Below are 142,869 nucleotides of genomic sequence, written 5' to 3'. Positions count from 1 at the left end.
GACCCTAGCTTCTGGTTTTCTGGAACCTTGGGCGTTCTTTAATTTGTAGACGCATCCCCCCAGTGTCTGCCTTTATCTTTACCTTGTGATCTCCCTGGGTCTCCTCATTGGTCTGTCTCTGGGTCCAAATTTCCCCTTTCGTAAAGGCCCACCCTAATCTCATTTTAACTTAATTACTTCTGTAAAAACCTTATTTTCTTTCTTTTATTCTTTTTAAAAAGGTTTTATTTATTCACTTGACCCACAGAGATCACAAGTAGGCAGAGAGGCAGGCAGAGAGAGAGGAGGAAGCAGGCTCCCCCCTGAGCAGAGAGCCCGATATGGGGCTGGATTCCAGGACCCTGGGATCATGACCTGAGCTGAAGGCAGAGGCTTAACTCCCTGAGCCACCCAGGCACCCACATTCTGAGGCATTGGGGATTAGAACTTCAAAGTAACTTTTTGGGGGAAACTGTTAGGAATCCATAACAGACAGATATAAAAAATTATCAAACTGATTTCTTCTTGGAGAGAAGTTTTCATTTGTCTTGTGGTTACTGGTCATTTGACTTTTTAAATCCAAATTGATAACTGCCTTTGTTTTTGAAGGATACCTTTACTGGGTATAGAACTCGGGGTGTGTGACCTCAAAACTAAATGCTCAGTCACCCTGTTCTCCCGGGGCACTGGAATAGTCTGGAATCCTACATTCCTACCAAAGAAAGTAGGGTTTCTTAGTGATCTCTGAAGCTTCTGTCCAACTCAGAATCCCAAGACTGTTCTCCCAGGTCTGAGCCTGTGCAGGCACACTTCCAGTGTCTGCCAAGGACCCAGGGGAAATTCTCCTACAGGTGCTTAGGGCTCCTTCTCTAGCACTCTGTCCTCCCAACCCCAGCTGTGTTAGAAGGAAGCTCCAAACTCTGACATCCTCTCCCCCCATCCAGAAAGACCAACACTTGGCTTCTATGTCCCTGCACTATGGCTCTAGAAATACCATCAAGGTAAATGCCAGGATAATGTGCTTTTCTTCTGTTAAGGGTCACAGCCTTGGATAGGTTGCTTTCCAGTGTATAAGAATAGTGGCTTCTCTCTCTAGCTTTGTAAGTTCTTTGACAGTGAGAGGGCAACTTGAAGCCACTACTCCATCATGGCTAAAACCCCAAATGTGCTCTCCTTTAAAGTACAGCCCAAATTGACTTCATTTTTGCAGGTATCCCTCGATGCCTCAGCTCCTATAATCACAATCTTTATCAGTCCACACTGCATGGCATGAACAAGTGATTGTGTTAATCAGGGTTCTCCAACAGGAGAACTATATGACTTATTATGTAACTCGTGTGATTGTGAAGGCTGAGAATGTCCCAGATCTGCAGTCATCAAGCTGGAGATGCAGGACAGCTGATCGTATAAGTTCTAGCCCAAGTAAGAAAGCCTAAGAACCAGGAAAGTCAATGGTGTAAGTTCCAGTCTGAAGTCTGTCAGGCTTGAGACTCAAGACTCTGTTGAAGACTGAAGACAGGCAAAGACCAATGTTCCAGCCCAACACTTAGCATGAGGAGTATCCTCACTATTCACCTGGGTGGGATTCTAATGCTTCAGTCATAATCCTACAGATGATGGCCTCCCCCTGCTAACTCCTCTGCCAAGCACATACACCAAATGTATTTCTTTAGTTGTTCTTTTTTTCATGGGGATAGGCAATTTTGCCTCCCCAAACTCTACAAGGACAAAGTAGACTTCTTACAGTTTCTACTTCCCATTATAGCTTTTGGCCACACATTTTTAAACATCCTTATATATGGTCTGTCTCCCTCTTATGCCCAACTTGAAAGATATCTACAGAGAGCCACATGGAAGCATTTATAAAGTATAAATTTTTATTTCAGGAGTCCGTCCAATTGAGAGATGTGGCTGTGATCTTTTCTCCGGAGCAGTGGGCTTACCTGAGCTCTGAAGAGAGACAATTGTATACAGATGTGATGCTGGATAACCTTGATTACTTAGTGTCTTTGGGTAAGGAGATCTTTCCTCATTAGCTTAAAACTGCCAGTGGTAGAATTTTTTCCTTCTGGGTGCATATCTATAAAGACCCTGAGAATACTTGCCTGAATTTCAACTTGACATTCCTCAGCAAAGGACTGGAGCTATGTGATGCTAGGAAAGGACACTTTCATCTTCTGATGAGTCAGGCTTTCTATTCTCCACCATCTTCCAAACCATTGAACTTTCCTTAAGTGCCATGCTTCTCAGGCTATTGTGTACCTAAGAAACAGCTGGGGAATGGCGAAAAAATGTAGACAGTCCTTTTAAAAAAAAAAAACAAATAGTATTCTGGAGGTAGCCAAGAGATTTTTAAGTTTGTAATGAGACTCCTTATCACCAAAAGTGTGGGTCTAAATTCTGCAAGAATCACAGCATGATCAAAGTCCTTTATTTCTTCTAGGACACTGGACTTATAAGGCAGAAGTGGTATCCGCTTTGAGGCAAGGGAAGGACCTCTGGATGGTGGAGAAAGAGGTGACAAGTGCTCCATGCCCAGGTAACTGAACGGCACCAAGCAGGTGGAAGCCATTACGCCTCCCACCCCAACTGGTCAGAGTAACCTGGACCCCCGAGGTGACAGTAGAGGAACTCTTCCACAGGCTTCCAAAGAACTCTTGTGTCTCCCCACCCCATCCGCCATGTTCATCACTCTCCCTGAAATCCTTTGTTCAGTCTCAGAACGCCAAATGGTGGACTGATAAAATAATGAAGCTTAAGTTACCACATGAAGTGACAGAAAGATAAAGTAACTTATCAGTGACTGGAATGAATGAATGGCTTACCTGGGGAAAGTGTCATGAAAAGCCCTTTTTCCCCCCAAGAAAGAGTTCAGGAGAAGGATTTTTTCTCTCTCTCTAGATTAAGATAATGGTTTAATCAGATGTACTGTAACCAGAAAAATGATCAAATCCACCTTCTGATGAAGAGTGAGGACATGCCCTCCACCCGCCCCCCCTGCCCCAGTGCCCCTGACTTCAGTACAGAAACCAGAAACTGCCAGAATGCAAGATCATCTAGGGATTTCAGACAAATGGGCTTGGTTTCAGGGCACGATACAGAAGGCAGCTTACTAAGAGGCTCCTGAAAGTGAAGGGACAGAAAGTTAAAAGCTGAGACAGATGATGAGGATTTGGCTTGGAACATGATAAGATCTGAAGATTGGAGTAAGATCTGCAAATGCACATAAGCTGTTGTTGGCATTTTTAGGAAATGGGTCTGAAGCCCACTCAGAGCTTTTTTAAGATTGTTCCCAAGATTTCAAGTAACACTAGGCCTTCTTATTCTTTTTGTTTTTTTTTTTTTTAAACTTAGCAGTCTACTTTTTTATTTTTTTTTAAAGATTTTATTTATTTATTTGACAGAGAGAGATCACAAGTAGGCAGAAACAGAGAGAGAGAGAGAGGGAAGCAGGCTCCCTGCTGAGCAGAGAGCCTGATGAGGGGCTCGATCCCAGGACCCTGAGACCATGACCTGAGCTGAAGGCAGAGGCTTAACCTGCTGAGCCACCCAGGCATCCCTGGGACTTCTTATTCTTAAAAAATGTAATGACCTGGTCCAAACTCCTCTCCCACCCCAAACTAGTTCATCGATCCACAGCAGTCTTCTCCAAGCCCTGATTCTGCTGATGTACTTGTCTTTATTTCTGTGCATGCTCTGTGCACTTCCAATATTTTTCTCTAAGGCTGTAGTCCTTTTAAGATTGACTCCAGTATTATTTCTTACTCTCTCTACTGTCTTGTTTTAGAAAAGCAACCTGTTTGCTTTCTGTTTTGTTTTTACCACTTATACACACATATGCCTATTTAAGAAAAACAATTCAGACTGTTTACAGCTGACCTGGCAGTCAGGTAGAGAATTCAGTCAATCCTATTGTTCACTTTATAGCCAATGATCACTGTTGCTCTATTCAAGAATCCCCCATTATGTTGCATTTCCTTCCTCTGTAACCCGTGATCTCTTTCTTCTCCCTACCCACAGCCAATCTGCTATATTTCCTACGCTAAATTTACATATATTAGTTATAAAATACAGTTTCAAATATAAATGCATTTTAATTTAAAAGGCATGCTGTGAAAAATCTCCTCTTTCCATTTATCTGTCTCTGAGGTCTTTACAAGTTATATATACAGACACATATGTGTGTGTCTGTCTCTTGTAGTGTAATACGGTGTTTTATAGTTTGGGTCCACCATATTTAATTTAGCAATCTTTTTCTCTAACAATAGGTAAGTCTCTACAACTCTTTCTGACCATACTTTATCAGATTTATCCCTGAGTATTGAATCTTTTTGATGCTATTGTAAATAGTGTTTTTTAAATCTTTTAAAATATGGATTTATTGAAATTATTGGATCAAAGAAACACCTATGCGTAACTCAAAGAATCAAATAATGCTCTTAGGCTTACTCTGTGGTCTTCCTTTTCTCTATCTACCCCTGATTTACTCTTCCCAGAAAAACCACTTAACTCCAGTAAGAAACAGCTGAGAGGGATGCCTGCTGGCTCAGTTAGTGGAGCACAAGACTCCTGATCTTGGGGGCATGAGTTCGAGCCCCACCTTGGGTATAGAGATTACTTTAAAATCTTGGGGGGAAAAAAAAGCTGAGTAATTTTTTTTTAAGATCTATTTTTACTGTTTTTTCCTTACCTAGTTTAGATCTTGATTGACTCCGCCCATTGTACATACATTCCTCTCCTATCCCCACAACATGCTGTATGATCACTTCTTGTTACATGGGTATTCAGTGTTTACATAACTGTGCCTGACTTTATATGACTAGCCTCCCTCACGGTTGAGGCAAGCAGTCTTGAACAACTTAGTAGTTTTTCCAGGGATTCATAACCCCTTCAGCTTTTTTCAGTTCTTATCTAAAGGTTCTCAATCCATCTTTCAAAATTCTGGAAAAGCTAAAAAGCCTCTGGTATACTACATATATCAGGTGTCTGTCTAATAATTCTCTGTGAGCCCTCACTCCTGGACTCTCCATTTCTAGACCCCTCTGTTGACTTCATGCAATTCTCTCCACCCATCTCCCTCTTCAACATCACTGTATTACTTTTTTTTTTTTTTTAGCAGCTTTATGGATACTCTTCAAGTAATAAAACAATTTTCCCCCTTAACAACAGATAGCATCTCTTCTCTTGCCACTGTATAAGGACATCTCTTCCTTTCCATTTATCTTCTCTCCACCTCATTCTTCAAACACTGCTATTCATCAAGTTTAATTTTACATTATCATCCCTGATAACATCTGCATCCTATTCTGTCATAACCACACTCCCTTCAAAGATGAAAACCATAAACAGCATTTACACTATTATGGTTACATTATGGTCACGGAATGGCTATGATTGGATGTCTTTGTCTTTGGCTCCAAAATTTTTATGTACATAATACTCAGAGGGAAACACTGAAATGAAGTCTACTTTCTTACAGCATATTTAAGCACAAAGCATACTTTTTTCTACTTTTACCATCTATTCAAAATCCTGCAGAATTTTTATTTCTACTTGAAAGATGCCTTTCTTGCAGTTTCAGTGATACTTTTTTTGCTTAGGGTGAGAAACCTGCATTGCCTTTGCATCTTTGTCAAAAAGTCAGTTGTCTACTCTTAATCTCATGAAACAAACAGAGTTGCTAGGGGGGTAGAGGGGGAGGTATAGGGTGGCTGGGTTATGGACATTGGGGAGGGTATGTGCTAATGGTGAGTGCTATGGAATGTGTAAGCATGATGATTCACAGACCTGTACCCCCAGGGCAAAAAAGACATTATATATTAATTAAAAAATCAGTTGTCTATATCCATGTTCTTGTTATTCCCTTACTACCCTTCTAGTGGCTGTAGAATCTGCAGTTAGATCACCTCTTTCATTCCTGACATTAGTAATTTGTCTTTTTTTTTTTTTTTATCTGATGAGTATGGTTAAGTTGGTCAATTTTCTTTTCTTTTTAAAAAATATTAAGAAATCTCTATACCTATGGCTCAGATCAAGAGTCGCATGCACCATGGGGCACCTGGGTGGCTCAGTGGGTTAAAGCCTCTGCCTTCAGCTCAGGTCATGATCCCAGGGTCCTGGAATCAAGCCCTGAATCGGGCTCTTTGCTCAGCAGGGAGCCTGCTTCCCACCCACCCCCCAGCCTCTCTGCCTACTTGTGATCTCTGTCTGTCAAATAAATAAATCAAATCTTAAAAAAAAGGAGTCACATGCCCCTTCTTTTTGTTTTACTGTTTTTGTCTGTATTGGTTTCTTGTTTTCTATTTCATTGATTTCTTCTTTGATTTTTATTATTTCCTTCTACTTTGGTTTAATTTGCTCTTTTAAAACATTTTTTAAAGAGATTTATTTACTTACTTATTTATTTGACAGAGAGAGCACAAGAAGGCAGAGCGACAGGGAGAGGGAGAAGCAGGTTCTCCACTGAGCAGGAAGCCTGATGAGGGGCTCGATCCCAGGACCCTGGGATCATGACCCACGCTGAAGGCAGCCACCCAACAGACTGAGTCACCCAGGTCCCCCTCTTTTTCAAATTTTCTTAAAGCAGAAGCTGAAGTCATGGATTTGAGACCTTCTAATATAGGTACTTAATCCTATGAATTCTACCCAAATACTGCTTTAGAGGTATCTCACAAATTCTTCTATACCGTGTCTTCATTTTCCTTCAGTTCAAATACTTAATTTCTCTTTTCATTTGTTTGAGTAGTTAGAAGTATATTACTTAGTTTAAAAGTACTTGGGAATTTTGCAAGGAATTTTCTGCTAAGTTCTAGTTTAATTCTATTGTAGTGAGAGAACGTACTATGCATAGCTTGAGTCTTTTCAAGTTTGTTGAGACTTGTTTTTATGGCCAGCATGTGGTCCAACTCAGGAAATATTTCCTTGTGCACTTGAGAATGTATATTCTGTTGAGTGGGGTGTTCCATAAACAGCAATTAGATCTAGTTCATTGACAGTGTTGTCCAAACCTATCATATATTTGCTGGTATTCTGCTTACTCCCTTAATCAATTATTGAGACAGCGCATTGAAATCTCTAACTATAATTTTGAGTTTGTCGACTTCCCCTTGAAATTCTTTTTGCATCCTGTATTTTGAAACTCCGTAGGTACATCAACATTTAAGGTTGCTTTGCTTTTCATTGACTACTTTATCATTATGAAATATTTTTATTCCTGGACATTTTTATTGCTCCAAGATGGGTTTTGTCTGCTATCAGTATAGCCAGCCACTCAGGCTTTCTTTGGACTGGTAGCACGGTGCACATACTTTCCATCCTTTTCCTTTTAACCTATTTGTGCTATTAAATATTTAAAGTGAGTTTTTTTTAGAGAATATCTAATTCAGTTTTCTTTATCCAATCTTGATAATCTCTACTTTTTTAATTGGGGTGTTTATCCCAGTGGATTTGAATGAGAGGGGAGGGAAGATTTTGTCCCTTCATGATAGCTGGCGAAGTCTGGTGACATCTTTGGTGGTGACAACTGGGGATGGGAGTGTGCTACTGGCCTTTAGGAGGTAGAGGCCAGAAATGCTATTAAATATACTATGTGCTCAAGACAGTCTGTACAAGAAGAATTATCTGGTGTAAATTGTCAGTAATGCCCAGTTTGAGAAACCTGGTTTATTGCCACTTACAGTTTTTTTTTTTTTTTTAAAGATTTGTTTATTAGAGCGTGAGCTTGAGCTTGTGCGCACACACACACTGTGGAGAGGTGGTGGTGGGGAGGAGCAGAGGGAGAGGAAGAGAGAATCCCAAGTAGATACCCCACTGAGCTCAGAGCCCAACATGGGCCTTGATCTCACCACCTGGAGATCATGATCTCAGGTGAAATCAAGAGTGGGATGCTGACTGACTGAGCCACCCAGGCACACCAATTGCCATTTACATTTAATGCGATTTAAAAAAAGATTTTTTTTAAAAGATTTTGTTGAGAGAGAGAATGTGCAGGGGGGAGGGGTAGAGGGCGGGGAGGGGCAGAGGGCGAGGGAGAAGCAGACTCCATAGCCAAGGAGGGAGCCGGACATGGGGCTCGATCCTCGGACCCTGGGATCATGACCCAAGCTGAAGGCAGACGCTTAACTGACTGAGCCACCCAGGTGCCTCATTTAATGTGATTACTGATATGGTTAGGTTTCAACATATCTTGTTACTGATTTCTCGCTTCTGCTCTTTATTCCCCTTTGTCTCCTTTATTGCCCTCTTCTTCTTCTTTTTTTTTTTTTTAAAGATTTTATTTATTTATTTGACAGACGGAGATCACAAGTAGGCAGAAAGGCAGGCAGAGAGAGAGGAGGAAGCAGGCTCCCCGCGGAGCAGAGAGCCCGATGTGGGGCTCGATCCCAGGACCCTGGGATCATGACCTGAGCCGAAGGCAGAGGCTTAACCCACTGAGCCACCCAGGCGCCCCATATTGCCCTCTTCTGAGTTGAGTATTTTTTCAGAATTCTACTTTATCATCTTTGTTGGCCCATTAGCTATAACTCCTTGCTCTATGTTAGTAGTTGCACTAGGGTTTGAGTTTATGGTATCCATTTTTAACACAAGAGTTCTACTTCCATTTATCTCCATCAGCCTTTATGCTGTTGGGACACATTTTACTTTTAGTTTGTCATAAGCCCCACAATATGCTGTTGTTTGTGTTAATCAGCCACACTTTTTTAGAGAGACTTAATAATTTAAAAAAAACTTACATATTTATCACGTAGTTACAATTTCTGATGTTCTTTGTTTCTTTGTGTAGAACCAAATGTCCAGCCGGTATCCTTTTCTTTAAAATTTTTAAAATTTAAACTTTTAACTTGTTGTGTAGTTCACTGGAAATGAATTCTTTCAGCTTCTGCATTTCTGGAATTTTTCTTCTTTTTTTTGTCTACATTTTTGAAAGGTTTTTGCTGGGCCTAAGAATTCTGGTTGAGGGGCACCTGGGTGGCTCAGTCAGTCAAGCATCTGCCTTCGGCTCTGGTCATGATCTCGGGGCCCTGGGATCCAGCCCCATGTGAAATTCCCTGTTCAGTATGGAGCCCCATGTGAGACTCACCAAGACTCAGCAGGGAGTCTGCTTCTTCTCCCTCTGCCCCCTGCTCACATTCTCTCAAATAAATAACATCTTAAAAAAAATTCTGGTTGATAGGGTTTGTTTTCCTCCTAGGATATTAATTTTTACATCTATATAATTTTTTAAAGATTTTATTTATTTGACACAGAGAGAGAGAGAGAGATCACAAGTAGGCAGAGAGGCAGGCAGAGAGAGAGAGGGGAAGCAGGCTCCCTGCTGAGCAGAGAGCTGGATGTGGGACTCAGTCTCAGGACCCTGAGATCATAACCTGAGCCAAAGGCAGAGGCTTAACCCGCTGAGCCACCCAGGTGCCCCTATAAAATTTTTTTTTGCTTGAAGTGTTCCCAGTGGGAAGTCTGAGGCCCTTCTTATCTTTGTTCAATGTGCAGAACATCTTTTTCAACTTTTCTTAAAAAATAGTTTTCTCTTCATTGCTGATCTTGAGCAGTTTGATTGTCATGTACCTTGGTGCACTTCCCTTCATGTTTCTTGTGTTTGGGTTTGCAGGGCTTCTTGGATCAGTGGGTTTATAGTTTTCATTTTGTTTGGAAAGGTTTTGGTCATTTTTCTTTTTAATTATTTTTTTCTGGTCTTTCCTTCTCCTTCTCCCAGAGATTCCAGCCGTGCACCTCACCCCCTCCCCAACCAAGACTTTTATTAAGGGATGGTGAGACTTCCCTTTTGATCCTTCTCCAGTTTTTGAGTTCTATATTCCATTTCTTCAGCTCATCTCCTCTGAGTGCTCCAACCAGGCTCTCCATGTTATTGTGTTGTCTTTGGTTGGGCAATTTTGGTTTTGACTGTATGGTTTTGCTATAAACGTGAACTATTAAGTTTGTTTGTTTTATTATTTAAAGATTTTATTTATTTATTTGATAGAGCAAGACAGCGAGAGAGGGAACACAAGCAGGGGGAGTGGGAGAGGGAGAAGCAGGCTTCCCGCTGAGCAGGGAGCCCGATGCAGGGCTCGATCGCAGGATCGTGGGATCATGACTTGAGAGCTGAAGGCAAATACTTAATAGTCACCCCTATTAAGTTTATTTAAACATTGTATCTTCAAAGCAATTATTTCTACTTTGTTTTTTTTAATTATCGCTTGATTCTGTCTTATGTTATAATGACATTTACCCTTTAGAAAATGTTACTCATCTATTTTTGAACTATTTCTTTGTATTCATACATTTCCAATCACTTCAGTAGCCTCTCAAGATCTAGAATGAGCAGGATAACAGAAACCCATGCTAGTTCTGTCTTATCAATGGTAAAAAGTTTTGAACTTATTAACCTATATAATACTTGCTATGTTCTATAGAAATGCTCAATTTTTTTCCTAGCTATTAACTGATCTTAATTTAGATTTCTTTATTATAAAAAAAAAGGTTAGTACTTATAACCCCAAAGTTTGACAAAAAAGGTAAGCTGGACAGAACAGGGGGTTATCAAAATACAATGATGTGCTCAACCAGTATAAAGCTTGAGTATGGTGTGTGTGTGTGTGTATCACAAAATGGGACTCTTCTTACTTTAAAGAATCTATGCCTAGAATATATTTCAAAAAATTAGCTAGACATATATATATATATATATAAGCTATTCTTGGTATTCTTGGTTATAACCAAAATACAAGTAGAATAACCCAAATATCCAAGTAGAACACTGGCCCAGTCAATAACGACAGTAAATTCACACAGTAAAATATATAATATATAAAATATATATATATCGGTATTACTGATATATAAGAATATATATACTGGGGGCACCTGGGTGGCTCAGTTGGTTAAGCAACCGCCTTTGGCTCAGGTCACGGTCCTGGAGTCGCGGGATCGAGTCCCGCATCGGGCTCCCAGCTCCATGGGGAGTCTGCTTCTCCCTCTGACCTTCTTGCCTCTCATGCTCTCTCTCACTGTCTCTCTCTCAAATAAATAAATAAAAATCTTTAAAAAAATAAAGGAATATATATATACTGATATGTATCAGTAAAACTGATAAAACAGATTTTTATTTACTGACACAAAGACCCCCAATTTTATTGTTTAAAGGAAAACATTTAAAGTATAATCACTTTCACAACTTGCTAGATCTCTACAGAGCTATTTTAAAGAACCTTAATGAAAATCAATCTTTGGTCCCTGTTTAGAAATTCATGTGATGCTTTTTAGATTCTTCAAGCTTATTCTGTTTTGGTAATTAAAATTTTTTTTTAATCTTAATTTTTTATTTTTTATAAACATATATTTTTATCCCCAGGGGCACAGGTCTGTGAATCACCAGGTTTACACACTTCACAGCACTCACCAAATCACATACCCTCCCCAATGTCCATAATCCCACCCCCTTCTCCCAAACCCCCTCCCCCCGGCAACCCTCAGTTTGTTTTGTGAGATTAAGAGTCACTTATGGTTTGTCTCCCTCCCAATCCCATCTTGTTTCATTTATTCTTCTTCTACCCACTACTTTTTAACTCTTACTTGATTTTTCTTTACAGTCACAAATATAAGCATTTCAAGTTTACAGAAATATTTCATGGGCCGCATGTTGATCACTTAACGTCTTGGACTGGTACACGTCTCTCATTCCTCCACCCCCACGTCCTGTCCTACCTCTCTGAAGTCCCCAGTCACTGAGATGTCCTCCTGTACCCCATATACTAATGGTCTTGATGTTTGTGGTCATGCCTGGATTTAATTTTATCTTCCTCCTATTGTTTTCCTACTAGCATGTCAGCCAGCATTGGTGAATTATGCTGCCCTTAACGAATCTGAGAGTATCATCAGACAAACCCCTCACCACACTAAATATAAGAAAATTTGTATTTTTGTCCAGCGTTATGAATGTGAGGACTGCAGCATGGCTTTCAACCATATCTCCCATCTCACTGGACATCAGAGAATTCACAAGGTAGAGAAAGCCCACAGACCGGGTCGAACCCCAAAGGCCTTTAGGCATGGCCCATCATTTACAACACTCCAAAGCATTTATATTCTAGATAAATACTTGGAGTGTAACCAGTGTGGCAAAACCTTTACCAGCGCTTCGAAGTTTATTCAACACCAGAACGTGCACAGCGGACTGAAGCCATATAGATGTGGCGTGTGTCAGAAGGCCTTCAGGTTCCTCTCCTCCTTTCAGACCCACCAGAGATTTCACGCCGGCAGGAGACCGGCCCTGATTCTCCATCACAAGCCTCCCACTCAAAAGAAACTCTTTACCTGTAAGTCTTGTGGAAGGGCCTTTGACACTTTCTCAGAAAAGATGCAACACCAAAAGATTCATGTGAGGAAGAAATATTACACGTGTAATGATTGTAAAAAGGACTTCAGTCCATACTCGAAATTTATCCTACATCAAAGAGTTCATACTGGAGAGAGACCGTATACATGTAATGAATGTGGAAAATCCTACAAAAGCAGCTCAAATCTTAAAAAACATCAGAAAATTCATACTGGAGAGAGGCCCTTTTCATGTAATGAGTGTAAAAAGACCTTTACCCAGCACATAGATCTTCAACGTCATCAACATGTCCATACTGGAGAGAAACATTACATGTGCAGCAGTTGCAAAAAGACCTTTGTCCGTTTCTCAGATCTAACTGAACATCGAAGGACTCATACCGGAGAGAGGCCATACCAGTGTGATGTTTGTAAAAAAACTTTTAAATATCACTCAAACCTTAGCAAACATCAGAAAATTCATTCCGAAGAGAAGCCTTTTACGTGTGACGAATGCCAAAAGACCTTTCGCTATTGCTCAGACTTTCAACGACATAAAAACATTCACACCAAGGAGAAAGTCTATCAGTGCGATGAATGTCAGAAGGTGTTTAACAATAATTCAAATCTTAATAAACACAAGAAAATCCATACCGGAGAGAAACCTTTTGTATGTGATCAATGTGGAAAGGCTTTTAGTTTAAACTCAAAACTTACTCGACATCAGAAAACTCATGATAAAAAGAAACCTTAAAAATCCAGAAGATGCAGAAAGGCGTTCAGAAAGCACTTACCTTTGGGTTCAATTTCTAATTCTAACCAAAGAGATAAATGTGGAAAGGTTTTTAGTCAAAGCCCAATTCTGTGTAAAATATTTGCGAAACAGAGATAGGTATATGGCGAGGAAACAGGGAGATGTGATTAGAAATGTCTTTTATATGTTACATTGACTGGATTCTTTGAGCAAAAATGACTAAATGCGTTCAACTGGAACTTGAAATTGGATAAGGCTGTTCCTATCGTGAGAAGTAGGCTAAGAGACAGACCGAAAAGAACAATTGTGTTGTCGTCTCTTCATATTCTATTTTCACTGGATGAATAAAAAGCCGATTTTCAACGGAGGCAGGTCTCTAGAGATGTCAAATTTTGTAGGGAGATGAGGCAACGGGAATCCAAGCAAAAATAAGGAAAACAAAAGCCTTCTCTTTGGAATTAGAACTATTAGAAAAGAAGAAAATTTGCTAGGGGACTGTGAACAACAAAAAACTCATCATGATTAAAGAAGCTAAAGGATGAAGAGTTAAGAGGCTAGACAGGAGAAACCTGGAGGACACGGGTTGTGGGGTGGGGGAGTGGGGTGATGGCTTCTGCTGTTAGTCCAAATGGACAGGACTCTAGAACACCCAGCTTCCCTGAACAGTCAGCACCAGCCTTAGATGTATCTAGAAAACCAAAAGGAAGGGGATGAATGCACCAATTCTAGTTAGATTCAGGACGCACAGAATCTATTCCTCGTAGTGTTTGCAAGAAGTTGATTTCCTGTATGCTTCACTGAATAAATGCGAAGTCTTCTCGTATATGCAAACACTGGTGTGTAACGTTGAATCCCTTCAGGCCTTGGGTCAGAAATCTAATTACACTTCTCTGAATCTGTTCCTATCACCATTGGTGGCAAATTTGCCACGTTCAGCCAAGTGGGACAGGTGTGGTCTAACAAGTCTGTTTAAGGACTGGCCCCAATCCACAGAAAGTGTTGGGAAGACAACATTCAGTTTCTTCTTTGGGGGAATCATGCTCACTTCTCTCTCCTTCCCAGCTATTATGGTGGCTGCCACAGAGCTAAACCATTGTGATCCCTAGACGTGTCCCCTTCTTGTCTCACGTGTTTATCTCTAAGAAAGTGACCTATATAGAGATTACCTTTTTGCAAATAAGACCCTTTATAGTTTTATAGGTTAAGTTATATAAGCTGGGAATGCAACTGAATTAAGTTTTAGAATGAGTACAGAAGAAATGTTATCAATGGAACTATGGAAATAGAAGTGGTTATTAAGATAAAGAGAAAAAAAATTGTGCACTGGACTCCTTACTCTTAATTTTGGTTCTTAAAATTCTAGGTTAGAGTTGAAATTAAGCAGGAACTACTTCATGGTTTCCAAATCTATTAAGATTTCCAACATGGCTCCTTCCAAGGGTCAAATTGCTAATTCTAAAATCTGTATTAGAAGAAGAGAAAAGAAAGACGCTTAATAGAACAGACTAGAACAGCTTGTTCTGATAAGTCTAGTACTCCAAATCTGCCATCACTAGACTCAATAGAAACCTATATCTCAATAAAAAAAATTCTTAACATATATTCTTTGGGTCTGTTGCCATGTTTCCTTGGGTCTACCACTAATTATAAGCCACAATTCTGCAATTATCTGAAAAGGAAAAAATAAAACACCAGCCATTATGCAAAAGTTCCCTATTCAAGACATTACAGAGTTCCAAGCACAAGTTTTTTCTTTTTTTCTGTTTATTTCCAATTGGATTTTAATACCAAAACCACAGGATATTTACATCATTTAAGTAACTAGAGTTATGATAAAAAAGGGAGAGAGAAGATATAAATGCTTATATTTAGTTTAAAATGTAATCAGAACACTAATATAGCATATATATATAATGCTATGTTTTTGTTTTCAGTCACTAAATCCTTATTTACATTGAGTTTTCATTGTCATGCATTTGAGGATATAATCTAGGTTTGTGGGCTGACTTGGGTTTAAGTACTACCCCCATGTGCAGGGGGTTTCTCCATTATGTTCCCACAACTACCACACTCACGACACTTATGACACCAGCCATGGGGGAGGGGAGGGTTCCACACCACGCAATTTTGTGATGCGAGCCCGGTGTCCTATAATTTAATTCAATTCTGATGCTATTTACCTGAAGATAGTGTCAGATCCTAAAGGGTTATAGGCTCAGTCCCACAAGACTGACCCCTCCATGCCAATCACAAATCCAGGTGTCACCTGTGCTGACCCATCAGCTATAAATCAGAGGTCTGTGGCCCAATTCTAGAGTTTGATTAATTTGGTAGAGCAGATCATAAAACCCAGGAAAAGTTTACCTGCTGCTTACCAGTTTATTACCAAACCCTCCCCCCCCCAAAACCATAAAGGTTACAGATGGGCATCCTACTGGACAAGAGGTGTATATGTGAGAAAGGGGTATGGGGCTTCCATGTCCTTTCTGGGGGGGGTCCCACTCTCCCAGAACCCCCAGACCTGGAAGGTCTCCAATGCCCATATGACTGGGATTTTTAAGGAGGCTTCCCTCTGGAGGCAGATGGATCATTAACTCCGTTTTCGGCCCCCCTCCCCTCGCTGGAGAAGGGGGGGTTGGGCTGAAAATTCCAAGCTTTACCCATGGCTTAGTCTTTCTGGTGACTATTCCCCAACCAGGAGCCCACCAAGAGTCCCCTCATTAAAAGAAAAGATCCCACTGTCAGCTCTAAAATTCTAAGGGATTTAAGAGCTCTATGCCAGGAATTGGAACAGAAATCAATATGTATCTTTTCTATTCTCCGACACTGGTATCAGCAAATGCAACCTTATCTGGGGATAAAACCTTGGCAGATACAATCGAGATAAGGTCAAAAGCCAATCAAGGGTGTCCTCATGAGAGTAAATGCAAAATAATTGCTACTGGATGATGTTTTAACTTTATGAAAGATTGAATTGTCTCTGTGAAGACCATTCAAGTGCCACAGAATGCAAAACTGAAGCACACAGCACAATGTCAACTGTGTACACGAGACAAGCAATGTTGGATATTTGCATAAAATCAGTGGCTACCTCTCAGACAGTTTGGGGATTTGGCGGGGGGAAGTCTAAAGCAATTTAAAAACTACCAAACTAGATGATTATGGGCTACAAGAGTATTATTGTAATACCCTCATCGACAGGAAATCTGCCAGCTCCTAAGTCTGTCTCTACTATACATTTGAGGAAATAACCACAGGACAGAGCTGTGGTTCAACTGGTGCACATAAATCCTTTGCGAGGTAAACTTGGGCCCCAACTCCATCTGTCTCCTGACCATTACTGAAGTCCCTACTGTGACATACGGCAGTGTTTGGGAACTCAAAGAATTAGCATTATATTGGAGCCAACATCTAATGGCCCTTGGCAGTCTGAGTACTTCCATTTCTCCAGGGCACGGCTACCGCTGGTAAATAACCAGAGCTCCCTCTGGAAAGGCCTGGGGGAAGACTCACACTGTGCTCCTATGGGTACATTGCAGGTCCTCCTTGAAGTTACTTGGGTCTAGGAATGGACTTAGGTTTGGGAACTGAGGAAGGTGCCATGAGTCTCCACTATAATCACTCATCAGGTTTCTGTCCAGCAGACCCAGATGTTTTCCATTTATATGGAAGCTGCTAGACCTTAGAAGGCTGCCTGCCCATTCTTGGGTCTCCATGATCCATTAGCCATCACCAGCAGGCCCAAATCCTCTGATGACCACTCTGCCCTAAGGCACATTATGAACACCATCTTCTGGGTCTCTAAGGGTTGGGTGCTGACACACTACAGGATCCTACTATTTCTGTACTGACAATCTGTTTCCTGGGGCCACTTCTGGCACCAAATAGGGAATCAGTCCTGTGAGGAAGCCATGCATTCAAACCATGCATTCAAAAGGAATGAAAGAAAATGGGATGAAGAGATTCTTTACAAGTGTGGGCAGAGCTGGGGGAAGCTGACAAGGATGGCTGGGGGCACACAGGGCCAGCAACAGGGGGAAGCGTCCACCAACCCTAACCTGAAGAGGACAGGGTTGTGTGATGACTTTGTAATGTGTCATGTTGGCTTGGAGGAGCTAGACTCCCTAGACTTCCATCCCTGTACATCTCCAGGGACATCTCGGGCACCCCAAGAATATAGTTTTAAAGTGAAAGATAATAAAATCCATTCTCAATAGCAACCAAGGCTTTGAAAGAACTATGAGTAAGTTTCAAGAAAAAAGTCTCAAGAAAAAGAGCAACACACACATACACGCATACACACATGTAAATTTACACACATGTACACATTCGTGCCCATCTGTGGGAGTATACATATGCCAATTTTATTTATTTATTTTTTTTAAAGATTTTATTTATTTATTTGACAGAGAGAGATCGCAAGCAGGCAGAGAGGCAGGCAGAGAGAGAGGAGGAAGCAGGCTCCCTGCTGAGCAGAGAGCCCGATGCGGGCCTTGATCTCAGGACCCTGAGATCATGACCTGAGCCGAAGGCAGCGGCTTAACCCACTGAGCCACCCAGGCGCCCCATATGCCAATTTTATACGCCAATTTTACCACTTGGATAAACTGCTTCATCTTCCCTGGGGCAGAATGTACAATGCGGCAGACTCGCTCAGAATGGGCTTCGGGAAAAATCCCATTTATGGAAATGAGGATTTGAAGGAAAAACATCTCCTACTAATTTAACAGCAATCCTCCCTAACTGCGTATATACATCCAACATAATTCTAATTGGCATTACAGCGGCCTTTTTTTTCCCTCTCAGAATTTGGTAATCGAATTCTAAAGAACATTTCCATGAACACATGTATTAGAAAAAAAAAAAAAAAAAAGAGAAAGAAAGAAACAGAAACCCGTCAGTGGACATCTTCAAACCATTGATAGAACAGAGGTGGACAGATACCAGAGAAGGGAGGTAGACCAGCACCCCGGGAGACCAGCTCTTTCTGGATTTGAACACCATCAGCATTCTCTTTACCACTCAGCTCGGCTTAGCTCTGCAATTTTTTCCCTACTGCAATTGCTCCTTTCTTGACTTGGCTGCAGGAAGCTTCAAGATCACTTATTAGATGTCTTGCATCCATCTCCCATCATGAAGGTCCCACGAGGGCTTTTGTGAGCTTGGCTTTATCAAATGCTTACCTCTGGCATTCTCCCCGAGTGGGGCCTGGAGGCTGGAGGACCAGCAAGTTCTCTCCGTTTGTGTCTCTGCACGTAAAGGAATCAGAATCTGTCACTAAGAGGCAAAGGAGTCAGGGAAGACAAAACCAACCTGTCTAATCTGGGCGTTGAAAACACCGTAAATTGAGAGATCGTGAATTAATTATGGTAGGAACAACTGAAGATGCTGATTTGGAATGAGATAAGCTTAGATCCTCACACCTCGCCACATACCCTGTCAAGTAACAGTGTGGAGAAGACTAGTTTCACTTAAATAATGTTTCATCACTCTTTTTAAAAAAGATTTATCTATTTATTTGAGAGAGAGCGAGAGAATGAGTAGAAAGAGGTCAGTAGGAGAAGCAGACTCCCTGCCGAGCAGGGAGCCCAATGCGGGACTCGATCCTGGAACTCCAGGATTGTGACCTGAGCCCAAGGCAGTCGCTTAACAAACTGAGCCACCCAAGCACCCAAATGTTTCATTATTTTAAAAGGGAGGCACACTGGGCGTAAAGTCTGAATTGAGGCATGTTTTTGTAACTCACACCAAATGTTACACCACGAGGATTAAATACACTTGACTTCTCTCCCATGTGAGTTCTCTGATATTGTAATAAGGGCTGATATATGGCAGAAAAATGTCTCACATTAATTGCGTTGATAAGATTTCACTCCTCTGTGCATTTTTATAAGGTTTTAGCATTCCGTAAATTATTTGATGTCTTGCTTTGTGGGTCATTGTTTCTTTGGAATTTACCCCTTATGAGTCTTCTGATATAAAAGGAAGTTTGGTTTATGGTACAATGTTCTCTTGCATTTATTACATCTGTAGGGTTTCTCCCTGTGTGTGTTCTCTGATGGTGAGCAAGGGCTGACATCCACAGCAGGTTCTCCCACATTCAACACATGCGTACAATCTCTTTCACATAGCTTTCTGATGTCCAACAAGGTGTTTTTTGCTGACGGCATACCCATATTCGTAACACTCAAAGATATTTTCCTTTGCATGTGTTTTCTTATGTTTGCTCTGGTCTGACTTCACCAGGAATGTTCCACATTTATTAAACACTGTGTTTCTCTTCTGAGTTCTCTGACGTAGAGTGAGGGGATTTCTCGTGGTAGAGAAAGGTCCCACAGTCATTACACATGTCAGCTCACTCTCCTCTGTGAGTTATCTGATATGCAATGAGGCCCAATTTAGTATATCGAAATTTTCCACATTGAGTACATTCATCTGGTTTCTCCCCTGTATGAGTTCTCTGATTTCAACTAGGGTGGGCTTCTTAGAAAAGGTTTTGCTATAGCCGCTGTATTCATTTGATTTCCTTTCTGCGCACACCCTCTTCTGTTAATGAACTGCCCTTCTGACGAAGGTTTTCCTACATGTATGAGAGTCTAGAGGTTGTTTCAGAGTCTGAATGCTCTGGTGTAGAATAAGGTCTTTGATTTTGATTTCTGTTTTTCCTAACCCGATCATATGTGTGGTTTGTTTTTGTTTGTTTGTTTTTTATTCCAGAATGACTTTTCTCATGCTTAGAACAGTGTGGTGGTTTTCTATATCCACTGTGTTCATCAGGAATCTTTTAAAAATAGCTTTTCAAGGGCACCTGGGTGGCTCAGTTGCTTGGGTGTCTGCCTTCCACTTGGGTTGTGATCTTGGGGACCTGGGTTCAAGTTCCATGTCGGGCTCCTTGCTTAGCCTCTCCCTCTGCCCCTCCCCACCACTTGTATTGTCTCTCCCTCTCTGTCTCAAATAAGTAAGTAAATAATAAAAATAAACACTTAAAATTTTTTTAAAAATAACTTTTCATCGCAACAATTACTTCTGAATTAGTGTTCTTTTTTTAAAGATTTTTTAAAAAAGATTTTATTTATTTATTTGACAGACAGAGATCACAAGTAGACAGAGAGGCAGGCAGAGAGAGAAGAGGAAGCAGGCGCCTTGACGAGCAGAGAACCTGATGTGGAACTTGATCCCAGGACCCTGGGATCATGACTTGAGCCAAAGGCAGAGGCTTAACCCACTGAGCCACCCAGGGGACCCCTGAATTAGTTTTCAAGCTGGTTCCACAGGGATCATATTTGTAGGATATTTTTCTTGAGGGAACAATATTCATGCCCAGATTAAATGTTTTCCCAAATACATTACTTCTTTCTACAATTAGTGTTTTATTGTTGAGGCATAAAATTTGCCTCAAATGCTGCTTTGGATTTCCTTGTCTTTCTCTAAGACATCACCAACTTCTAGGAAAGAGCACAACTAGCAGTAACTTGTAAGCCCTTACACACCGACTATGAAATGAGAGTTCCGCCTGGTTTGTGGTGAGGGATTCGACTTCAGGCCCAGCCTCCCCGAATTCAGGACATTTCAAGGGCAAAATCTCCTCTGTGGTTGATTTAAGGGAAAGCAAAACCAAAAACCAAAACAAAACCAAGCTCCCACTCAACCCCCCATCCTGTTTAATAGGCTGAAGGAAGAGGAAGGCCCGAGTAAGACAGATAGGAGTCAAGGAAGCACTTAGAGAAGACAGGGAGACAGTAAGACAGTGAGACCCGGAGACCTCAGAGAGACAGTCAGTAGGGCAAAGCAACAAAAAGCAGGCGTGAGGGCGCCTGGGTGGCTCAGTGGATTAAGCTGCTGCCTTCGGCTCAGGTCATGATCTCAGGGTCCTGGGATCGAGTCCCGCATCGGGCTCTCTGCTCGGCGGGGAGCCTGCTTCCTCCTCTCTCTCTGCCTGCCTCTCTGCCTGCTTGTGATCTCTCTCTGTGTCAAATAAATAAATAAATAAAATCTTAAAAAAAAAAAAAAAAGCAGGCGTGAATCTGAATTCTGGCAGTGGCACAGGAACTCTGGAATTTGCACAAACAAAATCTGCACATGGGCTGAGCAGGGCGGGGACTACGGTGAGGCAGGCATGACCTCTAAAGCACCTGCGTGACCCTGAGAGCGAGTGGCTTCTTACCCTCGTGCCTGAGATGCCTTGTTTGCCTCATCATAGTCCCTACCCTCGTGGGGCTGAGAAAGGAAAATGAAACTGCAATTTCTCTGTTAAAGAATGGAGAGGAAAATGGAAGGTAACTAGTCAGATCATGTAAGTCAAGCTAGATTTCTTCTTCTTTTTCTTTTTGCGGGGGGTGGGGGTGGAGAGGCAGAGGGACAGAATCTTTAACCCACTGAGCCACCCAGGCACCCCCTGAGGGAAAGAATCTTAAGCAGACCCTGTGCTGAGCATGAAGCCCAATGTGGGGCTCAATCTCATGACCCTGTGATCATGACCTGAGCTGAGATCAAGAGTTGCAAGCTTCCCCAACGGGGCCCCCTCGGTGTCCCAAGATTTCTTTCTCTTCAGATGGATCTATGAATGTCTGAATGTACAACAAGTCTATGACAATGGTCGGTGGAGTGGGGGGTGGAGGGGTCAGGCAGGTGACAGAGAATGCCACAGAAATAATGTGCAAGATACGGTGAAGGAGGGACTGGGTTCTGGGTGGTAGGTAACTTAGTGGTGATAATCTTTATAAACTTTTCAATTAAAGAGAAGAGGATATTTATTCAGAGATGATGTTTTATGTATCTGTAGCATGATAATAATCTAATCCTCAATTACCTTCCAAGGTCTGGGGCCTATAAAAAGAGATTCCTGAGAAACATTACAAAGATGTCAACTATGCTCGGTAATGGCCTTGGAACTCTCCTTTCCCCTGGTTTCCACCTGCTCAGCAATCAGTTACTCACCTGGATAGTTCTGACCTGAGAATTCCTTCATCATCCATGGTTTTTCTCCTTGTCCCAATTTGAAGATCATGTCTGGTTTGCTAACATGATCCCCTGTTAATGGGAAATAACACAGAACTTGGACCAAGCTCTTTGGACTTCAGGGACTCCGAAGCATGAAGAGAGAACGTTTCAGAAGCTGCATGACCAGGATACCCAGCCATGCGTCAATAAAGCCAGAACATTTGGAAGAAGAGTGGGAGGGGCTGGGGTACACACATACACACTTCTACTGCCTAATCATCTTTCTTCCTGAGGCTCAAGGCTAAATAATTAAATTCAACATGTTTCTGGGACACAGAGCAAACGCGTGTTCTTGGGAATTAAACAGGGAAGCTGTACTCACCTAGTGAGACCAGCTCCCTGTAGTTTTCCAGAATCACATCCCTGTACAGGAGCCCCTGAGAAGGATGCAGATGCTGCCTCTTCTCCTGGGGAAAGTCCACAGTCAGGTGCTTGAATGAAACCAATGTCTGAAAGAATATATTTAATCCAAGGTGAACAGAAGCCCATGGGATCCTTGGGGTGCTCCCTACCCTTCACTTTGGAGACCACTGTTGTGAATAATGGAAATCCACAGATATTTGTTAGCAAGAGCTAGAGTTTTATGATCAAATTTGTATTTTAGAAGCAATGTTCTAGAGCGCAGAGGTCAGCAAACTAGTCTGTGGGCCAAGTCCAGCCCACTGGGAGCCAAATTTGGCCGTGCCCATTGGTCGACACATTACCAAACTGCCTTCACATCACAGCGACTGTGTTGCGTGGATGTCACAGAGACCACGTGGCCCTCTGAAACAATGTTTGCTGTCCCCAACCCTAGAAAAATGGCAAATGGTTTAAAGGTCAAATTAGAAGGGAAGAAAGCTAGGACCACACTGTGAGTCATGTCCATGGGTAATTCTAGCGGGAGTGGGAAAGAGGGAACAGACCCCTCAGGACGAGGAGCAAGGGGTGTTGACCACTAACTGGTTGTAGGAAATGTAACATTCAGATTATTTTGCATGATCAGCCGGTAGTAACGTATGCTGAGATTAGGAAGACAAAACCGGAAAAGAATTGACCATAGAAAGCTAATGCATTGCTCTTTGGGATGTTATGCTCTGGTCTGTGAAGCAGATGGAGAGAGGTCCAGCTGGCAGGTGGATGGATATTTGGCTCTGAGCTCAGAAGACAGAAGAGACAGAATGGTGAGCAAAAGCCACAGAGGAAGGCGCCAATAACACAGAAGACCTCTATGAACCAACATGGAGTGATTTTCGGGCTATATTGCTAAGTGAAGAAAGCAAAGAGTGGAAGAGTATTTATAGTATGTTACCTTTATGTAAGAAAGAAGGGGGTGGGGCGCCTGGGGGGCTCAGTGGGCTAAAGCCTCTACCTTCGGCTCGGGTCATGGTCCCAGGGTCCTGGGATCGAGCCCCGCATGAGGTTCTCTGCTTGGCGAGGAGCCTGCTTCCTCCTCTCTCTACCTGCTTCCCTGCCTGCTTGTGATCTCTGTCTGTCAAATATATAAATAAAATCTTGAAAAAAAAAAGAAGGGGATATAAGAAAATGTACAGTTGATCCTTGCACAACGTGGAAATTAGAGACTCTCATCCACTGCACAATCAAAAATCCAAGTGTGACTTTGAACTCCCCCCAGAACTTAACTACCAAGAGCTCACTGTTGATCCTGATGATTACTGATGACATAAACAGCTTATTAACACACACTTCATATATGTATTTTATACTGTATCCATGAATAAAGTAATTAAACTAGAGAAAAGAAAATGTTATGAAGAAACATAGGAAGACAAAAGAGACTCTTAATCTCACAAAACAAACTGAGGGTTGCCAGGGGCAGGGGGGTAGGGTGCGGGCGGTCGGGTTATGGACATTGGGGAGGGTATGTGTTATGGTGAGTCCTGTGAAGTGTGTAAACCTGGCGAGTCACAGACCTGTACCCCTGGGGCTAATAATACATTATATATTTATAAAAAAAATAAGGAAGAGAAAATACATTGCCATATTTATTTTTAAAAATCTGCATATAAGTGGGTCCACCCAGTTCAAACCCATGTTGTTCCAAGGTCAACTGTACATGCGACTACTCATGTGTTAGAAAGAAATACAGAAAGATAAGCCGAAAACCACCGATCTCCAGAAAGAAACCAATTGGTAACCTTGAAACCAATTGGTTTCCTTCTGGAGATAGGTGGGAACAGATGGGAAGAAGGGAGGGGCAGGAATGGGGTGAAGCATGGGGGGAGGTGACACTTTTCTAAGTATATCTTTCCACACAGTTCTGATTCTTAGAACTATGGTAATGCCACCCCCCCCAAGAATAAGCAGAATCAACCAAAATATGGAAGAATACAGAATACAGAATATTCTCTCTAATATAGATTTAAAATCCCATAGATTCTGTGCCTCTTTGGTTAGGTTTATTCCTAGGTATCTTATGGTTTTGGGTGCAATTGTAAATGGGATTGACTCTTTAATTTCTCTTTCTTCTGTCTTGTTGTTGGTGTAGAGAAATGCAACTGATTTCTGTGCATTGATTTTATATCCTGACACTTTACTGAATTCCTGTACAAGTTCTAGCAGTTTTGGAGTGGAGTCTTTTGGGTTTTCCACATATAGTATCATATCATCTGCGAAGAGTGATAATTTGACTTCTTCTTTGCCGATTTGGTGAAGTGTGTAAACCTGGTGATTCACAGACCTGTACCCCTGGGGATAAAAATATATGTTTATAAAAAATAAAAAATTAAAAAAAAATCCCATATAAACAGTAACCAATGAGAGTAACTGTAATAAAATTAAGTAACTACAGTGACGAGGATGAGAAAGAAAATAAGCCACGTTGGACAAGAGGCTTCGGACTACATTGCATACGGCTGAAGAACTGTACGCGGTGACACTGTAGTTGGGAAAAATAATAATACAATCAAATATTAATATTAATATTAATATATTAATAATATTGTTAATATTAAAAAATAATAATCTGGGGTACACACATACACACTTCTACTGCCTAAATCATCTTTCTTCCTGAGGCTCAAGGCTAAATAATTAAATTCAACATGTTTCTGGGACACAGAGCAAACGCGTGTTCTTGGGAGTTAGACAGGGAAGCTGTACTCACCTAGTGAGACCAGCTCCCTGTAGTTTTCCAGAATCACATCCCTGTACAGGAGCCCCCGAGCAGGATGCAGATGCTGCCTCTTTTTTTTTTTTTTTTTTTTTTTTGTGAGATTAAGAGTCTCTTATGTCTTCCTATGTTTCTTAATAACATTTTCTTTTCTCTAGTTTAATTACTTTATTCATGGATACAGTATAAAATACATATATGAAGTGTGTGTTAATAAGCTGTTTATGTCATCAGTAATCATCGGGATCAACAGTGGGCTCTTGGTAGTTAAGTTCTGGGGGGAGTTCAAAGTCACACTTGGATTTTTGATTGTACTATTATTTAATATTTATTAATATTATTAATAGTAATAATTTAATTTATTATTTTTTCTGTTCATTTTCCACATGGGTTGCAGATCAGCGATTTTTTTAAAAATAGATTTTATTTATTCATTTGACAGAGAGTAGAGAGAGAGCACAAGTAGGCAGAGCAGCAGGCAGAGGGAGAGGGAGAAGCAGGCTCTCTGCTGAGCAGGGAGCCTGATATGGGGCTCGATCTTAGGACCCTGCAATCAAGACCTGAGCCAAAGGCAGTTGCTTAACTGACTGAGCCACCCAGGCACCTCGTGGATCAATGATTCTTTAACAGCCTCACGTATAAACTTGAATGAACAAATAAGTAAATACAATGTAGACTGTGACAGCCAAGTTTCTCTCTGTCAGACAAAGAGGTTATAAATAAGAAAAAGAAAAGGCTGGAGTGAACCCAACAAAACAACTGGCCAGCGAAGTGTTAAAGTCAGGAGAAACATAGAAAGACTGTCCAAGATGGCAAGGGGCTAAGGAGACGTGACAACTAAATGCAAGGTGGTGGTGGGGGGGGTCCTCAGTTGGATCCCTGAGCTGAAAAGGAAATTCCTGGGACAACTGGCAAAATTTCAGTGAGAGGGAAAGGAGCAGTGTATTAATGTAAATTCCCTGGTTTTGATTGCTGTGCTGTGGTTTTCAAAGATCAGGAGAAGCAAAGTGAAGGGTATGTATACTTCGTGTATGATTTTTCTAACTCTTTTGTGAGTCTAAAACTATTTCAAAATAAAGCAGCAAGAAATGGAGTGTCTTTTCTCTGCTTCTGTAGGTACTCATATACTATTTAAGCCTTAGGATTGCTGTGTGCATTACTTCAGCCTTTTGTTCTCTAGCCTGATACACATCTTTATAAGGATGCATGTATCAGACATTTTTTTTTTTTAAGCGCAGAGCTTGAACTCATGACCCTGAGACCAAAACCCAAGCTGAGATCAAGACCCAGGTGCCCCCCATCAGAAATTTTAAAAAATTTTTATTTTTTTTTTTTAAAGATTTTATTTATTTATTTGACGGAGAGACACAGTGAGAGAGGGAACACAAGCAGTGGGAGAGGGAGAAGCAGGCTCTCTGCTGAGCAGGGAGCCTGATGCGGGGCTCGATCCCAGGACCCTGTAATCATGACCTGAGCTGAGGGCAGACTTAACGACTGAGCCACCCAGGATCCCCCTGATCAGATAATTTAATCACGCCTTTCCTCCTGTCATCATGGACTTGTTTCCTACACATAAACAAGAAGTAGTCACGTTTATCCACATTATTTCTTCCAGGAATTACTTCCTCCAAAGAAGTTATAAACTTCCTGAGGATAAGCAGTATCTTATAATTATCGGTATAACATTGGACATAGAGGGTCTTCATGACTACATGGAATAACTAGCAAAATAATTAGAAGCAAAAGGCCAGCGAGAGAGCGAGGCAGACACGCGGGGAGCCCTCACTAGGGAGTCCTTCACTCACTAATGCAGACCCAGATGCACTGAGCAGCGTAATATCCAAAGTAAGAGCACTGAATCTGTTCACTCCGTGAGAAATGGAATGCTGTGTTAACAAAAGGAAAAGAAACCCAATCTTCCTGGCAACTCAGGTCACCTCTGTAAGCCCCTGGGTAAGGGGGATAATTACCCATTCAGAGCAGAGGATCGTTCCCAGATTCACACAAAAAAGACCACGCACAAAATAAGGACCGACTCTGCTCTCAGTCACATGGGGCGACAGACACTGGACAGAGAGTGTCTGTCTACACCTGTCGAGGCTAGCAGTGTTACCCGTGAGATAGGCACCCAGGAAGGGCCCAGACCCTACAGGTCAGGCAGAGGGAGACGCCCTACAATGCTCTGTGAGCACATAGCCCAGGGGACAAGCGTCCAGGGGCAGGACGGGGCTGCATGACGGGGAAGGTCACTGTGCGGATAAAAAGGGTTGAGAGTTAAGGAGCCCACCAAGTAGTGGAAACAGGTTAACACAGGAGCGTGGAACTGGGGGCGTGCTCGGGGATGCAAATTATCATCCCTCTGCAGTGATTCTGGGCATGGGTGATGCCTCCCACGAGGGGCATTCTGCTCACCCATGGAGATATCTGTGGCTGGCAAAAGTTCTCTGGGAGGCTGTTGGTACTTGCTGGAGGACGAGGGGACAAAAGTTGCTAGGCCTCCTGCTGGACAGTGCCATACAGGAAAGAAACGCTCCAAGTCTTGTACCACTGTCTCTGATCCTAAACATTTTATCGATGGAAAATCGATTTATAATGATCTGAGCATAGGGGAGACTGGGTGACTCAGCCGGCTGAGCGTCCGACTCCTGATTTCAGCTCAGGTCATGATCTCAGGGTTACAGGATCGAGTTCCAAGTCTGCTTGATTCTCTCTCTCTCTCTGCCCCTCCCTCGCTCACGCTAACTAACTAACTAAATAAATAAATAAAACCTTAAAAAACAACAACAACAACGATCTGAGGCATATGACCTCCATTTTACATTTGAACATATGAGATTTTTACACGTTTTTATGTACTCAAATTTTTCCTGGAACACAGTCCTGGGTACCTGGAGGGAACACTGTATTTAGTTCTGGTTGAAACTTCAGGGATTTCCTCTTCTTTTGAAAAATATCACTAATGGCCATCCTGTTCACAGGACTTGAATCACGAAACGTCACACCCATGTCTGTGGGAATTTTTAACTGTCACATTCACAGTGACTCTCCCTATAGGTATAAACGTCAGACTACCTCTCTGACTTAGTATAGTTGTATCTGAGCGTTCCATATTAAAATACATACTAACTCCTTTTTTCTTTTAAAGATCTTATTTATTTATTTGACAGACAGAGATCACAAGGAGGCAGAGAGGCAGGCAGAGAGAGAGAGGAGGAGGCAGGCTCCCCGCTGAGCAGAGAGCCCGATGCGGGGCTCGATCCCAGGACCCTGAGATCATGACGTGAGGCGAAGGCAGAGGCTTAACCCACTGAGCCACCCAGGCGCCCCATACTAACTCCTTTTAAAATTAATTAATTAATTCAGTTAATTCACTTTCCTTCCTCTATACCAGAGAATTTTAGTGACTTTTAAAAATTATGTAAATAGGTCCTATTACTTATGCTTTCTAAAATAAGTTGAAGGGAAGACGGGTTTTAGCTAGGATGTCTAGGAAACAGAGCTGACTAAGGCGCTGTCTCTTATTTGGTGGGGGGAGGGGGGCTCCAGGCAGAGCAGTGAGGGTGGAAAGAAAGGCTGTAAACGATGAGGGGTGACAGGCGGTTCCATTCCACCCGCTACTTCCCTACAAGCCCCAGACGGGCAGCAGGTCTCTGGGCAGGACCATTCAGCCAACGCGTGCGAGCTCTCCACAGGGACCACTTGGATACTCCGTGGGGAAGTGAAAGGGGAGACGGCTTAGTGGTCCGCTTTCTTTCCTCCCCCACTTGCCTTCAGTCAAGGCCCACCCCGAGGTGAGTTAACGTGCCCACACTTCCGGGTGGCACTGTCTGTCTGGTTCCATGATGTCGTCCCCCCGGAAGCCACGTACCCCACCTCATGTGTTGTTTTATCCAGGTCTGTAGGAGGGGCAGCCCAGCATGGGTGGGGTGCTGATGCAGAGATAAAGGAGGTGGGTGAACATGAGGTCCGTGTCCTAAGAGCCATTACAGAAAGTATCCTGGGTCGAACGGCGGTGAGAAGCCCTCACCATGCTTTGTGCTGTCTGTGTAAGGTCTTCTTCACCAGCTTCCGAGCTCCCTGAGAACAGGGACAGGATCTCTTTTCTATGTCAAGAGCATCGTGCATAGTGTTTGGCATGTACTGGCTTGATCAATATATAGCTGTTGAATGGAAGGGTCACAGCGGTAGGAATTAAAAAAAAAAAATAAGAAACCTGGTCATGATACAAATAGCCTTATTGGTCATACCAAGGAGACCAAGAGAGCCTGGGAGCGGTGTGGAACCACCGGTCATTTCTGTATTAAGAGACAGGACTAGACTGGCATTGTAGGGGGATCGCTCAGCGTGAACAACAGTCTTCAAGTAGGGAGCGGAAGGAGGCGGGCAAGCGGAGACAGTTATGATAATCCAGGGGAGAGAAACTGAGCCAGGGGAAGGGGGAATAGAGGACAAAGAACAGATTCAAGGGGCGCCTGGGCGGCTCAGTCAGTTAAGCATCTGCCTCTGGCTCAGGTCATAATCCTGGGGTCCTGAGATCGAGTCCCACGTTGGGTAGGGGTTCCCTGCTCAGCAGGGAGCCTGCTTCTCCCTCTACCCTCCCTTCTGCTCATTCTCTCTCTCCCTCTAATAAATAAACAGAATCTTTAAAAAAAAATTTCAAGAAACATTAACAAGACATTTCCAAGACTTGATAAGTAGATATAGGAGGTGAGGGAAAGGAGAGCTTGAGCTGGGCCTCGTTATCTGGCTGGTCTAACAGGCCACGGAGTAGTGGCACTGATAGGGAATGAAGAGGAAGAAGCAAACTGTAAAGACTGGAAACAGTATTTCCATTTTGAACACGAGGCCTCCAGTGGCCTTCTGGACGAGCTTACAGAGAAGCTCAGTGAGTCTCAAGCTGAGGTTCTTGGAGGAGGAGAAAGACTTCAGAGCATAAAGAGCTGCGTGTCAAAACCACAACAGGGATGAAAAAAAACCCCAGGAAGAAGAATGGCCTAATAGTGTAGGGAAGAAGAATCTAGAAAAGATATAAAAAGAGCCAAGAAGAGAACCATGTGGGTGATACCAGAAATCATCGGAGACGCGTGTTAGGGAGGGGATGGTCATGCTGTCAAAGTCAACAGGAAGTTCAGGAAAGAACAGACTGGAAAACACCCACCAGGTTTGGAAATACTTAGGCTACTGCTAACTTTTTCCAAATCAGATCCCCAGGGGTGGTGGGACGGACCCAAGATTGCATGAAGTGAGCTCAAATGAGACCAGCAAGTGAGGAAGTTTTACCCACAGGACAGAACACCGAATTATTCCCTCTACAACCTGTTTTGAAAGTAGAGCTGAGAATAATAGTTAGAGGACACTATTCGAGAAACGGGCAATTTATTTATCCCTGGATTATGGAGGATCATCTAGACGGTGTCTACTCAGAAGACAATGAATTGCTCCCCTCCAATCATTGAGCTTTGCCTGGGTATCGAAGTCAGGGAAACCCACTGTATTTCTTTCACAGATGTTCTTGGCAAGACTGGCTCCTGTGTCATTTAGTCAAAGGTCACCTAGGAAAATGTTTAGATATAAATGACAGAAAAGCTTAAATAGCTAAAGTAAGACCTATATCATATTGTCTGGACCTTTCTGAGTAAATCTGTAGGAACACACGAGTTCTGTATATTTATGCCAACTTTTCCAGCAGTGATCTGATACTCTTTTCTCTGATGCTTTATTTGACATATTTCTACTATTTCATTTGAATGCACACATTACTATAAATGTCTTTGAAATCCATTGTAAAATGTGGGAAGTCAATACCTAAAAAACTTACCTGGGATTTGTTCGTTTTCCCTCTTGAGAAAGGGCCAGGAGTGGGGCTATCAGAGCTGGGTAAGGAAAAAGAGGAATAGAATCATGAGCAGTCTGCTAACTCAACAGTTCTTAAGATTACCTATCAAGAAAATGGTTTTAGGGGCACCTGGGTGGCTCAGTGGGTTAAAGCCTCTGCCTTCGGCTTGATCCCAGGGTCCGGGGATCGAGCCCCGCATCAGGCTCTCTGCGCAGCAGAGACCCTGATTCCCTTCCCCTCTCTCTGCCTGCCTCTCTGCCTACTTGTGATCTCTGTCTGTCAAATAAATGAATAAAATCTTAAAAAAAAAAAAAAAGAAAATGGTTTTTAGACCAATCGAGTGAGGGAATATCCATTCGTCCATTTATAATTCTGAAACGATCACTGAGAACTTTTCTTACTGAGTGAATATAAACAATTTTTTTTAATGGAAACTTAGGCCTTGGAAAAAAATAAAAATAATCTGAGCACAGTAATATATTGGATCAGTAAACTTCAATATATACAAAGTTTGGAACACTATTCCAGGGTTAAAAGTAATATTAGGATTTCAATACTCATTGGTATGGGAAATGCTGAAATTATGTCATTTACCTATTTTCCTACTAATATTTTTTAGCCACTTGAGAGCAGAGAATCCAGGAGAAGCTCAGAGAGGACTGCAAGTGCTTTAAGATGTTTGCCTTTTTGTCTGGCCTCCCTCAGATGCAGTTCCACCAGAGGATCTTTTGCTAAGAAACTTGTTTTAACTTAAATGTGACAGATGACAGAGCCCTGACCTGGAAACCAACACGTGAATTCAATTCTTGTTTATCACCAGCAAACTGCATTAACTGGCGAAGATATTTACCTCCTGAGTCCTAATTTTCAAATAAGGCAAAGTTACAACTGTTTAAACACAAAACAAAACAAAACAAAACAAAAACTTTCTTCTGACCTCTGCTGTGTGATTCTAGAAGGGGGAACTTTGATGAATTCCAGGTGCTGTGGTAGACGTGGTTTGAGTAGCTCAGAATAGAGAGAAGGAGTAGCCACTATAGGCAATGGCACATATGTACTTGGAAAGTGATGAGAAATCATCTCCTTAGCTATGGCTGATGCCCCTTCCCTCCAACCCACAGTGCCACAAATCTGGGAAGGGTCTTTTCCTGTCCCATTTGCACTCTACCGTTTCTCTTCAATTGCAAGCTCATGGTCGTTCTTTTGAAAGTTGGACTTTCAAGTTCAAAGCTTTGCTGAGCTACAATATCCATATGGTGTCTGACTATGGTGTTATCACCCAGACTTTGCTCACCCTGGAGAGGAAAATTCTGGCCAGTTCCTTTCAAGGACTCTTCTGCTTCCACACTGAAATCCTAGGGAGAGATTTTCATTCAGGGATATGTTCTTCCAGGTGGGATTTCTGTTCCTGGTAACTGCTGCTTTTTACTCACTGGGATGGTTTTGTTTCAACCTGAGCCTTGAAGCCATATTTCCATTAGCTGGAACCTATGCTTGGAGTCCCAAAAGTTCAAGTGCCTGGTGAACTGGACATTTTCTAGAATCTGATCAGGGCTGCTGAAAAGGGAGAGACTACTTCAGGAGCAGGAAGAGCCTAGAAACCTCAATTATGCCTTGTGACCTAAGGAAAGCAAGTCAAAAGGTCTGTCAAAAATATATAGCATAATTGCTTCCTAAGGCACATATGGGACAAGTCACTGTGCCAGAGAAAACCCAATGCGAGCAGGTAGAGGGGATGGCATATTACAAAGATCGTGAGACCAGGAGTAAAACAGACCTACTTTGAAAACTCAACCTATTCACTTAGCTTTCTGCAAATGAGGATTTTAAATGTGCTCCAACAGCGGAAGTAATGCTGACCCCACAAGCTGGTTGGGAAGATTGAGTGAAACGTCTAAAAATCTTTGCAAAAGGATAGCAGAGAATACTTATCCAGAACATACTACATATTCGACTTGACCTTCCGCTCATTTTACCTCGGAACAACCTTTGCGTGGCAAATAGGATTACTATGCTCATTTTACAAGCAGAGAAAACAGGATTAGTCTAAATAACGTGCCCAGGGATGCAGTGCCATTTTGTGACAGGACCTGATCTGGACCCAAACATCACGCCCTTAAAGCCTAATGCAATGCTGTGGACATCTCTGCCCCGACCCTCAAGTCCCTCACTGCACTCTCTCGTCCAGTCAGTTCTGCACCCTGGCCCCTCAACTGCAGCTCGCATCCTCCCAACAAATACTTAGTGTAAAATAACTAACGTAATAATAATAGTGTTTATTTCTCATAAGGAATATTTGTTCCCTTCCCTGCTGCCCTCTAGCACCTTTCGACCCCGCCCGGCAGGCTGCACGTCCAAGTGCATCCACGAAAGTTCTGCAATCAGACTTGAGCCATTGGGACGCACAAATCTTACACCCTCACAAAGCACCTTCTGCAGGCAAAAAAAGGCTGCAGAGAGCGCCTGCCCTCAGGGCGGCGGGTCTGAAGACCAGCCTGGCTCTCGCCCCTCTTCTCAGGGACCAGCTCCACCCTACCACCCTTCCTTCCGACCCCCGAGGGCCCGGAGCCCCCTGCCAGTCCTTCCTCTAACTCGAGGTTGCCCCCGCTGCGCTTCCACTTTGCACCAAGTACCGGCGGGCGCGGACCCCGAGCAACTGCAGACTGCAGGACGCGCCCCCAGAAGAACCTTGAGAACCGAACTGAGCGCCCAGGTAGAGCGCGGCACATGCGCAGAAGCAGCCTCCGGGCCGCCCTTCCCAGGGTTCTCCAAGGGGCGGTGCCGCCTTTTTGAACTACATTCCCCATAAGGCGCCGGGGCCCCTGCCGCTGGATGAGGACTTCTTCGAGGAGCCTCTGCTTTGATGGATCGCTGTGAACCCCTGATACACAAAGAAAAGTTGCCTGTTAACTTCATCCAAGACTATAGCTGAGAAGCGAAGATTACAGACTATGAAATGTTCACCCACATGTTAATGATCCCCCAAATCTATCTTCGTCCCAAACTTCTCTTACCAGCACCAGAGCCCTTTATCTTGTGTGCCTTCAGCTCGGGTCATGATCCCAGTGTCCAAGGATGGAGACCCATATCGGGTCTCTGCTTGGCAGGAAGCCTGCCTCTCCCCCTCCCACACCCCCGCTTGTGTTCCCTGTCTCGCTGTGTCTCTGTCAAATAAATAAATAAATTTAAAAAAAATGTAACCAGTACAGGAAAGCCTTTACCTATTTGGGTAGATCTATATAATAAATAAAATATCAAAAAAAAAAAAAAAAAAGAAAAAAGAAAAAAGAAAGAAAGAAAGAAAGAATGTAACCACTACAGGAAAGCCTTTACGTATTTGGGTAGTTCTGTATAAACACGTTGAATGTGTGAAAGCATTGTGGAATTCAAACATTACCTACCCAAGAAAGGAAATTTATCAGTGGGGAGTATAGTAATAAAAAGATGTATGATATGCTTTTAAATAAAATAGGCAATCACATATATAAAGTATAATTTTATCTTTTATAGAGACATGTTTAGAGATGCACATTTAAGTAGGTATTAATTTAGATAAAATTTAGAAAGATATGCTCCAAAATTAACAATGTAATCCATGGATATGAGATTATTTAGGGACTTTCCTTTTTGCAGACATATAATTTTTCCTTTTTTAAAAAAAAAAGATTTTATTTATTTGACAAAGAGAGACACAGTGAGACAGGGAACACAAGAGGGAGAAGCAGGCTCCCCACTGAGCAGAGAGCCTAACTCTGGGCTCAATCCCAGAACCCTGGCATCATGACCTGCACCAAAGGCAGACACTTAATGACTGAGCCACCCAGGCACCCCCTATATAAGTTTTCTATGTATAAGTAAAATGGATGATTTTTCCATTTGGGGTATGAAAGATAGACAAAATGAAAAGGAAATATAAAGGCATTCTTGGCCTACTAATTTGAAAGTCAAATATGTGAGAGAGAATAGAATACACACACACATGTAAGTAGATCTTCATTGAAATAAGCGCTGGAATTGAAAATATTAAATGTTCACCACTTATACGTACAGGTTGATAAGGAATTTTGATTTGTGACATTAAGTGTTTTTGCTTTCAAAAATTTCCTTAATGTCTCAGTAACTTCTGTCTGTCCTCAAATCATTCTTTCAGCCATCTTGGTGTCTGTATTAGTGTGCTAAGCTTGTGTAAAAAAGGTACTACCACAGAGTACCTTCAACAACAGAAATGTATTGTCTCTCAGTTCTGGAAGCTAGAAGTCTGAAATCAAGGTGTTGGCAGTGTTGGTATTTTCCCTGGGCGCTGTGAGGGAGATCTCTTCCACGCTTCTCTCCAAGCTGTGTCTTGGCTTGTAGATGGCATTCTTCCTGGGTTTTCTATGACCTTCCCCCTTCATGTGTCTGTATCTGGGTCCAAATTCTCCCACTTCTTTTTTTTTTTTTTTTGTAAAGACATAGTATTATTTGATTAAGGTTCACCCAAGTGACCTCATCTTAGCTTAGTCATCTGTTAAAAGCCCTGTTTCCAATAAGGTTGTATTGACAGATACTGGAGGTTAAAAACTTCAATATCTTTTAGTGGGATATAATGACCACCCAGCAGTTTTCCTGACAGCTCTAATAGAATGATATGAAATATGACCTCCTGTTTACTTTGATGTGTGTATGGGCATCTCTCTTGAGACTTATGTGGGCAATACGACATCAGTCGGTCTTGGGAGAGTAGAAATCCATGAACTGAATTTCTGGCATCGTGGCATCTTGACCTGATTCTGGCATGTGGGTGGTGCTCTAGCTATGAAAGATTTGTTGCATGAATGATTTAAAAAAGAAAGGATAAAATATTGCAAGGAGAAGGAAAACAGGGAAAGTGATGAGAAGGGGATAGCGTCTGAGTTCTATAGCTTCTCGTGTCCTCGGCTCTGGGGACTCAGCCAGCATAGAGCTTAGGGTCTAGTCCCCAGAGATGATGAATTAGCCAGGATAGTCGAGGGGGAGGAGGAGAAGAAAAGGGGAGAGGATCCAAGGGACCCAGAGGAAAGCTGAGAGATTGGGAGGGTAGGGAAGGGGGAAGGAGAGAGAGCAGGATGGAGGGGGGCTGGGGGAGAGGAAGACAGTATGTCCCAAAGTTGGTCCAGGAAGCAGATATTGGATCATGCAGGTTCCTCTATGGCCACGAGGTGGCAATATTAGCAAGGACTGCTAATTAGCAATGACCGCTGTCACTGACGACCAGAGTGAACTTCCTTGCTGCGTGTTATCCTGGTTGTCTCATCTTCGAGGACATCTGTTGGTTTTCTTGGTCCTCCATACATCCATACTACCTTCTTCTCAGAACAGTACTTCAATTTTCCTCCGTGGAACTACCACACTTCTATTAAGGTATGCCACATACACTTGCATAGGCACACTGCACAACTCCAGATAAATCATACACTTAGATTTCTGAGTTGTACCTGCTGAAATTGATCAGTGCCAAACCTATACAACCGTCAACGGCAGCCATTGAACGATGGTCTAGTGAGTTGCCTGTCCCATTCCTGGCCTCAGTGGAGCAGAGTCTTTCTGATATGGAAGACCTGAAGCCATTGCCCATTAATTGCTGTTATGTAGATCTCTGGAGTTATCTTGGTTCTGGTTCTTACCAACTCCAGCAAATTCCTTTTGAATGTAGCTATTCAGAAATACTTTGTGTTGCCAACAAAGAAACCCAATAAGTCACAATCCACTCCTCAGGCTTTCCTCAGACTGGAAGCCAAATCACAGGAAAGGGTCTTGAGTGTTAAAATGAAAGCTGGTCTTTGTTCCTTATCCAGCATTTATTCACCCAGCAATGACTTCTGGAGGCCTGCTGTGTGCCAGGCAGTGTTCTAGGCTCTGGGAAACAACAGTGAAAAGCCTGATGCGGTCCCTGCCTTCATAAGATCTGCTTATTCAGAATCTGGTGAGGAAGATCACAATTTTTATTAGCCACAACTAGCTATAGCATTGCAAAGAGCTATAGAATTCCAAATTGTAAGGAGTGCTGGGAGGGAAAGGAATGGAATGCTGTGTGGAAGATATTTTTAAGTAAAGAGCATTTATTTTAGGCTCGCAAAGTGCAAGCACTTTCCATGCTTCGGAACAATCACCACAACAATGTTGCAGTTTAAATCCGACTGTACGTCCTATTTCACAGATGCGAAAACAAACCTACACAAATAGAAAGATATAATATTAATAACATATAAATACAAATATAAATAGGGTTTTTGCCAGGACCTGGGACTTTAAATACAAAAAGCGGGGGCAGTCCTGGGCAAACACGGACCAGTTGTCGTTCTAAGGAATAACTCGGCTAAGGTCACAATTTAGGGAGCGGTGGGGTGACTACCGACTCCAGATCTAGTTTGACTCCAAAGTTCACGTACATAGTGACCACCCCAAGGGTGCCCTCGGATGTGATTAGTCTCTGGAGAAACGGGGGCGAGCTGGAGAGGCTGAAGGCAGGTCAGCGGGAGGGGGAGACAATGGTCCAGCAAGAGATGGGAGAGATGAAAGGAGGCTTTCTCCCATCAGTAAGTGCACGGATAGGGAGGGACAAGGGGGCAGAAGTGGGATGACTCAGAGGTTTGGGCTCAGGAGTGGAGAGGACGTGATCTGGGAGGAGGAGGACGATGATTCAGATTGGCCCTAGTGGGTGTATCATCGAGGTAGAAATGGTGGTGCACAGCTGGAGAAGAGTCTCAGAATTGGGGAATCCTTGTGGCTTAGCTTGTCAGAGCCCAGAGACCAGCTGGGCTGAAAGCCTCCGGATCAGCCAGGCTTTCTGGATTGCAAGCAACAGACACTGACTCAGACCAGCATAACCAAAAAGACGGACGTTTTAATGAGGATTTCGGGAGATTCCGTGAGCCAAGTTAGAAGACAGGAGGGAAATAGGGCAGACTGGGTGGCAGGAATGAACTACATCTTGGGGGGATGCCACTGCTACCACTTCCCCCCAGACAGCGGATGTCATGCTGCTTCCACTGCCGCTGAACAATGGATACCACCCTTGCTGTTGCTAGCTGTAAATAAAATACTCTCCCCTTTCCCCCTCCCCCGTGCATTTGTATCAGTTGCTGAAGATTCAAGTCCTGGGTGTCTGATTAACTGAATCCGATTCACCTGGCCCACGTGCATCCCAGGCAGCAGGGGAAAAGAAAAGCAAGTGTCTGGCTTTTCAGATTTCCTTAGTGGGAGAAGGCATCCTGCCTTCTAGCAAGATTTTATTTATTTATTTGACAGAGATCACACGTAGGCAGAGAAGCACGCAAAAAGAGAGAGGAGGAAGCAGGCTCCCTGCTGAGCAGAGAGCCCGATGTGGGCCTCCATCCCAGGACCCTGCGATCATGACCTGAGGCGAAGGCAGTGACTTTAACCCACTGAGTCACCCAGGCGCCCCGGCATCCTGCCTTCTAGCAAGATTTACACATGCGTGATTTCCCATGTCCAGAAAGGATGTTCAGAAATCAAGGAATCAAAGTGAATGAATGATAATAAAATGTCTAGCACAATTTCTGCAGCTGTCATACGCACCCATGCCATTGTATAAATGAGGTTCAAAGTAAAGTCCTGTAATGTACAGGGTTGTCCAGAAGTGGCCCCCAAAAGTTCTCACGTGGTTGCCTGGGCATTGAGCCCTCTGTGTCATGGAGGGGGAGTGCCTCCTTCTTAGTTTCTGTGAGACTGGGGGCTCTCTCCACAGCAGAAGAGGCTATGCCTTTGCATGGTTCCCAGTGTCCCCAAAGGCAGGTGCAGTGCCCAGACAACCCCTGCGAAGCACAGGCATCCCCAACCCTTTCTGCCTGGTGCCCAGGCAGTTTGTTGCTTCCCTTCACTGATGAGGCTGCTTTCACATGCTCCCCCATAAAAAGGGAGAGTGACAGGTGTGGGATCCCACCCCTAGAACACAGCCTACACCACAGTCCAGTAAATCACTCGTGTCTTCGTTCCTTTCTGTGAGATAACAGTGGGATGGGGCACCTGTGCATTTTCTTCTCTCCCTGACCCTCAACTTGAACTTGACTACCAACACAATCAATCTTACCTTAACCCATTCTGTGAGATGTCTGAATTTCTCCTGAGTCTGACAAGTGGAGACTCCAAAGGGACCACCTTGCCCTAGCAATTCTTTGCCAAGGTCCTAGAGCAGTTGGGGCTACCTAGAAAAACCCCTGTCCGTCCCACCCTAGTTTCCATTTCTGCCCTGTCTCCCTATCTGTCAATGCTACCTTCTTTGTTCTTTGTTCGGGTATCTTAACGCCTTCTCTCTCTCTTTTTTAGAAGATTTTATTTATTTATTTATTTGAGAGCTAGAGAGCAGGAGCAGATGCGGAAGGAGCTGGGGAGTGGCAGAAGGAGAGGGAGAAGCAGGGAGTCTGATGCAGGACTCAATCCTAGGAACTTGATCCCAGGACCCTGAGGTCATGACCTAGCGGAAGGCAGATGCTTAACCAACTGAACCCAGCCAGGCGCCCTAAATCCTTCTTCTTAGAGGAAAGGCTTTTAAGAACTTCCCATCCACACTGAAGTTTCAGGTTAACTCCTTCTCCCAAGGAAATGTGCATATCTGGGAAAGACAGTGCTTAACCACTTCAAATAAGCACCAACGGTGGATTGGTAACACTTGTAGAGAAAAAAAATAGAAGATTTTTTTTTGTGGTGGTGGGGGGGAATGTCCTAGATTCCTTTCAATGAAAACGTGGAGACCCTGCCCGCAGGTAAGGCTGGTTCCAGGAGTCTTTTTATGGTCCTCCCTCCCTGCATTATGAGGTTGGGTGGTCCTAGAAGCCTGGACCCAGGTCACAGGTCCAGAGGGCTCACGTCTAGTTTAGAAAAGGCAAGTGCATCCAGCACCCACCTGCCTTCCTCATCGGTTGCATCAGCCAGGATCCCAGTGCTGGGCTGGACGTATCGTCCATCCCTCCCCCGTTAGAATGGGAGCTCCTGAGAGTGGGGGCCCTGTTAACATCACCTCTGTAGTATCAGAAATGCCCCGCAGGCTGCCCTCTATGTAGCAGGGTCTCAACAGAGTCACATGTCACCATCAGCATCCGGGGGAGGCACCATCTGGTGCTGATGCTGGCAAGACAAAACAAAACAAAACAAAACAAAAAAACACTCCCCGAATCTTTAGGAAGAGTGCATCCAGATTCCCAAGAGATCCCTGGTGAATGCCCCTGCGCTACTCAATCTGCAAATGTGCATCCACCCAGGCGGCCCTTAGGCCACAGGGTGCTTTTGTGTAAAATATAAAGAGGTGTCTCCCTCTTGGATTTGTATATTTATTAAGCTGGAAAATTGTTTTACCAAATATATAGATCTAGGCTGTGATGTGAATGGTGACCCCCTAGTGTTGTACAGTGCACAACCTGCTCACCTCTACTAAACAGCCCTGGATACCACTCCCTCTTCGGTAGAGATAAAGTAGTGGGCCTTGCCCTCAGGGGCCAGGATTCCCCTCTGGGTCTGGACATTGTGCTCCCTGGTTGCTTCTAAGAGCCCAGCCTGATCTGGGAACAATCTTTGATGACACTGTAGTACACAGGGGTGGCCTCCTGGGGCGGCGGGAGCTGGGGCCCAGCCCGCTGGCACTGAAACAGTCCGTGGAAGGCCTCCCGGAAGCGCTGGGACATAAGGGCGTAGATGACGGGGTTGACGGCGCTGTTCAGGTAGACGCAAAGGCGGCAGAAGAGCAGGAAGCCGGGGTTGAGGTAGGGCGGGCTCAGGAAGGAATTCACCACCACCAGGGTGCGGTAAGGCAGCCACAGCAGAGCGAAAACCAGCACCACCACAGCCAGCATCTTGGTGACCTACCAGGTAAGACAGGAAATAGAGGGACGCGTGGGTGCCCCGGGAGAATCCCGGGTTCCCAGCCTCTCTGCGGGCTTGGGAGGGGGAGAGGCCAAGAGAGCATCTGGCCCTTTGCAATAGGTGCCCTCATGCATCCCCCGCCCAGCCCCCCCCCCCCCCCCCATGATGCCTGTCCCATCCCCAGCTAGGACACATCTGTGCCTCCTTCCTGACCCCACTCAAGCCATTTTCAGTAAGGGACACCCCCCCAAAACCCCCCATCCACCCCTGAAGCCCTTGGACGGCTTCACCGTTTTTAGTAGCAGCAAATTCTCGAATCCACTGCCTTTATGGTGAGGGAACTTGAGGATTAAAGGAGTGAATACAGATAAAGAAAGCAGAACGGGGCCTGGCAGGCACTAAGTGGGATTGGAGCTGCAAACACAACCTCTACTACTACCATGACAAGTGCACGGAGTTCAGAGCCAGGAACAGCCAGGTTACTGCTAACCAGCTGTTTAGCTGGGACATACCTCTCTGTCCAGCTCAACCCCTTCTCCACAACATCCCTGACCACGAACTCGCTGGTGATGCTTTCAATGCCCCCCACTCCCCATTCCCCCTCCAGACTCTCCTTCCTGGCTTTGCCTTTGACCGCCAGCCAGTCATGTCCCCCTCCCCCACGTCTCAGCACCCCCCCCCCCTTCATTCTTGGCCAGCACTTCCCTAACAGTGGAGCTGAAGCAAAGCCTCCTAGAGGTGGTACCCCAGGGAAGAGGTTTCAAAAGATGCTCTAAATTCCAGAATGAAAAGATCACCAGGAAGCACCAGTCAATGGGAGACAGTAACACACCCAGGCCTGCCCACACCCACCCCTGGAGTCCTCAGTGACTCTTCCAGAGACCAAATCTTGGGTGGCAAAAGGTCACTTACTAGAGCTTAAATTGCTCCAGCACTCTGGGCACCGCACTGTTTCTGCCTAGAAACCCCGGGATACATGGAATCGGCTCTCAGGAATACTGGAGAGATGACTTTCTCATCAAGGAGGAAGCTAGCTTGGAATGCTCCTGCCTAAGATTGCTTCTCAGAGTCCAGGAGTATAAGTGACCCCTCCAAAGAGGCCTCGGCCTGCCTCAATCAATAAGCTTCAGTGCTGTAATATTCTCCAGGAACCAGAAACCTTAGGAATTCCCAAATCAGTCTTGACTCCTGATTTCACTAAATTCAGATTTAACTCTATTCCATTTTAGGTTCATTTGGGGGATTCCTACTAGATAGCAGGGGGCGGGCTTTGCAGCCAGTCTGCCTTGGGTTCAGACCTTGGTTCTGGCACTTACCGTTCCTGTCACCTGGAACAACTCCTCCGTGACTCAGTTTCCTCTGTCAAACTGAGATGATAACCGCACATACATCTTGGAGTAGTTACAGACACTCAATATACTGACTTGTGTAAGACCAGTGCCTGGCACAGAGCAGATTCTTGATAATCATTGACTACTACTATCAGCAGTAGTATTTTCCACATTATTCTCCTAGACATTCTGCTTTTATTCAGTGCCTCTTGCCTGTTGCTGTTGTACACAGCATTCTGCAAGGGCTCTCTTGGGCATCAAAGAATGATGTCTTTAGACTGCCCACTGTCAAAAAAGACACTGATGCTCCAAAAAACAGTAATAATTGGTAACCCTACACTGAATACTTATTATGTGCCAGTTTCATAATATCTACTACCATCCACGGAAGTGGATGGGCATATGATGACAATGACTTGACAGAGTCGAAAATCAAGACTCAGAGGGGTGAAGTGACTTACCTAAGACCACACAGCAAGATGTTAACAAAGCTGGGCCCTAGAAGGACCCAGGTCGGGAAGGCTATTTTCACTAGCAGAAGTTTCACCTAAAGCACAGTCCAAGTGGGGGCTTGAACCCAGCCCTTTTAGGCTGAGCTGGAGAGTGGTAAACAGAGAAGTAAATAAGTGGTGACCAGGCAGGCAGTTTTAGGGTCAGATGGGGTAAAGGCTTGGGAAAGGCGGGAGGGGCACTTGTCTGGAGCGGAAGGTGATGCTGGGCCTACAGCCAGAGTTCCCATTCCATACTGGCTCAGCCTGGGTCCAGTCCCCTTTCCTCTAAAACCCACCTTGCGCTAACATGCTTGCAAGCAGGAGCTGTTTGAGGCAGTTGGAAGAGCCCCCCAACAGTGCACCCACCCCAGGAGGAAGGGAGAGGATGCAGATGGTCCTCGCCGGGCTCAGCAGTGACTCAGCAGGGGCGAGGTGCCCTCCTCCCTCCCCCGCCCGCTGAAGGTGTGGGCGGCAGGCTGAGGATAAAGACCAGCTGGGCTCTGGGAGCCTTCCACCTGCATTCCTTGAACCCCCTTGCAAGACCACACTGCTGGAGTGCGGGTGGAGGATATAAGGAGTCCTGGACACTTCCCTCCACTTTTCACTCCCTTGTCCCCTCTGAGCCTGTTTCTTTATCCATTAAGATAGGCGTGAGACCTCCCGGATGGGTTCAATAGCAGGAATGATCAAAGGACCAGGCACACCTCGGAAAGTGCTCCCTAAGGGCTGGGTCTCTCTTGACCGCACCCCAACCCATCCCCCTCTTAGGCTGGCTGGCTCTCAGAGACCAGGCAGGCAGTTTTAGGGTCAGATGGGGTAAAGGCTTGGGAAAGTCACTTCCCCTCTCTGAGTCTCAGTCTCCTGATCATTAGGAAAGTACCACCCTGGGTGTAGCCACTGGTCCTGAATGTTTAATAACCAGTCTTAACTGAACATTTAGTTCGTGATGTGGCTTCACAGAGGCTAAAGGCTTCACATGGTTAATCCCATTTCTCAGGACAGCCCAATGTGGTGGGAGCTGTCATTACCCCATAGAGCGGAGGAGGAAACTGAGGCTCAGAAAGGCAAAGTAGCAGCTCCAAAATCAAGCCTGGTAAGTGGCAGGACAGGGATTAACACTTGAGGAGTTTGACTCCAAAAGGGCCCAAGCTTCCCTCTGTCCATCTGCTGGCAGGGCATAGCAGTCCCAATGAAGACTGAGGTTCCCACCTGCTTCCGGGAGTTGAGGGCGCCTCTCTTGCCCCTGGAGGAATAGCGCTGGTGGCCAGATGGGCGACCCAGCTGCGCAGAGCCTGAGTGCCCCCGGTGTTCAGGCGGCAGCGGCCCCACAAAGAGGATGCGCACTATGAGTAGGTAGAATGCGGTGGCCAGGCCCAAGGGCAGCGCATAGAAGAGCGCGAAGTCCAGGAAGTAGATGGGCAGGTATAGAGAGCGTGACATGCGGTAGCCACACTGCACCTGCACGCCGTCAGCGTACACCGTCTCGCTTGTGTCCACCAGGAAGAGCCAGAGGACGCAGTAGGCGGTGGTGCCCAGCCACACCGATGCGGTGATGCGCTTGGCCCTTGCCACCGTGCACAGAGTTTGGGCGCGCAGCGGGTGGCAGATGGCGAGGTAGCGCTCCACGGTGAACGCGGTGATGGAGCCTGTGGACGCGTTGATGCCCACGTACTGCAGGTAGGTGATGACCAGGCAGCCTGCGTGGCCGAAGATCCAAACCCGCGTGGACGCCGCCTCCGCGACGGTGGGCACTCCGGCCGCCAGGAGCACCAGCAGGTCGGCGGCAGCCAGGCTCACCAAGTAACAGTTGGTGGGTGTGACCATTTGGCGGCTCCGGAGCACCACCAGAACCACCATGGCGTTGCCCGCCACACCGACGGCGCACACGAGGGGCACCAGGGTCAAGGTCACCACCTGGACAGCCAGCGGAGGCCGGGGCATGGTGCCCAGGCCCGAAGCGTTCGCGCGGTCAGGGTGCTCGGTGCGGTTCTCCATGCACGCGGCTCCGCGCTGCACCCCGAAGTCAGTGGCGAGCTGGGGGAATTACCCCGCTGCAAAGGTGCCCTCCGGGGATCTGGAGACGCTCTCCGTGCGGGAAGTTGGGAGTCCGGCAGCTGCCTCCTGCCGAACAGGTTTCTCCAGCTCCGTGCAGGGTCTCACTGTCGCCGCTCAGGACGCTGGGGACGTGGAGGAATCAGGAGCAGGAACCGGGAGACAGGCTCGTGCTGCTCAGTTTCCAAGACGCCTTTTCAGTCTAAGTTGGCGCGATCTTACCCCGGGTGAGGTTTACTGCAGGGGCGCGTTGCAGACTGGAGCGTGGCGCTCCGGGAGTGCACGGGGAGCCCAGATGCCGCCCCCTTCGGACCGACTGCTGTGCGTCTGGTCAAGGAAGCACGGTGTGGTGTGGGGTCTCCGCCTCGCTAGCCTTCCCCTTTGCTCTGCTCTCGGAGACCACCCCCGGCGGGCTCCTCCGCGGAGTTAGCGGAGGAGCTGATACCGCTTGGCTGATTTTGGTTGACCGGGTCCAGCACCCGTTCTTTCCCACCGGCTCTTGCACGGCACCCTGGGCACTTGGGGTCGGGGTGGAGGGATGCAGGGTGAGGTGGGGATGGGATGCTCAAGGCAGCCGTGGTATGGGCGCCCTGCTCGCACGCCTCTTTCTCTCCTCTGCAGGGGCGGCTCCGAGGGGCAGTGGGGGAGGAGTCGGCCAGCCGCTGGCTTCTGTACTCAATCCAGAAATCCCATCTTGCTTTCACTGGCAAAAACCTCAGCCCTGCTGTTGAAAAATGGCTAGCGGAGCCGAGGGCCAGAGCTGCGGGGAAACGGAAGATATCTTTCCATCTAGGCTTGGGTTGGTCCTGTCTCCTAAACTCTCATCTCCTTGCTACTTTTCACATTCTCTTGCTAACCTTTGTCAGTCTTTTCTTCCTCATGCAGAAGATCTGGAAATTGGACGTTCTTGGCGGGTGTGCCCCGCCCCCAGAAGGATCTCTCTCATCCTAAGACTGTGCCAGGGGCACTTGCCAGTCAGGGGCAAGACTGTGCCTTGTGAATCTTTCTAGCTCCGAGTCTGATAACAGAGGAGACACAGCATAGCAGCTGAGTGAAGGAAAGAACTCGTTTCTTCACTAAAGAAAGCTTCTAGAGAAGGTGGGACCCACTGAGCTTCATAAAAAGCATAAGAGCTGCTTTCTAGGGAGCCCAGCTCTGTACCTGATTAGAGCAGACGCCGTGGAGTTGTTTGCTGCTTCCGGTCCATCGATTATGCTCTATAAAAATGATTTTTCATCTGTGAGATGGGCTAATAATAATAGAACCCATCTCAGAGTGTCCTTGGGAGGCTTACACGAGGGACAAAGGAAAAAATCCATGCCAAGCGCTTAGCTGTGCTCCACTGGGCAGGGGGGAATGTATCAGTGATGACAGATAGTAAACATGTTTCCTTCCCGCAACCCCCTTATGGATGAGCCCAAACTCTCAGTCTACAGATCTGATAAATGGCCAAGAAATGAATGATGGGGAACTTGACAGGGCTGTATCTTGGGGGCACCAGCCAGGGTCCAGGACGTCCCCAATTGTCAGTCTTTGTAATGAATGATGATAGTGTATACGAAGCAGTTATTTGCCTGGGGAGGCTCTGTGTGCTTCACACATATTAATTCATTTTATACTGCAACGTCCTCTGGGGAACATTATTACTAGATTCCCAGCTTTACAGATGAAGACACCGAGGCCTAGAGCAGTGAAATGATTGGCTCAAGGATACATAGGTTAGTACAGTGGGAGGGCTACCAGCAGTTTAGCCCAGGAGTGTGGCCATGGAGTCCCCATTCTTACACATCCCACGCACATACTCTCTGACCTCTCTGCCCTATACTGTTCTCTGGGATCTCCAGCAAGAACAATAGCAAAGCAGCCTACTCAGAGCTGAACACCCTGCTATATTCACTACCTTTATTTCCCCCAGCCCTGGCTAGGCAGGTACTATTAGTCCCATTTTATAGATGAGGAAACTGAGGTCCAGAGAGGAAGGATTTCCAACGTGATGCAGACAGTCAGGGACCAAGCAGGAAGCAGAACCCCAGACTCTCCTTGTCCCCACCCCAATCCCAGCCGTCCCTTACTCAGCTCTTTCCAAGGAACCAAATGTCAGTTAAGCCCCAGGGTTCTTCCTCCCCAGTCCAGGGAGTGGCGATCCTTCCTGAGCATGGCCCAGAGCAATCCTTTTAGCCATATTAACTGCAAAGTGGCTCCATGGGCTTCTCTCCCTCTAAGCCTGCCAGCTCAGCTCTCTCTCCTGCCTAACTGAGCTGTTTAGTTGCCAGCAGCAAAGCGCAGTACTTGGCAGTGAACTAAGTACATCTCAAGTGGCATTTTTTATTTTCCCATACTCTACCTCATCTCTAGTCTTCTTCTTCTTACTAAAGGCATCTTAGTAATGCCACCGGTTGCTAAAACATCCACCCAGTTGTTCAAACCAAATATTCAGGAATTATGTCTCTCCCTCACTGCTGACATCCCATACTTACAGGAGTTCAGTTCTACCCCCAAAACATACCTCAAATTAATGCACCTTTCACCATATGCCCTGGACCAGCACTTTCCTCCATCCCGAACCTCTTGATAGGACAACTGCAATTGCTTCCCGGGTTCTCTGCTTCATTCTTTCTCCTGACTCTATGGCCCATTCCTCATCCACTATCAAGTGATCTCTTAAAAATGCAAGCCACTCTCCTGCTGACAGCCTTCAATGGCATTGCTTTGCACTTAAAATGAATTCCAGCTCCTTCTGCGAGCCCTAGAATGCCCTGTAGGATGCAGCCTCTCCCCACCTCTCCCTCTTACTCACGGTGCCTCAGACAGAGCCCCCAACCTTCTGTCTGGCTAACAATGGCGCAACGGTTGGATAGTGTCCCCTTGAAGGAAGCAGGATGGGTGACTTTGGTCCCAGGTCTCCTGGGAGTCATTGCAGGTGTACCCGGTAGCCCTCTGCTGCCAGACGGTGGCCATGCTATGACCAGGAGGAAACCCTTTCCCTCTCTGGTCATCACTGCAGGAGGAAGCCCCCCTGAGGACTGGGCATTGGGTCTGTGGGCGGGCAGCTTCATGGAGCACTTCCAACAGCTGGCTTCCTCCAGATGGCGAGTGAAGGGACAGAGACCCTGAGAGGGGCTGGGGTGCCGCCAAGTTACCCAGTCCTCAGCCAGAGAGCTGAGATTTGCGTATCACTCTGGCTGACTCAAACAACATTGCCACGCTATAGAGATTATTGGCATCGCTCCTTCCCCGGCTTCCTGGAGTAGCATCCCAAGAATGCAAGCAGTAGACTGCGTCCTCCACCGGGTCCTCCCCAGCTGACATCAGAGTGGCTCCTGCTCTTTGAAAGCCGAAGGCTCCTCTTGGCTCTTCAAGCTGCCCGCAGCAGAATGTGTTTTCCAAGTGCTCCAGGGAGGTGGCCCATGTGCTCTTTTGCAATGTGACCGCACCACTTCTGGTCAAGAGGTGGGGTCCTTGAGTCTGGGCGGGTTCTGTGAGTCCTTTGGTGGAGGTGATACTGACCAGTTCCAGGGGTGACTCCTAAGTGGCCTGGCGGCATCTGCTTCCCATTTCTCAGAGCCCCAGGTTGCTGGGGGATGTTCAAGCTGCTCTGTCCAGACCACATAAGGAGCACTGTGGCCCCCAACACTGAGTAGAGAGGCCGTTGTGCATGGCCAGTGCAGTCAAGCCTTCAAAGGTCCCCAGCCCCGGTCCCCGTCCACCTGCACTGATACAAGAGACTGCACACGAGAACCACCCGGCGAAGCCCAGTCAACCCACGGAACAGTGTGAGATAGTAATAAGAGGTCACCCTCCGATCCTTCTATGTGGGCATCTCCAACATGGCAGCTTGCTTCATCCAAGCATGCAATCTGAGATGGTAAGAGAGCCTGTTACCAAGATGGGAGCAGTGGTTTCAGGAACCTGATCACAGAAATGACACCCCACCACTTTTCCCATAATCTCTGAGCTGCGAGGACGTTCAAGGGGAGACTCACACCAGGGTGTGAATGTCAGGATCCACTGGGAGTCATTGGGGGCCATCTTGGATGTCTGTCTGTCAAACCAGCTAGCATGCACCTAAAGGCTTCAACCTCATAAATAAGTTAATAAGTAAGTTCCCACATAATTCGGGAAATTCTACATCTAGACAAGGAAGCCGTCTAATGTACACCAAGAGGCATGGCCAAGGATGTCCACGGCAGCATTGTTTACCATAACAAAAATCGGAAACCACCTGAACATCCACCTACCAGAGGGGGGAAATGCTAAACAATTCATGACCTATCAATGCCGTCCAACAATTAGAGAGAACGAGGTAGTGCAGAGACATATTGCTGAATGAAGAGACAGGCAGCGGAACTGTACATTTCACATTGCCTCACCCAGAACAACACACAGCCTTACACATGTCTGTGTTCTATTTACACATACTTACATGTGCAGACAGATATCCAAATGGCGCCCACCGGCAGATAACAGCGGTTGTGTCTGTGGGCTAGGGAGGCAGATACGTGTGCAGTGGTCAAAGGAGACATTACTCTTACTTGTTAAGACCATAGGCTCTGGAAGCCAGACCACCTGGATTTAAGTTCTGGCTCTGCAGCTGATTGGCTGTGTGTGACCTCAGGCAAAACACTTAACCTCTCTGAATCTCCATTTTGTCACTCTAAAAGGAGAAGCATAATACCATCTATCTCATAGACTTTTGTGAGTTTTATTTTTTTTTAAAGATTTGTTTATTTCTCATATAGTGAGAAATAGAGTACAAGCACAGGGAGGGGCAGAGGGGGAAAGAGAGAGAGAGAGAGAGAGAGACTCTCAAGCAGACTCCAATGCCCGGCTCGATCCCAGAACCTGAGATCATGACCTGAGCTGAAACCAAGAGTCAGGTGCTTAACCGACCGCCACACCCAGATTCCCGCTTCTGTGAGGTTTCAATAACATGATGTACATAGAGCTTTCCATGGAGTTTGGGGCACATCTAATGGTGCATAGAGCCTGCCTGCACCAGCTCCCGAGAGCCAGTTGTGGGCATCTCTGCCCCGCCCCCAGCGCCCTCCCAGCACATCACATGCACCCAACAAGCACTAGCTATTATTATCTTCTCTGCTCTAATTTTTATAAGGACGAGGATTCACGTGTTACTTGTGCAATTTAAGAAAATGTGTGGGTGACTCACCATCTAAACAAGCCATAGGGCAGCTTTGTGGGAACAGGAGCTGGAGTGGGATTGGGTGTCAGGTGAGGCCAATGATGGCCCTCAGGGAGGGGCACAAACACCCTTTGCGGAGTGGGCGGAGAGGCGGTGGGTGTGTGGGTCAGCTCCCTGCGGCTCGTGACTCACAGGCACGGGCTGCTTAAGTTGAAACACTTGCCTGGGAATATATCTCCTCCTGCTCTGTGGCTTTCCCTTTGGCCACCAATCTGGCCCACAGCAGGCTGCTTCCAGTACCTAACCATTCCCTTCTGCAAGCCCCAGATCTTTAGGAAGGAGCCGAGGACAGAGAGCACTCAGTCCTACCTCCAGGGACCTGGACTTCAATCGAATTTTCACTGAGGGTTTACTCGGTACCAGGCACTGCTTCAGGTACTGGAAATACTGTGGAGAAACAGACACAGAGTATGGAGTTCACACTCTTGCGGGACGATATATGAATCTGATAGCAAGTAACAAAGAGATAGCTAAAATCTAGAAATGCATACGTAAGCTAATAAAAGATATGGATAAGAGTATTTACAGAGGCGAGATAACAATTTGATATGATAGATTGGGGTCAGCAAACATTTTAGTTAAAGAGCCAGATAGTAAATGTTTCAGATTTTAGGGGGCCGCACAGTCCCTGTCTCAACGACTCAAATCTGCCATCAGCGGAAGCAGCCAGAGCCAATACTTAAACTAATGGGTGTGAGGCAACGTTCCAATAAAATTCTGCTCACAAAACCAGGCAGCAGGCCAGATTTGGCTCACAGATTGTAGCTTGTCCACTCCTGTGATGGAATGAAACTGTCTTGGATGGGACCATATGAGATGGAGTGGTCAGGGAACGCTTCTCTGAGGAGGAGACAGTTGAGCTAATCCCTTCGGGGGAAGGATGCAAAGAAGCTTTCCATGCCAAGACTTGAAAGAAATGTGTTCCAGGATGTGCATACAGCAAGAGCAGTGTCCTGAGGTGCAAACCAGCCCGGAGCTTCTGGGGAGTTTAAGCCCATGCAGCCCAGGCATAGTGAGGGAGGGAGAGGTTGGCTTGAGCTGGGATTTGTGATCCACAGCGTATCATTGTCCATCCGGGTCCTGCAGGAAAGAGATGGTAGTCCTAAAGGGGAAATGAAAGAGAGTTTAATGAAGGTGCAGAGGTGGAGGCTTGGTAAAGGGAAGGATGGTGAGGATCTCAGAGACGAGCACCTGTGGAAGCTGTACCGTTCCAGAACCCAGGGACATCTACAGCCACCGTGGGGGGCGGGGCACCCAGCCAGACAGCAGCTGCGGTTGCCCATGATGGAGTGTGGCCTCTGCCAAGTAGCCCAGAGGGGCTGCCGGAGCAAATATCCAGACATCTCTCTCCTCTCCCACTCTGAAGATTTTCTTTGTCAGAGAGAGAGAGAGAGAACGCACACACAAGCAGGAGGAGCAGCAGGCACAGCCGGCAGAGGGAGAAGCAGGCTCCCTGCCAAGCAAGGAGCCCTATACGGGACTCAATCCCAGGACCCTGAGATCATGACCTAAGCCGAAGGCAGTGGCCTAACCCACTGAGCCACCCAGGCGTCCCTCCTCTCACACTTTGGATCGCTAGCCAGTACCTCCCATCGGCTGAGCCCAGCTAGAACTCAGAGGCCAGGGGAGCCAGGGTGATACAGTTCATGGAGGTAAGAATTCCCGGGCTAGAGAAGGGCAGAGAATGATCTGGAGGGGACAACAGGGAATACCAAGCCCACAGGGCAGAGAGCTGTGGTTTTACTAGAATTTCGATGGGGAGGCAGTTGCTGGATAAAATATGGATGGCTTCGTCCCACTTGAATTTCAGATAAGCGACAAATACAGGTTTTGAATAAGTTTGTTTAGTATAAGAATGTCCCAAGGGTATACTTAGACTAAATCCGTATTTATTATTCATCTGAAATTCAAATGGAGTCGGGTGTCATGTATTTTTATTTGCTAATCCTTGGCAACTCTGGATGGGAAAGCCCCAGCGGAATTTGAAACAAAAGAGTAACATAATCGAATGTAGGATTTAATCAATACTCCGTTTATAAAATCAAGAAAAGTTTAGACGGCTAAATGTAAGAGGATTCGGGGGATGTATGAGTAAGTTCCAGGAGCATTTAGATACATTCACTAAGTAGAGTTTCCATACACTAGGGAAAGCAGTGTGTGCAGAAGAGAGCGCAGGCTGACCCCCAGCTTCCTGGGGGGAGGGAGGAACCTCGGGCTGTCTCTGCACTTGCTGGTCTTCACTGTGCAGAGGCCTTTACTGCTTCTTCAAGCCTGCTGTGCCCAGTATTACATTCCTTCCTTTCCACAGCCGCACATGGAAAGTAGGTCACGTGGGTGGTTATTAGGTCAGTCACTATGCAGGTGTAGAAACGGGCGCTCAGAGAGGTGAAGTCGTCTACCCGAGGTCACACAGAAGGCAGCAGGAGGACCAAGGTCTGTGCGGCTTCCAGACTCTCAACCCTCTGCCGCATGCTCTTGGTTCCTTCCAGTGGCCAGCGTGTGGTCGGCCTGTCTATCCAAGCTGGGTTCTTGCTGGTAGACTGGGGTCCGAGAGCGGGAGGGAGGCCCCAGGGGCGGCTGCTGGCCTCCGTGCCTCTCATATCTGCGCTGGAGCCGGGTGTGCAGGTGGCGGACCCTCCTTGCCTCCTGGGCGGAGAAGAAGGAGGCGGCGATCGTGTGCCGCAGGCGCTGGGCATAGGTCTCCAGCAGGACGGTGGCTCCAGCCGCCAGCTGCAGGGCCCCGGCAGTCAGGCAGGCAGTAGTGTGGGGGCTCTGGGCGGGCAGCAGCGGGCAGCCCGGGGAGGTGAAGCGGAGCTCCCACTGGAAGGAGCTGTGAGCGGAGAGGTAGGGGCTCTCCGGAGGTGGCTGGTTGAAGAGGAAGAAGACGAAACCCAGGACTGTGTATCTGGCCTTCAAAGAGGAGAAAAAGGCCAGGTCAACAGACGGACACTGTGGCCATTCCCTGTCCCCCACCCCCTGTGGCCGCCTGCCCCCTCTGCAAAACGGGCACAGAAGTAGCCCAGCCTCCGGCCTTCTGGGCACTGATGAGCAGCAAGCGACATCAGGAACCTGAAGCAGACTTTCTGGCAAGCAAAAAGCACGGTGCAAATGCTATTTTTATTATCACGTTTGGAACAGAACGCTTTAGAGAAAACAAATGGGTATTGTGGGTATTTTCTCTTTGCTAAGCCCTTAGCGAATAGTTCAGATGTCTTTCTCATCAAATAGGCACGCTCCTCTGAGGTTGAGCCCAGAATGCCTCACTGAAAAGATGGGCAGCCTAAAGTCACACAATGATGTGGCCAGGCCAGGGGTTCTGTCCCAGCCAAGGCAGGTCCCAATATCCTGCTTCTAAGAATTAGGCTCTGCTCTTCCCTCGGGGCGTACAGTAGCAGGTGTGGGGAGGCAGGGAGGTCAGAGGTTGACCATTCAGACTTTGGAGCCAGACCTTTTCGGTTGGATCCTAGGTTCTGGCCAAGACCCGCTTCTCCACCGGGCTCTGCTCAAGGGGGCTCATGGAAGTATTTTATTTTCTTTTAAAATCAGAAAAAAGAAACGAACTTAAAAGTTGAAGAATCCGTTTCACTTCAGAGATCATACAGTCCCTGATACACCTATCAGCTTCCGTCAACTTCTCTGACACAGCCACAGGCCTCTATGTAGACAAAAGACACGGCTGTGTTCTAAGAAAACTCAGTTTACGAAACCAGGAAGCCGGCGGGGTTTGGCGCAGGGGCCACAGTTGGCAAACTCCTGATCTAGATCTTTCGTAAGCCCTCCTCCCCTCTGATGCATTCAGCCGCGAGTTGTTCAGCGTGGTGAAGTGACTAGACCTCTCCTGGGTGCTTTCACAGGGGACCACATGTTAAGACTCACAATAGGCTGGCAGGCTGAGGAGGGTCCATCCAGTTCATATAAGTGGGGAAAATGAAGCTAGGACACCTTGCCACTTAGGAAAAGAGTGACCTGGGGGGTCAAACTCTTTCCAAGCCATTGGGTATCTGGGTCCTCATCTGCCATAGGGGTGAGATTGGGACCCATTACACTGAGCAGTACTGGGAACGAAATGAGTCTGTCTGCCAATGCCCCAGGGTTCCCCTAGCTTCTCCAAGGACTGAGGCTTGGAGGCAAATAATATTAAATTGCAAATCAAGCAGTTAACACACCCCGCCCCTTCCTACAAGGAAATGACTCTACTCCTGGCACGGGCACTGGCACTGCACTTACATCATACTTGACTGTGAGCGTGATGGGCACGGCAGGCAGCTTCTGAGCCCAGTCCACGGCCGCCTGAGCCAGCAGAAAGGCCACGTGGTCTGTGGCCACCATCACAGCTGTGACCATCAGGAACAGCGAGAGCAGCCCCAGCCTCAGGAGACAACTCAGCAGCTCCCCCTGGGACAGCCTCGGCCGGGCGGCCCAGAGCAGCCAAGTTGGTGGGGAGGCCACCAAGTACGTGGCCTGGGTCTCCGCCAGCTGCCAAGCCAGCTGCCGGGTCACGTAGATGTTGTCAAACCGCAGATTGGTCAGGTAGCGATGGAGATACCAGCCCGAGTCCACCAGGAGGCCCAGCATAAAGAGCCCGGCGACCACCTGCTGGGTTCTGAGCACGGCTGCCCGGGCCAGGGACTCCAGGCTGGAAAAGTCCTCCAGCACCTGCCGAGTGACCCTGAGCATATGAAGCCGGAACACGGAGCCGTTGCCCTGGGCCTGCAGGGTCAAGCCGTGGCTGCCCGCGTGCCTGACAGGGCCCAGAGCCCTGGACGCTGCGTGAAGCTGGTGAGTGGTATTGAGCAGACTCTCCAGGGAGCCCTCGGTGACGCATCTCAGCACCTGTCCCGCTGCGCCCATGTTGGCTAAGACGTTGGGCACCACGGCGACACCCAGGGTGGCTGTGCTCCAGGAGAGGAGCAGGCAGCGGCCCTGCTCCGTGCCCAGGGTAGGGATGCTGAGTGCAAACAGGCAGCGAGCCGGGGGCACCAGGCCCAGCACTAGGAAGACCAGGAGGCCCCAGACGATGGCCACTGTGGCGGAGGGTCCTGGAGGGTAAAGCAGCGAGGACACCAGCCAGTGGTGGGTCAGACCCGCGGCAGCGACAGCCAGGGAACTGCACAGCAGGAGCTGGGTCAGCAGGTGGCCACAGCTGGTTGGGACGGGCTGAGAGAAGGCGACCCAGGCGGCCTGCAGGGGGTGGAGGGCCTTGGAGAGCAGCAAGTGCCAGGACTTGCACCTGCACACAAGGAGATGGGGAGGGGGCACTTTCAGGAGGATGAGGGGTTGGATGTTGGCTCAATGCCCCTGATCCTCAAAACCCTTCCTTTGCTAATGGGCTGCTTGAGCCCCAGTGGTTGGCACTCTTCCCCCGTGGGTCAGACCCAGCAGCTCACCCCAAACCCACAGGACCCAAGCTGAGCTAGTCAGAAGCTGCCCCAGGATCAGCCTCCCTGGGCTCATTAGGGAAGAGCCCAGTTCCGGGGGATGTGAGGATGGATGTCCGGGCTGCCTGTGTCCATATCGCCCCAGAGAATGAAAGAATTGTGGAGAGAGAGAGAAGTACAGATGAGGGAGAATAAGAAAGAGACAAAATTTGGGAGATAGAGACACCATTTCCCATGAATGCACAGTCTTGGCTGGCTTCCTGTGTGACCCTGGACATTCCTTCTCTGTGGACCTGGGTCTCCTCTCTGATTCGGAGGCGTGGGGAGTGGATCTGCTGAACACTCAGGAACTTTTCTACACTGTTGTCCTTGTCTTTATTAAACAACTACTATATCCTCACCACTGGAGACACAGGAACGATGGGGAACGAGAATCCCTGTCCTCCTAGAGCCTGCGTGAAAGCGGGATGGCAGAGGAATTAGTGAGAAGAGGTTGGGTTCTGGATACATTCTGTTGGAGGAGCCAATGACGGGCAGTCTGATTGGCTGCGGGAGTGAGAGGAAGTGGGAGGTCGATGGGAAATGAATGACATGTAAAATCATTGATTTATAGATGACGTTAAAGCCATGGGGCAGGAGGAGACTCCTTGGGACGCTGTGTTGGCAGGAAGGAGAGACACTGGAGGGCAGAGCCCTCGCCCCAGGCTGGGAGGCAAGAAGGAGGCTGGGGAAGCCGGGCCAGTACAATGTTCCAGCAAGAGGGGAGCGGCCACGTATGTCAAAGGCTGCTGAAGGTGAACGAGCTGAGGACCAAGCAATGACTATTGGATTTACCCACGGGGAGGTCCCAAGGGCAGCTTGGTGGCACCTAACTAGAGGGGGACTGGGAGAGATAGGAAGGAGTAGAATGTGAAACATGAACGAGCCAAGTCACGTTTGCAGTAAAGGTGTGCAGATGGGGTGCCATGGCCGCTGGTCGGGTGGGACCCTAAATTTGCAGGTGGGAAAGCCAATCAAGAAGGGGGCGCGGATGAAGGGGAGGCCCCCTGGAGTGATCTTCCAGGCAGTGGCAGCGGGGAAGATGGGCAGCGCAAAAGGGGAGGGGTGTGACGGGCAAAGTGTGGGTGCCTACGTCTCAGTTCTTCTGACGCACGACAGAACCGTGGTGAAGGCACGGCCTCCAGACCGCCTGGGTTCAAATCTCTGCTTCACCACTCACCATCTGTGCGACCTTGGTCAAGTTGCTTAATCTCTCTGTACCTCAGTTTTGTTACTTCTGTAAGACATGTAACTCCTGTCTGTAACAGGGGGGAATAGAAGAAGCCCCTCGGTGGGTCGCTCTGTGTCTGAGACAGAATGAGGAGCAGGTCAGTGGTTATCTGTCATGAAAGCGTCAATACCTCAAGGGGAGGGACGTGGTCTCTTTTGCTCGCTGATGTAGCCTAAGTGCCTGGAAGAGAGTCCGGCATGTAGCTCCCTCAATACTTGTAGGCTGTGGTAGGATGGCTTCTGTTTGCTCAGGGCGGCAGGAAAGCGAGGTCGGCAGATGGAGAGCGAGCTGGAGGAGGCAGTAGAACCTTGAAGAGGGAGGAGAGGTTGGAGAATAGTTGTGCAGGAGGTTGGGAGAGTTAATGAACCAGGGCAATGCCATCCGAGCTGGGCAGCACCAAGGACCCATTTGTGGTCAGAGATGATGAATTATGGCCTTTCTGGCCCCTGAGGGCATTTTTGTTTAGGACGGAAACCTCTTACCTATTGTATAATGAGTATTTGGGACCCGGTAGCCGTTAAAAGAATAGCAAAGAATACAACGGATAGGGGAAGGGAAGCCATCTGTAAGCCATACCGGAGGCCAAGGCTTGGGGGGGTGTTGGGAATGACAGGGAAAGCCGTTGCCATCGGCTGAGTGCTTACTCTGAACCCAACATGATGGCTAGCCCTGTGTGTGCATTTTCTCATTCAATACTTTTTTTTTTTTTTTTTTAAGGATTTTATGTATTTGTTAGAGAGAGAGAGAGCACAAGCAGGGGGAGCGGCAGGCAGAGGGAGAGGGAGAAGTGGCCTCCCCTGCAGAGCAGGGAGCCTGATGTGAGGCTCGGTCCCCAGACCTTGGGATCGTGACCCGAGCTGAAGGCAGATGCTTAATGACTGAGCCACCCAGGTGTCCCTCAATTCAACTATCTTGTAGGCATTGTTACTACTCTCATTCACAGATGGGGAAACTGAGGCTCAAAGGGATGGCATTTATCCAAGGTCACACAGCTGGGGAATGGCAGAGTTTGAGGCTAGGCTCATACCCATGGTGCCTGACCCCTGATCGCTTTCTTGCCTGTGGTCCCAGGGTCCGGGGTCTGCAGACCTACCCGGTCCTGGCGAGGTGCTCAGCTGTCTCCCACAGGTCCCTCATGTTTCCTGAATGGCCGTGGATCTGGATCAGAGCAGGCAGGCTCGAGCAGTGCTGGCAGGTGGAGAGGAAGTGAGGCAAACTGTATTCTCTAGAACTTGGGGAAAACCCTGTTGCTTCTGCTTTTTTGGCCCTTAATTAAGCCCTCCTGGTGGCTTTGCCCTGCCCCCCCCCCCGGGCCCACCTCCCAAGGGGTTGGGCAAGTGCCTCATCGCCTTCCGGCAGGCAGGGGTGGGTGGAAGTGTGGGAGGAAAGAGCCTTTTCCAAGCAGTTAATCTGTGATCCTGAGAGCAGGAAGGGAGAATGTTCCCATTTTACAGAGGAAGAAACTGAGGCTCAGAAAAGCCCTCCTGCTTATTAGTGGTAGAGTCAGGGCTAGAACTCTGCTTGGCTTCCCCTTACTCTCCGCTTCCACAGTTGTGTGCCCTAAGAGGAGCCTGATCCCCAACTCTGAGCGGTGGGAACGCACAGGAGATCATTGGACCTCCGCTCTTTTAAGCATAGTGGCTCTGGTCCCCCCTCTAGCTGGCTTTCTGTCATTAGCTCTGTCCCTCCTTACCTGTGTGACCTTGAGGAGGTGACCCCATCAGTTTCCTCCTTTTAAAAGAGAGGAATGATAATAACAGTTAACACTTATGGCACACTTGGCCAATATCAGACATGCTTCTCAACAGCTCTATTTGAATTCCCTGAATGCTTATTTCCAACAACCGTTTGTGGTAGGTATTGCTATTTCCACTCTTCAGTGCAGAAAACTGAGAACCAGAGAATTAAGTAGAGACATAATTTATAGCCAACAGTCTTACCCCAGAGTGGACTGGTCAGCCGCTGGGCTCTACTGGTGTGGAGGGAAGGGTTCACAAGGCTCGTGTTACCTTCCCATGCATCTGGCACTGCAAACAGCTGGCGCTTAATAAGTGTGAGGTCCCTGCGTGCGCGCTCTGCAGCAGTCATCGCCTGGCAGGTACACCTCTGGGCTGTTGGAAAGCCCGTCCCTATCTGGAAGCAGACACTCCACCCCAGCATCTCTGTGCTCTCTCACTGCCAGTAGGCTACCTCCTCCGGGAGCCTTCTGCTGTGCCCCCAGGCCTCCACCCTGCAGGATGGATGGCTCAGCGAGGAAGGGCACCTAGATGGTGTTCCAGACTCCCCATCCTTTCCCTTTTAAGGACATGTTGCCTGGGTCACTTGCTCAGGCCTGAAGGAGGTACTCTGCGGCCCAGAGAGGGGAAGTGACATTCTCACAGTCACACAATCCAATGAGACACACCTGTGACCCTCAGAGGGCCTGATCCCTTTCCCAGATCCCAAACCCCTCCAGGAAGCCAGGTCAGACACCAAGTCTGCAGAGAACTGAGCACCCAGAGTAGATGGGGAGCAGGAAACCTGGGCGCCTGCAGAGGCCAGCCAGTTAAGGCAAGGAGCAGAGCAGACCAGACAGAAACAGCATGAAGTGCCATGTGTAGGCCCCCTCGAAAAGGACAGCTTCTACTCTGCTCCGGGTGAGAGTTGAAGCCCCTCGAAAAGAGGTTCAACATTACAAGACCTTCCAGTTTTTCCAAGGATGCCAATCATTCCCTTTTTAATGTAAAATTTGCCAAGTTTTTAAAGCCCCCATTTAAAAAAAAAAGACCTCTGAGCAGGCCAATCGGAACAAGTCTGTGGGCCAAAGCCAGCACGAGGACCAAAGCCAGCACGAGGACTGCCAACTTCTAGTCTCTGTGGGAATCCTTGGTAGGGCTGGTGCTAGGGAGCGGGCTAGCTGCCCCTCTGAACCTCGGGGGCTCTGGGCCGGGGGTAGTACATCTGTACGTGAATGCCAGCTTTGCCACTTACTATGCTGTGTGACCTCGGACGAGACACTGTCCTTCTCTGAATTCGTGTGGGCTCTGCTCTCATGAAGAGACTAATACCTGCCTCTTAGGATTGTTTGAGGATTCAGTGAAATAAGTTAGGTAGAGCACCCAGTAAGTACATAAATACCCCTGCTCTGCTTTCTCCCCTCCAGGCTGATGGCTCTGCCTAAGGGAGCCCCTGGCAGCTCCGGCCTGAACCTCTGGTGAATGTGTAAGATTTGGGAGCTCGATGGCAAGGAAGGGAAAGGGCAGAAGATATTTTTGGCTTTTCTCAGCACATTTAGGCAGTTGCCTCTGCCTACACAAAGCTGGCCTGGCTTCAAATCCCACCACATCCGGAAGGGTCTTCTGAATCATCCAAAACAGCATCGGCTTTTTGAGGGGAATTTCTGGGTGGAGGATTCAGAACCATAAGACAGCCTAGGAAGAGGAAGTGGTAAGCCTTCAGATCTAGGATCAGCTTGACTCCAATGACTCCAATGTTGGAGTCATTGAATTTTACAGCCTGTGGGCACAGAATATTGCCACCCTCCACTCAGCCTGGGAACACGGAGAGGTGGCTAAAATCTTGCCAAAAAGATAATGCTACCTAGTAGACACAGAATACAAGCTATATATATTAAATACGAGCTATATAATTAAAAGTTTTCTAGTAGCTGCATAAAAAAGGAAGTTTATTTTTATAAATTTTTTATTCAACTTTCACTAAGAGTTTTATTCAGCCTGATATATCCCAAACATCCACTCAAAACATAATCAATATAAAATTTATTAAGGGGATATAGTACCTTCATTTTTTTGTACTCAGTTTTAAAAATCTGGTGTTTTTAAAATGGAAGAGAGTCAGCGTAAGGCATTAAAGAGGGGTGGAGACTGTGGCAAATAAGAGAGTTCACCTATCAGTTTGTGTTTTCCCACCACCGCTACTCAACTACAAACAGTTGTTGCCAGGTAACGATAGGGTCCCCTGTTGCCAGACTTTTCTTTTCCAAGAGAAGCACAAATAAAGGTTTTGGTGTTTTTTAATTTTTTAAAAAAGATTTTATTTATTTATTTGACAGAGAGAGAGATCACAAGTAGGCAGAGAAGCAGGCAGAGAGAGAGGGGGAAGCAGGCTCCCCACTGAGCAGAGAGCCTGATGCGGGACTCCATCCCAGGACCCTGAGACCATGACATGAGCCGAAGGCAAAGGCTCAACCCATTGGGCCACCCAGGCACCCCAACAAATCGAGATTTTAATGTGAAATTTTCTGAATTTAAAAATATTAGAAATAAATTAATAGTTTTTTTAATTAAAGATTTTTATTTATTTGACAGAGATCACAAGTAGGCAGAGAGGCAGGGGGAGAGAGAGAGGAGGAAGAGGCAGGCTCCCCGCTGAGCAGAGGGCCCGATGTGAGGCTCAATCCCAGGACCCTGGGATCATGACCTGAGCCGAAGGCAGAGGCTTTAACCACTGAGCCACCCAGGCACCCCCAATTAATAGTTTAAAACTCATGAAAGGTGACCCCAAAATCCTGACTGTGTGCTGGATGCTGACCTGGGGACCACTAGGTTACAAACTCCAGTTGGGTCTAAACCTTCCCTGCCATGTTTCCTCACTTTGCCCCTCTAGACCCAGTCTCGACTCTTCTTCTCCCCTGAGCCCTGGGATTAGACCTGGCTGGGCAGCCTCAAAGGACTCTCCTGCTTCTGGCTTCCGTGGGTGCGATGGTTAGTTTTCTGTGTCAACATGGCTATTTGGTCAAACATTATTCTGGACGTTTCTGTGAGGGTGTTTTTGAATGAAAGTTTCATTTAGATTAATGGAGTTTGAGTGAATCAGATTGTTGCCTCATTATGTGGTGGGCCTCATCCAATCAGTTGAGGGTGCAGATAGAACACAAGATTGACTTCCCCTGAGCAAGAGGGAATTCTGCCAGAAGATTGCCTTTGGACTCTTGCCTGGGTATATATATGTATATATTCCATCCTGCTCATTCTGTTTCTTTGGAGAACCCTTACTGATAAGTTTGGGTTTGGTCATGGAGTGTGCCAGCAGGAGAGCTGAGGGAGGGTGTAGAGAAAGGCACAGGGCAATTTCCCTCTTTCGAGTCATCAAGGGCTGTCTGTGCCCCAGGAGTAAAGGTGCCAGCCCCATGTGGGCTTCTGTCCCTCAGAGTCTCAGCTGGGATGTTCTCCTCCTTCCCACCACCGAGGACTTGCATGGTTTCCCACATGGTTTCCCGCATGGTTTCCCTTGCCCTCTGCCTGCACCTTGGACCTAGACCCATTACTAAGAGATCCTCAGATTGACTAGTCTGTGTGCTTACTATTGCCTTCTGAGACCCTGACTGTGCACTCTTCTTATCTCTCTAAAGTCCAAAACCTAAAGGACCTGCTAAGGTCTGTTATGGGTAGAGCCAGGAGTCCAAAGTGGCTCACAGAACTCCTCTTTCAGTGGCTTTTATTCACCTTGTTTTTCATCTATCATCAGTGCTTCCATCCTGCTGCCCACTTGACTCTGTAATTTCCTGATCTATGCACCAGAATACGTACCTGTGTATCCAAACCTTCCACATACCTGTTGTTTGTTACTTCTGCGGGTTGCTGTTTCCCACAGTGCGCTGCCCCATGTTTCACTTCAACACCATCACCCCACCCCCTGCCATGAAGGTCACCTAGGTGGCCTCCAGCTCCTAGGTACTGCCAACAGCAGAGGCCCGAATATCCTCCTACATAACCTCTGTGGGGACCATGGGACAATTTTGCTGGGATATGAACCCAGAAGTAGGAAAAGTGGGGCCACAGGGAATGCAGGTAGCAAGTTCCCCGAATTACTGCCGTGTCACTTGCCAGGCTGATGGTAGGGGGTTATAGTCTCCTCCCATTCCACCATCACTTCTTGTCCCCTTGCTTAGTTTCCATTGGTCGGATTAGCGTGTTGTGGCATCTTGGTGGAACTTGCATCTGTCTGATTACAGGTGGGTTCAAGCATCTTTTTACTGAGCTCTGGCCATCTCAACACCCTGCTTCAAAATGGCACAGCCATATCTCACCCTCACCCTGCTTGCAGGTGTCACGGTAGGAGTCTTCCAAAGACAATGGCCAAGCCTTCTCCCCTCTCTGTATGCGGATGCTACTCTCCTCACGAAGGAGTGGAACCTAGTTCCCTCCCCTTGGACCAGGCCAACTTTTGACTTGCTTTGATCAATAGAGTGTGACAGGGTTGAATTCTTAAACTCCCAAGCCCAGACCTTCAGGAATCATGTAGCTTCTGTTTTTTGCCTTCTGAGAAGCCCACTGTCAGGCTCAGAGGTCTGGGCTGACAGGCTCCATGGTCTGGTCTGGAGGCTCCATGGTCATTGTGACATTTAAGCTCCAGCGAAACTCCCGGCTGAGTGGCCCTGGCCACACCACATAGAGCAGAGAAAAAAACCATCCCTGCAGAGCTCTGTCTAAATGCAGAAACATGGCGTGCTGGGGTGGCTCAGTGGGTAAGGCATCTGACTCGCAATTTCAGGTCAGGTCATGATCTCAGGGTCGTGAGATCGAGCCCCATCGGGCTCTGAGCTGGGCATGGAGCCTGCTAAAGAGCCTCTCTCCCTCCTCTCCCTCTCCCTCTGTATCCCATCCCCTGCTCAAAGTCTCTCTCTCAAAAAAAAAGTTTTAAAATGCAGAAACATAGGCCAATAAGTTGCTGTGTTCTGTATAGCCACAGGAACTCAAACAGGTGTTTTGCTTTGTGTTTGTTCTTTCTGACCTCTTGTATTCCAGACCAGAATGTCATGTATATTTCCAATGAAATGCCACCCCTGCCACCTACCTTCCTCCCAAGCCATCATGAGCACGTGACTGACTCCTTCTGGTCTCAGTCTAATGCCACCTCCTCAGAGAAGTCCTCCCTGACCACCCTGGTTGAAGTGGCTTCTGAGTCAGTTTGTCACATTGTCCAGTTTCATCTTTTTCTTAACCCATATCATGACCCAGAGTCATTTCATTTACCTGCCCGCTGCCTGTTTCCTCAGCTAGCACGTAAGTTCCATGTGGACGGGGACAGTGAATGAGCACACAGTCAGGTTTTAAATAAATATCGTTGAATGAATAAAGAGTGAGCAAAGAAATGAATAGGACAGACTCTGGATCAGAGGGCAAGATTGCTTTCTTATAAATTCTGGTATAGACTCATTTATCGAATATTTCCTGACCACCTGGTATGGGCCAGAAACCATTATAGGTATCAGAGTTATGGCACTCAACAAAATAAAGTTTGTATTCTGACAAGCTGGTATTCCAGAGGGAGCGTAAGTTAATAAAGAATAGAATACATAATCTAGGGGCCTGGCTAAACACTTAGAAGAAAAATAGAGCAGAGTAAGGAGATGGAGAGAAGTGAGGGCAAGATTCTACACCAGATGGTCAGGGAAGAGCCTCTGGGGACATGACATTTGAGCACAGACCTGAATAAAGTGAGGAAATGAGCACATAATTGCAAGCGAAGTGTTCTTGGTAGAGGAAACAGCATGTGCAAAGGCCCTGAGGCAAGGTGGTTTAAGCACATGGCTGGAGTGGAGAGGGGAGAGCAGTAAAGAAATAAAGTCAGGGAGGTCAATTCCATGGAACCCCCAACTCAGGAATTTGGGGCCCTAAAGCTCTCTTATGCCTAGAAAGCAAATAATCTATAGGCCCAGTGTTGATTAACACTCTTTATTTTATTACATTTTCAATCAGAAGTATTTGAAATCATGATTCATCTGGTTACAGGTCCCACGGGTTTCTCTGTAAATGGACTTCTCCCGTCCCCTGTTCTCCAGGAGTGCATCTCCCAAGCCCTCTGGGCTGCGACTGTGACTTGATTACTAAAGTACTCACATGGGAAGAGGTAGAGCCCATCCTCCAACGTGGGGGCCTCTCCTCTCTCCTCCCCGCTGCTCCCAGGGAAACATCCATGACTCACTCGTGCCGTACTGAGTCTCTGGCTGCTGCTTGGGGATCATGGTCCCTCAGATGTGTAGGAAGGGAGACACGAGGCTTCCAGAAGCCCCATGGGCACCTGTCTGGTGCCAGGCTAGCGCTGGGCCAATCCCTTCACTTCTTGAGCACCCACTGGGCCTGATACTGTGCCGTTCACTGGGGATACCCACGCGCTTCTGTTGGAAACGAGGAGGGATCAAATCATCTAGAAAAGCCCCCGCCAGCCCCTGGCTCAGGAGAATCTCGGTTGACCTTCTCTGCAGAAGAGGGTAGGATATATTGCCTGCCTGAGAAATTTTACCCTGGCCTTTGATGAGGCCCCAGTGTATCTTTTTTTTTTTTTTTTTTTTGTCATTCCTGAAAAACGTGGCCTTTGCTAATTAAACACCTTTACCCCTCTGGGGATGGATAAGAAAGGAAAGACCAGCTGCTGGAATCAGGAGTAGCGGGCAGTGACAAAGGGCAGCGACAAAGGCCCCCGTGGGCCACACGTAGGAGAGTCCTCTCTGGAAGGACAGTAGGGCCGGGGCTTGGCCTGACCCCAGAATTACAGTGAAACTGATTCAGACAGAAAAATCCTAAAAAACTTGGGTAGAGATGTCAGCTGGGGGTTTCTAGAATGCCCCTGGTGTGCCGGGGCCCCCAGAAGCGCAGCGAGGGGGGTTGGCGCAGCCTCCCTGTCCTCAAGAGGTCATCTGTCCCTCCCCTGTCTCCAAGGATTGAAAGTGGTGTACTGGCAGGGGTCACGTTCAAACAACGGGCACAGAATGGGCACCAACTGAGCAGGACACACCACGGCTGTGAACACCTGGAACACTGCACCCCCAAAATCCTTCCTCTCCGAGGAAGGTGACCTTTAAAGGCAAGATGACCTCTCCGGAGGGTAACCTAAGGTAGGCCGTGGGGGATGTTAGCAGTGCCCATAGGAATCAATGCCCCCCTCCATTCCAACAGTTTAAGACAAATGCCATATTCCAGATTTGCTTCCTGTTGCTGGGATAGGGCGCTCTTGCATTCTAGCCATATAACAGCTCAGAGATAAAGGAGCTTATTTCTCTGGCAGCGGATCTGGGAGATGTCTGGGCCCTGACCTCCATGAAAGAGAAGGAGACCGTGTCCTAGATAATGAGCCTGTGGGCCCAAGTGGACCACTGGAGGTCACCCTTGCTTGCTGCATACTGGATCACAGAAAAGAACTGCCCAAGATCGTCCTTGTAGAGTCCTAGCAACAGGTGATGGCAGAAGCCTTCTGAGAGGGCCCAGCTCGAAGAGCGTCCTGAAGGGGGACTCAAAGGGTCCGAAATGTGTCGTTGGCCAAGGCGGATGGCAGTGCTGTGATGTTGGCTGAGTGGATGTCGGCCCAGTCTGGGAAGACGCCCAGCTGGAAGATGGTCTGTGCCCAAGTATTCATGGCCAAGCTGAGCAGCAGGACACCCATGAGGTTCATCAGGAGGCCTGTCCGTACCTGAAACAGAGCCCCGATGAAGAGAGGGATCAGCTCAGAGCCCATTGTACAGGTGGGAAAACCCACGCTCAGAGTCAGGAACGTATTCACTCAAGATCTCCCAGCCGGGAAGTGATGGTGCCAGGACAGGGATCCAGGCTGCTGGGTGCCCAAGACCCTACCACCTTGACGCTACCCTAGCCCGCCCCTCAGGGGCCATCCCTATGACACCCTTGAAGGGGGATCATTACTACTTCCGCTTTACAGAAGAGGAACATGGGGCTCAGAGAAGTTGGCTAATCCACATCACGCAGCTTGAAAATAATCTGGTTTGATCACTAACACACATACACACTCACACACAACACACACACACACACACACACACACACACTCATACATGCTCACACCTATCCACCTTCCACGTCTACTGAAGGCTATACTTCTTTGTTGGGAAGAACTTGTCTCAAGGACATTTTGACCTTTTTAAGTAGCTAGAACAAGTCTGCCCGCTTGCTTTTCCCCCCGAGCTAACCTCTTTTGCCATTCATTCCAACCCGGCGCTGAAAATCTGTGGTTTTCCGGTCATTCGACCTTAGTATTGCTCAACTGTGAACTGTGCGGTGAGGGAGTCATTCACTCTCTTTTTAGTCTCCCTCTTTAAAATCTATTCCTTCCAGAGAAAGGCTCCCTTAGGTGCTATCCTGCCCTTAACGCTTCTCTCTTCCTTGCCAATTGCCCTCTTGAGCAAGCAAGGCATCCAGGCAATCGTTTTCAGGGTGAATGTAATTATTTTGCTTTTTTGTCTTTGCCTTTATTTTTAGACTTACCTTCTATGGTGTACAGTACCAGTTTTCCATATCCAGGTGTGTCAGAAACTCTTCTCTTAAAATAGTCTTACTTAAAGTGTTTTTAAGTGTTTTTAAGGGGCACCTGGGTGGCTCAGTCCGTTAAGTGTCTGCCTTTGGCTCAGGTCATGATTCCAGGGTCCTGAGACTGAGCCCCACATCGGGCTCCCTGCTCAGCAAGGAGCCTGCTTCTCCCTCTCCCTCTGCCCACTGCTCCCCCTACTTGTGCTCTCTGTCAAATAAATAAATAAAAATCTTTAAAAAAAAAAAAAACCCAAGTTGATTTAGGAGAACGGTTATCTCCATATTGCACAGATGGCTCACGGAAAGGGCATCAGTGGTAAAGGGAATACACCCAGTGACAAGGTCAATGGCATTATGTTGTCCTGCCTCTGCTCTTGGAGGGTCTTCAAGCCCTGGCAACACTGGAGAATTGGAAGGGGACTGGCCAAATCTTTGGGGTGGCTGGGAGGAGGGCTGGGCTCCTGGGAGCCTGGCTCCAAGTGCCTGCTCTGTCCCGCATTCATCACGTGGACCGCCTAGGCCATCCCTCTTGGGAGCAGAGCCTGCAGGTGGGCACGTGGCTCCAGACAGTGGGCGGCTCTGACAGGTGCGCCCCTTTGTGCCCCCTTGTCTCTCCATTTCTCTCATGGTCTCCTCGTTCTCAGGATGGCTGTTATGTCTGATCCCTGCCCTCTGGCCGCTTTCCCTAAGCCTCTCTGTTTCACACTCAGCCCCCCTCCACCCCGCCGCCAGAATGACCTCAGAAGGGCAGGAGTCACGGGACACCTGGGTGGCTCAGTTGGTTAAGCGGCTGCCTTCAGCTCAGGTCATGATCCCAGGGTCCTGGGATTGAGTCCCGCATTGGGCTCCTTGCTCGGCGGGGAGCCTGCTTCTCCCTCTGCCTCTGCCTGCCTCTCTGTCTGCCTGTGCTTGCTCGCTCGCTCTCCCTCTGTCTCTGACAAATGTATAAATAAAATCTTTAAAAAAAAAAAAAAAGAAGAAGAAGAAGAAGGGCAGGAGTCAAACCTCGTCCCCGCAAAGTCGGGAAGGAGAAGTGACAACATTCTAGAAAGGCTCTCTCATGGCTGTTTTCCTGCTGGGCCCGTTTACTCATGTTCCATACTTGGCCTCTGAATTAGTTGAAGAAGGTCTGTTCCCACTTCAAGGGGGAAGCAAGAAAGTGAATCATTCTCTGAGTTCTGTCCTAGCCCCCAAACACCTGATAACATCCAAGAAGAGCCAGATCCCAGACACATGCCAGGACATCAGCTCCCAGCAAAGCCCCCGCGGATGCTGGCCTCCGGGCTGCACCTCCAGTGATTTGCAGAAGAGCATCTAGGGTGCCTGACTCTCCCTCTGATGGGAGCCAACCGAGGATTCCTAAAGGCACAAGGATGTTCCAACATAAACCCCAACCCCAAGCAATGATGAGACTCGTTCTCTCGTCTCTGAGTCTCTCTGTCACTCCGTCTGTGATTCTGTCTGCTACTCGTGCTATTCAATAAACTCTGTTTTCACTTTCTCTGGCTCACGTTTGATTTCTGTCCTGCATGAAGCCAGGGGTCCCTTGGCTGGTCCTGTGGGACGTTCCCCTGGGTTCCTGGACCCAACCTGCCTGCATCAATGGCCCCGCTCAAATCCCTCTAGAGTCCACCATTGTGGGCTGTGTAAGGTTCGGTCTGTGCCCTGCCCCTCGGCGCCCCTCCCGTCTCCCAGCCCTCTGGCCTCATCCTCCCAACTGGGCTCCAGGCACCCCAGCCTCCTCCTTCTCTCTTGTTTGCTCTGTGACCTCTTTCTGTCTCTCACTCTGGCCTGGCCCCTCTCCTCCCTTCCCCTCCCGGTTTGTCCTGCCGGAGTCTGTGCGCCTGGAGAGACCGGACCCAGAACCGGTTTAAGCATATCACCCTCCTCCCTTCTTCCAGTTTAGGATTTGCATTCCCTGAGTGTCCCCAGGCCTCCAGTGGAGGGGAAGTGGCATCGGGAGGCAGGAGGGAGGGAGGGAGGAGTGGGGTCAGCAGGGGAGCGAGGGGAGAGGAAACACACTGGCGGATCCCCCCACCACCCCCGCCAAGCCACCACCCTGGCTTCGGCCTCAGCCCCCACCCCCACCCCGGGGGTGCAGCCTGCTTCCCCTCTCTCCTACAGATTCCAGGCACGGAGCAGTTGGCTGAACAAGTAAGAAAAGAGAGCACTGCCCCGAGAGAGAAGGAAGTCCCTTGTCCCCGAAGCAAACTCTGGAAAGTCCTCATTCAGGCAGTGTTTCCTGAAATTGTCTAAGCATAAGAATCGACCCAGAGTGTTTGCTGAAATGAACCTAGATATTCCTGGTCCCACTCCAGATGACTTATTCAGACACTGGAGGGGCAGATGGAGGAGCGGGAGCCGGGGTCCCCGCCAAGGCGTCTTGTCTAGCCCCTGCTGGCCACCCTCCTCTCAGGCCTCTGCTAGGACGAGCCCCGACTCACCATGTCTTTGACCAGCAGGTGTCCAGAGGCGAAGGCAATGGAGTTGGGGGGCGTCGAGACTGGGAGCATGAAGGCGTAGGAGCAGCCGACCGTGCCGGGGATCATCAAATACAGGGGGTGCACTCTCAGACGGATGGCCTGGTCCGGGTGCGGTGGGGGGGAGGGGACGACCACGACAGGGCAGCGGCGAGGAGCCACCACAACAGATGGAGATGGTCGAAAGCCACAGCCACAGAGACGGAAAGAGACGTGACGACAAAGGCGTAGCAGCCGAGACCAATCACAGCGGACAAGGAGACGTGTTTAGACACACACAGACAGACATGCAGCCAGAAACGCAGATCCACGGACAAGAGCAGAGACAGACAAGAAGAGAACACAAACCAAGGGACACACGGAAAAGATATTCCCCCAGGTTAGTGACATTCTGGGGGCTGCAAGCTTGGGTGGGGAAGATTTTTCTAGAACCTTCTCCACCCTGAGAGCACATCGTCAGACTGGGAGGACTTGCTAAGACCCAGCTTGCTGGCCCCACTTCCCCTAGAGTTTCTGATTCAGCAGGTCTGGGACAGCCCAAGGAGCCTGCATTCCTCACAAGTTTCTAGCTGAGCCTGGTGCCAAGAACCACGGCTCTAACACACCCAGTCCCCTGCCTGCTCCTTCCCTCAGTGGAACAGTCCTCACAGCCAGTCCCTGGCCACCTTTAGTGGGGGCCTCACCAGTTTTCGGAAGCACAGAGAGGTCGAGATAGCATCGACTGATAAGCATTTCCCAACTTCTAAGACTCAAATGCGTCTGTGTGTTGGCCTCATTCCGTGGCTGGCTCCTCACCTTGCCCAAAGGACGTCTTCATCTACAATGCCTGTTGGTCTCTCCTCTCTACTATCGGATTTAAGATAGGGCATTTTTTGGCCCCTCGAGGGAATTTTGATAACCCAAAGCATACACATTTTTCTCAAAAAGGGCTAAATTCACCCCCTGATGTGCAAAACGTTTTTGGTTTGGATGATAAGCACCATTTAGAGCACCGGGTCATTCACTAGTGTCTTCTCCAGCAAAAGTTGCCCCGACAGACCTGGCAGGGTCCTCCCCGTCACCCCACAGCACCCTCACCTCTCTCAATCATCGGCTCCCTCAGATCCCGGGGGGTCTACGGATGGGGGTGTGAAATGGCGAGCTCACTCTGGAGGACAATTTGCCCACATCTAATAGAATTAGAGAAGCACATGCTTTTCAATGCAGGGGTCGTGTCTATGCATGGATCTAGATGGAATCAAAGGTTCCCAGACAAGGAAAGGTCAAGGGTGCCATTGTGGGATCACAGAAAAGGCTGGAAGTGACCTATGTGTCCCTCCGTAGAGAACCTCGATAGACCCACCGCTATCCACTCATACCAGAATATCCTCTAGTCACTGAAAAAGGGTGAAGTGCATCTCTGTGTGTAACACAGTGTGAGCGCCATTACAAGTTCATGCAAAAATAAGCCAACTAAAACCCAAAACAAGGTGGCTCAGAGACGTGTGCCTGGTCTATCACCGTTGACACACGAAGCGTGTAGTTGCCACACTGATTTAATGAGATCAGTTCTGGAGTCTATTAAGAGAATCATATGGCTTGGTCTTCTTTAATCTGTTTAAATAGAAAACTCTGCTGATTGCTTGTAGCGTTCACCGGTTTTGAAATTCCGAACACAAACTCGATTTGATCACGACACATCGTTCTTCTCCCATGGTCCTGGATTTATTTTGCTATTTGCATCTTTGTTTACGTGGGAGATGGGGTTGTGACTTTCCCCCACTGCCTTGGCTGTCCTTCTTTGGTTTTGGTGTCTGGGTTTTGTTCACCTTATTCCTGGATTGAATGATTTTCTCCATTATTCTGTGCTCTGAAGTACTGTGAGTAAGGTGGGAGCTAGCTGTCTTTGCAGGCTTGCTAGTTCTCTCCTAGCCGACCTTCTGAGGACTGGCTGGTGATTTTTAGGACAGCGGTTCTCAACGGGGGACGGTTTTGTTTCCCCTACCGGGGGACATTTGCCAATGTCTGGAGACATTTTTGATTGTCACGATTTAGGTCAGTGCTACTGCTACCTCATGGATAGAGGCAAGCATGCTGCTGAGCCGTCCACCACCTACAGGACAGCCCCCCCTCCACAACAGACCATTCTTTGGCCCCCAGTGCCAATAGTGCTGAGAAACCCTTCTTGAGAGGGAGCTTAGAACTTCGCCTACCGTTAGAATTTCTTCTGTGGTTATTTTTCTGCTCAGATTTCCTACTTCGTCTTAACCCACATTTGAAAATTTTATTTTCCTAGAAAAGTCTCTAAAGAAGAAAAGTTGGTATGCTTCAAAAGTATTTACTCTGAGCCTTTCTTAAAGAAGAAAAAAGAATCAGGGTCTGACACCTGCATGCATTTTGGAAGAGAACAAAGGCCTCTGTAGCTGGGATGGAGCTCTCGTGGCAGGGGACAGATTTCTGAAGTTACCCTCCCCACCCCCGACTCCCGCCCCAGGACTCTCACCAGCTCTGCCAGCACCGGCAGGAAGATGATGATCGTGGCCGTGTTGCTGGCAAACTCGGTGAAGAAGGCGATGACGACGGTGATGAGCAGCACAGCCAGGGCGGGGGGCATGTTCTCCAGGGGGTGCAGCTGCCCACCGATCCACGCAGACAGCCCTGACTCCTGCGGGGCACACGGAGCATCTGTTTACACCCCCATGCAGCCACAGCCATCATCCCCAGGGGCTGGGTCTGGGAGGGAGGTTAGGATGAACCCAAGTGGTGACAACAGTGACTACCAGGGCCACTGAGACTCAGAGAGGGTCAGCGACAGGTCCAAGGCTACATCTTCCTGCCAACGGGCACCAGCCTCTCTGCTTCTTGAGCTGCTCTCTACTCCAGCTCTAGGACCTAACTCCTGGATCCCCCAAATAATCCATTTGTCTCTAGTCCCCCCTGAGCTCCAACTGAAGTGAGAGGGGAAACAGGACCCTCTGTGGATGGTGATGAATGACAAAAATATTAACATGATCATGTATGCAAAAACATTCATGAGTTGTCTGATCATTATGTAATGATATATACAAGATATCCCATCTACCATCTATAAAACCTGTATCAGATATATGTTAAATGCAGCCCTAACAAAATGATCACCAACAATAGAGATATTTGTGAGTCATGATAAGGCCAATCCATTACGATGATAACATAATATTGTATTATTACTCATTTTAGCACAAGAATCATCATCCCTGAGGCTTTACGGTTTGCTTGGTACCTGCACGCCATTTCCTCATCAACCCCTCCCAGCCTTCCTGGAAGGCAGACATTTGTCTCTGTGTCACAGACGAGGAAACTGAGCCTGGTGAGTTCTTGTGACTTGCCTACGGTCCCCAAAAGTCATAATCTGAGATGTCTTTCACATTCAAGGGCATGTACTTCTCTCTCTCTCTCTCTCTCTCTCTCTCTCTTTTTTTTTTTTTTTTTAAGATTGTACGTATTTATTTGAGAAAGAGAAAAAGCGAGCAAGAGAGAGAGAGAGAACACAAGCATGGGTTGGGGGCAGAGGGAGGTGGAGAGGCACAGGGAGAAGCAGACTCTCCGCTGAGCGTGGAGCCCAGCATGGGGCTCGATCCCAGCCCCGGGATCATGACCTGAGCTGAAGGCAGACGCTTAACTGACTGGGCCACCCGGGCTCCCCACTGCTATGTACTTCTGTAAGCAAACATGGTCCTGCAAAGTTCCCTATCACTTGGGGACCATCCTCTGGACACAGCAGTCTGTCATGAAGAATGGTGATGGCCAGAGCTGACAACACCCTCCAGGACAGAGACATGCCGCGCCGCGCCACTTGTCGCTCTCGGCCCGTAAGAACGACTCGGAGACTCACGTAGCGGCGAACCTTCTTCTTTAATCCCTTTTTTCTTCTTCCTCCCGGGTTTCAGCACCACTTGTCGCTCTCGGCCCGCAAGAACGACACGGAGACACGCGTGGAGGCAAACTTCTTTAATGGCTTCTTTTTATCTTCTTCCCCCTCTGGCGCAGCACAGCACGCAGCTCCCGCCGCCCCGCTTGGGCGTCGCCGCCGCCTCCAGGGCCGCGTGCCGCCCCTCGGCGCCCGCCGCTGCCACCGCGGCCATGGTCCGGGCTGCGGCCCCCTCCGGCCCGCGCGGCGCGGCTCGGCCTGGCTCCCGGCGGGCCGGCCCCTCTACAAGTACATTCAAGCATATATACACCTGCAGCTTAGCCCGCCTAGCCAATTACCGCAGTGCTCATGCACCTCCCGCGCGTGAGTGGACCTAAATGAACAGCCAATCATATTCAGTCCCTTACAGCTCTTATAGTAGGCCTCCTGTACTGGCTCCCGACAAGAAAGGACAAGTTAGATCATCCCCTCCCTGGCTCCGGACTCCACCCCTGCCCTCGGTGTTGCAGAATTAGCATCGTGCCCTCTCCGCTGACTTCTGCAGGAGTTACTCTGTGTAGGAGTATTTAAATCAAGTGTGTGCTTACCATAGCGCTTTTAGCAACCCAGTATCCTTTGATATCATACACTTGGGTTTTTCAAAGAAATTGTATACATTTCTTTTATATTTGATGGAAAATTTACTGCTTATCTAGAACTTAAAATTTCATAATGGATTCTAGAACACAGCATACTGTTTTTATGTTTTTACATAAATAAAATACTACACTTGGGGGCACCTGGGTGGCTCAGTGGGTTAAAGCCTCTGCCTTCGCCTCAGGTCATGATCCCAGGGTCCTGGGATAGAGTCTCGCATCAGCCTCCCTGCTCGGCGGGAAGGCTGCCTCCCTCTCCCACTACCCCTGCTTATGCTCCCTCTCTCACTGTGTCTCTCTCTGTCAAATAAATAAATAAAATCTTTAAAAAAATACTACACTTGTCTCCAGAATTGACTTAAATGTTATCTCCAAGGAATGAATAATAAATGCTTAAAGATATTTTTCCCTAGAAGATGCTTTGTAAAATTTAGATGCTGTTTTTTGTCTGATAGCCTAGAAATGATGGCACATGGCAGAGTCAATGCCCCAGGCCTTCCCCAACCAGGGAACCCTTAAAGGGGAAAATGGGGCCACTGGTTTTTCCCAAAGGCCATAGGTCTGGCTAAGAGACTGATGGCAGTTGTGTGTGATTTAAGGGAGAGAGGCTGGAGAGAAGGAATATTAATGACTTGGATGAATGAGAAGCCAACTCTGGGTGGCAGGCTTCCAACCAACGTCCCAGCACACTTGGGTCCTTGGCTCAGCTTCTGCAACCACAGGGAGGTCTGGCAGCTTCAGGGGAAAGAACCCCCAATGCCTGGGGTTCTCTTGGGGACTCCCAAGGGCTTCCCCTGCCCTTTCCCATTCCCTTAGGTATTAGAAGCTCCATTTCCTTGGAAACACATGGTCCCACATTGTCCCAGGGACTCTAGAACCAGCAACAGGCCAGGTGAGAGGCCATGCGGCCAGAGGATGAAGAGAAAGGGCCCCAAAGTCAGCTTAGGATTATTCCTCACGTTAATCCTTCCTAGCTGTGTCATCCTGGACAAGTAACTTAACCTCTATGTGCCTCAATTTCCTCATCTGTAAAAGCAAATATAACAGTGCCTATTCCAGAAGGTTATTATTTGGAGAAAAGGAGCAAATCTACAAAAGCAGTCGGAAACCACCCCAGTACGTGGTGAACCCCCAACATGTGCCAGCCATCATTACAAGTCACAAGATGCCAGAGTTGGAAAAACACTCAGAAAATGTCCAGTGTGTTGGTTGTCAAACTGTGTTTCTTAAGGCCCTCAAAGATGTCAAGAAATGCCTGAGGCCCCACTGCAGGATGGGAGGGGAGAGGCTTGACAACTTGAAGAGCCTCATCAAACACAGTAGACTTGGCTGTGTGTATACTGTACTGATTATAAGCTGTGTGACTTTGGACAAATTGAGGAACATCTCTGTTCCTTGGTTTCTTTAGGGGGTTGTGGTCAGGATGAAACAAGTGCATGCGAAACATGGTAAGCACAGAATAGGATTCACTATTCTTATCTGACAAGCACTTAATACAGAGTTTACTCTGCACTGGGCACTATTCTAAAGACTTCGCTAATATAACTTATTTAATCCCTGTAACAACTCCATGAGGTGAGTTGTAAAATTATCTCCCATTTTATGGCTGAAGAAACTGAGGCAAAAAGAGGTGATGGCTGGCTGGAATAAATGAAATGACTTGTCCTAGGGTTGGAATTTTGAGCTTATAATCTAGCTCTTACTTCATTAGGCTACCTTTCCAATAAATGGCAATCATCATCATCATGGCCATCACCATCAGCCTCATCATCATCACCACCACCATTATCATCATCACCACCATCATCGTCATCACCACCATCATCACCTTCATCATCACCATCATCATCATCACCATCACCACCTTCATCATCATCACCACTATGATCACCACCATCACCATCATCACCATCACCATCACCACCATCATCACAACCACTACCACCACCACCACCATCATCACCACCATCACCACCACCACCACCACCACCATCATCATCACCATCATCACCACCACCATCATCACCACCACCATCATCATCATCACCATCACCATCATCACCACCACCATCATTATCACCATCATCATCACCACCACCACCACCACCATCACCACCATCATCATCACTACCACCACCACCATCCTCTCTGAGGTGACTCTCCAGCAAGAAGTGAGAGATGGGGAAAATAGACATGTTTCTACTTGCCTACAGGCCTTGCTCCCTTCTCACTTACTCTCAAGCTCCTATAACCTGAATACATATTCATAGATAAGTTTATTTGGGGGATGATTAAATGAGATATATGTGAAGGTGCAGAAGAAGACCAATTTTTCAACCCCTGAGATAGGAAAACTATAATAACAATAACAGTAGTGAGGTTGAAGGTGGCTCTGGTTTTAGCACTGGTGTGTATCTGCCCTGTGCTGGGCACGTTCCATGCCTCACATCATCAACACTCCAAACAGCCCATCTCACAGGTCATGTCCAACAAATGTTCACTGAGCATGTTGCGTACCAGGACTCTTCTTGATGTCGGAATAGGAATGACTAAGACAGATGTAATGTAAGCCCTCACAGAGCTTACATTCTGGTAAGAGAGACATGAAGAAGCAAACAAATGATCAGGAAATTTGGGGGAAGGAAACAGGAAGGAAATAATGGGAGAGTGGCTACAGGGGAAGCTACTTAGACATGGTGCCAGGGAGGACCCCTGAGTTGGTGACCTTGGTGCTGACCTGAAGGACCAGGACTCAAGATCTTGGGAAAGAGCATTAGGCAGAAAGGAAAAAAATGCAAATGTCCAGGGGTGCAAATGCGTTTAGTGTGGCTGACATTAAGGGGCCAGTAGGATTGGAGGGGAGCCAATGAGGGAAGAGAGGTAGGCACGGATACCAAGGAGGTAGGCAGGGTCCAGGCCATGCTGGGCCCTGTGTATAGGCCAAGGAAGCCTTCAGACTCAAGTCTAAATATGTGGGGAGTCATGGGAAGTTTTATAGGGAGAGAAAATGCACAGAGGACACTAGGTGGGTTTAAGTGAATTGCCAAGCTCAGAGAAAGCCCTGGGAACAGCTTCCAGCCCTCCCGAACCAGCACTGGGGAGTCCACACATTCAGGCTCACGCTGGACCCCATCCAAGGACCTGGAAGCCCCAGGAGGCCTGGCAGTCGCCTGGGGAGGGCACTGGGCAGAGGCCAGGAAGCAGGGTGTGCCATGAGCGCTCTGGTCCCTCCTGGGGCAGGCTGTGCTGGCCTGGGGAGGGACTGGTACCAGCAGGGGTTGGGTGAGGAGGGCAGCTGCATGACAAAGCCCTTGTTGAACAGAAACCCCAGCGGCGGTGCAGGGCTGGGCCAGGAGCCAGACCAGCCTCCCAGCATGCCCAGCTGTCCTGCTGCCCAGCCTCCACTGAGAGCTGAGACTTTTTCCACCACATCCTGAACTCAAAGAAGCCTCTGGGGGTATAGGGTATAGAACCATGTCCTCTATCCCCTGCCTCAGGTACAGGCAAGGTTCACACCACCTGGATAAGTGGCACCTTCTCCACCGAGCTGCTCAGGCAAGACTCTCCATGTCATCCCTGATTCTGATTTCCCATCCCCCCACCCATTGCCTCCAGATTCAATTATAATAACCAACCACATCGGCTGAGTTCCAAGTGCTCCATATGCATTGGCTCATTTCATAACTGTAACAAGTCTATGACTTGACACCATGAGCATTCCTGTTTTGCAGATGAGAAAACCAAACCACATAGCAAAGAGGTCCAAGACCCACAACTCCAACCCAGACAGTCTGGTTCGACAGCCCGTGATTTTTACCATTGCATTGCGCGCGTGGCCTCTTCAGGACCTGGATAGTAGGTCATTTCCCTTGGGAAGCCTTCCCTGATACATCCCCAGTAGAAGGCAAAAGTGAGAAAAGTCAAGTCAGATGGGCAGGAGTTCAAATCCCAGCTCTGCTACCTATGAGCTGTGTTACTTAGGATCAGTCGATTAACCTCTCTGGTCCTTGGGATTCTTAAAATGGAGACAAAGACAGTATTGTTGCTCAACCATCCTTTTGTTCCCTTTGAAGTCTATACTATTGGACTTGTGTTATTTGTTGAGGGAAAAATGAGTAAAATAAAAATATATGTCCTAAAAAGGAGTCATTGTGTCAAGAACCTGAATGTGCCATCCCGATCACTTTCAGTGAAGGCTTTGTGGGTGACCTGATGTAACGGCTTAGCACTCCGAACTCTGAGGGCCCACTTGTCCCAGTGCAGGGAGCCAGGGCCCGTGAACAGGAGCAGGCCTCCACTGTCAGCCCGAGGGGCTGTCTCAGACCTTGTCTTGCCCAAGGTCACACTCACTCATGGGGTGGCTCACAAGCAGGGATGCTGGGGTATGGCCTGGCCATCTCAGCCCAGGCCGGACATCTCCGAAGGACCAGCTCAGCTCCACGCTCCCTGTGGGGTTGGTGGAGGTGTTGTGGAGTCTGCTCATGGTTGTGCTTCCGCCCCTGCCCTCCCCCTATCCACAGCCGGGAACCTCAGGGGCACCACCTAACACCCCTCTTCACTCGCCTGCATTGCAGAGTCTGCTCCCTGGAGGGGGAACCCCCAAGAGCCACAGGACAAGTGTTTAGAGAGAGTGCGGGGAGTTCTGCGTGCACCCCATGTGCAAGGGGTTACGCCAGCTCTTACGTTCTTCTAATTACTTTCAACAGGCCTGAAGAGTAGAAACATTGATCCAGTTCATAGATGAGAAAGCTGGTGCCCAGAGAGGTTTAGAAACTTGCCCCAAGAGCCCCAGTGAGGAGTGGTAGAGCTGGGATTTGAATCCGGACCCTCAGACTCTCGAGCCTGGGCCTCTTACTAGCATACCCTTTGTGGGTATCTTACATCCTATCCACGTTGGAACCTGAAAATTAGAACTGAATTAAAGAAAGGAAGCAATCTGAGAGGGAATCTCAGGTTTCCTTCACCTTCGTTTCAGATTAGCCCTTAATCGGCTGTGGTTTTAAATGCCTTGGCTTACAAGGAGAGGTGGAGCCCAGCATCGTGAATTGGAGGAGTTCAAATCCCGGCTCTGACAATCTCCTGGTTTCACAAACATAGGCAAGCTACTCAGCCTCGAGTTACCTCCGTTCCCTCATCTTTGAAGTGTGGACGCAACCGCACAACTGGGCAAGAAGAATCGAACCCCCATTTGCAAAGCGCTTCACGTGATGCCTGCACTTGGGAAGTTCTTGAAAATGAGCCATTAGGAGGCTGGACTCTGAGAGCTGACGACTAGAGTTGGAACCCCAGCTCCTGAGCAGAGTGCAATCATACGACCTTCAGGGAATTGCTTAACTAACTTCTCCTTGCCTCAGTTTTCCTATCTGTAAAATGGGGACACAAATACTACCCAGCCCCTACGGTCAGCGTGAGCATTTGAAGGGCTAACAGCGAGGCTGCCCCTGCTCTGAGCAGGGCCCTCTGACCCTGTACCTGCACTGCGCCGACAGCCACAGCCTCCTGAAATTCTGTGCTCTGTTCCCCTCGCTCTAGTACCAGCCCTGCCTCTGAGCTCACAGAGCCATCTAGAACAATATTCATAATCACACTAACTAATACGAACAACTTCTAACATTTATATCGTGGTGGTTACGAGCATAGGCCATGGCATTAAACTCCCTGGATTCGAATCTCAAGTGCATAGCTGTGTGACCTTAGGCAAATCGCTTTACTTCTCTGTGCCTCAGTTTCTTAGTCTGTAGAATGGGGATAACAGTGGCATTCTTGCCAAGCCTTCCCAATAGGCTTATTGGGAAGTTTAAATGAGGTAATGCATGTAAAACACGAGGAACAGTGCCTGGCCCCAGGGGGAGAGCAAGGTGGGCTTATTCCTCTGTGCCCAGGGGACACTGCCAGCCATGAGAGTAGGAGTAGATGGTAGTAGTGTGCTCATCGTGGGCTCCTGGAGCGTCTGGATCAGACCTTGCTCCTTTCGTCCACAGCACCAGATACAGAGGTTGGAGCCATGATGATGCCAGTGTGGCAGCTGGGGAATCTGGTGGCCGTCTGTGTGCTCCGGCCTGGGCAGCCGGGACAGCGGGACCTGCGTCCTCCTTCCCGGGCTTGCAGCTCTTACCTCACAGCCTTTGGCCATGGCGAAGCCCCCTCCCAGGAGAAGAATGATGTTCCAAGGCACCGTGTCCTGAACCTTTTTCCAGGTCAGCAAGGGCTCTGTCTCTTCGTTGGAAGCTGGGTGGAGAGAAGACACTTAGCCTGAAGAGGGGACACGGGTACCCCCCCCGGGGGGGGGGCAGCAGAGCAGGACCCAAAACACACCCAGGACACTCATTCTGGGGAAGGGTCACCAGCCCCTGCAGCCCCATCTTTGTGGGGACACCTGAGGGGTGGGTCTCCCGGAAGCCACAGTCTGGCTCTAGCATCTGATGTCGGAGCTTCAGGGAAAAACCCCTCGAGCATCACGAGGGGCCTCTGCTCCATTCAGAATGAAAATAATTGTCATGGCTTCCAGAGCGTGAGAACCTCCTGGAACCGGGCACCCCACCTCCGCGCAGGACATCCTTTCAATGTCCCAAAACCCCTTCTGGGGCAGTGCAGCTTTCATCCTCATTAATCATAGAAAAGGCTCGCTTTGTCATTGAATGTGGACAGGAGGGAAAAAGTGGAAGGAAATTCAGGAAAAGAGAAACACGGCGTATCTTCGGTTCATGGGATTGTGGGAGGATTTTATTTCCTCAAAAGCAGCAGTATCTGCGAGCAGGGGTTAGAACGAGATGCGGCAAATGTCCATGAAGAGGGAGGGGGTGGACACTCCAGGCCCTGCCAGCCTCTGTGGAACCTGGAGGCCACGTAGGGTGGGAGCATCCACAGAAAGGACACATGTGAGCAGGCGTGGCTCCCAGGGAACCCTGCTGACCAAGGTGGGGGTGCATTTAGCCCGAGGGCTGGTTTGCTACACCGTGTTTGGGAGCATAGGCCTGGAGACAGACCCTGCTTGGATGTTGGCTCACTGCATGCCCTTGATCGTGACCTGCCCTTGAATGTGACCTTGCCCCCATATCCTCGGCCGACATGTGGCGCAGAAACAGCCCCTGGAGGGTCCCTGGACCACTGATGAGGCGACGAGAGCTAGTGGTGGAGGACACGGTCCTGTTCGGCTCATAGCCAGATCCCCGCGTCCCTGCCTGGCACCCGGCCTGTACTCCAAAGCGCTTGACTGCTAATGTGATGTAAGATGTGTCACCCGATGCCTGCAGCAGGGTGAACGTTCCTGAAAAGGAACCGTCCCCACAGGTGGCCATCAGGGAGGCCGAGAGGACAGGTCCAGCTCGTGCCCAGGGGCGCCCTCCTCCCCAGGACAATTCCTGGTCACACAACCACTGACACTTTGTTTCTCCTTCTCAGCCTTTTCCAAATTTCGTTATCTAAGATGAAAGCTGGAAGACGTCGGATGGCTCAGCTCTCCGCCTTTAGGCAAGAAAGTATTATTTCATTAATTCATTAAAGGCAGGCAAGTTCTGAAAAAATAAAGGGACTTGCCGCATGGAGGAGAAGGCCCCAAGCATGGGTTCAACATCACGCAGATTAAATGAGTGACGTGGTGAGCACTGATGAGGCCACCTGCCCCATGATAGGCACAGATTGTGCCTTCGCTTGATTGTCTTCACGGTGTTCCCATCCGACCACGCCCTGGCGGCTGTTTCCTAAAAGCAGAGCGTCTGACTATGGGAATCTCATACTTCTAGCCCTGCTTTGTGCCAACGAGCTGTCTGAAGCAGTGGCTGGAAAGCACAGGCTCTGAAGTTGAACTAGATTCGAATCCAAGCTCTGCCGTTCGGCTGTGGGGTGTGAGCTAGTGACTACTTCCCTGAGCCTCAGTGCCCTTATCTGTAAAAGGGAGCAATTGTAGCTCCTCAGAGACCCTCTGGGGAGAGGACACGGGCCCCTGGGGGCAAAGGAATCAGCTCTGGGTGTGGGCCAGAGCAAGCCCTTGGTTATTCATTTCACAAATATGTATTGAGGACCTACCACATGTCAAGCACTCCTCTAGGCTCTGTGGATTCAGAAGTGGCCAAAACAGACACAATCCCTCCTCCTAGAGAACTTACGTTTCCAATAAGGGAGGCAGGGGAGAAACCAATAAATATATAATGCCAGGAAATATAATGTGTTGGGAAGGAAAGAAAATAGGGTAGAAGGGTGGAGAGTGACAAGGCAGGGATGCTTTTCTGGGTAGTGTAGTCAGGGAAGGCTTCTCTGGGGAGGTGACATTGGATGGAGTCTGTGTACAGTGATGGAAGTGAGCCACAGGACATCTGGAGGAAGAGCTTGGTGGACAGAGAGGAAATGAAAGTCATCACTGCCCTCGTCCCCACCATGAGCCACAGGCACACTGCCCACCAAAGAGGAAGCATTGCCTCGATATTTGCTGAGTGACATAAAGGGACAGAAATGCAAGTGTGACTTTACCCAGAGAAGAACGGAAGACAGAGAGTACAATAAGAAGATCAAGGTTGGCCTGGACGCCTGGGTTCTACCCCTGTCTCTCTTTAGCTAGCTGTGTGACCTTGATCAAGTCACTTTCTCTCCGTGGGAACTGGCCACTGTCCCAGGTTCCGTGTGAGTCCTGCTGGCTGAGTACGAGAACGCATCATTTCAGCCCCGTCCTTGCGGGCCCACAGATGGTCAAGGGACAGGGGGTGCTCCCGGAGGCTGCCCTCTCCCATCCACCAGGCAACACCCGAAACTCTAGCCCAAAGAGCTCTCGGCTGAAGTGGCGAGCTGCACTCCATGGGCAGACCAGACCCAGCTCCTAGACGTGTTCTGCTGCTGGCCCACACAGGGTTTCTCAATTCAGATTCGTGGCCAACACTTAAAAGCAGGGAGATTGCATACAATTTTTGTTTGTTTGTTTCTCTTGAAAAACCAGCAAATCTGGCAAAACTAGCCTTGCTCTCCTGCATGGTGACACTCGGTGGAAACTGAGTCACAGATGCCCTTTCTATACAGGCTTTGGCTTGCAAGTTTTCCACAGACCCGACGATGCGAGAGGGTTGCCCTGATGCGAAGGGTCTGGCCAGTCACGAACCCTCTCAGCTGCTGTTTTCCTTGAACAGACATTGTTCTGTTCCCACAAGGCAGAAGGAAAGCCGGGTGGGGAGGGTTGTGTGTCACAAAACACATTTTCCTGCGCCTAGTCTGCCGCACCCAACACTCTTCCCTCCCTGTGGGCATTTGAGTTTGCAACTTCTGTTCCATGAAACTACTCAAGCCAGGAAAGAAGAATGTCTAAGGGACATGTTCATTCTCGAAGTGGGAAAGCAACCTAGGAACAGACAACCTAGGAACTCACCAGGGTCACCCAGCAAGTCAGTAACTCGGCTGGGATACCGGACACGGACAGCACAGGCCCTCCCCACATTCCCGGCAGAGAGGAAGCCCCTGGCTTTCCAGGTGACGGAACCACGGACAGGACCCGATCAAGGGCAGCCGATCCCCAGGCTGGCCGGGCATCTACGAGCTGGCCTGGTGGGAGGGCTGCCCAAATACCACGCCAGACCAAGCAGATTCTTCCTCTCAGCAGTCCCCATGGGAAGCAGAGAGATAGCAGGTGCATAGACGTATAGCGAAAGATCAAGGGACAGAGGGCAAGCAAGGCTGTGGGCTACAGGGGGGCTGTGAGCTGGCCAGAAGTGATGGGGTAGCGGGCAGCCACTGTGAGCCGGGAGAAGGTGGGCATTACGACAGAGAGGACACGCTAAGGGAGCCCAAGTTCTTAAAAAAAAGCAGGAACTATAAAGAGGCCAAAGCTTAGAAGTGGTAGAAAGTATGGAGAGGCCGGGACATGGTCCCCGGTGCACATAATGAAGGCCAGCAGGAGGCCAGACAGAGGAACAGAAACAGATCCTGCCCGGGCTACGGAGTCTTTGCCCACAGCTCCTTGGACCCAGGATTCGCTCAATGGCGATAACCGTTCCTGGAGCCCTGTGATACCGTCTCTCTGCTGACCCTCGTGTTCTGCCCCGTGCTCAGACCCCCTCCTCCACTGTGGAGCTAACCTGCCTGTGACTCGAGATGAGGGTCCCATTTCTGACTCCTGGTGTGGAACTCATCCCACCGCCCCAGCTGGAGCACAGGCTCTGTCTCCAGAGGTAGGGGGTCATGCCTTGTCCTGACAGACACCTGCTGGGAGCCCAGTGGGGGCACAAGCTGGCCATTGAAGGCCAGACTGCAGAGGTGTGATTGGGAGGGCTCAGTGAGCCTTTTAAACCAACCTGGGACGCTGCCCCTAGGCTGTTTGTGCCTCAGTCCCCTCCACTTCCTATCAGGTTCAACCTGGCTGGAGATTTGCACGTCTGACCCTTTAGGCACTGGAGTCAGAATTGCAACTCCTGTCTCAGGCCCAGGGGCCACAAGGTATTTCTATAAAAGCATAAGCTGGTAAATATTTTGGGTTTTGTGAGCCAAGGGGCAAAACTGAGGCTAGTGTGTAGGTACTGATGTAAATAAATAAATGTCCACAAATTTCTTATTGAAGAAATACACTTTATTTATGGACATGGAAATCTGAGATTCGTGGACTGTTCCTGTGTCATGAGATATTTTTCTTTTGATTCTTTTCAACCATTAAAAAATGTAAAAGCGGGGCACCTGGGTGGCTTAGTGGGTTACAGCCTCTGCCTTGGGCTCAGGTCATGATCCCAGGGTCCTGGGATCGAGCCCCACATCGGGCTCTCTGCTCAGTGGGGAGCCTGCTTCTCTCCCTCTCTCTGGGCCTGCCTCTCTGCCTACTTATGATCTCTGTCAAATAAATAAACAAAATCTTAAAAAAAAAATGTAAAAGCTATCCTTTGCTCACGGGCTGTACCAAGAGACAGCCAGCTGGATTTGGCCAACTCTGGTTGCTAACTCCAGCCCTGGACTGTCCCCTCCGGCAGCCCCAAGTGCCCAGAGCAGGTAAGGCCTCAGAGAGAAAAGGGCAGAAGCGGGACCACGTGGTTAGTGCGGTGGGGTTCGGGTCCCAGGCGTGGGCCCTGAGTCACAGCCTCACTGAGTCCACTGAGACCCCAGCGTTGACACCTTACCTTTAAAGTCAAACCACCACTTGAAAGAGGGCCTTTGGGACGGGAAGACGAACAAAATGATGACAATGGCCACTCCGGTAACAGCATCAGAAAGAAACCTATAATGACAAGGCCCCCAAAGCACATGACCCACGGCATCGCAGCGGGGCCACAGGTTTGGCAGCGGGATTTGTGGGTGGGAATTAGGTGCTTGCTAGGAAGGGGGCATTGTTGGAGGCCGAAGAATACCAGAATATTATCCTGCCAGCGCTCAGCCTGGATCCAACAGGCCCGATGCTGAAGCCCTCTCGGCCCACGGCTCCCTGAGGCTCTTTGAGGTCACTGGAGACAAAGGCTTATCCTCGGAAGACGCACGGAACCACATAGGGAGGAATTCTGAGTGCCACCAAATATGGGATCTGTGGAACTCCCACAGTTGGCCAGAACCAGGACTGCTCTAAGAGTCTGTCTGCATTTGTTCAACTTCTGCTTGCCTTCCTCCTGGGATGGGCAGCTTACTACTCAGAGATGCCCATTTGCACCAGCACAACACAGATGGAGGCCGCCTCATAGTCCCTCAAAATCTAATTACCTTCTCTCAAAGATCCACTGTGTGCCTTGTGGACACATTAAGCTCACAGAAGTCTCAGTAACAGCCTTCTGGGGCAGGCAGCTTCCGTCTCAGATGAGGATTCTGAGTCTCAATGAGCAGAAGCAACTTGCTCAAGGCCAGGCCACGGCCCATGCAGGAGACGGGCACTGAACCCAGATTTGTCTGGCTCCCAGCTCAATGAAGCATAGAGCCAGATGTCCACAAAAGCCCTTTCAGCACACACATTGGGGAAGAAGAGCATTCAAAAGGCCAAGACACTGGAAAAGATGGTCAGTATCACCGTATCAGAGAAACAGAAACCCCGGGCTAACCGAATATCGTTTGTCTGCTAACAGGCAAGACTTGAAAGTGCAATGATAGTACTTAATGGGGACATTGGAAAACATACTGGCGGTGTGAAAAGAAACTGGTTTAACCCTCTGGAGGGCAGCTGGCCACATGTTACCATCCTTTACACGTGAATGCCTCTCGATTCAGTTATTGTACTTCTAGGAAGGTATCCTCGGGAAAACCGGGCTCTTGTACACAGATTATATGTAGGGATATTCCATACGGATCAGAAGGAAAAAAGGGGGAGCTTTTTAGTACAGACATGTGTAAATAATTTGTGTACAATAATATCTATACAACAGTATATCAAGAATGAAGGTACCCTGCATCTGTTTTTTTAAAGATAAAAGATAGTATCAATCTTTATGCATTGACATAGAAGTACAACCAAGATATTTTGTAAATCAAAAGAAAAGTTTTTATTTGGAGGATCAGACACAATCCAAAAGGAATTGATTAAATAGATTAAGATGCTATCATTCTGTAGAATACTATGGAGCATTTAAAAAGAATGAAGTAGGTCAGGAATAGTTAAGTTGTCTGTGATTATTATTATACTGTCTAATTTTTGTAACGTATATATGTGTGTGTGTATGTATCTATCAATCTGTTAGACAACAAACTTTCAATTGTGACTTTTACTATTTCAATTCAGCATTATTTGATTTTTTTTATGAGTATGCATAACTTTTCTAATTAAACAAAAAAGAAAAAGGCAGATTATTAATAGTGTCTACTGTCATCATATTTCTGTTTAAAAAATCTTCTGTTTAGATAGGTTTCTTTTTAGCTAGTTGACATGTATTTTTACAGTTAGCTTTATCGAAATATAATTAACATGCAATAAAATGCACCCATTTAAAGGACATGGGTTACATTTTGGCTAATGTAGACAGGCCTGGTAACCACCCGTGGGATTGAGATGTAGGACAGTTCCTGGACAGGCATTTTTAAGTCAGGAAAGATGTGTCATCAGAATTGGAGACCAAATTTCTAGGTGATTTTCACTTTGTCTTGTTGGAATATTTACAACACTCACTTTTTACTTGAAAAAAAAAAAAGCCATCTTCATTTTGGAAAAAAAAGACAATGGTAGTAAGAGCCACTCCTCTTGGCTCTATGAAATGACGTGGCTTCTTTCTCATAATAACCTGCATGAGATCAGAACCTTACATTGTCCCTTTTACTGGGGGGAGCCTGAGGCTCCAAGAGTCACTACACTCTTGAGAGTACAGAGCTGTATGTGTCTCCCATTATATTTCTACCGGATGGAGCTATTGGAGACCACCAGATCTCACTGAAGCCAGAGGACGTATTTCCTATCTAATCATGTTCTAGCATACCAGAATCTGACACGGTCACCCACTCGCTCTTTCTTAAAAGGCTCCCTGATCTGGGTCTTTGCTCGCTTGTTGCTCCCCGTTTTCTGCCTACCTCACAGCTTGCTTCTTCCATTTCTCCCCTCTATCCAGCTCCCAGATGGATGGGGAGTCTTCTACACTCTCCCTTGCAATATTTGAAAGACCTATTTGACTTGACAAGTCTAATGCAAGCCCAGAATCAAATTGTTGATAACCACCCACAGCCCAACCCCCTAAAGAATGTTCTTCTCCAACCAACCACCATCCATGCAGGTGCTCCGACCCTCGTGACCCCAAATCTACCGGGTAGCAGGTGCTATCATTTCTAACTTTCAAACAGGCCTTGACGGCTGCCTGTCCAATGCTACCAGTCTGACGCATGCCAGCAAGGCCTTTCCCCTAGACCAGGGCTCAGAGAACGCTCTTGACTTTACAGGCCCTATGGTCTCTGTCCTGACTCAACTTTGATGTTGCAATAGGAAAGCAGCTGTGGATGATTCGTAAATGAACAGGTGTGGCTGAGTTCCCATGAAACTTTATTTGCAGACACGGACTTGTGAATTTCATATAATTTTCATGTGTCACAAATATTGTCTTTTGATTTTTAGCCATTTAAAAAGGTCAAAGCCGTTCAAAAACAAGTGCTGGGCCAGATTTGGCCCAGGAGTCTTAGGCTACCAGCCCTGTCCTAGATGACAGGGGGCCATCTAGATGGTGTTAGAGCTCCTACCTATTTCCCCCAATCCATCCCTTAATAAGTAGAGCTAATATTTTATTGAGTTCTTCCCATGTGCTCTTCTAATCACTTGACATGAACTAACCCGCTGATCCTTGGACCAATCCAAAGACAATACCATTTAACAGATGAGAAAACAGAGGCACCGAACCTCCCACACAGAAAAGAGCAAATGTTTTACGTGTCCAACAAGACTCTCCACGATCTGGGTCTCTCCTGCCCTTTCGGCCACGTCTTGCTGACTCTCCTCCCTCCCTGCAGAGTCTCGGTCACACTGGGCTTCTTTCGGTTCTCCAAAGGTGCTAAATTGAGTTCCTGCCTCCTGCTCTCGGGAGACCTTGGAGCAGATCTCCAGTTCTTCTCTCTACTGTTCTCAGCTTTACTTCGTCCCAGAATCACCCGAAGTGTATGCCCCTGCCCGTTCTTCCCTATTATATCCCTCTTGCTCACTCTTTCTTTGCACTCATTACCAATCTGCAGGGTTTTGTTGTTGAACCAATGGCTTCTGTCTGTGTCCCCAGCATCAAGTACAATGTGGAGCACATAAGAGGAGCTCAGTAAATGTTGACCGATTGAATGATAAAACTAATAGTGAATGAATGAATGAATGGATAGATGGATGAATGAATGAATGATGTGCTCAGGGGTGCACCATTTACAAGTGCAAGAGCTGGCATGAACCTAGTTTTGCCTGATCCCAAACACAAAGCTCCTAACACATGAGAACCCAAAATGTTTTATCATCTGAACCTAAACATTTTTGAGAGTAAAGGAAGGAGCTCTTTATAGGGACCAAGGGTGTATGTATACCCAACCCAGCCCCTCCAGCTGCACGGCCTCTCCAGCACCAGACGGCCCATCCCAAAATCTTCCCTATTGGGCTCCACACACACCGCCCCCACCACTGGTCCCTCGAGTCTCACCCAGGGGTGAAGAAGCTGGCCCAGCCAGGGATGAACTTCGGATCCCGGGAGAAGAGGAGGATGGCGAACATGCAGAAAAGGGTGAACACCGCCTGTTCAGCAAACCTGTGGCACAGACAGGCAGGCGCTGTGCTGACGGTGGGTTCTGGGTGGGCCACAGCATGAGAAGGCCTGGGGCAGTTGCCTGCTGGCTGTGACCCTGCCCGGGGCCTGCCTCTGAGAAGCTTCGAGAAGTAATCCACTCCCCAGAGTGAAGGGAAGGGGATCCTGGGGTGTAAGGGATTCCTGTCCAGGGGTTGCCACACTCCCCCAGGCTCCTTCTGGAGCATCAGTAACCACCTTCCCCCCAGGTTATTTATATCATGCCCACCTGGAATTTCCCAAGGTCTTAAGGAGAATCACCAGAGAGAAAGAAAAAAGCAAAGCAGAGGCGCAGTCAGAAAAGCAGGTAAAAAAGGAAGCAGCCAGGCAGAAACAGAGGTAGGCGAGAGAGAGGGGAAGAGTTGTACATGCAGAGGAAGATGGTGCACAGAGGGGGCAGACAGACAGGGAGAGGGGGAAGACAGACAGAATCCCCAAATGTTGGAGTAAATATCTACCCAACGTGCCCATTCCACAGACTGGGGAGCAGAGCCCAGAGAGGGTTAGTGCTTTGCCCAGGTCTACATAGATAGAGGAGTTAGTGGCAGGGCCAGCTCTTGGGTGCAGACCTCCTGACTCCTAGTATTTTCACCAAATGGGAACAGTACACTGAAAAAGTCCCGCGAGCTGCCTGAGGTAGTGCTGGGTATCCCATGTGCCAAGGGGGAAAGAGTGCATTAGCTGGAAGGACAGGAGGTTCCTCCCCCACCAACTCTACCCTAAGGGGCTTCCTGGTCCTCAGGGTGTTTCCCCCAGCACCAGGCCAAGAGACTGACTGTGTAAGTTACCCCCCTACCCTCCATCTCCAGGCTTCTAGGCCACCATCCTGAAATTCCCCCTGACATCAGCCTCCAGGGGTCCAGGGGTCAGACCAGGAGATAGGTCTCCTGAAAATCTATGCTGGGCTCTCTCCTCACTCCAGGAACCCCTGTACCACGCACTTGATGGGCCCCAGGTTCTGGAATTCCTCCCGAATCACGGCGCGAGCCCTGACTTCTGCGTCACTTTTGATCTCAGATTTCTTCTTCCTCCAGCCCCTGAAACAGACAGTAGGGAGGTGAGGAGGGGTGGCCACAAATATGACTAACTCCTGAACTCCTTCCCCAGACCCCCACCCACTGGCCAAGCCTCATTATCTCTGTTCTGGAGACTTCTACAGTCTGCTGCTGAGTGTCTCCCTCACTCTGTCTTCCCTTTCGAAAATCTGTTCTTCCCACCAATAGCCTTGGTGGTCTTTTAAAAATGTGAGTCTGATCCTAAGACTCCCAGGCTTATAATTCTTTAGAGGGTGAAACAGGTACCTGAATAAACTAATAGAACAAAATAGGAGGTCCAGAAATAGACTGGAGACTTAGTCTATGATCAAGTCGGTGTCTCGGACTAGTGTGGAAAAGATGAGCTATTCAGTCGGTATGTTGAACATATAGATCAATAGGATGGAGTTGGGAATCCAGAAATAAATCCAGACTTCCCTGTTCAGTTGGGGTTTGGCAAGGGTACCAAGATCATTCAAAGCAGGAAAGAACAGTCTTTTAACCTAGGATGCTATGTCAACTGGATAGCTATATGCAAATGAAGGAATGGGAACCCCTACCTCAAACCATATAATTTTTTTTTAACTCAAAATGGATCAGACCTAAATATAAGGGCTTGAGGTATAAAATTCTTAGAAGAAAACACAGGGGTGAATTTTTCTGACCTTGGATTAGACAACTATTTCTTAGAATCAAAATCTCAAGCAACCAAAGATAGATAAATCAAACCTTGTCACATTTTAAAACTTTTGTGTGTCCATAAATAGCACTGGATAGCTATGTAGCCATTGGGAACCAAAAAAATGAAGCTGGATCCAAACCTCACATCATATCCTAAGGATAAACTCCAAACAGGTAAAAGATCTCAGTGGAAAAACAAAACAAAACAAAAAAACCCTAGATAAAAATATGCAATTTGTTTTTTTTTTTTTTACAACTCCTGTAATGGGAAAATCTTTTTAACTCTACTTGAAAATTCAGAAGCCCCATGAGAAGGATTGATAATAAGCACTAATCTTATATATATAAAGTGTACTAGAAATCAATAAGACTAAGATCAATACTCCATTTGAAAAATGTACAAAGGATATAAACACAGTTTAACAAGCCATAAGAAAGAAAACACCAGTGGCTTTTATGAAGATAGGGAAGATTTCATTTTGCCCCTCAGTATGAAAAGTTGCTCCAAGTGACTTTTAGTAAAATGAATGCAAATTATTTTTCTTTTCGCAGATTGGCAAAAATCCACTGCTGCAGGGAAGCAGACACTCAGATCCATTATAAATGGGAGAATAAATTCGTACAAGTCCTAGGGAGGATTATCAAATACCTATTAAAAGGAAAAGGGGTTTATTCTCTGCCCCCAGTGGAAATTTACCTTACAAAAACATGTGTGAATATATGAAATCATATCTGTCTGGGAGGCCAGTCACCAGAAAATATACTCTACCTGCCTGTATTTATTTAAGGGAACTCCGGAGGATTACCTAGGAAACCTGTTTTGGGGGAAGTAGTGGGTGAATGGGTTAATGAAAGCACGATTGGGAAGAAGAATTCTCACTGTGTACCTCTTTGCATCATTTTGATTTTTAAATCAAGTGTATGTGTTGCTTATCCAAATTAAAAGAACGACAACAACAAAAGAATATATTTTTTAAAAAATCCTCACAATAACTCTTGTGTATAAAGATGAAATTCCACTAAGACCCTCAGTGATCTAGCCCAGGGTTTTTCAACCTTGGAACTATTAACCTATTGGGGCAGATCTTTCTCTGCTGTGGGCTGGGATCATTCCTTGCTGCAGGAGGCTGAATGTGTATCACAGAATGTTTAGAAGCATCCCTGACATTCACTCTTTAGATGCCAGTAGTAGTTCCTTGGTTGTGACAACCACAATGTCTACAGATACTGCTGAATGTCCTCTGGGACAAAATCATTCCAGGTGAAAACTCCTGCCTCATTCCCTGGCCTCATCTCCCACAAATCTCCCTTATCCCCTAAACTCAGTCACTTGAAACTTTCAGTTGCAGAACAACCCTTGCTACCTCCAGCCTCAGGACCTTTGCACTTACTGTTCTATCTGCTTAGAATGCTCTTTATCATATCCATTTCCTCTGCTCTCTTTACTGACTTAAGTCTATTCACTCTTCAGATCCCAGTTCAAAAGTCCCTTCCCGGGGGTATAGCTCAGTGGTAGAGCATTTGACTGCAAAAGTCCCTTCCCCAAGGAAGCTCTCCTGACCTCCCTTTTAGGTGGGAGCCCTCCAAGGCACAGTATCAAATCTCACTGTCTTTTCCTTCACAGCACTTGTGACTGTGCTGTGAAGGCTTTCCTGCTGCACTTGGCTGCTCCCTGTCTGTCTTCCCCACCTTGAGTGTGAGCTCCCCAAGGGCAGGGATGGTCTCTGCCTTGCCCACTGGTACATGCTCAACCCCCGTAACCGTGGCAGGCACACGGTGGGTACTCATCGGATATTTGCTGAGTGAAGACGGGGCCGTAGCATTGGCCTGAAATGTCTCTGTTACCCAGAAACCCGTCTGTCACTGAACTTCCCTCCACCTGCATTTCCTCCATCCTCTCGTGGCTGAGTTCTGCGGAAGCTTATTAGATTGAAACGGGTAGACTGGAAAGACAGGCTCCATTTCTGGCTCAGTCCTGGGCAGTTGACACACCGTGTCTTGTTCAGCATTTACTTTAGCTGTAGCTACTTTTTAGCCCCAACCTGCAAGGGAGGACATGAAGCCTCAAGGAGGTTACCAAATTGCTCAAGATCACGTGGAAGCGTGATTTGAATTCTGGTCCGTCTGAGTCCAAGGTCAGGACTTGCTTCTCTGGGCGAATGTGGGCTTTGAACCCTGAGTTTCTGCTCTGAGGAGTTCTGGAAAGCATGTGAATCAAGGAACACCATGATCAGAGCCTTTCTAGTCTCAAACATTTTCACATCTCTTTGGTCCAGAGTAACTCTGACTGGTTTCATTTTACAGATGAGCAAATTAAGGCCCAGAGAGAGGTGAGGGGATGACAGCCCTGGGCTGTCACTCTTGTGTTAGGATGTCCCCAAGTCCAGGTGTTTGTAACCTACCTTCACAAACACCCCCATATCCACATACCTGGCTCATATTTGCTTCATACTTTCTTCCAAATAGATGCATCATTTCAATTTAAGAAATGTATGTAAACAGAAAACTTCATATCGCCCCATAAATGGAAAACAAGAATCACTTGCCATAAAAAAAACGAATCGTAAAAATAAAAACAGAGAAGCAAAGTAATTATCACACTCTGATTAGACACCATTGTGGGCTCACATCTCTGGAACTGACGCTTGCTCGGTGTTTAAAAAGCTGATTTGGGAAAGTTGGAGGGGTAGTACGGCTCTTCTACACCCAACTGAGACTTGCTGCATTCTATGAGAGCTGATAAAGGATTCTTTTTCTCCCTCTCTGCATCAATGTTATTTAATAGCTTGTCCTCACTGCCACCCCCAGTTATCTCCTGTAGCAGCACCCCATCCAATGGGAGACAGTGTTTCTCTCTCCTCTGGTAGGAATGTTTATCTTACTCAAAGGACAGGGCTGTCCGTAATTACCGGTGATGGGTGATATTAACAGAGGGCCCACCTCCCATAACCCTCACATCCCTGGGAGGTAACTCGACTCTAGTCACCGCATGAGAAGGTAACATGAAATTATCAGGGCAATCCTTGGGTTCAGTAGGAGGAAACTCCATTGGAGAAGAAAATTCTAGTCAGGCTCAAAGCTCAAAGTAAGCATGAGGGGTACCTCAGGGTCATTCCCCCGTACAGGAAGGAGATCCACAGCCAGCCCACCAACAGGAACAGCACCATGAGAGGGAAGGCGAAAATGAACCAGGAGCCGAAATTCACCACATCACACTGTGGGAAGAAACTGGAGAAGGGGTGGGGGGTGGGGGGCGGAGATGAGAGCCAGTCAAGGTCAGCCACGCCCATGTATACTGTATACAGACGGGGAGCTATTTCTTAGCTAGAACACGGAGGTGAGGTTTATACACAGAAACTAGTGTGTACTTAATATTAGCAGGATTGAAGGCATTTCAAGTTTTTTGCCTACATTTTTCTGAATGTTCTGCAATGTCCCTACATAATCAGAGTAAAGTAATAAAATGTATTTGGGGAGTGAAGGCCAAGGGAGGCACTCAGGACAGCCATCCCCCCACCTTCCCACACTCCTGGTGAGAGAATCAGAACCCCATATTACTTGGCATTCATTTTAAATCCCCCTCTTTCTAGACCAGAAGGTCCAAGCTTGGGGAATTACATATTGCGTGTGATTTGCATATGATTTGCATGTAATTGATTCAAAATCCTTTGCATCTGATATTTTTACTTACACCTCGAGCATTTTTTCCTTAATTTCTTTTCGAGTTGGAACAAAGTCCTGCTCGCATCAGGGTGGGCAGACAGCCTGAAAACCCTCTAACAGCGCCCACCCCTCTCTCTGCCCCATTCCTCCCCATCCCTCTCCCAACTTGGCATCTGCCCGGAAAGCCCCAGAGTCCACATCTTTCCTGTTCAGCCCTGGTCCAGCTTCACCCTCCTGGCCGACTGGCCCTTTACTGGCACTGCCTTCTAACGGAGGACACTAAGGGGCCAAACCCAGGTTGTCCCCATGTCTCAAGCAGGACCATCTGGGGTTCTGGTTTTTCAGTCTTTCAGCAAAAAACACAACAAAGATGAAAGAACAGCAAAGGTGTGCAGTGGGCTTAAGTCAGTTGGAGAAATACTGATGCCTGGCCCCCATCCGTGTCTCCTAAATCAGGATCTCTGCCCCAGAAACCCAGGCAGATTTTTCACCCTCCCGGCTGACTCTAACATGCTCCCATGACTGAGGATCACTGGCTTTTTGCATTAGCTTGGAAAATCAAAAGACTTTAGAACCTGAGAATACAGTGGGAGGTTAAGGTTTCAAAATCGTCTCAGCAGATAAGACTCAGGTGTACTTAGAATTTCTCATGAAAATCACTTTGATTAAAAGTGATAGTGAACCAGCCCTGGGGATGACCAGATTTCCTCCATCATCCTAGGAAGTCCTCCATTCTTCAGTTGACTAACAGGTAAAGAAGTTGGCCAGCACCTGGGGCCATGTTGCATAGTAAATACTTCTGTTGCATTTGTTTGCCCAGTGCTTACATCCACGTTCATGTGGACTAAGTGCACGTATGGTGCGTTTTCACTGCAAAGGAATCTTAGAATCCCCACCTCTCAGAATCCTGGCAACTGAACATCTTAGGAACAGAATCTTGAAATACTGGAATTGTTTATATCTCCAAACTACGAGGTTTGGGATAATGGAATGGACAAGTCATGCTGTCCGAGAATCTTTCCCTTTTATTCTCCCGCCCCAATGGACAGACTCTCAGACACTGTTTGAACAGCGTCAACACTGGGGAGACTGGAGCTCCTGGCAGAGCCCACCCCACAGCTGGCCTAGGCACCTGGTTGCAAAGCTTCTCCCGGGACCTCACAGCCACAGACCAAAGCCGCTCTCTGGGGTTCGTTTTTAGAGCAGATGTCACATCATGGCATCCTCTGCTCCCAGCTTTCTACTGCCTCCCCATCTCTCTGCACTGGCAGGGAAAGCTGGGGTCCTGACACCTTACCTTATCTCCTCCCACACTTCCCTTTGCCTTCGGCACCCCAGCCTCTCTGGTCTCTGTGCTGCTCGCCGTTGAACAGGCTATCCCCTGTCCGGAATGCTCTTCCCTCCTGTGCTCGCACAGCTTCTAGGTCTCAGATGCCACCCTATTAGAGAGGTCCCACATCCTTGACCAGCCTATATAAAATAGCACCCACTCCTGTCCTTTCCACATGACGCTGTTTTGTTTCCTTTGGTAACTTATCACACCAACATATTATATATCCCTTTTCCTTTATGGCTTGTCTCCCCCACCAAAATGGAACTTTGCCGGGGCAGGAACTTTGCTAGGTTTGTACCCTGTTGGGGCCCCAGAGCCTGGCCAAGAGAAGGTATCCAGTACAGGTTTCCCCAGCGTGCAAGGGAGAGGGGGAGGGGTGGGAGGAGGAGGAACCCCAGGGCTGGGTGGAGCACACCTGCTTTTACCTTTTGAGCTGGCCTAGCAGGATGAGGTTGGGGGCCGTGCCCGTGAGGGTGGCAGTGCCCCCAATGCTGGCCGAGTAGGGGATGGAGATGAGGAAGCCCTTCCAGATGTTTCTGCGATATTCCTCCTCCTTCTCGCAGTCTGCTAGAAGGTCCAATGGAGCCTCGGCCTCAGGGCAGTCTTTGCTTTAAATAAACCCAGAGAGAAGCCGTTCAGAACACATTCAGAATTCCTGGCCTCGTGGGGAAACACACCAGGTGGGTTGGGAGAACTAAGGGGTCTTCCTAGAAGGCAGCTCAGCGCCAGCATCGAAAGCCTCTAAAGATGTGCAAACTTTCAGTTCAGGGACTCTGGGCAGGTGCCTCGGGCGTGTGTGTGAGTTTGCATCCAACTGACTATGGTTTATATCGAAAACAACCTGAATCCCATCAAAAAGGGTTTGGCTGGATAAAAATGATCCTCTTTTTAGAGGGAACACCAACATGGCTATTAAAAAACGATGATCTAGGGGCACCTGGGTGGCTCAGTGGGTTAAAGCCTCTGCCTTCGGCTCAGGTCATGATTCCAGGGTCTTGGGATCCAGGGAGCCTGCTTCCTCCTCTCTCTCTCTCCCTGCCTCTCTGTCTGCTTGTGATCTCTATCAAATAAATAAATAAAATCTTAAAAAAACAAAACAAAACAAAATGATGATCTGGACAGATGTTCATTAAGATGAGAGAGGCCCATTAGGTAAAGGGAAAAAGGGTCAGTAACTGTGCTACCTAAATTTTTATTTAAAAAATTTTCACATATTTTATGAACAGATGAGTATGAAGAAAAACAGAATGGTACACACATAGTTGTTTTGGTGCCTTTCTTGGGGGTGGAAATATGGATTTCTTTTTTCTTTGTATTTTCTGGGTCTTTCTGGGACAGTTTAAAGAGTGTGGGGGAAGAATGAAATTAAGAATTAAGTCTATAATTAAAAGCTAATGACATTGCTGTAAAGTTACTGAGGTGAAAAAATGTTCCCTACATTCCATTAAGAGAGACAGCAGGTTACAGAAGAGCATATACAGCATTATCAAAGTTTTTATTTTACAAATGAATTTATGTAGACAGAGAGGTATCCGGAAACTGTCTAGAATAGCATTGACTTAACTGTTTTGGGAGTGAGATGCTGGGTACATTTTTCTTTTTGTTTAAGAGTATTCTTTTAAACTGTGCAATTATAAAATTTTTGTAAGTGAATGAAATAAAGAATTGGCCCTGTATAACAAATTAATTAATTTTTTATTTTATTTTATTTTATTTTATTTATTTTATTTTTTTAGGGAATCAAAGATACTTCAAATATCTTCTGGCCTTAATCGCTCCATGAGCAGCCCCTTATCTGGAAGGCAACTGGGATACGATTTGGGGTCTAAAAGGAAGAGAAGGACTGAAAGTCACTGCCTGACTTCTCTGGCAGGAAATGTGGGCTCCCCCAGACCCGAGGCCCCAACCAGACTGAGCATCACAATGAGGATGAGAGAGCAGAAGGGGCCTGAGGGCTCATCTAGTGCAAGCCCCTCTTTGTTTAGCTGAGGCCCAGAGAGGAGACTTTCATTCCAATGGACATAGAATCTCCACCCGATGGCTGGGGTTTGCATTCAGTGGACATGGATTCCTAGAGAATGAGGACTGGGTCTTTTCCGCTAGATTCAGCACAAGCTCTGTGTGGCCAGATGGCCCAAATAGAGTCCTGTGTTGTGCAGTAGTGAGTGGCTAAGCCAATCCCAGACACCATATCTCAAAACCAGACTAAAAGCACCCAGACGGAGTGCCAGGAAGGAGCAAAGACTGTGGAATAAGACAATCAGACATAAGATCATGTCCCTTCTCTGCTAAAAGCCTTCACAGGATCCCATGTCATTCAAAGTCAAGGCTACCTCATTGGCCTCTGAGGTCCCTCGTGCTCTGTCCCTCCACCACCACCTCGTACCACACAAGCAATTTCTCTGACCCCGATTCCTCCCATCCATTCACCCAACTCCAGCCATACCAGCTTCCTGGCTGCTCTGGACTCTCAGGACCTTTGCACCTGCTGGATCCTGTGCAGAAAACATCCTTCCCAAAGATCCCCCCGGGCCCTTCACCTCCTACAGGTGTTTGCTTAAGGGGGACCTTCTTAGAGAGGCCTTTCCTGACCTCTCATTTTAAAACTGCCTTCTCACACCCTACAGGCCCCTTCCTCAGCCTTCTTTCCTGCTCTGTTCTCCTGCATAGTTCTCACCAACCATCGGACATGCAGTGAATTTTACTCTGTGTTTGTTTCTTGTCACTGAGACATAAACTCCACAAGGGCTGGATTTTTGTGAGTTGCTGCACCCGTGGCAGTGCCTGGCTCATCGCAAGCTATGTGTAAGTATTTGCTGAATGAATAAAACAGAACTGATGCCCAGCAACGCCTTGACAGGTGACTTTACTTGCTGTTTCATCACCCAAAGTAACAGTGCCGTGAGTAACAAGCACTCCCACCTGGGCAGGTAGGGCCCGGCATGACCCATAACGCTCAACATCATCTCATCACACCTCAAAATCACCCTCTGTGGTGGATTCCGATATCGTGTCCAGTTAGTGGGGGAAACTAATAGAGGCTCAGAGACATCAAGTGACTTGTCCAAATCGCACAGCTGCTAAGCGGTAGAGCCAGGTTCAAAGTCAGGTCTGCACGGTTCCAAACCCCAAGATCTTTCCCCCCTCCCCAAATCCCAAGATCTTAACTACGCTGCCAAATACAAAGGACACCGTCCACTAAACGAGGCATCAGTGTGAAGATTCTTCCTAAGCCACTCAAGTGTGAAGGGCTGTGATGGTCCCCTTAGGATGCTTTTGTCTTTAGAGGCTCTGGATGCCTGTCTGCGCGCCTTCTCCCCCTGACTGTCATGTAGTTTGAGCACTCCTGTTCCTCTGGACCCTCCTTTCAGGTCCCTTACCAGAGGGACTTCATGCTCTCTCCTGCCCTTGCCATCCACATGTGCATTTTTTAAGGAGGCTGGGTATGTCCATGCCCAAGCCAAAGGGATGGGTGGTAGACACCTGGGCATTAGGTCATTTGGAGAAAAAAATCTGGGGGTGGGGGAGGATTGCTTGCAGCACTGGATTCTTGTTCGTCATCTCCTTGGGACAAGCACTGACTCCTCCATCAGTGATACCAGGAACTCACTCTTCTGGGCTGGCCAGAAATTGCATCTCCGTGGGCACAGGGTGCAGGCCATTCCTGCGCACAGCAGCTAGGAAGAAAGAGCACAATGTCTTTAGTGTAACGTAACGGGATGGAGGGAAGTGTTCCTAACCTCAGGTTTAGATAAATCCCTTCATTTCGCTGCACCTCAGCTCCTTCATTCAGAAAATGTAAGTAACAATTCTCCTAGGGTTTTCAGGAGGATCAAGGGGTTAACCCATTTGCTACTGAAGGAATGCTGGCGTTCCCCCACCCCCCACCCCCCACCAACCAAAACTTGTATGTGGAAACTTAATCCCCAGTGTGATGGTATTAGGAGGTGGGGCAATTTGGGAGGTGAATCGATCAGAAGTGCAGGTCCCTCATGAATGGGATTTGTGCCCTTATATAAAAAGCTGCCTCACACATCAGGGAAATACAAATCAAAACCACGCCAGTCAGAATGGCTAAAATTAACAAGTCAGGAAAGGACAGATGCTGGCGAGGACGCAGAGAAAGGGGAACCCTCCTACACTGTTGATGGGAATGCAAGCTGGTGCAACCACTCTGGAAAACAGCATGGAGTTTCCTCAGAAAGTTGACAGTAGAGCTACCCTACGACCCAGCAATCGCACTATTGGGTATTCACCCTAAAGATACAAACATAGTGATCCGAAGGGGCACGTGCACCCAAATGTTAATAGCAGCAACGTCCATAATAGCCAAACTATGGAAAGAACCTAGATGTGCATCAACGGATGAATGGATAAAGAAGATGTGGTATATATATCCAATGGAATACTATGCAGCCATCAAAAGAAATGAAATCTTGCCATTTCCAACGATGTGGATGGAACTAGAGGGTATTATGCTGAGCGAAATAAGTCAATCAGAGAAAGACAATTATCATATGATCTCTCTGATATGAGGAAGTTGAGAGGCAACGTGGGGGGTTTGGGGGGTAGGAGAAGAATAAATGAAACAAGATGGGATCGGGAGGGAGACAAACCATAAGAGACTCTTAATCTCACAAAACAAACTGAGGGTTGCCGGGGGTAGGGGGTGGGGAGAGGGTGGTGGGCTATGGATATTGGGGAGGGTATGTGCTATAGTGAGTGCTGTGAAGTGTTTAAATCTGGAGATTCACGGATCTGTACCCCTGGGGCTAATAATACATTATATGTTAATTTTTAAAAATGTGTATTACCAAAAAAAAAATAAAAAGCCTCACAAAGCTTCCTTACCCTGCCTAACATAGGTGGACACAGCAAGAAGGCCATCTATGAGCCGAGAACAGTTCCTCACCAGACAGCAAATTTGCTGGCACCTTGATCTTGGACTTCCCACACTCCAGAACTATGAAATACAAATGCCCAATCTATGCTATGTTTGTTACAGCAGACTGAATGCATTAAGACACCATTTAAAGCAGGGACTGGCAAGTTTCTTCTGTAAGAGACCAGATAGTAAATATTTTAGTTTTGGGGGCCTAGGGTCTCCATCCTACTCAACTCTGCCATGAAAACAGCCAGAGCCAATAGAGAAATGAATACATGTGGCTAAGCCTTTATTCTTGGACACTGAGATCTGAATTCATATAATTTTCCTTCTTTTGATTTATTCAACCATTTAAAAATATAAAAACTATGCTTAGCTCACAGGCTGCACAAAAAGCAGGCAGCCGGCTAGATTTGGTGGGCCAACATTTGCCAGAATCGCCACTGAAAGAATTAAACAGGCCTCTGAACAGTGGCAAGGATTTAGTCAATGTGGGTTCCTCTTGAGAAAGAAGAAAGCAGCCCCGTGACATCTGGAACCGGTGGGACCCTGAGAGGCTGTGTTATTCTCTTGCTGGACCTATATGATTTTACACGTCACCAACATCAGACAGAGCTGCTCTGCGAGAGACTGAAAAGTTGAGACATAGCAAGGACACATCATAATCTTGTCTTAGCCCAAAGCCACTCGCCACCCATAAATTGCCAAATGTCCCCCTCTCTTGCCAGTTGAATGGCTGCTACCTCTTTACTCATAGAATTGCCCCTGATTTCTGACATCATTCGACCTAGAGCGAACTTCCTCAGTCCCCCACAAATGCCTCAGCCGCAGCCCAAAGCCCGTGAGAGGTCCTTTCTAACATCTGACTGAGGTCATCGTGGCCACCAGGGGCACGTGTCCTCTCTCTGGGCAAATAATAAGAAACCCCACCTGTGTAACCCCAGGTGTGTGTTTGGGAGGAAGGGTCCAGACACCAGCCACAGCTCTTTCCCTGTCTCAGCAGGTGCCTTGGGGAGGAAGTCCTGTCCCCTCTCCACTCTGGGCTGCTCCTTCCCTGTTAGAACCTAGAGGGAGCGGGAGCCATGGTTGCCCTCTGGGCCGCTGACCACCTGCAGAGGTTGGAGGAGCTCCCACTGGTGATAACACCCTACATGTTGGTGTAGCTTAAGTTTCCTTCAAGCCCGAGTCGAGGAGGATTTGTTTATGACCTGTCTTCCCGATGGACTCCCACCTCCACGGGGGTTGCATCAATCATTCCCTAGCCTTGAACAACCTCCACTGGGTGGGGAGTCTTGTTCACTCAGAACACTGTCCGGCACATGGTAGGTGTTGAATCAACATGTGGAATTAATGAATCAATGAGTGAATGCATCAGTTATGCCACTGTTCTAAAACTCCGCTTCCTTGTACATAAAATGAGGGGAGGGGGCACCTGCACGGCTCAGTTTCCTCCTCTGTAAAATGGGCACGATGACAAGGCCACCCCTGCAGGGCTGCAGTAGGAGGATTTAACGAGAACACACATGGGGTGTTGGAGAAGCCACCACCCATGGCCCCTCGGTCCCTCAGGCAGTGCAGGGAGCCCTGCTGGGTGAAGAGACTGAAGGGAAACATCAGGACTGCTCTCCAAGACGGAGGGCCCTCCCCTACCTCCGTCTGGGTCTTGTCCGCGAGCCCTACCCTGCCCCAGGCTCTGTCCTGCTCTAGCATGGTGCTTGCAAGCCTGGATTCTAGACTCTGACAGAGCTCAGCAACTAACCACGTTGCTTTGGGCAAATCCTTTTGCCTCCCAGAGCCTCAGTGTCCTCATCTGTAAAATGGGGATCACCTACTTCCTAGCACGTTATGAAGATCAAATGAACTGACAGATGTGAAAAATAGAGCACTGCACCTGGCATTCAGTGGGTCTTCGGGACTGAGAGCTCACATTGTCATCACTGTTGAAGTGGCTGTCCCTTATGGACTCAGAGCCCTCAGGAGCCTCCCCACTAACAGTCCCCACTGTCCCCACACCTGTCTTCATGTCCTCCCATCAGGACGGAGCACAGAGACTGCATGCAAGGACACATCTCTCTTTTGCACTGGGATTAGCCTTGTTTTTAGGTCTTAGGGCTGATCATTGATCAATCCCTGCTCTCTGATCCCGCCGCTTGCAAAAGTAGGTGTCTGCCCCAACTTCCCAGGCCCTCCTACTTCCTGACACTCCGCAGCATTTGGGAGAAGACCCTGGACTTCACCGTGCGCCCAATACTGAGTGTGACCATAGCCAAGTCCCTTCCCCTTCCTGGGCTCAGATTTTTCATCTTTATAATGAGGGAAATGGCTTCAAACTTTTTTTTCCTTTTTTTTTTTTTTTTGGCCTCTAGACTCTTTGAAAAAAACTCTTAGGTACAACACACAATCCCAGAGGTTAAAAGTTGGGCTCTGAATTCAGCCAGGCTAGATTCAACACACCAGAGCCGCTATTTTCAAACTGTGACCTTGGAGTGACCTTGGAGGCTACTTGATCCTCTTTTTTTTTTTTTTCCTTTTCTAATTTCTTCCTCAGTTTCCAGTCTTCTTAGTGAGGTCAATGCTGGCTCCTCCTGTGGATGTAAGGTCCTGTGACGAGGCCCGCGTGAAGAACGTGCTCAGCAAACATCTGTGATGACCACACGGAAGCCCAGTGGATAAAACGGGGCAAGTGGGGAAGCTGGGGTAGACATGGGAGAAGGCGCAGATTCTTCGTGGCTTGTCACCGCTCCAGAGGGACAGTGACAGGGTTCTCTGGAAGCCCCAAGACTCTGGGGAAACAGTCGGAAAACAACCAAAGCCAACTCTGGCCTGTGGGCTCAATCTGGCCTACGGCCACCCAACCAAGAATGGTTTTTATGGTTTTAAATGGCTGGAGAAGGTCAGTAGAGGCAGAATACTTCATGATATAAAAATGCAATTTTAATTCCAGAACCTATGAATTACATCTCATAGGCGCACAGCTGTGCCCACTTACTTACAACTCCTTGTGCGTGCTTTCTCTCTGCAAGGGCACAGTTTGAGCAGAGGTGATGGTATGGCCAACAAAGTCTAAAATATTTCCCGTCTGGTCACTTACAGAAACCGTTTTCTGACCCCGGCTTTAGAACATCTCTTCCCCACCCCCACCCCCCAAAAAAGAACCTCTCTTCCCTCCCATGTGAAAGACTTTGGCCTTGCGTAGGTCCTGGCTCTGCTGCTTTACCAATGATGTAAATGATTCTGGTGATATCACTTTTCCTCGTTGAACCTCACCTGTAAAGTACTTATCATCATGTCTAGCTTTCAGGACTGATATGAAAATAAAATCAGCAAGATCCCTGACTGCATGGTAGGCAAATACGCATACCCCAATATGCAAGAGTAACTTAGACGGTACGTGGATTGATATTTAGATTTTTTAAACATATATGCTCATTTTAACACATATTCAAAAAAGCAGAACTCGCATTCAAAGCCCGTGGTTTCATAAAGCATGTTTGTTGTGTTATTTGGGATAAATGATCCAGAGCTCCTGGGGGCAGATCTGCCATCTATCCCTCAACATGTGGCTTCCAAGGTAGCATCTCTGGCTCCCACCTAGAGGGCAGCAGGAAGGGCAGGACCCGGAAGCGGCACACACCAGTCCGACTCCTACTCATATACCACTGACCACACCTCGTCACAGGACCACATCTAATTGCAAGGGAAGCAGGGAAATTCAGCTTTTCCTTGCCAAAGCCATGCGCCCATGTGGGGGTTCTGTTACTAAAAGGACAAAGAAAGACTCAATATTGGGAATAAACTAGAGATTTCTGCCCACATAGGAACCAACCGAAAGCTTCCTTTTAAAATACATTTATGTAAATAGGGGTGCCTGGGTGGCTCAGTCAGTTAAGTCTCCTACTCTTGGTTTTGGCTCAAGTGGTGATCCTCAGGGTCATGAGATCGAGTCCCACTTGGGCTCCGTGTTGAGGTAGAGCCTGCTTGACACTCTGCCTCCCTCTCTCTCTGTCCCTCCTCCGGTTCACATGTGTGAACACTCACTCTTTCTCAAACCTACATACGTAAATGCATTTATATAAATAAAAAGACGTTTTAAAGCAGACAGAATGTGGCGGCCTCTGCTCTGCCACCACAAGGGAAAGTTGGGGAATCACAGAGATGCCAGTGAAAAGTCCTGATATCTTCTTGCCTCTGAATCAATCCTGGAATGCCTTTCTCTGCCTTCTTGATGTTTGAGGAAAACGAACCCTTACTTTTCAAGCCACCTGCAGACAGACCCTCCTTCTTTTGTCTACATTTCCATGGACGCAGCCAGTTCCATGGGTACGAGAGCATGCTGCAAAGTTGGGCTCAGCCATTCGTCTGCTGTGTGACTTGGGGAAGTCACTTCCCCTCTCTGAGCCCTTGCTTAGTCATCCAAGCACGTTAGTTGTATTTTGTTTGGTTTAGAACAGTTTCCGAGGCTCGGGAGAAGCAAATCCTTCAGCCGATCGCACATTGTCGTTGTACTTGTACGAGGCCCCTCTTTTGTTTTCTTTCTTTCTTTCTTTAGTCCCTTTGGTGCCCATTCCCACTCCCATCCTTCACAGAGCAACCACACTCATGCGTTTAATCTGTAGATTTTCGTTGGCTTACGTTCTTGCAAAATGGTCACTTGCGTGAATTTTGAGTTCACATCATGATATTGTCTTCTAGATCTCACTCTGGATTTTTTCCCCCAATCATGACTATGTTTTGTGAGACCCATTTCTAGAACTATGTTCCTCTAATTCTTTGCTCCTAAAGCAGCACGGTGCTCAACAGTGCACACTTGACCTTCCCCTTGGCTGGTGGTGGCTCTCATGCAGCTACTTACCACACCACAGAGAATATATGTGAACACTTTCACATCCATCCCCTCATGGACCTCTGTCAGAATGCCTTTGGCATTTGTATCCAGGAGCCAAACTGCCAAATTACAGTGGATGTGTACATTTATTTTTTTTAGGGCATGCATACATTTAATTTGATTAAATATTTGCAGATTTCCCTTAAGAAAGGCTGACCCAGTACATTGCTCTCTGGCAGAACATAAGGGTTCCCGTGGCCCCACGCCTGCCGACATATGGCATTGTCCAGTTTTCTTATCTTTGCCAAGCTCACTGAAGTAAATCTCGTTTCAATTTGCCTTTCTCTGGTATTAGTGACATTGAACATCTCTTCAAATGCTCTAAAACCCAGTGAAAGTATAATATCTACTTCATAAGGCTGTTCTGAGAGGTCAAAGAGATAATGCAGGCAAAGTGTTGAACTCATCACTCAGTACATAGTCAACACTCAATAAACGCAAATCTTTTAAAAACCAAGGTATCAAGATTTGACTTAACTAATTCTCAGTTATTATTATTTAAGCACTAGGCACATGGGAGATGCTAATATGTATTCCCTTCACCTCTTCTGAATCCTTTGGACGTCCTGCTCCCACTGCTCCACATTGGTGGGGCTGCCCCAGTCCCTTTGCATAGAATTACCTGAGCTCTCGTCACTCTGCCAGTTGAGGTCCTTCTCAGCCTCATTCTGGCTGAAGAGGCTTTTCAGGATGGCGCTGGCAATGGGCAGCATCATGGCAGTGGAAGCTGTGTTGCTCAGCCACATGGACAAGAAGGAGGTGGTCACCATCATCCCCAGAATGAGCCTGGGAACAGAGGGAGTTAGAGGTGCATCCAGAACGGGGGCCCAGAAGGTCCTCTGGTCCCACTTTGCCACCCCTGGGGAATCCAGCCCACTGGTTTCACAGACAAAAAGTTAAGGCCCAGAGAGGATAAGCCAGTGACCTAGCGGAGACCAGATTCACTCACCGGTCTTATTTCAGGTCTAAGGAAACAGATCCCACACATTTAAGTGAACTGGCCACAGGTACCCAAGGTAAAATAGTCCAAAGATACCCCAACCCTGAAATTTTCTCTCCCTTGCCCTCCACCCCAAGTCCTTGATGGCAACAAATGGCAAAGAAAAAAAAAAGAGATGTAAAGAACAGTGAAACCCTATTTTTTTTTTAAAGATTTTATTTACTTAAGAGAGAGACAGTGAGAGAGAGCATGAGCAAGGAGAAGATCAGAGGGAGAAGCAGACTCCGCATGGAGCTGGGAGCCCAATGCGGGACCTGATCCCAGGACTCCGGGATCATGACCTGAGCCGAAGGCAGTCGTCCAACCAACTGAGCCACCCAGGCGTCCCTGTGAAACCCTATTTTAAAGGCCACTTAATCCTCTTAGAATGAAAGTTCAAATCCTCAGGGAGCCCGAGGCCCTGCAGGAATGGCCCCAGCCTCCCTATCTCTTCAGGGCCATCTTGCCACCCACTCCCCACCGGCCTGGGATATTAAATAGCAAACTAGAATAATAATGTCCAGGATTTCTCGCACTTTACAGGTCCAAGCTATAACAGCTTCATTTTATAGGCAAAGAGAGAGAAGTTAAGTCATTTCTCCCAGCAGGAAAGGTGGGGTTTGGCCCCAGCAGTCTGAGTCACCGTGCGAAGTGGCCCTCTCTAGAACTACTGGACACTAGTTCCTGGGGACTAGGCCTGGGATAAGAATTGTACCTGGCTCCCCAGGTGATTCTTACGCACTTTTGATAACTGCCCAAGAGGCTGGCACTGTGTCTGGCACACAGAAGGGGCTCACAACATATCCAGGGAAAGCATGAGTAAATGGAAGGAGGGACATGATGAGCTTGTGGGCCTGGGGGACAGGACAAGGAAGAGTGAGTTTGGGCTCCAAGAGATGCATCCCCTCTGTCTCCTCACCTTTGGGCTGGACCCATGACCTGGCCTTACCTGGCTGGCTGGACCCCAACGAGCATGAGGACCTTGAGGGCGATCCTTCGGTGCAGGTTCCACTCCTCAATGGCGCTGGCCATGATCAGCCCGCTGAGGAAGAGGAAGTTGGTGTCCAGGAAGTACTGGGGGCAGACCTTGTTGGAGGGCAGGATGCCGAAGAAGGGAAAGAGGATGATGGGCAGCAGGGCTGTCACCGAGAGAGGCAGGGCCTCAGTGCACCAATATATGGCCATTAGCAGGATGACAAATAGGCAGCGGCCTTCCTGTGGGAGGAGAGGGGGGGAGATGCAGCTCAGAAGGGTCAGTGGAGCTCTGGGTGACAGTGGGAGAAGAGATCCTGGGGCAGCGCTCTTCAAGGCATGTTCCACAAGGAAGCTGGGGAAAGGGTGAGTGCCCAAAGCTTTGACCTTGAGATGACATTCACCTGTCTGACCCGCATTTTGCTCGACTCTGCAATGGCGAAGCGACACTGACCATTTTATAGGACTGTTTGAGGACTACATGAAATGTGCCCTTGGTTTACAAGTAGACCCTGCGATGAGCACGAGATGGAAAATAGTTTACTTGATAGAGGATTGCAGAAAGTTCTGGAAGGGCAGCTGAGAAGGAAAACAGAAGGAAGCCAATACAGACAGTGTATTCATGAGTTTATCCTTGTGGGCAGTTGGGGCTCAATCCTGATGGGGGACTCTAGAATTGATCTCCTGGGAAACAAGGAAGCTAGCTTTTTACCTGCCAACTCTTGGCCATTACTGGCTGAAGGCTGCTCCTGGGAGCATTAACCCCCCCTCTGAACTTCTGGCCTGCCCCGAGTACAGTGAGCCAACATCCTGGTGCTGAGCATCTGAGGTTCTGCAGGAGACTACTGGCAGGTGTAGGATGATGAGTGCCAATGGAGACACGGGGAGACCACCAGCAGCGGCTGCCACATCCGTATGCAGCACTTAACACAATGTTCAACACAGAGCGCACGCTGTGTAGACACTAATGATAAAAAGTGGTATGTATGGGGCTATTAAATACCGGGAACTGTGTAATCCTCACAAAATCCCAGAGGAGTGAGTGTCCCCATTTTAGGGAGTAGTCAGCTGAGATGCAAGGAGGTCACTAGAAAGACAATGACTGTGCAGAACAAGTCAATCTGCCTCCAGAACCATCGCTCTTCATCGAACCCCACCCAGCTGTCACCAGCAGAATACCAGAACCTATGATACATTGACAATGCAATGTAAAGATCCAGAACAGAACAGCTCAGTGTTTTCCAGGGCTCGAGCAGGAGGTGTGTGTGTTGGGGAAGAGGAGCTGCAAAGGAGTTCAAGGGAACGTTTTGGGATGATGGAAATGTTCTAGAAACAAGAGTACAGCGATGATGATGCCTTCATTTCTGATACAACGGTGTTTCATTGGATCCATCATCAATAACATCTTATTATTAATCATATGGTCACTGTTAGAATAAAATACTTACTGTCCTGACCTTGTTTTCTTATGTTCTCTCAAGGCCATGACCTTGCATGTTCCAGGAGACACAGACTGTTCCTTGAATCTGACTTTAGTAGGTTTGGTTGACTTTACTCAGTGTGCGCAGGACATTGAACTGAATTCCATCCTAACAAGCACCGTCCTAATACAACACACCCTCAGCTACACTGTCAGGCATTAGCTACATGCAGACACTAGGAAGAGTTAATCCATTTAACAGAGGGATAAGGGCAGGATCGGGGGACCGATGACTTTGGCAACAATCTAAGCAGAGATTACCAGTGACTAGGGTCCGAAGGAGTGGTGGAGGTAGTGAGAGGTGGTCTAATTCGGAGTCTATTTCCAAAGGAGAGCCTGATGGCTTTGCCGAGGATCTGTTGGGACGTGTAAGGCAGAGAGAGCAACCAGGAGGGATTCCAAGTGTTGGTCTCAGGAGGGGGGAAGAATGAGGTTGCCAGTTACTGAGCCGGGTGACTGTGGGATATACCCACACAGATCTGTGTAGCCCAAAAACACATCCTGTTTTCTCAACAACCTGGCTGGGAGTTGAGACCAGGAAAATGAGTGAGACGTAGCCACTGCCCTTTAGCCAGGAAATCTGACCATGCCAATAATAGAACAGTCCTCTGTGGCTAGTTCTTCCCAAACTCAAGTGACCCTCGCAGACTCTGCCTACCAAATCTCCCGCAAGCAGAGTATGTTGGTGAATGTTTAACAACTGGAAAGCTCTGTGTATGTGTGTGTGTGTGTGTGTAGAAATTCTTTTTTTTTTTTAAGATTTTATTTATTTGTTAGAGGGAGAGCAAAAGCAGGGGGAGGGGTAGAAGGAGAAGCAGGCTCCCTGCTGAGCAGGGAGCTCGATGTGGAACTTGATCCCAGGAACCCTGGATCGTGACCTGCGCCAAAGGCAAAGATAAGCTTAACCTCTTAACTGACTGAGCCACCCAAGTGCCCCTGTGTGTAGAAATTCTTGATGAGTATTTTGTTTAGCTAAGAAATCACTCATGTCCATTGACAAATGAATTTAGTTTTACTATGAATGCCAGTTTATATTTTTATTTACATTAATGACTAAGACAAGAAGGAAGCAAGGAAAGTATGTCAGAAATTCACTTGTTCACCAATGATGTGAGCGACTTCTTTACTGAATCAAATGATAGTTTTCAAATACTGGAAAAATACGCCCTCATTTTGGGGGGCTATTCACAATGTAACTGCTGTAGACACAACACATTTTATGTTTAATCTGCACTGTTAACATTTTCTATCACTTTCTTAAATTTAAACAAGTAAGGGGCTCCTGGGTGGCTCAGTCGGTTAAGTGTCCAACTCTTGATTTTGACTCAGGTTATGATCTCAGGGTTGCAAGACGGAGTCCCACATCGGGATCGCACTGGATGTGGAGCCTGCTTAAGATTGTCTTTCTCCCTCTGCCCCTTCCTCAACCCTTTATCTCAAAAAAAAAAAAAAAAATCTAGACAAGCAACCAAACAATAAGCTAAGCCCTGATTTGCAGTGTTTGCCAACCTTGCCAACTAGGTGAAAATACCTCCACGTGGTTGATTTCAAGCTATCAGGTGGCATCACTGAACACAGAGTTGGCACGAGATGGGCAGTACACACCCCTGCACAGCATTTCCTCCATACATACTGAAGTAAATAGAGCAGATACAGATAATCTCAAGATCCTAGATAGTCATAAAATAATAAGCAACTGGTAAACTCTATTACCTTTGTTTTAATATATTGAACATTTGTATAATTTCATTTTAAACATCTCTGTTTACAACTGGCTAGCAAAATTTATGAAAACTTGATAATCAGATCTCGAGAGCTAGGATACACACTCCAGTACCCTGTTGCAAGCATCCGGACAGAACATCCATGCAAAACATCCCCCCACCCCCCCCCCCAAAGAATCTGGGTCACATTCTGTTGTAAACTTGATATTCTTCAACTCATGCTTGTGTATCATGTTCCATAATGCAACTTTCTTCTAAAAATACACAATTATTTTCTGCCAAATCTTGCTGCTGGTTCAGGAAGATATGCCACATCTATCTTGTTTTCTATATACTACCTGCCAGACCAACAGTTATCCTGGTTTAGAAGATAGAGGTCTGTCTTAGCTTAGGCTGCTATCACCAAAAACCGTGGGCTTAGTAGTTGAAACAACAGACATTTACTCCCCATAATCCCAGAAACTGGGAAATTGAAGATCAAGGTACCAGCAGATTTGGGTTCTGGTGACAGCTCTCTTCCCAGCTTACAAATCCCATCTTCTCACTATGTCCTTCTCACCTGGTCCTTCCTCAGTGGATACATGGGGAAAGCTTGCTTTCTCCAAAGGCTACACTCCCATCATGGGGTCCCACCCTCGTAAACTGATCTAATCTTACAGTTTCAAAAGGACAGTAAAGAGGCTGTACAAACAACTTGACACCAATAAATTTGATGACTTAGAGGAAACAGAAAGACTCCTCGGAAAACATAACTTATTCAACTATCAGAAAAAGAAAGAAAAGCTGAATATTTCAGTATCTATTAAAGAAACAGAATCAGGGTGCCTGGATGGCTCTGTTGGTTAAGCAACTGCCTTCGGCTCAGGTCATGTTCCTGGAGTCCTGGGACCAAGTCCCACATCAGGCTCCCAGCTCCATGGGCAGTCTGCTTCTCCCTCTGACCTTCTTCCCTTTCATGCTCTCTCTCATTGTCTCTCTCTTAAATAAACAAATAAAATCTTAAAAAAAAAAAAAAGAAATAGAATCAATCATCAAAAACCATCCTGCAAAAAAAGAACCTCTAAGGCCTGCTAACTTCAATGGTAATTCTACCAAACATTTAAGGAATAAATAATACATATTCTACACAAGCTCTTTCAGAGAACGGAGAAAGAGGGAATACTTCCCAATTCATTCATGAGGTCAGGGTAACCCTGTGACTGGCTTATCCTGATGAGGGCATCAAAAGGAATAATAATGGTTGAGCATTGCTGGGACATGCAAAGTCATCTGGAAAACCAGTTTCCTTGTCTCTCCTGCCTCGCATCTCTATGCAAAAGAAATACAGGCACAATGACAGCCCAAACCACCAGTTTCTCGTGTATTAACTCATTCAGTGACAGGTACTATCACTACTTCATCTAAGTTATAGAGGAAGGATGTCCCCCATTAAATACATGTTAGAGCAACAGCAGGAGAGAAAAATAAACATGACCTTTCAAAAAACTAGCTTTATGAGCTATAATTTACATATAATCAGTTGCATCCATTGATAAGTACACGATTTGAGGTTTGACAAATATACCACCAATGTCACATCCCAATCAAGAAAGAGAACATCACCCCAGAAAGTTCCCTTTTGCCCCTTCCAGGTCAAATCTCAGGCCCCTTCTAAAACATTGCTATGATTTCCATCACTAGAAATTTGTTTTGCCTGTCTTTGAACTTAAATGGAAGCATACAAGATGTACTTTTGTACTTTTTTGTTTGGGACAATGCCTGCGAGACTCATGCATGTGGTTGTGTATATCTACAGTTTGTTCTTTGTTTGTGCTGAGTAGTATTCCCTCCTGTGACTGTACCACCATTTGTCTGTGCCTCCTCCTGCTGATGGACATTTGGATTGTTTCCAGTTTGGAGCAATTATGACTAAAGCTGCTGTGAACATTCAAATGTCTCTGCTTTGGGGGTGATGCCCTATAAGTCCTTTTGTGCCTTGTATGACACAATATATAATGGGGGTGGGAGAAAGATGTTACTGATAAATTCTGGCTGTAAGGGGTTGACTTTCAAAGGCTCTGAGTCCTTGGCTTGGCCTGTTTTCTCACTCTCCCTCTTCCTCTCCTTCCCTCCCCTGTTCTCTCTCTGTTTCACTCTCTCTTCCCTCTACTCACTCCCACTCTCTCTCTTCCCTCCCTTGGTGTTCTTGCCAAGATGTCAACATCAGTCCTTTGAGGAGGGAAAACTCCACGTATGGCCCATGTCAGCTGGGGAGGTGACCCGAGGGAAATGGCAGTAATTGGGAAGTTGATCCTTGGCTGGCAGGGGGGCTTTGCCAGTAAGTGGGTCAAGAGTGTGTTTCATTACCTTGCTGGGTTAGTTAGGGATGGGAGCCAGGCCAAGGTGACCCCAAATAGCTTCCCTGCCCTGGCTGGGCTTCCTGTGGCCAAATGGATCCAGAACTGCCAGCTGGATGCCAGACATCTGGTGGGGAATTAATAAGTATTACTGCCCCTCACCCCCCAACCCTGCCAGGCCTTGAGAACAGAACTGACCCCCAGAGATCTAAAGTCTCTTGGGAGGCTTGGAGGCAAGGAACTGGGGCCCATGTACACTAAGTGGTGGGGTCTCAGAGATCGAGCAGGCTGAGCCAGTTCCCACCTCCAGGCCTTTGCACCTGCTGTCCCCTCTGCCTGCCCCTCGACCCTGATCTTGGTCCAGCTGGCTCCTGCTTGCTGTTTGGCTCTCATCTCAAAGGTCGCCTCTTTGGGGAGTGACCTGACCATGTGATCTGACCGTGCGATCAATTGTGGTCTGATTTCCATTGTCTGGCCTTGTTTTTATCAAGCAGTTCTCAATAGCTCAAGTATTTCTTGTTTGTTGCTTTATTATTTCCTTCCCCCTACCAGACAATAAGCTCCATACAAACACGACCCTTGTCTTTATTTGTTCACCTCTGTCTCCAGGGCCTCAGTGGATATTTGTTGAATGAATAAATACATGATGTAAATCAGGCAGCACAAACTCAAGTACAGGGGACCATTTAATGAGTGAAGCGGGTTGGCTGAAGAAAAAGATCACATCGCTATCTCCCATCTGATTGGCACTTGGGGCAGTGCCATTATTTTAGTAGCAGGAAAATGCCTAGGCTTGATAATAAATCACAGTTGGGACTGGGCCTCCAAGTCAGGAATGCAATAGGGAGGAGTGGGGACTGCGGCGAACAAGGGGAGGGTATTGGTCCCTCTAAGAACAGCAACTCCTGCTCAGCTTCTAGTTGTTGCCATGAGAATATGAGCCCCATAATGCCTGATTTCTGATTTTTCAAAAGCATCTTGACACTGTGCTTTTATTGGAACATCTCACAGTTTTGAAAGATTCGCTCATTAAGAAAGTAGTCGGCAAAAAACCCACATCGTCAAACATTACCAAACCCATGGTCATTGGGTTATGATGGTTTTAATTGGTGTAAAAGTCCAGAAAAGTGCTCACACATACACAATTCTGAATCTAATTCAGGTTGTTCACAGATTACTAGGGATTGTGGGATGCTCTATTTAAATCTTTGCTCCATTTGTAAATTCTTATTTTACAGGTATAGAAACTGAGGTCTGCAGAGGGGCAGTGATGTCTTGAGGACAACACAGAGCATGAGAGCTGAGATCTCCCTGCACTCAGGCCTGGTTACCATTTAAATGGTGGGCCAGGGGGTAGGGTTGGGAGGGACCCACGATTTGACCCCAACCCCCAGCACATCTGCCTCACTCACCTCTGCCTCCTGGGTGAACTCAGACCAGCCACCTGGCCCTGTGGAGGAGGGTCAGTCTGCCTGTCAGCAAATGGAGACTTCCCTTGATCTCTCAAGGGCAGATTAGGGTGGGCAGATTAGGGTAGAAGCATGGAGTCACATGATCCCAGGGCCCTGTTCCTTTGAATTTTAACTTGTGAGTTTAGAGGTCAGGGCAGGTGTCTCGTCCTGCCGAGACTCATTTTCTAGATCATCTCAGAGTCAGCAATTTGCCTCTTTGCCACTTGCTTCTGTCTCGAGGCTCCACTTCAGGAGATGGGATCTTGCTGAGAGGACCCAGGGTCGACGGAATCAGAGCTTCCAGTGAAATTTCTCGCAGCTGCCCAGGCCCTCACCTCTGCCACTGGAAGCTGGTACCATTCGGCTGAAACCTCCAGGAGTGGATGAGCCTAAAGGAGGCTACTGCCCAAGGAGACAGGTGTTGGAAGCTCTTGCTTGTCCTATCAAGGTTGACACAGAGGCCAGATTTGGGATGAACTTGATATGGAGGGGGCTGAGCAATGCTGAAATGGGAAGAAAAAAAGTACCAAGGGTATCTCCAGGACTGGGCTGTCCGCATACAGAGCTCCCAGTCACACACGGCCATATATGTGCAAATTCATTAAAATGGAACGAAATTTGGAATTCCAGGTCCTCAGTCAAGAGAGCCACATTTCAAGTGCTCAGTAGCTCCTTGAGACTAGTGTCTACCCTCTCTGGATAGAGCAGATACAACACTTCATCATCACAGAATGTTCTGGTGGATGGAACTGCTCATTTGGCTTAAGGGCCCAGAAGTCGGGGTGTGGTGGCTCTGTTTCAGAATCTGAAGGCAGGCCACTGACTGAACCCTCTGAGCATGAGATCCGTTCACTTGCAAACTGAGAAGAAGAGAATGAGGGGAATCCGGGTGGCTCAGTTGTTAAGCCTCTGCCTTCCGCTAAGGTCATGATCCCAGGGTCCTGGGATCGAGCCCCCGCATTGGGCTCCCTGCTCGGCGGGAAGCCTGCTTCTCCTTCTCCCGCTCCCCATACTTGTGCTCCCTCTCCCACTGTGTGTGTCTCTCTCTCTCTGTCAAATAAATAACTAAAATATCTTTAAAAAAAAAAAAAAGGAAAAGAACACAGTGACCCTGGGATGATACCTCACCAAGGACCCCATTAGAACAAGTGTGCTCAAGAGCGCTTGGAACACGCACTTAACAGGCAGGCTGTTGCGGGAGTGAGATTATGAATACACATCGATTTATTCATTATTATGCCCTACTTTCCAAATTTCAACTACAAATACAATATTTTTTCCTTAACGAAGACATTCTCTGAATATACAAGCAATCTATCTGTACAACTCCGGGATTGCACTTTCCTTCTCTGAGGATTACAGATAGTTCATGGTCATAGAGCAGACATTTGAGGTCAGCCTGCTTTCTTCCTCTTCATGGCTCACCTGAAGTTTTTGCCTCCATATCTGCTTTTGGATATGTAATCCGCTTACGGATTGTTTAACCCTCCAGTCTATTAATGCCACCATTCTATATATATATATATCAGTGTTCATGGGTCTCTGTAAGTTTTTTTCTGGGAGACAGAAAATCTGCATATGTTCTGCTTTAGTTTCAAAGAAGTCTTCTGCTATTAAAGATTTGAATGGAGAGAGTCCCCAACTTTCAATGGTTTGACTTAATGATTTTTCTCCATGAGAATGGCGCAAAAGCAACACGGCAGAAACCGTGCTTTGAATTTTGAATTTTGATCTTTTCCCAGGCTAGAGATATTCAGTGTGATGCCCTCTCATGCCCTCTCTCCATACTGGGCAGCAGCCTCGGGCACAACTTGCTGTCAGCCCCACAACCACACGTGCACACGCAACCATCGTGACCCCGTGCAACCATTCTGCTTTCCACCGCAACACTGCGTTAGAGGACTCCGCCCCACTGCTGGCTAATGTGAGCGTCCCAAGCACTGTTTAAGGCCGGTGAGGCTGAGCTGTGACGTTCGGTAGGTTAGGTGCCATAAATGCACTGGTGACTCACGAAATTTCCAGCTCACCCTGGGTTTGTTGGGATGTAACCCTGTCAGAAGTGGAAGAAGAGCTGTACTGTTTTCTGTTCTATTTGTTCTGTTCCTTCATGTCATCTTGAGCAACACCAATTATACAGAAATTGGATCTCCTTTGCCATCCATGCTGATCATTTCCCCCTCATCCTTTCTTACTTTCTTTCCCATCTCATTTTGTTCTATCTCCGTCAGCCTGTACGGCATGTCCTAGACAACATCCCTGATTATGTTTTTATTTTATATTTTATGTTTTTTTTCTGATTATATTTTTTATCTTTCTCCATCTTGCTGCTTCTAATGTGGCTTCTCTAATAGAGCAGCTTTGTTTCTTCCACCTGCTTCCAGAACACTGTTTTTTTGTTTGTTTGTTTGTTTTTGTTTTTTCATGTCCTTCTGCTTTCCACAGTCTCTTCTTTGGCCCTTTTATTTCACATCTTGAGATTTATTTTAGGAAGGCCATCATTTCTTGAATTTTTTTCATATTTCACAGAGAAATGTCTGTCCAATAGTTTCTCCTAGTTGATAACACAGATCTTCCAATATTTATTCTTTGTCTACTTTGTAGTTGATGTTCTCTGACTTCTTATTTCTCATACTGCGTTTTCACAGGTCCCATGCAGGCGCCTCACCACAGAACAGTGGCCCTCCTTCTCAGGCGAGTTCTTTGTGAAAGGCCAGTGCAGGGAGAGGGACGGGAGGGGAAGTTGAGGCAGCAGAGAGGTCTAAGCATCAGCACGGCTGATTTTCCTAGAACCCTGTCTCACTATGTCTCCACTCTAACCAGTGGGCTCAGTATGGAGACTAAGTGTGAAGACACAAGAACATCACAGTGCTTTGGTGTCTCTTTGAGCTTTGCATCTCTTTGGCTGAGACCAAGAACCAGTCCAACCATACAGTGGGTCATTATCCCTCCTTGCCCTTCTGCCTGCCACCTGAACACCTGCTTTGGGCCAAGGGGCTTCGAGCCTCCTCATCCAGCTCATCCGAACTCAGTATTGTCACATGTGTCTCGGGGACTCTCACGCCTTGGGCTTGGCCAGCATTCCAAAGGGCTCAGAGAGTAGAAAAATACTTTGGGAGAATCTGTGCCCAGCCCAGGAATGGCAGAGGCTTGTGTCACTCCTGGTCTCATGTCATGTGGTCTAAACCCCACCACCAGCGTCTGCGCCATCTGCACACCCCTGGGGAGGCGTTGTGGTCTGGCATCTTTCCTCAAGATGGCACGTGCCTCTCCTGTTGCTGCTCTCTGTCGCTGTTTCCAGACTGCTTCAGAAAGGTGAATGGAATAGAGAAGTCTGGATCTCATCAACTTAAACCACGAGTGCCTTCCACCTAGGGATTTTGTATCAGAAAGGGCTATCTTGCCTTTTGCTTGCCTGTGTTTGCATGCACAGGAGCAGTAGCCTGGGTGCTGGAACAAGGAGGGCCTGAATTAGAAATGCAATCCTTCCACACCCAGGCTGTGTGATCCCGGTATTCAGCTGGCCTTGGCCTTGGTTTCCTCATCTGCAGGAGGCACGTCATCACAGCACTTGCCTTGCAGAGTGATGTTTCTCGTGTGCGGTGACCAGTGTCCCAGGGAGAGTTATGTGAGAATACGCCATTAATTATGAGCTGTCGTTATGTTTTATGCATGTTCAATTTCTGGAAGTTAGGCTTCAAAAAGATTGTTCTTAATTCTTTAAAACAAAACAAAACAAAACAAAATACGAAAGCTACAATGAACCTGAGATCATTTAATCCAGTGGTTCTCCACAGGGGGTGATTTTGTCCCCTGGAGAACATTTGTCTGGGGATACCTGGGGTTGTCATGATGGGAAGGCTACTACTGTTGTCTAGTGGGTAGAGGCCAGGACGCTGCTAAACCACTCACAGTGTACAGGACGGCCCCACGACAAAGGATTATTTGTTCCCAGTAGCATTAACGTCGATAGAAACCCTAGTCTATGCTAACCCCTCACACAATGGTTGTCCAGAGAAGGAAAGTGGCTTGCCTGGGGTCACATAGTGAGTAAGAGGTAAGGACTTGACTTACCTTGTTTCATTGAAAGACTGTTGTGCCTGGAGCTTTACCAGGCAGAGGAGATGGGAGCAGGGTTGGACAGGGGTGAGGCAAGTACCCCTCGCTGACAGTGAGCCCAGCTTCAACTCTGCTCCCTGGCTGCCTCTCCAGGCTTCCGCTAGTCCTGGCACTGGGTGAGAGTGGGGGTGTCAGGGTTGGTCACCACAGTCCTTGACCCTGACCTCCTCCTGCCAATGAGTAGGCATTTCGAACAAGCATTTCTAACCTAGGCATTTCTTACAGGAAGGCTTATAATCCCTCCCACCAAGGAAATTCCAGCTTCTCAGGTTAGCTCGTCTGTTACTACAGGGAGTAAAGTCTGCAGACAAAATGCACAGAGATGAGGGAGGAGAAAGAAGAAAATGCCATGTCAGGAGGTTAATTTTTGAGCTGGGGAATGATTTCCAGACAGACACAAGGCCACTTTTTTCCACTGCCCCCTTGCTTGCCCCCTTCACTCAGCAAATGTCCTCTGAGGCCAGGGGCAGGAGCTGTGCAGAAACTGTGTCCTCCCCTCCCCTGCCCCCTTCCCCTCTCTACCCCATCTCCCCACTGAGTCACAGCAGACATTTTCGTCGGGACACTGCGGCATGGCCAGGCTCTCAGCGGGCACTGGTGGTGGCTCCATGCCAGGCAGAAAGGGGGTTGGCCGGCCCTTCAGGGAGCAGGCCTGGGGCCAGCTGCCCACGGCGGTGCCCTCCAGCTGCCCACGAAAGCCCCCCCTACCCAGGGTTGTGCAGGGCTGACTGTGGGAAGCCCTGAACACTAGCCAGGCAGAAGCTGTGCCTTAAACCTCTCTGTATTCTCTCATGACCTCCAGTCCAGCGCCTAAGCCTCGAACAGAAACCCCGGAGCCACCGAGGCCCGGAAGCTTCATGGCTCAGGCGCTCGCTGCTAGTGGGAAAGACCTCAAGCAGACCGCCTCCCCTCTCAGAGCCCCGTTTTTCTCACCCATAACAGGAGAGGAATGATGTCACTGTCACCAGGGTGGGACAACATGTGGAAGATGGCCAGTCCCCGGGAGGCAGAAGCAGTTGGGATCAGCAGAACGAGCAGTGGCCAGGGAGCTAGGACACGGGGGCTGAAATCTGGGCCTGACCCCCAAAACCAGAAGACCCTCTGAGTTATGCCGCTGGCATCCTGAGCCGGAGGGCCTGGGTTCAAATCCTGCCTCCACTGCTTCCTAGAGGGGGTGACTTAACGCCACACCTCGGTCTCATTTGGAAAATGGGGCTGATGCTGATGACAAGAATTTCAACCCCTGAGTTACTGCTACAAGGATTAAGTACATTCACGCAGCCAGAGTGCCGGGAGCAATGCCCAGCGGAGTCAGCGATTTACGGAGCGTTACCCACTACCTACAAGCTCTGTGCTTCGAGACGCTTCCATGCCCTCTTTGCTTTTCTTTTTACTTTCTTGGCCTTTGAAATGGGACATTTCATCCTGAGGACCTGTGAGGTACTTCAGGTCTGCCACGTAAGGATGAAGGCCGTGATTCTAGGGGGCACACGGATATGGACCCCAAAGGGAAGGGAGTGTGGTGCACACATAGGACAGGGCCCAGGAAAGGGCCTGGCCTAGCAAGAGGGGAGAGAACCTGAGACGCCCATAGGCACCTGGGCATGAGGCCTCCACTTAAAAAGAGGGGGTCCAGGGGCACCTGGGTGGCTCAGTGAAAGCCTCTGCCTTCAGCTCAGGTCATGATCCCAGGGTCTTGGGATAGAGCCCTACATCGGGCTCTCTGCTCAGCAGGGAGCCTGCTTCTCCCTCTCTCTCTGCCTGCATCTCTGCCTTCTTGTGATCTCTGTCTGTCAAATAAACCAAATCTTTAAAAAAAAAAAAAGGGGGGGGGTTTCCAATAGAGCCAGCCGACGCTCAGGGGCACGGGGCTACCGGGAAGGCCACGGTCCTAGCAGAAAATCCTGGGCTACCCTCCAACAAGCTGGGAGCTCCAGATTGATAGGCATCCCTCTGAGCTGCTGGGTCCCCAGCACACCAGGAGGCATGTTACGCCAGCCTGCAAGAACTGGGAGGGACATCAAAGGGAACGTGGCCACGGCCCTTCCGTGAAAGCCTGTAGGCTCGGGGCATGTCCCCGCTCTCCCCTCCCGTCCCCGCTCTCTCCATCAATTCTCCCTTATTGCCTCAGAGCGACACCACAGCTACTCAACGTGGCTATATGCACGGAGCCCTGCGACAGGCCAGGTGGCTGCCCATGGATTCCCTGGTTCAACCCCACCCACAGCTCCAGGAGACCGCACTGCAGCTGTCCCCCATCTGCCGAGGCTCAGAGAGCTCGACGGACTTGTCCCAGGTCACGTGGCCTTGGTGTGAGCGGTGGATGGGAAAGATAAAGTGACCCTTTCCTGAGGCCCTCGCCCGGCCAGCGACCAGGTATGCCTCGGACATGTGGTAATGCACCTGCTTAGCACATGACCCCATAAAGAAAGGAGAAAACAGACAAAGAGAGGGTCTGCGGCTCTTTCGTCCATGTGTACGCTTCTAGCCAGGGATAAAGTGTGATTCCCACTGTGTGGTCTGAGCCCAGGGCCCTGGGCCGGGCTCAGCAATGAGGATAACCATGACCGTAACATCCAGCCCGTACTGAGTGCTCACCTGGGCGGGTGCGGGGCGGAGCTCCCTACACAGATTGTGACTTTTGCTCCACACACATGCTCTGGAAGGTTCTATTAAAGAAAATGAAAGGACCCTCCACAGAACAGTACTTTACAAGCCCTCTCACATCCCCTATGGGTCAGCTCAGTCTTGAGGGGCAGCAGAGCTGAGGGGCAGGTGCCCATTTTCTGGAGGAGGAGACTGAGACATAGAAAGTTAAACTGGAAACTAGCCCAGAGTGACCCAGAGGGAAACAGTGGAGGCAGCCCAGAAGTCCGGTCTCTTGATTTCCTACCAGGCTCCTCCCTACCTTCTCCAGTGCCTGAAAATACCTGAGGAAGCAGTTAAGAGTCACCTGTGTCCATCTGGGCTCATGACTCAAGGGGTAAAAGAGGAAAAAGTGGAGGTGGGGGGCTCTCCTCAGGAGATCTCCTACTATCCCTCGGGACTGGATTGGTTCGACCCCTGGACTCATTAGCAGATGTTCTAACAAGTTCAAGTTCTCAGAGCCATTCATTAAAAGTGTTCCTGGGGCAGCTCACACATTACGGCTGTCCAAGCCTCACTAATCATTCATGAGCCAGGACAGGCGGGTGGGGTGGGTGCAAGCCCCGCTGGACCCATGAGGCCCCAGCGGACTGACTCAGCCCAAGGAGGACAGAACACGTTGTTCTGAAAAGAGAGAGCCACCCACTCCCCACTGTGTAACCCAGGACAGGACCTTTTCTTCCCCAGGCCTCAGTCTCCCCATCTGTCCAGAGGGCCCTTCAGTTCCCAACATGGGGCAGGGGTACACCTAAAGCCCCCCTCAGGGCTTCTCTACCTCCTCCTGCTCCTCAGAGCCCCTCCCATGTCTTTTGGGGCCTGTGCCAACAGGAGCCCTTTCTCTGGCTGAATGAGAAATCAGGCCTTAAAGGCACTGGGGAGAGGGTGTGACTCTAAATCCCAGCTAGGCCCTTGAACTTAGTTTCTCCATGATTCGGGGGCCAGCGGTTTGTCTCCTGGGAAGGGTTGTCTTAAGGCCCTGGGAAGATCATTTGATGAACACTTGCCACTCACCTACCTCAGTACCTTTGCACCTGCTCTTCCCTTGCTCTTCTTTTATATGTGCTCAGCTTTGATCAGCTATCTTCTCCTTTAGGAATTTGTTCAAGTGTTCCCTCCTCAATGAAACCTCCTGACGCTACAGTTGCACTACCTCCATTATCAGCTCCCCACTCCCCTTCCCTTTTATTCCCATCATCATTTGCCATAGGCCTCACTTGTTTATCTGTTGGGTTCTGTTTTTGTTTTTGTTTTTTCCAATGTCTCCCTCTCTAGAATATCAGTTCCATAAGTATAAGGATTTGTGACTATTTGGTTCACTGCCATATATCTTTGGAATAGTAGCTGGCGTTGAGTAGGTGCTCAGTTAATAGTTTCGGACTGAATGTACTAATCACTTGCGGACAGCACCTGGCACACAGGAAATAGCCGTTTTTATTCCACATTCATTCTGGACATATTTATGAAGCACCTACTGTGTGCCAGGTGTCAGAAGATACATTGGTGAACGAACAAGATGGTCAGGGTCCCTACTTGTACTTCGCTATCTGAAGGGCACTTTACTGTTTATAAAGCCCTTGGCTTCCTTGGCTCCTGACCACGGCCCCCTGAGGTAGGCAGACCCATCAGACTGAGGAAACTGAGTCGGGCACACGCTCTGCTCCCACTCACGGAGCAAGTTCTTGGCCAGGCTGGCATCTACCCTAGGTCAGCTGAGGCCATATCCTGTGCACCCACTGCTCTGCCTAATCTCCCTCAGGCACTGGGAGTCTTCCCTGCCTCTCCCATGTTCCATTCTCGACTGGTTCCCATCACCTCACCCGCACTCTGATCCTGCTGGCCCTGCTCTGGACATCCTGCGAGCCCCTGTGACACATGTTGGGGGAAGCTGGCCCCTGCTGCTGAGGCTGACCTGGGAGGTTTCCAAGCCCCTTCCAACCGTCTGCTGCTCACATCTCTCCCTTCTCAGGCCTCTGGGGTTCCAGGCTTCGGGCCAAGAATAAGGGGTCTTTCTCTGATAAGCATTATCTCATTTAATCTTCTCAGCAGCCCCTAGGAGAAGAGCTTATTCTGTTCTATAAGGGAGGAAACAGGCTCAGAAGACCCGAAAACCCACATAGTGAGTGGGGAGAAGATCAAGAGGACCCAGGAGCAAGCCTCATCCTCCGTAAAGCATTTCCAGACCCCTGGATCCGCAGGCTCATTTGTAATGCAAATATTACTACTACTTATAATAAAATAACACTAATAGCAACCATTTCCCTAGCACCTTTTATGTTCCAGGCACAGCTTAAGGTACGAGCCGATCTTCACAAGACCCTTATGAGGAAGGTCCGATCAGTGTCCTCATTTTACGGAGGAACTGAGGCACAGAGAGGCTAAGTCACTTGCCCAAGATCACACAGCCAGGAAGAGGGGGAGAGCAAGATGAGTCCAGGAAGTCTGGTGTCTGCGTTCCCACTCTCACGATGCTCCCTCCTAATTCAGAAAATGATTCGGGGAGGGGCACAACAGCCCAGGGATTCTGGACCGACCACTTTTCCAGAAGCAGAAAGCCAAGGTCTGGAGGCCAAAGGCCGGGAGCAGGAAATGGAGCCAGGCCTCCCAGGCTGAGGACACAGGTGGGTTTAGCAGGGGTGAGAAGGCACTCTCAGAAAGGTCTCAGTCCCCAGCCCCCAACAAGAGTGGGGAGATGCCCCGTGAGCCAGGTGCCGCACCAGGCCTCTGCCAGGCTCCCTGGGCCTAGACACCCCATGTTCTCGTCCCAGACACCAGCGCCCCTCAGACTCATTTCCCAGCAAACTGCCTTCAAGTCTAGGTTTGGGTTCTGCTGGCAAATACCCCGCTTGGGCACCACGGAGTTTTGCCAAGTTCCAGCCCTTCACAGAAAAGGGGTCGCAGAGAGCGAGGGGCAGGCAGAATGTTCCTTCACTCTCCCCTGCCCACCCAGGCCTCCGGAGCCAGCTGCGGGGGAGAGCAGGAGAGAAAGGTGCAGGCAGCCTGTGAACTTATGGGGACATGGGGACAATCGGGGCTGTGGGTGGCAGCAAACAAGGACTTCTCTTGTTTCTCCCAACCAAGGGAAAGGTGTCGCCTGCTGCAAGCCCCAGGGCCGAGGGGACAAAGGGTCAGCTCCACCCAGGGCAGCCAGGAGCCGCCCTCTGAGCCAGGCTGGGTGACCAGGTATTCTGTCTTGACTGACAGGCCCTCCATTTCCGAATCCCCCCAGCCCGTGAGGGCCCCTCCAGCCAGGCCCTGGGCCACAGGCAAACACCTCCTCTTATGGACCGTTTGTTTCCCTGGCAGAAAACCGGATTTGACTGTGCCTGCCTCCCAGGCTGGTTGGGAGATCAAAACATCGAACTCGTTCAAGGCAGGCTTCTGGAACTCCGCACAGCCACCATTTGGGGCCTGAGGTCTTTGTCGTGGGGGACTGTCCCCTGCACGGTAGGGTGCTTTGCAGTACCCTTGGCCTCCACCCACCACCTCCATTGCCCCGTGACAACCAGTAATGTGTCCAGACTTTGCCAATTGTCTCCTGGGGAGCAAAATGCTCGAAAATCACTGATTTAAAGCATTTCCCAGAGCCTAGAACATAGTAGGTGATCTGTCCCTGAAGTTAGGCAACATCAAGACCTTTACCAATATCATCGGTTATTAGCACATCTGTTTATAGATGAGAAAACAGAGGCACAGAGAGGTTAAGTAACTGGCCTAAGATGACACAGCATATTAAAAAGCCAGGATTTGAACCCAGACAGCCAAAACCCAGCTCCCATCTATCATGCTTGACCACCCACATTAGTTCCTGTCTTCAGCGAGCTCCCTGAGATTTCCAAACTCCTACTCGGGTCAGGATGACATTATCTCTCTTTTAGGCAGGTTTTCCTGATGCCTCTGACAATACCCAACCTCATCACTTCCTTCCCCCTTCACCTCCACTGAACCATGAAGGAGTGTGCGCCTTCAATAAGGCAGACCAAGGGTCAAATGCCAGCCCCACTACTCATTCAATGACCTTGAGGTGCTGGGCAAGTGGCTTCCCTTCCCAGCCTGGACCTTTCCATCTATAGAACAGATCTATCACCCCTGCATCACACGCTGTGGCTAAGAACACAGACTCCAGAGCTAGAACGCCAGGGTCTGAATCCCAGCTCTGCCCCTTCCAAGCCTTGGGCATTCGGACAAGTGACTAAACCATTCTGTGCCTCAGTGTTCCCATCTGTGAATGTGGACAATAACAGCACCTGCCCCGCAGAGCCATGATGAGCAAAATGAGCTAGCAAGCCTGAGTGCTTTGAATGGTGCCTGGCACATCATACGCACTGGGAGGTGTTGGCTATGGCTCTTAGGAGCCTCTCGGGGAGCAGAGAAGAGGGCATGAATAAGGCATGTGGCCCAGGACATCAACAATCTTGAATTCACTTCCTACAGCCTCCCAGGGACTCCAGCACATTCCCGTAAGACAGCTTAATATGCTTGAAATCAAATCCCCATCTTGCCCCTGACTGCTTGTAAGGACCCACGCAGGAGAGTGGAGCAAAAGGGACAGAGGGACAAGACAGACGCTGGGCCTGTGGCCCCCTCGGGCCTTTTCCTACTTCTTTATCAGCTGGGGATCGCTGTTCTGTCCCATGTATCAGTGCTTCCCTCCACCCAACAACACAGGCTCCTCCCCACTGGTTGCCCCTCACCTGTAAATTTCAGGGACAAGTAGCAGAGCCAAGAGCCTTGTACCCCCAGTATGCAGATAAGAGCAACAGCCAGGCTCCTTGATCGAGCATCTCCCATGAGTCAGACCCTTTCAAGTCTTCCCAGCAGATAGGTTTCAGGATGCCCACTTTGCAGGTGAGAAAATCAAGGCTCAGGGGAGGGAAGTGACTTGCCAGGATGTGCTTTGAGCTGTGGCCTTGTGTGTCTCTTCTCCAATGCATCTCAGCTGGAGAGTGGGGCTCGGGAGCATGTGTGCAACTCGTTCCAGGCCCCAGCCAGGTCTGGCTTTGCTAAGGTGCTGACTTTGTGTGTTCAAGGTCTGGCCAGGGCGGGGGGGGGGGGGGGTGGGAATCCTGCTCATCGGTCCAGAGGGCCAGAGGGCGCTGTCCTGTTGAGTCTGGTCAGGAAACGATCTCGCTCCCTGCTGCATCACCAGGAATCACATCGGCCTGTTTACACACCTGGCAGGAGCTCCAGGCAAGCGGAAAGTTGGCTGGGCCTCAGAGGAGCGGCGCCGAGGCCAAGGGGCCTGTGTGGGCAATGGGTCAGACCTGGCCAGAGAGCATGTAGGGGCACAGATGAAGGTTCTGGGACCGTCTGGCTGGGAGAGTCTGGGGAAGTCTCTCCAGGCCCTCTCTGGGCCTCAGTCCTCCCAACTGGAAAAGAGGGAGCTGGAAGTACGATTCCAGCTCAAACCTTCCACAACGGGGAAGCAGTCTGGGCTTTTGAAAGCGCGTGTCTTCTAAATCAGGGCCAGCCGAGTTCAAGTCCAAATTTATTCACTCACTTGTTTACTGAGTACCAATCACGTGTCAGACGCTGTCCTAGGCACAGGAAGGGAGGAGGCTGTGGGGAGCAAGCGATGCCCCGACATTGCCCACTGCCTACTTGGGGAGGCAGACAGTGAACAAATAATGGCCATTTCAGATTGGGATGAATTCCATGAAGGAAATAAAACAGGAGGCTGGTTTAGAGAGTATTTGGTGGGGTAAGGAGGACAAGTATTCTTAAGAAAGGGTAGTCAGGGAGGACTCCTCAGAAGAGGTACAATTAGGGCTAAGACTTCAATGACCAGAAGGATCCAGCTGTGGAAGATCAGCAGCAAGAGCAGCCCAGGCAGAGAGAACAGCAAATGCAAAGGCCCTGAGGCCGGAAGAAGGTTGGTAGACTTGAAGGACCAAAAGAAGACCTGTGAGGCTCGATCACGGTGAGAGAAGAATATGGAAGACCGAATCAAGCGTGTGTTCTAATTACTGAATTTGATGCTCTGACATCCTGGGACCTTGATAACTCTGGAAGGTCAGCCGCTACCAGGGCTAGCTAGTTCCTAGAGATAGTAAACAACTCAAGGTATTTTTCCAATGTAAACCACCAATCCAGAGCCCACACCCCCAACCACCTCTTTTGTTGGGCTCTTTCACTCCAGGCCACAATCCATCCTCCTGCCTCAATCACTGAGAGCCAGGTACCAGACACCTAGGGACAGCCTCTGTCCTAGAGCTCATGGAAATTATTTGCACCAGCCAACCCTATGACTGCTTACCCTGACCTGCCAGATAGTGATAAAGACCATGACAAAAGGTAAAGCAGGGAAGGGAACAGAGTGTAAAAGATTTTTTTTACCTCTCTGTTAGATAGGGTGGTCAGGGAGGCCTTTGAGGACGGTGGTCTTTAAGCATTGATGAATGAAGTGAGAAAGCAAGCCTGGCAGATATCTGGGGAAACAGCAGTTCAGACAGAGGGAACAGCAAGTGCAAAGATCCTGGGGTGAGAGCAAATTTGAGATACATAAGAAAGAGGCAAGGTCAGTATGAGAGCAGAGGGAGCAAGGGGGCAGAGCTCCCAGTAAGTGATCAATAAATATTCGCTGCTAATAATCTTCAATGAGGGCCAACTGGGATCTGAGCAGAAGCAAGGGAGCTTGACTTCGGATTTCCCTTACCCTTTATCTAGAAGTTAGGCTCAGGGATTAAAAATCACTAGGTAAAACATGATGGCTGGAAGCCTGAAATGGGGTATCGGTGGACAAAGATAGAGGGGTGAAGGCGCTCTCCTGCCCACTCTGCCACTCCCTCATGCCTCAGGCAACTCACTTCCTTCTCTGGACCTTGGTTCCCTCTTCATGGAAGTTGATCTAGAATGAGCCTCCAGTTCTAAGCACTGTGACAGGCTCCAATAGTAGCAGCTGACATTTACTGAGTGCTTACTACAGGACAGCACTTGGCAAAGTGCCTTAGGCATACGAACGCACTTCAGTAGGATTAGACCCAATCTCCAGATGAGTAAACTGAGGCTTAGGATTGGCCATTTCAATGTAGCTCATTCCACCAAACACCACAAGCAACTCTCCTTTCCACCCCCACAGCTAGCTTCAAAGATCCCTCCAGGGAAAAAAAGAAAATGTGTAAAGGATAGACTGCAAAAGAAACAAAATTTATGTGCATCTAAGACGTAGCTTTTGCCAATATTTGCAATAAACCTGTTCTTGATCACAAAATCCCACAAGGAAAGGTCTATGAATAAATCCTTTTTATCAGACGGGGGACCGTTTCAGAGAGCTTCATGAAGACACTGTGGGTTCTTTCCTCCCCCTCATTCCTTCCAGATCAAAGCCTCAGTTTGATAGTAACTTGTCTTTTACACCTCTCTTGAGCATTTGCCTCCCTAGACAACACAGAAAGGGAAGACCTCAGGCCCTTGGCTTCAAGCAGGCAGCAGTGTGTGGCCAGAATCAACCAACATTGGATATTTGTTTATTGCTGCTTTTCTTCTATTAGTCATTTGTGATCCTGGTTTTCATACATGGTCTTTGTATTAAATTTTCTCATTAAGTCATTGTATTTAAGTGTTTTGAAAAGGAGGGGAGGGTAGCAAGGCAGTAATGATGTAAAAAAAAAGGGGGGGAGGGCATGATAGGAATATAATTAAGTAATATTGAGCAGAGTAAGGGGATCTGGTAAAAATGCTGTGGGCAGTATTTGGATGATGGAAACTAAACAGACTGCAGTCCATTTTAGGGGTTCCCTGTCTGAGCTCTTTGGGTTCAATGAGATAATACACGTTTAAAACACTAGGAAGGTACTCGATCTACAAGGCTAGATCTGGGGGGGTTTCTGGGATGCCCCTTTTAAGGGAAGACTCAGGGTCTCCAAGAACGCTGGCCACCCTGTCTTCCAAAACCCAGGACAAGAAGAAGTGACCAACACAATGTTTAGTAGCTGTGTGACTTCGGGAACATTACCTAACTTCTCTGTGCTTTTTTCTCCTCATCTGTATTAATGGGGATAATCATTATTCCCTTTTCCTAAGGCTGATGTGAAAAGTAAATAAACTAAAATTTGAAAACCATGTAAGACAACATAGGCTAAATGGGAAAACAATTTTTTTTTTTTAAAGATTTTATTTATTTATTTGACAGAGAGAAATCACAAGTAGACAGAGAGGCAGGCGGGGAGAGAGAGAGAGGGAAGCAGGCTCCCTGCTGAGCAGAGAGCCTGATGCGGGACTCGATCCCAGCACCCCGAGATCATGACCTGAGCTGAAGGCAGCGGCCCAACCCACTGAGCCACCCGGGCGCCCGGGAAAACAATTTTTAACAGGAATTATTATTATTATTATAAACTCGCACTATGTTTGGCACCATACAGGACAATTTCCATATGTTTTCCTAATTAAGTCTCATAAAGCCCTTGGGAAAGGTGTGAGTCCTCGCTTCACAAATGAAGGAACAAAGGCTCAGAAATGCAAAGCTGCCCATCTCAGAGTTTCAGAGCCAAAACCCAAATGCAGGCCTTCTCAGTGCTATGGCCCATGCTCTACCCATCCTTTGATTTCTCTGGGTCTCCGTCGCCCAGGTACAGCACAAGAGAGGTGAAGCACACCTTTGGCACTGAATTTAAAAGTAGGAAGTTATGGCACAGGCACTATATATGATTTCACAGGGCCCAAATGATAACCAGGGAAAAAGATGATCTTGTGGTCATGTTATCAGTGAAGCAACTGGAGATCAGAGAAGTAAAATGCCTTACCCAAGGTCCCAGAGCAAGTATGTGAAATGAGAATCCAGTTCTGATTCCAAAGACTAAAAACTAGGAATGAAATGATCAATTTCCTCATCACCCACCTAAATCCCACCCACCCAAGAATTAAGCAAAAGCAAAAAAGTGGGCCTCTGACCATCTAGGTATACTACCGTCCCCTTAAAAGATCCACTACCCCAGAACCAGTCTGCTGCTAGCAGCAAATCAGGAAAGGGGCTCTTTCTCAGGCAGATCCAGCACTGCAACAGGATACACAGTTGGGCAGATGGCGTGCAGTTTGGTTCAATCTCCTCTTCCCAACTCAAGCCGCCTTGTGCAGTCCACAGCCTGTGCAACACCCTGTAGCATTCCCACCTAGACTATCCCCCCAATCCCTCTTCTTCAAAGCATCCTTAGAGTCATCTATAAGTACCCATCTTGGCCCCATGGTCAGTCTGGTTACATTTGCTTTCAGTGGGTGTGGGTGCAAGGTGGGAAAGGGGGCAAGACTTCCCTGCCAACAGTTAGGGAGCTGGTGCTCATTTACAAGCTGCTTTGACAGTCTCATCTATCTCTACCAGCTGCCTAAGGCCAGTCCCCTAACTTCCATCTCCCAGGATGGCTATTCTTGGAAAACTTGGAGATGATCCCTCCAGCAGCATCTGGACTTCCTACTGGTGTCCAGCACCCTCGTAGCAAGAGCTGGAATCTCCAGTGGCACTGGAAATTGCAATCACTGCATTCTAGAAATACATCCCACTCCTTTTCATCTCTGCTGATAGCATTCTGTTCCAAGCCAGGAGGACATAATGTAAGAATTGTCCTCCTCCACCCACCTCCACCACTTCTATCTGCTCTTCGAATTAACCCCGATCTCCCCACAGACTGGCTCACCAGTCGCCAGGGGACAGGTGCACGAGGGCCAACCCTGCTGATCACACAGATTCCTAGAACATCAGAGACATCACCAAGCTGGAAAGCCAGGACCCAGTGAGGGACAAAAGGCAAATGCCCAGGCAGCTCCATTGTCTTTCCTGATCTGACACCTGGAAAGCTTTGGGGAACCCATACGTACGAAATAACTTCAATCGGTGGTTCCAGAATTTCTGTATGAGAGAGGCTTCGAAGTGACAATTTGATATTGTGGGTGGGAGTGGACACTGAGGATACCTGCCTTGAAGCTACATTTGCACGGCAAACATAAATTTTTGTTAGCTCACCGGGCTTTGTTTGGGAGGTTATCACAGGATTGATACTGGTTAAGATTACCAAAAAAATTGGAAGCTTCATTTGCAGAGCACACCCACTCCTTGCTTTAAATGTATGTCCCAGATCAATAAAAACAGCAATGTTTTCTGTTCAATGTTCTCTAAGGATGCCGTGATTCATATCGTAAATCAGATTTAGAAACATGTCCATTGTTAATATCCGAGAATATAATAATTATATATCTATATATAATTTGTGTATAAATAAAACACAGGGTGAGGCTTTGAGTATGCTGATAGAGATTTCTGAGGGAGGTTTAAGATCCCCCAAGAAGGGGCACCTGGGTGGCTCAGTGGTTAAGCCTCTGCCTTTGGCTCAGGTCATGATCTCAGGGTCCTGGGATCGAGCCCCGAATCAGGCTCCCTCTCTGCCTACTTATGATCTCTCTGTCAAATAAATAAATAAAATCTTTTTTAAAAATTCCCCCAAGGGGGCACCTGGGTGGCTCAGTGGGTTAAAGTCTCTGCCTTCAGCTCGGGTCATGATCCCAGGGTCCTGGGATCAAGCCCCACATCCGGCTCTCTGCTTAGTGGGGAGCCTGCTTCCTCCTCTCTCTCTGCCTACTTGTGACCTGTTTGTCAAATGAATAAATAAAATCTTAAAAAAAAAAAATCCCCCAAGAAGCCAGACCTGAGGGAGCCCACACTCATCAGCCACTTAAATAAGGTAGTGACATCCAAGGCCACACAAAGGGTCCGCACGGGGATCTGCAGGGAACCAGGAGAGGTTCTTAGTTAAAACCAAGAAAAGAGTATCAAGTGCAATGATTCTAAGTTGGATCCCTGCATCCTGACTCCGTACCGGCTATGTGACCCTGGGCAAGTCACATAACCTCCCTGACATCCATTTCCTCCCCTGGTCAGTAGGGAGGCTCATGGCAGCTGTCTCCCTGGTTCTGTGCACATTATACAGGATGAGGCCAAGGTTCTTCACAAGGTGCCTGGCACATAGTAAGAGTTAAGCATTCAGTAAAACCGCTTATTCATCAGGCTCACCACCATCGCAGAAAGCTTGAGGCACGTTTCCGGGGCCCGCTGGGTTTCGGGTGGAAGTGGATTCACAGTAACACTAACGAAACTTAAGCTTCAGAGCCCCTCCCAAGCCCTGAAATAAATTTTCTATTTGTAAATCTGTGTACTTTTTCTTGAAAAGCACCCCTCAAATACTACATGCTTCAGGCCCTCTAACACTTGGATCTGTCCCTGATCTAGCAGATCTTGCTAGAGGGTGAGCAGAGAGAAGCTTGAGAAGGGCCCTGCTGAGGAGAGAGACGCAGTAAGTTCTGTCTTTTCTTGCTCCACCCAGGACCTCACAAACTCACCCAGCCTCCACCCGTGATGCTCCACAAAATAAGGCAACTCCCTCGCTCAACCCTTCATCTCGATTCTCAAACACCAGCACCATGATGGCCCACACCACAGACAAGGAAAGTGAGACCCAAAGAAGAAAGGAGGTTGGTCCAAGGTCCTGAGGTCAGCACCCGGCTGGGGATGGGATGGTTTTGAAAAGTGACCTTACCCTTATTCTGGCATTTCTTGTTTCTCTCTTCAAAGTCAAAAAAGTCTAAGAGCCTGGATCATTCCACACCAGAAAACTTGTTTGTACGTTAGCCCTGGGTCTCTTTGGCACCAGCTGGTATCACCTTCTTACTCCCTGTGCCCAACGAGGGACCCTTCCTCCAGGCAGCCCTCTCTGGATCCCAGTTCCCCTGGTCTCTGCTGGTGGGTGCTGGATAACATACCGCTACATTAAACCCTCTCTCTGCTTTTCTTTTTTATGAACATTGACTATCATGTTGATAAGTAGTAGAGCAACTTCCTGGAGGTGGAAGCCTTGTCCTATGCCCTCCCATGATGCCCCAGGTGGACTGGGCACCCGTGAGGGACCCAATAGGGACCCGTGACACCATCTTCTCCCAGCCCCCTTTGGTGTTGACTTTCACCAGGACACTCCTGACCTCGATCTGCAGCCTTTGGTCGAGGGATTTACTTTGAGAGTGTAGAAACTGCTCAAATTCTGGATTCCGACAAGCCAGGAACTGCATCCCTACTCAGCTGCTTGCTGTGTGATTCTGGGCAAGTCACTTCATCTCTCTGTGCCTCCCTTGTCTTCTCTGGAAAATGAGATGAATAACCTTCACCCCCTCACCCCTCCCCCATCCTGGAGCCTGGAAAGGATGGAATAAAATTATGTCCACAGGGCAAAGCTTCACGGCCTGGCTCCTGGTGACGGTTCCTCAAACCGTGGCTGTTCCCATTAGACCGAGGGCCTGGAATAAAACCGGCCAGTGTGTCGTCCAGCCAGTGTGTCGTAGGCACTAACCGTGTACAGCTTAGTTCTAAACGATTTGCATATATTGCCTCATTTAATATCTACCACAGCCCAATGGGCTGACAGTCCCGTTTCCACCATTTTCACATTTAAGCGAAATGAAGTTCAGAGTTCTGTGACTTGCCCCGGTGGGCGTTCGTTACGCGTTGCTTGTGATTATCAAGTGAAATGTTGCCCGCAGCGCCCAGCGCAGGGTTAGAGCTCATCAAAGAGGATAAAGTCCCTCCAAGACTAGTGAGAACATCCCGGGCTCCAAGACGCCGCTGGGAAAGGGTTAGAGGGGGCAGGGGGCAGGGGAGAAGGTTGAGGGTCGAGGGGCGGTCTGGGACCTCAGCAGCTTCCCGCTTTGGAGGCGGGGGAAGAGAGGGTCCTGCTCTCAGCGCGGCCCTTCAGGTGGCAGAACGGTGGGGGGGGGGGGGGCTCCCGGGAGGAGGAGGCGTTACCTTGGGCGGGAGGGCGAAGACCACCGGCAGCAGCGCGAGCGGCGCGAACAGCAGCACCAGCAGCCGCCGCGCGCTCCACACCTTCTTGGCCACTGTCGCCAGCGCTGCCATCTGCGCGATCGGCCGGCGGAGCGGGCCAGCCCGGGACTGCCCGCGCCTGGTTCCCCGCGCCGGCTTAAAGCCAGGGGGAGGGTCCGGGGAGGGGACTGCGCTCGGGAACCCGCCCTCTCCTTGCTCCTCCGGGAGGAAAAGGGTGGTGCCTACGCCCCCGGGATTGGGGGGCGGGGGTGGAGAAGGCCGGGAGAGTTAGGGAGCGTCAGGCACAAGAACGAGGAACGGACTCCAGTCCTTAGGTTTAACCCGCGGCCACCCGCTGAACCTTTCCTCGCTGCTCCTGACTTGCCCCGGGGAAGGATGTGTAATGACAATGGGAGGATTGTTAGAATCACCTGGGTCTGCGATTGTTAGAATCACCTGACTCTGCGCCTTCTAGCCTTGACGTTCTGGCCTTGAGCGAAGGCCTTGGAGCCTCAGTTTACTCATCCACAAAGTGGGGGTGATGATGATGGGCTCTACCAGACCAGGGGTCTGTTGGGCAGTTTCATTGGAATGGCGCACTTATGCCCAGCACAGCGCCTGGCACTGAGCGAGCCCTCACTGGGAGTCGCCCTTGCTGTTGATTTTGTTCCTCCTTCCTTCCAGGGTGGGTGAGTCACCCGCAGGCAGGAGCCTGGAGGCATCTATTTATTGCTTCCTCCTGGGTGAAAGCACAGGAGTACAGCTGCTGAGTGATAGATGGGGTAGTTGCATCCTTAGTTTTTAAAGAAACTGCCAAACTGTTCTCCAGAGTGTCTGTACGTTTTACATTTCCATTAAAAACGAATAAGTGATCCAATTTTTCCACGTCTTTGCCAGCATTTAGGGTTCTCCCTATTTTTGATTTTAGCCATCCTGATAGAGGTGTAGCAGTATCTCACTGCGGCTTGAATATTTATTTTCCTGGTGACTGATGATGTTGAACGTTTTTCATGTGCTTATTTGCCATCTGCATATCCTCTTCCGGAATCATCTTTTCCTGCTGTTTGCTCGCTTTCTAATTGGACTGTTTGTTCTACGCTGTTGAGTTTTGAGAGTGATTTTTATATTCTAGACACAAGATGTGGATTGCAAATATTTTCCCCCAGGCTATAGTTTGTCTTTTCATCCTTTCAACAAAGCCTTTCGCAGAGCAAACATGGTAAGGGGTGACAGGAGACAAGGATCCTCATATTAGCCTAGGAGGACAGAAGTCCCAGCCCTATCCAGCACTTGCGCTATCATCACCCCTGGAAGGAAGCTGGGACACACTGTGACAGCCTGGTGAGGATAGAAGTCAAGTCTCCCCACTCAGCCTCTGCTGATGGGGGCAAGGTCACAGTTTTCTTCTGTGGTGTTCAGCTGGAGTAGAGAAGGCTTGTCTGAAAATGGTCTCGTTAGGCTGATTTTTCCTGGTGCTTCTGCTGTAGAGTGCAGGCTTATGTCAGGGTTTTCTGGAGCCTCTTGTTGGCATTTCCGGTTGCCTGCTTCTTTCATGTCAAAGATACAGTAGGCGAAAAGAAAACCCAATAAACTCATCAGTGGGTTGTTCCTTGGGTCTCAAGTCATCTCTTCCCTTTCTAGAGTCTGTTCGATGAGTACTGTACAGGATTTTCAGTTGGCCTCAGCAAGAAGTATAGAGAAAATTATGTCTACTCCATCTATCCAGAGGTGGAAGCCCCTCTGTTCTTATTTTATGATTTCTCATGTGGGTCGTGCTGGCCATGATTCCCTTAAACCCCTAGGGCAAGTTATTTCCCAATGGGAAATAAGCTGTGATGAAACTTTATCCAGCGTCCTTTCAATCTGGGCACCTGACCTTGAGCCAGACCAATAACTGGCTTCATCAAAGGTTCCAGCCAGGTTAGTGGTGGGTGACCTCCGATGGAGAGTGAGGCCCTGCAGGGAGCACTTTGGACAGTCGAAGCCTGGGTGTGGGTGGATAGTTTTCCAAACCGGAGAAGGTATTCCTGGGGATTTGGGCCAACTGACATCAGAGAAGCACAGATTCCCCAAAGCATGAGCGGAGGCAGTTGGGATCAGGGTATATTGCACCCAGGGCCCCTGGACTGGCTTCCTTGTTCTGGAAGGAGCTAAGAGATTGAGAGGGTAGTATTTAGTATTGGAGCAGAAATTTCAGTCCTGTGGCTCAAATGGGTTAGTAATAATAAAATAACAAGCACATATACTGCACTCCAATGTGGGAGGCACTGTCTTCAGCACTTTACATGTTTTAACTCATTTAATTTGTACAATAATCTGTTTTCATTACCTTTTTGAGTCTGTCACCCTGCACAGACAAAGCCACAATCCAATTCTGGCCAGACCGCTTGACTTCTTGTGCAACTGTAGACAAGACCTTGAACTCCAATGGGCCTGTTTCCTTATCTGAAATGGACACAAGAAGAGCATGTAGCTCACAGGGATGCTGGGAGAATTCATGAGTGAGGCCGGAGCCCAGTACTTGCACATAGTTAAGTGCTAAGCAATTGACAACAATTATGGTCATTCCACTCGTGGCAGATTTTATTTTCCCAGGATAGGATCAATATCTACCTTCCATCATACATAGGCTTCCATATGCTCCTCTTAAATGTGGACTGACACTCTTCCCGCAGAGAGCGGGGTTGGGGGGGGAGGCCTGTTCCCACCTCTTAAAAGCGAGGGAGGGCTTGTGCCGTACCAACCAACAGAACACTGCAGGACTCCTGATGTTCTGGGATCTCGAGGGCTCAGCCATAAAGGCGGTACGCCTTCTGCTTGGTTCCCTCACTCTTGGGACTCTCATCTGTGGAACCCAACCACCATATTTGAATTTCAGACTAAACCAGACACAAAACCCACAGAAAGCAAGGCTTTTAACAAGCCACCGGCAACAACTAACCAGCCTAAGAGCAAATGAGCCTTCAGATGATTCCAGCCCCTAGCCTTTGGGTCCTCTAGCTGATGTCCCAGACATGGTGGAACAGAAACCAAACAGCCCCAAGCTGCCCGGTCCAAATGTCTGACCCACAGGATCGTGAGCATAACAAATAGTTGTTATATGTCATTAAGCTTTGGAGCAATTTGTTACATGGCAATGGAGAACTATGACCACCACTATTATTTTTCTCACCCAGAGTGAGCACTTAGGGGTGAAGTAGGAGAAGGAGTCAAACTCAGAGGAAGTCAGTGGTGGAGATCAGCCAGGACTTGCATGGGCTGAATCTTTCAAGAAGAGCTCCTTATAGGAAGGGCTGTCCACACAACACGAGGCCCCTAGTTGGATGACTTAGCATCTTTGCGTCCTACAGGAAGCTGGTGCCGCCCAGGCTGGACCCATTAACTCCCTTTCTTTGTTTCTTCCCCCTTCACACTGAGAGAGAAGTAGGATGTGGGAAGGAATTCTTAAAGAACTTCCATAGTTGATGGATGGTTTGGCTATTTATTTTCATACACTCCTAGGCTTGCCTGTTAGACAGATGAGAAAACTGAAGCTCAGGGAGATTAAGACATTTGCCCAAGGTCACACAGCTAGTGCACAATGGAGCTAAAATTCCCGTGATACACACCACCCTTCCTCTTCCCCATTTTTATAATCACTATTATTTTTAAACATTTTATTTATTACTTGAGAGAGAGAGCATGCGCGAGCAGGGGAAGGGTGAGAGGCAGAGGAAGACAAGACTCTAAAGCAGACTCCGTGCTGAGTATGGAACCTGATACAGGGCTTGATTTCACAACCCTGAGATCACGTCCTGAGCCAAAACCAAGAGTTGAACGCTTAACTGACTGAGCCACCCAGGTGCCCCTCCCTATTTTTAAAGCAAAATAACAACTTATGTAAAGTGTGCATACATACTGGTTATATGATACTGATTATAGTCACCAGCCCAGGTTTTCCTTTCTAAAGATTTTATTTATTTATTTGAGAGACAGCGAGAGAGAGCACGAGGGGTAGAGGGACAGAGGGAGAAGCAGACTCGCCGCTGAGCAGGGGGCCTGATGTGGGGCTCGACCCCAGGACCCCGAGATCACGACCGGAGCCAAAGGCAGATGTTTCACTGACTGAGACACCCAGGCGCCCCTACCGGCCCAGGTTTTAAGGGCTTTCTATGTGCCAAGCACTGTGCCGAGCACTTATGTGAATGACCAAGCCCTGCCTAGTTCTTTGACCCTAAGTCCTAGCTGATTTCCCCTCGATTGCCGTATCCCTCCCTCTTTGTGACTTTCTTCCTGCTCCCTGAACACGCTGAGTTCTTGGCATGGACCACTCCCTCTGCCTGGATGTTCTTCCCACCCCCACCCCCAACACACACCCCGCCCGCCATCCCATCTCAGTGGCCTGCCTCTTCCTTCTCTCACTCAAGTCTCAACTCAAACATCACCTCTTTCAAGGACCCTCCCCAACTACCTAATCCACTGGAACATGACCTTCCTCAACTCGGCATCACGCACTCTGTATAAAATCCCCCGAGGGCTTTCCTTCGCAGCGTGGGTCATTGTTTGAAGTGATTCCCCACTTGATTAAACTCCATGAGAACAAGGAGTCCCAACTATTCCCTGCCATACTCCCAGGGCCTGGAACAGTACTGGGAACATAGCAGACATCCAATCAGTCCTGAAAGATGGAACATGCCTTAAATCATTGGACTTTATTATGAACATCAACCAAAATCATATCACTCATTCATGAGTATTAATTGAGCACCTACCATTATCTGGTATCATTCTGGGTGCTAGGGCTTTCGCAGTGACCAACCAAGACAAAAGTCTCGGGTCTCGTAGAGCTTTCATTTTATTAGCTCTATAATAAGATAAATGAGTGGGATATATCCCATATCCCATAGGGCTTAGTGCTAGGAAGAAAAATAAAGCCTGGGAAGGGGAGAGTAGTTTTCCACTCCCCCTGCACAGAAGGGGAGAACTCAGTGCCTTCCGTCCTGCCCCCCCGGGCTGAGCCCTGTACCACTGTCAGCATCTCTCAGTGTGACATTTTGGTCAGGCCACTAGAGCTCCAAGAGCAATATTGGATTTGAAGCCAGTCCTGGCAGGTGGGCCTCAGGCTGGGGTTGGGATTAGTTACCCCTTTTAGTTCCCTGGCTGGGTTTGAGTCACTCAGCCTCTCAGGGCCTTTCCTCTCTATGGGGGAGGGGGCAGGCCCAGAGTCCCCTGACCAGGGATTGCATCTAACTGTGGGTTCTGGGCCATCCTCTAACCTTCTGTAACCCAGGCAGGAGAATGGAGGTTTACAAACATGAGGAGGCCTTTGATCGGCACCAAACCCCCAGGGTTCTCAATGTTTTTTGTTCCAAGCTGCAGGCCAGGACCATAGTCCGCTTTGCCTCCAGCAGGGAAGACTGTGGGTAGGTGGTGTGTGTGTGTGTGTGTGTGTTTGCGGTAGTGGGAGGAGGGCTCCATGATTTTCTTTCACAAGCAGGCTGTTGCTCGCATGTGCGAGGGGATTCAGTTCAACTCAGCCAATGTTTACAGAGCACCTCCTACCTTCCAGGCGCCGTTCTACACAGGGACCAGTCCAACCTTCCCTGCGATGAAGCCATTCACATCAAATAAACGCCTGGACAGAGGCTCTGTCCGAAGGGAATAAAGAGGGTTGCCTAGCAAAAGCCACTAGAGCCTGGCACTGTCTGGCACAATCTCTATCATTTATAAGCTGATGACTGGGCAAGTCGCTCAGCCTCTCTGAGACTCAACTTCCTCATCCATAAAATGGGTACAGTAACTGCTATTTCCGCCCTCTCAGCCTCTATCCCCTCCTTCTCAAGGACACCTTGATTTTCATTAGGGCTGTAGGAACAGCATCACCTGGGACTGGTCAGAAACGCAGATGCTCAGCTCAGGCCCAGGCCTTTGGCTTTGGAAATACTGGGGTTGGGGCGGGCAGTGTGGGGGAAGGGCACATGAGTATCTTGGGCTTCTAAGTGGGGAGCAAATGATGCTTTATTATCACTGCCTGTTTGTTGGTTCTAAAAATAGCATTAATAGGTTCTATAATAATAACAACAATTGCTAGTGGTTGCGATGTGCCAGGCAGAGAATGGCCTCACCCACACTCCTGTCCTTCCAGGGCTGGCCCGCCAATGACTGTGTAATGGGAGATTAGGAGGGCCCGTTCATCTCAGCACAATTTGGGGCATCTCTGCACGGCCACTGTAGGCCAGGAGCTCCCCGTGGGCTCAGCTGAGGCCGTGATTGGGTCCGCGTCCTGGTGGCCCTTCTCCCCCTGCCCTCCCAGACCTTCTTCCCTTCCCTTCTGTGAAGGATGACCCCCAAGCGCACACCTTAGTAAACCTCCCAAGGGCTACACTGCATCTCAGAGGCTGCTTCCTGGGCATTCAGACCCGTGACAATGCTCACTCCATGGGCAGGCATCACTGTCGGCCCTTCTTACAGATGAGAACACTGAGACTCCGAGAGGTACGGTGCCGGGCTCCCATGTCATGTGGCCGGTGAGCAAGGAGGCATGGGATCGGAAGCCATCGGGTCTCTGCTTAGGGAAATGGCATAAACCAGCTTTGCAAAGGTGTTTCTGGCTGCTGAGTGGCGAAGAATATGGGAGGGGGGCAGGGCAGAAGCAGGGGGAGCAGCGGGGAGACCACGGATGACAGCAGCACCCGGAGAGGGGAAGGGGCTCCGGAGGGGAGCTGGGCTTCCTCATCACTGTAGCTTCTTCAGGATCCAGCACAGAGCCAGACGCAGCCAAGGTGCTCTGTATGTACCCAGTGAATGAGTGAGTGGAGAAGCGAGAGAATGGATACCAAAATTAAGGCCGAACGGAACTAGACACCCGCCTGCAGCCTGAGTGATTGGCACGCGGCCCGCTGTCTAGGGCTTCCCAGCTAAGGTGCTGAGTGGGTAAATGAGCCAAGTTCCAGGTAGGGAGAGAGGAGGAGAGCACAGGAGAGGAAGGGGAAGCCAGTGACTGACCTTGTCGCTGCGGAGAAGCTTCCCTCCCCTTCCATCCTGCTCCGTCCCCGCTCCTGTCTCCTCCCTTCTCCGTCCCTCTTTCTCTCTCCTCCCTCCCTCCCGAGGATGGAAGCGGAGGGAAGCTTCTTCCCACCAACCATGACAGTCACTGGCGACCTCTGCTGGCAAACAGAGACACTCCTCTGGGCTCGAAGAAGGCCAATGCCGTCCTTTGGAGGGGGCAGCGCCCTGAATTCAGGACACAGGTGGAAAGTTCTAGTGCCCTTGTCAGCTGGGTTCTCACAGCCAGGGGCAGCCATGTTAGGACCAGGATGAGATAAGTGAGGCTCTCACTAGGGCACACATTTAAGGGGGCACCTAAAAACTCAGTCATCAAGACATATATTTTAATGTAATATTTAAAAGAACAACTCAGCCAACTGTGGCCCACAAGCCGGTTGCCTGGTTTTGTAAAGAAACTGCCTTGGAACCAGGATCAGGATCAGGACTCACTTTCTCGGTCACGGCCGAGATGATACCCACGTGCCTTCACTGGTGCTGCTCCCGGATCCTCGAACCAGCAAGAACATGCCTGCCGGTGCAGGGCACAAAGTGCCGGCTGTCTGCATGAGGACTTTGAGGAATCTGGAATTGCTGAGGGTTGCTGGGCCCTTTGTGAGATCCTAAACCAGGGACAGAATCCACTGCTCACCTCGGAATGACTGATAATTCCTTATTTCCCATCATGGGCCTGGGCTGAGAACACAGACAAACCTTCTCCCAGAACATGTATGATTTCTCCAGTAGCCCCCTTTCCCTCAGTGCTTGCAAAGATCACTTTAACTCCTCTACTGCTCAGGCTGCCTCCACGGCCACTGGCCACAACGTCACATGCGCCAAGGGGGCCAAGCAGTTTGCAGCCCACGCTCTGAGGCATCCACCCCAGACCACCGATGTCACTGACCTGGCTGTGAAGCCTTCTCCCTCGTTTCTCGATTCCCCTTTTGCCCCCTAAGCCCTTTTCCTATCAATGTAATCCTTTCAAAACATAAGTGAGATGTCTCCCTTTTAAATCCTCCAGGTTGCCCTGAGAATAAAACCCACGCTGCTTACCAGGCCCTGCGCGTTCTGGTCTTCCCCACGTCTCCGATCTCACTTCCTGTTCTTCCTCTGCTCTGCTCACTGCAAACCGGCCACCCTTCCGACATCAGTTTGTTCCCTAGGGGAGTAAAAGCCAGCTGCATGTCCCCTCTGTAGCTCCAGGGCCTGGCACACACTGAGCCCTAGGAACGTGTGGGCCAATTACAGCTGCACATGTGTTCTCCCCCCGGAGCAGATATGAGGCTTATTAGCCTTACAGTACTCGTGAGGCAAAGGGAATGAGCCCTCGCATTGACTGAAATAATCGAAAAAATTACTCCCAGCCCCGAGGGCCCCTTAAGTTTGTTGAAAATGTTATATAATGTTATGTTGTATAATGAAAATGTTACATAGTGCCAATTATTATATATTAGATATGTAGTGCCTATTATAATATAAAGATAAAAATATAAGCAATAAATATAACATATAATATAAAAATCGTAATAATATCATATCCAGCATTTCATTTCTTAAATTATCAGTGAAGAGCACATGGGCCCAAGTACTCTCTGCTACTGTGACGTCTTGGACAAGTTCTCCCCTTCCTGAGCCCATCTCTTCATCCACACACTGGGGATAATACCCAACTTAAGAGTTGTTTGAGATCCAGTATGAACACTCCTGGCACAGTATTGATGAGCAGTAAACAGGCAGTGACATGAACGCTCGTCTCTACTAGTCACCACTACCCAGGAAGGGAAGTTTTCACTCACCCCTGGGTATCTTCCTCAGCACAGGGCTACCAAGGTGAAGGAAACACAGTCCAGGACCCATGGGAATGCTCACTCCCTGCGCACCCCAGAATCCCACAGGAC

The 142,869-nt window shown here is 48.2% G+C and overlaps 3 protein-coding genes across 6 annotated transcripts; all 3 read right to left on the bottom strand.

The window, feature by feature from the left end:
• Nucleotides 1-40,455: 40,455 nt before the first annotated feature.
• Nucleotides 40,456-44,994, bottom strand: LOC131808006 (thyrotropin-releasing hormone receptor-like). The gene is made up of 2 exons (XM_059133858.1): nucleotides 43,856-44,994; nucleotides 40,456-40,823 (listed from the first exon to the last, which is right to left on the bottom strand). Exons 1-2 carry the CDS (start codon nucleotides 44,639-44,641, stop codon nucleotides 40,506-40,508), a joined length of 1,104 nt encoding a protein of 367 aa, XP_058989841.1. The 5' UTR covers nucleotides 44,642-44,994; the 3' UTR covers nucleotides 40,456-40,505.
• Nucleotides 44,995-51,908: 6,914 nt separating this feature from the next.
• OCSTAMP (osteoclast stimulatory transmembrane protein) lies at nucleotides 51,909-58,278 on the bottom strand. Its single transcript, XM_059133024.1, has 5 exons — nucleotides 58,240-58,278; nucleotides 57,640-57,734; nucleotides 56,677-56,853; nucleotides 54,126-55,128; nucleotides 51,909-52,808 (listed from the first exon to the last, which is right to left on the bottom strand). Exons 2-5 carry the CDS (start codon nucleotides 57,681-57,683, stop codon nucleotides 52,353-52,355), a joined length of 1,680 nt encoding a protein of 559 aa, XP_058989007.1. The 5' UTR covers nucleotides 57,684-57,734; nucleotides 58,240-58,278; the 3' UTR covers nucleotides 51,909-52,352.
• A 5,928-nt stretch (nucleotides 58,279-64,206) lies between these two features.
• On the bottom strand, nucleotides 64,207-134,111 carry SLC13A3 (solute carrier family 13 member 3). Of its 4 annotated transcripts, XM_059132957.1 has the most exons (14): nucleotides 133,931-134,003; nucleotides 118,468-118,624; nucleotides 107,383-107,648; nucleotides 106,077-106,240; nucleotides 99,295-99,361; nucleotides 96,110-96,292; nucleotides 93,791-93,916; nucleotides 89,915-90,010; nucleotides 88,833-88,937; nucleotides 84,891-84,988; nucleotides 79,925-80,037; nucleotides 71,768-71,929; nucleotides 69,250-69,387; nucleotides 64,207-65,954 (listed from the first exon to the last, which is right to left on the bottom strand). In XM_059132957.1, the coding sequence occupies exons 3-14, from the start codon at nucleotides 107,616-107,618 to the stop codon at nucleotides 65,778-65,780; spliced, it is 1,665 nt and encodes a 554-aa protein (XP_058988940.1). In that variant the 5' UTR covers nucleotides 107,619-107,648; nucleotides 118,468-118,624; nucleotides 133,931-134,003; the 3' UTR covers nucleotides 64,207-65,777. The 4 variants fall into 4 exon arrangements, with proteins under 4 accessions (XP_058988940.1, XP_058988938.1, XP_058988941.1 ...); XM_059132955.1 differs by lacking the exon at nucleotides 118,468-118,624 and having other exon boundaries at nucleotides 133,931-134,111; XM_059132958.1 differs by lacking the exons at nucleotides 118,468-118,624; nucleotides 133,931-134,003 and adding an exon at nucleotides 125,850-126,111.
• Between the last annotated feature and the right edge of the window lie 8,758 nt (nucleotides 134,112-142,869).

Source organism: Mustela lutreola, chromosome 9, assembly GCF_030435805.1.
Source record: "Mustela lutreola isolate mMusLut2 chromosome 9, mMusLut2.pri, whole genome shotgun sequence".
In the NCBI taxonomy this organism is placed as follows: domain Eukaryota; kingdom Metazoa; phylum Chordata; class Mammalia; order Carnivora; family Mustelidae; genus Mustela; species Mustela lutreola.
Note: the sequence above shows the minus strand (reverse complement) of the source record. Positions and strands in the feature narration are given on the sequence as shown.

Bases quoted from the DNA above. Each gene is read 5' to 3' on its own strand.
- LOC131808006 (XM_059133858.1), bottom strand. From the start codon at position 44,641: ATGGAGAACCGCACCGAGCACCCTGACCGCGCGAACGCTTCGGGCCTG. The intron at 40,824-43,855 runs GTGGGAACCTCA...CTTACCTGGTAG, and splicing joins CCCTCAACTCCCGGAAGCAG to GTCACCAAGATGCTGGCTGT.
- OCSTAMP (XM_059133024.1), bottom strand. From the start codon at position 57,683: ATGAGGGACCTGTGGGAGACAGCTGAGCACCTCGCCAGGACCGG. The intron at 56,854-57,639 runs GTAGGTCTGCAG...TCCCTCTTCAAG, and splicing joins GAGCACCTCGCCAGGACCGG to GTTCTACTGCCTCCTCCAGC. The intron at 52,809-54,125 runs GTAAGTGCAGTG...TCCTCTTTGAAG, and splicing joins CGCTCACAGTCAAGTATGAT to GCCAGATACACAGTCCTGGG.
- SLC13A3 (XM_059132955.1), bottom strand. From the start codon at position 134,041: ATGGCAGCGCTGGCGACAGTGGCCAAGAAGGTGTGGAGCGCGCGGCGG. The intron at 96,293-99,294 runs GTGAGTTCCTGG...GTTTATTTAAAG, and splicing joins TTTCTGGCCAGCCCAGAAGA to CAAAGACTGCCCTGAGGCCG. The intron at 93,917-96,109 runs GTAAAAGCAGGT...CCCCTTCTCCAG, and splicing joins CTGCTAGGCCAGCTCAAAAG to TTTCTTCCCACAGTGTGATG.